This window comes from Canis lupus, chromosome X (genome assembly GCF_048164855.1).
Source record: "Canis lupus baileyi chromosome X, mCanLup2.hap1, whole genome shotgun sequence".
Classification (NCBI taxonomy): domain Eukaryota; kingdom Metazoa; phylum Chordata; class Mammalia; order Carnivora; family Canidae; genus Canis; species Canis lupus.
Genome location: NC_132876.1, coordinates 125,074,520 through 125,211,205, shown reverse-complemented (window position 1 = coordinate 125,211,205; position 136,686 = coordinate 125,074,520). Strand labels below are relative to the sequence as shown.

At 64.8% G+C, this 136,686-nt stretch overlaps 4 protein-coding genes and 1 long non-coding RNA gene across 22 annotated transcripts in view; 3 read left to right on the top strand and 2 right to left on the bottom strand.

Annotated features, from left to right (window-relative positions):
* The first annotated feature begins 8,593 nt into the window (after positions 1-8,593).
* LOC140628275 (PI-PLC X domain-containing protein 1-like) lies at positions 8,594-23,889 on the top strand. 6 transcript variants are annotated; one of them, XM_072817497.1, is made up of 8 exons: positions 8,597-8,687; positions 9,388-9,890; positions 11,388-11,531; positions 14,348-14,484; positions 16,406-16,534; positions 17,152-17,307; positions 18,906-19,089; positions 21,647-23,889. In XM_072817497.1, exons 2-8 carry the CDS (start codon positions 9,812-9,814, stop codon positions 21,883-21,885), a joined length of 1,068 nt encoding a protein of 355 aa, XP_072673598.1. In that variant the 5' UTR covers positions 8,597-8,687; positions 9,388-9,811; the 3' UTR covers positions 21,886-23,889. The 6 variants fall into 6 exon arrangements, with proteins under 6 accessions (XP_072673595.1, XP_072673598.1, XP_072673593.1 ...); XM_072817492.1 differs by lacking the exon at positions 21,647-23,889 and adding an exon at positions 19,172-20,319; XM_072817494.1 differs by lacking the exons at positions 9,388-9,890; positions 21,647-23,889 and adding an exon at positions 19,172-20,317 and having other exon boundaries at positions 8,594-8,687.
* Positions 12,477-37,889, bottom strand: LOC140628274 (putative GTP-binding protein 6). 12 transcript variants are annotated; one of them, XR_012026578.1, is made up of 17 exons: positions 37,523-37,889; positions 32,537-32,674; positions 31,897-31,967; positions 31,603-31,733; positions 31,234-31,304; positions 30,434-30,592; positions 28,741-28,949; positions 27,657-27,805; positions 27,140-27,292; positions 26,754-26,873; positions 26,383-26,580; positions 25,120-25,226; positions 24,309-24,456; positions 18,917-19,198; positions 16,275-16,453; positions 14,620-15,950; positions 13,951-14,337 (listed from the first exon to the last, which is right to left on the bottom strand). XR_012026578.1 is itself a non-coding variant. In XM_072817491.1 (12 exons), the coding sequence occupies exons 1-12, from the start codon at positions 37,887-37,889 to the stop codon at positions 25,217-25,219; spliced, it is 1,773 nt and encodes a 590-aa protein (XP_072673592.1). In that variant the 3' UTR covers positions 24,589-25,216. The 12 variants fall into 12 exon arrangements, 2 of the variants coding, with proteins under 2 accessions (XP_072673592.1, XP_072673591.1); XR_012026579.1 differs by lacking the exons at positions 13,951-14,337; positions 14,620-15,950 and adding an exon at positions 12,477-13,081; XR_012026576.1 differs by having other exon boundaries at positions 13,951-15,950.
* Positions 37,890-54,545: 16,656 nt separating this feature from the next.
* LOC140628575 (cohesin subunit SA-2-like) lies at positions 54,546-85,701 on the top strand. The gene is made up of 28 exons (XM_072817837.1): positions 54,546-54,572; positions 54,791-55,072; positions 57,916-58,120; positions 59,915-60,066; positions 61,049-61,122; positions 61,230-61,353; positions 63,826-63,924; positions 65,192-65,271; positions 68,622-68,729; positions 70,002-70,113; positions 70,736-70,850; positions 72,683-72,786; positions 73,731-73,823; positions 73,940-74,029; positions 75,376-75,582; positions 76,553-76,629; positions 76,927-77,014; positions 77,113-77,193; positions 77,701-77,793; positions 78,819-78,981; positions 79,510-79,658; positions 80,679-80,780; positions 81,924-82,075; positions 82,572-82,706; positions 82,972-83,150; positions 83,218-83,326; positions 83,721-83,811; positions 84,632-85,701. The coding sequence occupies exons 1-28, from the start codon at positions 54,546-54,548 to the stop codon at positions 84,644-84,646; spliced, it is 3,306 nt and encodes a 1,101-aa protein (XP_072673938.1). The 3' UTR covers positions 84,647-85,701.
* LOC140628599 (serine/threonine-protein phosphatase 2A regulatory subunit B'' subunit beta) lies at positions 85,606-121,700 on the bottom strand. Its single transcript, XM_072817907.1, has 13 exons — positions 120,805-121,700; positions 103,830-104,015; positions 95,847-95,950; positions 95,518-95,620; positions 94,597-94,671; positions 93,775-93,861; positions 92,589-92,745; positions 91,220-91,268; positions 90,714-90,803; positions 90,430-90,605; positions 88,715-88,833; positions 88,541-88,647; positions 85,606-86,306 (listed from the first exon to the last, which is right to left on the bottom strand). The coding sequence occupies exons 1-13, from the start codon at positions 121,108-121,110 to the stop codon at positions 86,156-86,158; spliced, it is 1,710 nt and encodes a 569-aa protein (XP_072674008.1). The 5' UTR covers positions 121,111-121,700; the 3' UTR covers positions 85,606-86,155.
* Positions 121,701-130,414: 8,714 nt separating this feature from the next.
* LOC140627301 (uncharacterized) overlaps positions 130,415-136,686 on the top strand; it is a 7,034-nt gene continuing 762 nt past the window's right edge. The window contains exons 1-4 of one of the 2 annotated variants that reach the window (XR_012026132.1): positions 130,415-131,955; positions 133,363-133,513; positions 136,065-136,440; positions 136,578-136,686. The exon at positions 136,578-136,686 is cut by the window's right edge and continues 762 nt beyond it. This is a non-coding gene — a long non-coding RNA (uncharacterized lncRNA). Of the gene's footprint in view, positions 131,956-133,362; positions 133,514-136,064 lie in introns of both variants that reach the window. The other variant, XR_012026131.1, reaches the window with a different exon arrangement.

Here is a 136,686-nt window from a genome sequence, read left to right as displayed (position 1 = left end):
GCGGCAGCTTCGGAGCATTGTTTTGCTCCATGTTGTTTGTGCACGAGCCCCGTGTTCGTGGCAGTTCCGTGGCATCTGGGTGGTGGCTGGGCTGGTTTCAGGAAGGGGCCCCCGCTCGCCTCGCCGGGGGTGGCGAGCTTGCTGTCAGCACACGGGCGCGCATTCTTCTCGCGTTGCCTGCGACTGTCTGAGGAGGGAGCGGCCTGGGTGGTGGGCCGGGATCCAGGGACGGACACGCAGGCAATATCCCATCACCTAAGCAGGAGGATCTTTGGTTTTTTAAAGGTTTTATTTATCTGACAGAGAGAGAGCATGAGCAGCGGCAAAGGGAGAGGGAGAAGCAGGCTCCCCCTGAGCAGGGAGCTGGACGCGGGACTCGATCCCAGGACCCCGAGGTCATGACCTGAGCTGAAGATAGACACTTCACCGGCTAAGCCACCAGGCGCCCCTAAACATGCAGATCTGAAGATCCTATGAGTGAGAGGCCTTATGAAGATAAAATACCCCGCGGGCAAAAGCGGAGTAAGATGGACCTCCCCCAACTTTCCTGAGGCTTTGAGCACGTGAGCCAGTCGGGGCACCCGGCTGGCTCCGGAGACTGAGCGTGAGACTCTTGATCTCGGAGTTGTGAGTCCGAGCCCCACGTTTGCTGTACATACTACTCAAAAATAACGTCTTTAAAAAAAAGAGCAAGAATTTTTAAGTCAAACACTATCTGGCAAAATCAACAATTGCGCAATTGCTAAGCAGCGCTGAAGCCTGTTGGCTGCTCCCCAGACCCCGAGAACGGGAAGCCAGTTTCCTGAGTGGGCCACACATCCTTTTGAACGTTTGCCACCATTTGCTTTGCACTGGACTGAAGGAGAAGCGGATCACAGTGTCCGCTGAGGGGACACAAGCCTCCGTGCAGTCCTTGGCACGTCGTGAAGAAGCAGGTGAAAGACGTGATATCGTAACAAGCCGTCGATGCCCATCTAAGGAGTCTCGCTGCTAATATCTCAAGGTGGAAATGGGGAATATATGTAATGAAGCTTTTTCAACTTTAATTTTATGTATCCATTTAGGTGATCTCTACTCCCACCATGGGGTTTGACCTCAGGGACGCAGGGTCAGGAGTCGCACTTCTGCTGACTGAGCCGCTGTAGTGATGCTGCCGTGATCAATACCGCGTTTTTAGGCATCAAGATCTGTCACAGAATAGTTTCACTGCAGGAAAAAGAAAATGTCTGACAAGCTGAGTGATGAGGAATGAGAACATAACTTGAGGTAGAAGCAGAGGAGAAGAGAGGGACGCCTGTCTGGAAGGGCAGACGTCGGGGGCCGTGAGAGCGGCGGTGCTGCGGGCGGAGGGGCCAGGCGCGCCCAGGGCACTTGGGGCGGTGCCTCTGCTCTCCAGGCCCCGTAGCTGCGGACTCGCGTCCTTGTCGGGGGTCCAGGCCCCCAGGTGGCAGCAGCAGGAGGAGCCCGAAGGACTCGCAGGGTTCATGACGTGCAACGTGAGCTCATCACTCATCACTAATGTGCCGCCCAGGGCCCGACGTTCATCATCGGGGGCCGGAGGGGAGCTCACGGGAGCCCTGCATTTTCTGCTCAGGGTTTCCGTAGACCTGAAACTGCTGCAAGAAACAAAGTGTGTTCGTTGTAGCCCCAGAAGGTAAAGCAGAGGGGTTAGGGGAGAGAAGGAAGGAATAACAGCAAAGACCGGAGGCCCCGCGCCGCGCGGCTTACGAGGCGGGGTTCCCGGCACAGGACTGCAGTCGGAGGGACCACACTGCGGAGGCCTCACAACAGGTGACTGTCGCCAAGGTAACGTTCATGGGACAAGGAAGCCCCTCAGGATCCCATACGCCCTGAAACTTTTTGCAAGTTACAGACAGTAAGAGTTAAAAGGCACAGCTTTGAGGTGCTGAAGTGGGTTGAATCGTGATCCCCTAGACATGTCACATCCTAACCCCTAATCAGGATCGTATTCGGGAAGGGTCTGTGCAGATGTGATTCAGTGAAGGATGTGGGACGAGCTCATCCTGCAGGAGAGGGTCCCCGAGGCCGGCGACCGTGTCCTTAGGAGACACACGAACCAGAGGCAGAGACGGAAAGTGTAGGTGGCACTGAAGGCGCCGACGGGCGATGTGTCTACCCACAAGGGGCGCGGGGATGACCCGGGCCAGAGCTGGGAGGCAGCCTGGACGGACGGTCCCCTAGAGCTTCCGGAAGAATCCAAGCTGCTGACAGCCTCACTTTGTGCTTCCGGCCTCCCCAGCGTGACCGTGAATGTTAAGGGCCCCCATGTGTGCTGATGTGTCGGAGCAGCCGTGGGGAGGCGACAGGAACACCCAGGGGGCCAGAGCCACCCCAGGGGGAAGGCCCGCCCCAACTGTGCTGGCCGGGGCGGGACAGCAGGGCTGGGTGCACACAGCTTTCCATGGTGGGGGTTCGCAGGTGCTGACCAGACCCAAATTGTCACACAATGTGCGCTCGTGGGCACAGCACGCTTAGCGACCCAGGTCCCTGATGTCCAACTGGCCACTGTGGTCCCTCGGGACCAGGTGATGCGCTTTGCTGTGATTTCACGGAGATCGGCCTGGATGGTGTTGGGTACAGCATGTCTGGTGCAGGTGGAGATGGGAAGGTCGTCGAGCCCACGCAGAGCGGCGAGCAAGGCTGCAGTCCATGACCACCAGTCTGCAGGCGGCTCCCGCGTGGCGGGCCATGGGCGCGGGGTCCTGGCTGCGGTGCGCGGGAGTGGCTCCCCGACCCAGCCAGCTGTGAGGAGGGGCGCACAGCAGGGCCACCTGGGGCTCAGGTGCACGGCGGCCCCAGCCGGAGGCCTGGTGGCAGGACAGAGGCTGAGCCTGTGGTCGGTGGCCCTGATGCCCACAGGCCGAGCGCTCGGGCGGCAGAGCCAGCGGTGGCCAGAGCGAGGGAGGGAGTCCTCGGCCCGAGTCTCAGAGGAGCCACGGGACAGCGCGTCACCACCGGGAACCGGGATGCCAACACCAACGCGCGCTAACAGTGGTGGAACGGCAGAAATGTGCGCACTGTCGCCGGGATCTGGGGGTGCTGCCCGGTCGCGGCTCTGGGTCTCACTCCGGGTCGCTCTGCGGGGGCTTCGGAGACGGAGGGCTTCCCTTCCATCCTCTTGTGTCCGGTCACTGAGGCCTGTGCGTTAAAGAAAAGAAAGATCAAAAGGAAAGCAGAACGCAATTCCCGTGAACACCGACACGCAGAGGGCTGCACAGACAGGAAGGGACGCTCATGGATGTCGTCACGGTCACGGGCGACGGACCCTCTCAACTAAGGGACAGCTTGGGTTTTGAGGGAAGATGTTGCGGGGACGAGAGCATGAAATCATACGGCTGCTTTAGGTCTGTCTTCAGTGTCTGCAGTGCTGCCAGCCCATCTCCAGAGACGACGGTCACTCCTCGTCCTGGTGCAGGACAGGGTGCCGGAGCTTAGGCCACTTTTAGGTGGAAAAGAGGGTGGACACCTCCTCCGTACGTGTCCGTCCTCAGGTGCCAGAGGCTCGAGCCAATCTGTAGGCCAAAGTGGCTGTTCTGGGGTGGCAACTCTGGGTCCCCTTGGAGGGACCTGAGGCCCAGATGCGGCCGATCCGGGGACGGCTCGGCTCCAGGCGTGTCCCGCAGTGTCTGCGGGCTGCTGGGTTGTGGCAACTTCTCAGGACGCTGTCCCTGGGTGGGTGTGTGTCTGTGGCCCCGTTTCCTCTCCTTATGTGAAAATTGGTCCAACCCAAGACCTCGCTTGACGTGATGGCCTCTGCGCGGACCCCGTGAGGTCACAGAGTGAGGTCCTGGGGCTCCAACCCCAGCATCGTCTCACCCACAGTGCAGCTGATTTCTGGAGCACCGAGGCACGGATTCCTTGGATCACTGCACTCCTCCAGGTGCGCAGGATGGGGTGACCCTCTGCACCCTCGGGGTCTCCTCATCTCTTCTCCCAAGCCCATTCCCTCTGTGTTCCCTCGCCCTGCTGCGGTGCCTGGGCTCTTTGCTGGGATCCCACGTGGTGTCGCAGAGACGCCCACCCTGCACACTGGGGTCAGGTCCGGAGCTGAAGACCCCAGCCCAGGAGCATGTGTCCGGAGGGGGGCGTTGGGGGACTGTTCTGCTTCTGCAGCTGTGAGAGCACATGTGAGCGTGAGCTTCGGTGAGTGTGTGAGCGTGTGAGCGTGATGGAGAGAGAGAGACAGAGACACAGATGGAGAGAGACAGAGAAGGAGACACAGAGAGTCACAGAGAGGGGAGACCCATGGGCGGTGGTCCTCATAGTGTGGACACACAGACGACACACGGACGACACACGGATGAGCCTGCATGAGGTCGGCTCCACCCCGAGCAGGGTCGCAGGAGCTGGACAAGGAGCACATGGTGTGGTCCCTGGGAAACGTGCACACGTCGTCTCCCCACGCTCCCGACTGAGGAACTCGTGCATGAATGTGGTCCCTGGACATTTCACACGATGCTGCTTCGGAGCCTAGGAAACTGGTCTCGGGTTCTTTCCCCAGAACCGGGAGCCCACGCGGGTGAGGGAGCCCCAGCGGCCCGGCCCCAGTGGGGCTGCTTGGGAGTCCCTGTGAGATGCCTACAGGCGGCCCCGTAGGGACGGCAGCCCCGGGGGACTCAGGGTCACGGCAGCCTCCCCGCTCTCGGGCCCATGGGACTCAGCATGCCTCTGCCTGTCGGGGTCTGCGGCTGCACCAAGAGGCAGACAGACGGGGACCTTGGGCAAGAACACAGCCGCGGGGTGACTGACGTCCATGAGCCCCCCGGCAGAGGCAGGACGGTGACCCCTGAAGAAGTGACCAGAGCAGGAGAGGTAGCACCGCTAGAGAGGTAACACAGAGAAAGGTTGGGAGGGGCTGTGGTTGTGGAGAAGCCACAGGGACCACGTGTGGGGACAGGGACAGACCCCGGGCAGGGGACACGGGGAACTGACCTCAGGGAGCAGGAGGGGACACGGGGACTGACCTCAGGGAGCGGGAGGGGACATGGAGGAGAGACCTCAGGGAGCAGAGGGGACACGGGGCAGCAACTCCGGAGAGCAGTGGGGGGACAGGGGACAGGGAGGACAGGGGTGATGTCACGGGGTGGGATTCACTGGGTGGAGGTCACTGTACTGGCGGCCAGGCTCACAGGGTAGGGGTGAGGGGACAGCATCTGACCGGAGAGTCCGGAGCGGTGGCCACAGGGGGAAGGAGATCCCTGCATCCGGGTAGACCCTCGGCGATTCCCAGGATCCCCAGGACCCCGCCTGTAGGTCCCCCGCGCAGAAATTCAAGGATAAGTCGGTACCTGAAGAATTGGTACAGAAACAATACTTGATGGAAAACCTGTAAAAGGTGTTTAGAACCTTGGTTTTTGTGTTTGTTTGTGTCCCTGCTGGAAACCATGAGAATCAGGAAAACGACCCCAGGAGAGAAAATCCTGCTGACCTGGTGCCGGACACGAGTCGTGTTATCCCGGGAGGAGTTTCAACCCTGAGACCTCTTCACCCCCAGGTACATCCTGTTCCCAGCACAGGTCCCAGAGAAATGGGGTGGGGGTCACAGGGTGGGGTGATGTCACGGGGTGGGGGTCACAGGGTGGGGTGATGTCATGGGGTGGGGGTCACAGGGTGGGGTGATGTCATGGGGTGGGGGTTACAGGGTGGGATGATGTCACGGGATGAGGGTCGCTGGGTGGGGGTCACATCCCTGGGGCCAGGCTCACAGGGTAGGGGTGATGTCACGGGGTGGAGGTCACAGAGTCAGGTGATGTCACAGGGTGGGTGTCACAGTGCTGGAGGCCAGGATCACAGGGTATGGGTGATGTCATGAGGTGGGGGTCACAGGGTGGGGTGATGTCACGGGATGAGGGTCGCTGGGTGGGGGTCACATCCCTGGGGCCAGGCTCACAGGGTAGGGGTGATGTCACGGGGTGGGGGTCACAGAGTCAGGTGATGTCACAGGGTGGGCGTCACAGTGCTGGAGGCCAGGATCACAGGGTATGGGTGATGTCATGAGGTGGGGGTCACAGGGTGGGGTGATGTCACGAGATGAGGGTCACTGGGTGGGGGTCACAGTGCTGGGGGCCAGGCTCACAGGGTAGGGGTGATATGATGGGGTGGGGATCACAGGATCAGGTTATGTCACACGGTGGGGGTCACACGGTGGGTGATGTCACAGGGTGGAGGTCACTGGGTGGGGGTCACTGTACTGGGGGCCAGGTTTACAGGGTAGGGGTGATGCCACAGGGTGGGGTGATGTCACGGGGTGGGGGTCACATTCCTGGGGCCAGGCTCACAGGGTAGGGGTGATGTCACGGGGTGGGGTTCACTGGGTGGAGGTCACTGTACTGGGGGCCAGGCTCACAGGGTAGGGGTGATGTCACAGAATGCGATCATGGGGTAGGAATGATGTCCAGGGTGGGGCCATGGGGTGGGGGATGATGTCACAGGGTGAAGGTGATGTCACAGAGTGGAGGTCACAGGGCTGGGGTGATGTCATGCGTTGGGGTCACACCACAGACTCAGCTGCCTTGATGTTAATACTTTGCCCCCAATGTGACAGCACAGTGCTGAGATTGAGGGTGTCCTTGGGAAGAGGTGGCCATCGTCCTCCACAAAGGAAGGCTCTTTGAGCGACAGTGCTGGCCCCCCACAAGCAACCTGTGCGGGGAAGACGACCCCACTGCCTATAGGGTGCGCCGCAGGTCCTGTCCTCACACTCATTGTGGGTTGTGCTTTGGGGACTGACAAAGCTCTGGGACTAAAGGAATGAGGTGCCCAACATCCAGGAGGAAACTGGAGGTGCCCATAGCCCAGAGGGGGAGGGGCCGGGGTGCAGGGTCAGCCTCAGTGGGTGGGGGAGGGGACCCGGGTGCAGGGTCAGCCTCAGTGGGTGGGGGAGGGGACCCAGGTGCAGGGTCAGCCTCAGTGGGTGGGGGAGGGGCCGGGGTGCAGGTCAGCCTCAGTGGGGGAGGGGAGGGACCCCGGTGCAGGGTCATCTCAGTCGGGGGAGGACCCCGGGTGCAGCATCAGGTTTGACGTGGGTCTCTGGGCTCACTGAGGTGTGGGCACGGCCGCCCCTGTGGGTTCCCTAGCCTGTCCAGCTCCCAGAGCCCAGCATCCCTTGGGTCCTGGCCCTTGTTTTGTCTGCAAAGCCAGGAGGCTGGGCGTCCTTGTCTGGGGCGTCCTCCCCGTGTCCCCACATCCGCCCCGGGACAGCCTGACCACTTGGGTCTTTCAGGGCCATGTCCTGCTTGGGCTCAGCAGCTTCTGGGGATGGCCGAGGTGCAGTCCCCGTCCTGCCGCCTGGGACAAGGCTGGGACTCAGGAAGTTCCCCCAGATGGGGGGAGGGTCTGTTCTGCAGGGGCGGGGAGCCCAGAGCTGCTGACTGTCAAACCCCAGAACTCACCGCCCCAGCTCACAGGCTCCGTGTGGGGCCCTGGGCTGCCAAGAGGCCAGGGGGCCAGGGAGAGGGCTTCAGGCAGGGAGCTGAGTCTCCATGGAGAGAGGAAGGGACAGGGAGGAGGGGGGAAGGGGGAGGGAGGAGGAGGAAGGGGGAGGGGAGGGAGGAGAAGCCACTGGGCTATGATGGCCTCTGAGCTGTGTCCCCGTGAGACCCCACGGTGCCTGCAGCCATCAAGGACTCCAGGGTGAGGGTGCCAGGACCAGGACAGAGCGAGGCCACGGTCCAAGGTCCCACCCCGCCCTGGGCTGGCCCTCTGAGCCACCCCACACCTGTGTCCTGTGTCCCCGCTAGGTTTCTGTCTCTGGCAGGCATGCACACACCTGCATGAGGCACATTTGCTGAGTGTGCCATGAACGGGGCTGGGGGGGCGGGCAGCCGGGGCAGGGTTGGGGGGAGGACCACGGTCCCACCTGCTGGGCTCCCAGTCACCTGGGGTCAGCATCAGGGCAGGGGGCGGGCTCCAGGTGTGCCCTGGGGAATCCGCCTCCTCCACGGAGGCCACATGCCCTGGTCAGGCCCGGGACAAGGGCCACTCAGGCTAGAGGGCTGGACACTTCAGTGGAGGACATGGTCACTTTGTCGACCAGGGGCTCAGAGGTCACAGGCACTGGGCGCGGAGGCTGTGAGGCCAGTGGAGCTCTGATGAAAGTCCTGTTTGCTGTGGCCCCGGGGTCCAGAGTGACAGCAGCAGACCACAGCCAGGGCTCGTCCTCCCGCCCCCGCCCCGTCCCACGGCTGCTGGCCCCGTGCTCACGCTCAGGACGTCCTCCTGTCCTCACGTCCTCTCCACTGACCCCACGGTCACACTCAGGACACCGTGAGGACACCCTCCTGTTCCCTAACCACTGACCCGGTGGTTGCACTCAGGGTGCCCTCCTCTCCCTGTCCTCTGACCCCTGACCCCACGGTCATACTCAGGACATCCTCCAGCCCCGTTAGACGGTGGTCCCCGCAGCCTGGGGCTGTGAGGACCTTGGCCGTGGGCCAGCGCCGGCCCCGGGGGGGGGCTCCTGCTCTGGGCCTGGGGGTTGCAGGCTGCTGCCCGGTCCAGGTCCAGGGGCAGAGAGAAGCATCTAGGAGGCAGCTCCTCCTCCCCTCGGGGTGGTGCTCCCGGCGACCAATGGCCTGGCAGAGTTCGTTTTAGGAAGTGCTTGAGCGGCAGTGGCCAGAGGAGGGAATCTCTGCCGGAAACTCTGTTGGGAGAGACTGCGGCGGGTGGTGAGTGCCGGGCTGGCCGGTGGGGGGCCGTGGGGACAGCAGGCTGAGGGGGACCCAGCCTGGGGTGTGGGCACTGGGGTCACTCCTCCTCTGACCCGCGGGAGGTGCAGCGGGAAGGGCCACCAGAGTGTCCCCTGCAGACTCGCAGGGAGGGTGGCAGGGTGCTGGGGTCAGAGCTGAGCCGGACGCCCAGGCTGTGGCTACAGGGTCCTGATGGTGGCAGGTGCCCTGGGCACCGACCCTGCTGCCTGGCAGGTGAAAGGATGTTGGCGCCCCGGGTGCCACCGCCGGTCTGGTCCTCAGGTGCTGGGGCACCGCGTCTGGCCGGTCTGGGAGCGCTGGGGAGCCCGGTGAGGACGGAATGCTGGCGGCTGGCAAGTCGCTTAGTTCACCTACAAGCTATTTCCTGAGCTATTTCCTGAGCTATTTCCTGAGCCAGTCACCGCCCGCAGATGTGCCACGTGGGGATGGGCAGTGTCCCTGCAGGCTCACAGGTGGGAGGCTCGGCTGTGTCACCTGCCTGGGCTGTGGGCGCCTGCAAGCCGGCATGCACTCCAGTTTTGTGCAATCCCTGTCCACACACACACTCCAGGGCTCCCTCCCCCAGGGGACCGACAGAGGGCGCGGGGGCACCTGGACCTCTCCCAAGGGACCATGGAGGGGCCTCCGCTGGTGGACATTTGCCGTCCCCTTTACGCAGGCACTGGTGTCCCGCCATGGACTGTGCTGTCGCTCCCGTCTGGCCGTCCGCGGAGGATTGGGCCTGGGCTGGCCTCGGCTGCGGCTGCGAGGGGAGTGAAGGCCCCGCCCCCGTTCTCCTATCAAGGACATGGGCGGTAGCCTCCTGGGGCCGAGCACACAGGGGAGGTCCGTGCACACCAGCAGTGCTGAGGGCTCGCTTACACAATTCCCGGTCCGCCTGCATTCCAGACACGGCGTGTGGCCCCGGGTGCACCTGGAGGAATGGTTCCTGTGGGGTTGGGGGCGCAGCCCAGCCCTGCCCCCTGGACACCTGCTGCATGAACGTCAGTGCCCCCAGGAGCTGTGGGGTTCCACATGCTCTCCTGCAGGGACACCGCTGAGCCTGAGAGCGAGCTGAGCCCTGGGACACACCACGAGGGAAGATGGGTGCAGGGGTGCTCAGAGAGCCTCTCAGGGACCCCCTTACGGATCGGGAGAGGACGGGTGCTCGTCGCTGCCGAGGTGGGAGAACCAGCGCTACCGGCTCTCGCTCTCGGTGCCCTGGCCGCGGTGTAGACGGGGAGATTGTGCGCTCCCAGGCTTGGGGACGCGACCTGCAAATGAAAACGAGGAAAACCAGGAGGCTGTGGCTGGTTCCATGGGTGGAACGTGCAGCGCGTGATTTCGGGCTTGCGAGTTTGGGCTCCACGTTGCGCATCAGGCTTATTTTGAAAACTAACAAAGAAATAAACAAAATGACCAAAGACGCACAGGAGAAAAGGTCAGCTCCGTGTGCGAGGCCTCGCAGGGGAGGAGGATTCACGGAGGCCACCCCCGGTTTGCCCGCCTTCTCAGCGAGCCGGGCACCCCTGTGGGGACCCTGGGTGACACCGCGGAGGAAGGGGGCCGGGGTGTCAGGACAGTGACTTGTGAGAAGGTAGACGTTGAGGGGAAAGTCCGGGAGGGAAGCGTCACTTCTCTGCTGCGAATGTTCCTCATTTCTGGGCTGGAGCCAGAACTGGGGACGGAGCAGGGAATTGCCACCTGGTTTCAGGCAGAGGGGACAGCTCGGAGCTCCCGGGTGGCTGTGGTTTCTCAGTCGCCTTCAGCTCAGAATAATCCTGATAGCAAAGTGGCCTATTTCAGGGAGGCAAATTCTGAGCCCCTGCGCTGTGCACACAGAGCACCAAGAGCTGCCCAGGGGCAAGGGGCACATGCACACCAGAGGGGACTCGGCCCTCCCACGCATGGGTGGGGTGACGGCATGGTGGCCAAATGCTGCGTGGTCGCCATGGGCCTGGTTCTTACATCTCGTGTTTCTGCTCGGAACCCTTCCTACGCCCCAGGGCTGCAGCCAGGGATCTGGTGGGGGGTGGGGGGACACGGCTCAGCCCAGGACAGGCTCCTGCAGGGTGACCGGGATGTGTCACCTTGGGGCTGGGGACATGGCTCAGCCCCTGATGGTGTCCCTTGGGTACAGGTGGCAGGTGAGGACGCTGGGCTGTGGTGGGCAGGCATGTGGCTTTAGCAGTAGGGGACCCCCAGGTCTCGCCCCCTGGCCAGGGAACACTGTGCACACGTCTTGGGGCTCCCTTTCCTCTGTAGGTGATGTCACACACCCACGCGTGTGCTAATCCTGAGGGTCTGCTGCCCTGCAGGGGTCGGGCATGCTCCTGGCAGGGGCTCAGGAGGCAGTGGCCGGGGCCACAGGTTAAGGACCAGAGGGCTCCCTGCCATCCCCAGCCCGGCATCTCCCGTGCTTCTGGGGGACTGTGTGGGCTTCAGCGGGGCTCTGTCTGGGACTCCACGCACCACATTCCCTGCACCCTATCAGAGGGAGACAGAGTGTGGGGTGCTGACCTGGGCCCTCGAGGCGTCCCCCCCCTCAGGATGGAGGACCTGCCCCCACAGACCCGGGAAGGGAGTCGGGGGGATTAGCATGACGGGAGCAGGGGCCGCCCTGGAGGCAGCTGTGGGTCCCCTTGGTTTATGTCTGCAAACCTTCCCTTCCGTCCTCAGGTCACGCAGGGTGGCCCCCGATGGGCGGACAGCTGAGCGCTTCCGGCAGCTTCCAGAGCCTGCCATGCACCACAAATGCAGACTGGATGTCGGCGCTGTGCCCCCTGCTCTGGGATGTGCCCCTGCACCACCTGTCCATCCCAGGTGAGGGCCTCTGTGTCCCCTGCTGGGACGCTGCCGGCAGGGGACGGTCTGGGTGTGCTGGAAAGCATGCAAAGTGCACACTGGATACACATAATATAGTCGGACAGGTGTGCATGCACACATGCATGCACACGGTACAGGCACGTACACAGATCCATGTACACGGTATAGGCATGTACACATAGATGAACACACACATAATACAGGCACATAACACATGCACACCCACAACACAGGTGCGTACACAGATCCATGTACACGGTACATGGCACATACACACACATGGACACACACAATGCAGGCACCGATCCACACACACATGCACGCACATAGTACAGGCACACATAAACATGCACACACGTGTACACACGCACACTCGAGCACACGTGCACACACACACCATGTGAGTGTCTTCTCTTCTCCATCTCCTTTGTTATGATGCATGCCTGTCAGGCACCTGCACACCCCCGGGGCGCGTGGCTCCGTGGGAACCTGACAGCATAGGGATTCGGGATCACGCGCCCTGCCAGCCTGTCCCTCGTGTAGGGAACCCTCTGGCTTCTTGTGGCTGCATCCCTCATGCCCCGTCAGCCGCGAGCTCAGCGTCCTCTGCAGTTGGGGCTGGAGGGTCCAGAGGTCGACCCACAAGGAGGTCACACTGAGCTCTGGGGACTTTCTGGTCCAAGGACCTGGTGGCCCTGATTCAGGCCCTTGTGCCTCCGGTGGCCCCGGGACCAGTGGCCACAGGCCCACACTGATGAGCATGTGGGCATTGCAGCCTTCAGTTTTTGCAGAAAAGAAGTGTGTAGTGGATCCCGCCACGTGTGTCCACGTCTGTGGACGTGCAGTATCTGGAATTCCTCCTGGAAAAATAGGCAGATTTCTCACCTGGATACATGTTTACAGTTTTTGAGATTTATTCACATTTTCACATACAGCTGTGTCTTTCTTTGGGAATTTTATCACTTTTATTAAAAATTTATTTACTTATTTTAGAGGGCGGGGGGCAGAGGCAGAGGGAGACAGAGAATCCCAAGCAGACTCCCCGCTGAGCACAGATCTGAGCTGAGCTCGTCCTGGACCAGGTGGCCCTATGTCCAATGACAGGGGTTCTCATAGGAGACAGAGGAGGAGACGCAGACGCAGAGGAGGAGCCCCGTGAGGACGGAGGCAGAGACGGGAGGGACGTGGCCTCTAGCCCGGGGACACCTGGGGCCCCAGACGCCTGAAGAGGCAGGAGGGACCCTCCCCGGAGCCCCTGGATCTCAGGGGTCCTGCCCCCCCGCCCCCCCGGAGCTCAGATGTCGGGTCTCCCGAGCTGGGGGAGGTTGGATTTCACATTCTGTCTGCCGTGTGGCATTTGGACATGTGTGTCCCGGGGACACCTTTAGGACGTTAGTCCACTGACCACAGGGACACCCACAGCATCTGATACTGTGTCATTTCTATCTTTTAAGTTTCCACATCAAGGAAAAGTCCATTTTTTCCCCCTCACTGGGGAGGCCAGCAGCGTGTTCTCCCTCCGGGTCGCATTCAGAGCTGCCCAGGTCCTGGGAAAACAAACAGAAATATGTGTTTATTTGACAGACAGTGAGAGAGAGAGGGAGAGAGAGAGAGGGAAGGGAGGGGCAGACGGAGAGAGAACCTCAAGCAGACTTGCCCTGGGCAGGGAGCCCCACACGGGGCTCGAGCTCACGACCCCGACATCGTGACTGGAGCCGAAATCAAGAGGCGGATGCTCAAGCCACTGAGCCACGCAGGCGCCCCAAGGGAAGGTCAGCTTTTCTTTGGGAAATCGGGTCTGTCGGTCTGTCCTGCACAGGTCTCAGGTTAGGGCCACCCTCAGAGACACTGACCACGTGGCCCAGAGGGCTGTATGCCTTCCTTGGCCACCCCGATCTGCAAGCACCGTGGGGCGCGTTGGGCGGGGAACAGGCCCCAGGCCCCCGGTGTGCACCGTTCCCGCGTGGCCCGCTGACCAGGGCGCCTGCTGACAGTCCCTCAGGTCCGTACCACGCACCCCGGTGTGAACGCAGTATTGAGATCCGAGTCTGCGGTCCACGACGCCGCGTCTGAGCAATCGTGGCAGGCTTAGTTTTGCACGCATAGCACGCATAGCACGCGTACTTTAGCACCTCATAGAAAAAAATCCCCCTTTGTTCTTTTTGTTTTTCAAGTTTCTGGAAAACCCTCAGGTTTTTTTTTTTTTTTTTAAATTTTTTTTTTTTTTACTTTTTTTTTTATTTATTTATGATAGTCACAGAGAGAGAGAGAGAGAGGCAGAGACACAGGCAGAGGGAGAAGCAGGCTCCATGCACTGGGAGCCTGATGTGGGATTCGATCCCGGGTCTCCAGGATCACGCCCTGGGCCAAAGGCAGGCGCCAAACCGCTGCGCCACCCAGGGATCCCAACCCTCAGGTTTTTTAGTGTGCACGAATGTGAGGGTGCTTCTTCCCGGTCAGAGGAGCACATCCAGGGCATGTGGGGCGACGACACGGTTTGCACAGGGCCGACCTGGCAGTGACCTCCAGTTTTCCCCTCCCGGGGATGGGGATGCCTGGTGTCTGGTGGCTTCTGCCATGCGTGTCTGTGTCTCCTCTTCTGCCGCTTATAGGGACACGAGGCCCCAGAGTTCGGGTTCCCCTGGTCCTGGATGAGGCTCCACATACCCAGGCCCCGTCCACAGGATCCGGGTGGGCGTGTGTGCAGGGCCACGGCCCACGCCCGGCGCTGGGCGTGCTGTGCACGTGCAGGTCGCACCACATGGCTCAGGAAGAGGCTCCCTGGTGAGACGTCCCCTCGGGTCTGCTTGCAGGGAGCCACGACACCATGACCTACTGCCTGAACAAGAACTCGCCCATTTCCCAGACCCAGTCCCGGCTCCTGCAGCTTCTGGACAAGGTGCTGCCGTGTGTCACCCGCCCCCTGGTGCTTAAGTGGTCCACCACCCAGGTAGGCTCAGTGGCGGGCCTGACCGCCGTCCTCCGGCTGGGCAGGCGCCCTCACCCCTGTGTGTGTGCGGGGGCTCTGAGCCCGGCCCCGGGCCCACCCAGCACACACAGCACCCCAGGGCCCTGCCTGTGAGACCTGGCAGTCTGTGTGTGGAGGCAGCCGGGGCTCGAGGCCCGTCCTCCCTGCAGAGGCCAGCGCTGTGTCCTCCCTCCGGGTCACCTTTCAGAGCCGCCAGGTCACAAAAAAACACACCCCCGAGCTGTGCACGTGTGCAGACAAAGCAAGAGAAAGGACCCGCAGCGATGGGTTTGTTCAGTAAATGCACGGAGGAGGGCGCAGCCAACCAGTCCTCACCCTCATGCCCAGGAGGGAAGAGCCCCTCCTTACCGACTGGGGTTTGCTCCCTCCTCCTGCTGGTCCCTTTTCTCTGGGGGGCCAGCAGGTGTGTAAGGAGGGTCACAGTGACTCTGGCGGGGGGGATAACTGCTGTGCAGAGGAAGGTCAGGGTGACCCAGGGGGTCCTCATGGGGGAGAGCAGAGGAAGGTCAGGGTGCCTTGTGGGGTCCTCTGGAGGGGGAGCAGAGGAAGGTTAGGGTGACCTGGTATGTCCTCATGGGGGGATGTGCAGAGGAAAGTCAGGGTGACTTGGGGGTCCTCATGGGGGGGCATGCACAGGAAGGTCTGGGTGCTCAGGGGGGGTTCTCATGGGGATATGCAGAGGAAGGTCAGGGTGACATGGGCCGTCCACGTGGGGGGCACCCAGCTGCAGTGGGGCTGCATCCTGCAAGGCTTTAGGCAGCCTGTATGGTGGGGGTGCTGGCCTGGGCCCAGGTGCTGGCTCCCCCGCGGGGCCCCCCTGGGGAGCAGCCCGGCCCTCAGGGTTAGGCCCCTCAGGGTCGGGATCTCTGTGCTCAGGTCTCCCACATGGTGCTGGAGACTCCGTGGTGGCGGCCCCAGCTCCGGCTCTGTCCTTCCCAATTGCTCTTCCTGGAACTCCAGTCCTGGAATGTGGAAAGACCGCATTCCTGCCTCCTGCAGTCACCCCGAGCCCCATGGGAGGGATGAGCCCGTTCAGTGCAGCGACCTGCAGTGCTGGGTCACACGGTCCTGGGGGCCCGCAGTGCTGGGGACCCTTAGCACCAGGCCCACTGTGACGTGGGCCACGAGAGGTCCACGTTGTGTACGCGGGTGTGTGGCGATGCTGGTGACAGGGCTGGTGGCTCAGCACGAACTGTGCGTGTGCAGGTACTGGGCTGTGGCCCTGGGATGCATGCAGGCCTCTCTGCCGCGCCCCCCCCCCAACTGTCAACGAAGGACCAGTAGGAGGGGTGTGCATTCCCCGCGCGGCTACCCAGGGTGTAGGCATGACTCCCCTGTAAATTCCTGCTTTTTCCATTATGGTGTTGCCTGCAAGGGTCCAGCCGTCCCGTTTACGCTCTGCGGACCCCTTCCTGCCAGTCCTAGTGCTGGTGGTGGGGTGGGGACAATGCTCAGGGTATGTGACCCTCCTGGAACATCCTGCCCTCCCCTCTCCCCGCCACAGGGTCCCAGCGAGGATCCCTGGAGCCAGGCGCCCATACAGGGTCCTTCCTGGTGGCTGCCCTGGAAGAAGGGGAGACAGGGCCCAGCAGGGAGGTCTGGAGGCCGGTATAGGGCCGAGGGGCCGTTTACCGCAGGATGGGACCTCGCAGCCTCCATCTGGGGCTGGATGTGCCCAGTGTTGCCAGGAAGCACGTTCCCAAATGCGCGGCCCAAGCGGCGTCCCGGACCCTGCAGGCGTCAGTACCTACCGACTCCACATCAAACGCAGGCCCACACGTGGGCATCTCCACACCAACTCCGAGCCCCGGCACGGGGGCAGTGAGCCAGCCGAGGTGGGGGCCACACGGCCCCCAGCAGAAACGAGGACCTTTGTGCACAGGTGCTGAACGTCACGGAGCAGCTGGACGCGGGGGTGCGGTACCTGGACCTGCGGATCGCGCACATGCTCGTTGGCTCTGAGAAGAACCTACACTTTGTGCACATGGTGTACACGACCGTGCTGGTGGAGGTGCGCGTGCGAGGGCGGATGGCTGCGGGGCCTCCCCGTCCACACCCGTGTCCACTCCAGACGGGAGAAGGCCGGCCTCCAGAACTCTTGGCCAGGGTGCATGTGCGAGCCGGCACCCACACCCCCGGGCCTCCCAGATTCTGCAGACGTGGGGCGCCCTGTTTTCCCGCCTGGTTCAAGGCGCTCCAGTCCCCTCCAGGCGCTGTGCGGGGCGCTCTGAAGTCAATATTCGGCGTCCCCGTCACGCTCATGCCTGCCCTGGGCACCCCGTGCCCCCCAGCGAGGCCTCAGGGCGTTTGGGGCCGGGAGACCATCCCGGGACCTCACTCTGCACGCCCCTTATGGGATGTTGATGCGGCCTCGCTCTTGCACACGCGGTACCCTCTAGCGTGAGCCTGCACACACTGGGTCACACGCATGCACAAGCGCAGCAGGCGGATGCTCCTGCCCTGGAGCATGTGGCTTCGGCGCAGCTGCGTCTGAGGGGTGTCTGTTGGTGCAGGACCTGGGCCGTCTGTCCAGGAGCTCTGTTTGGAGAAGCCCCTTGGAGCGGCGGGCGCGTCCCTAACCCCTGGTCTCTCTGGGGACGGTCTGAATGAGCCCCCTCCCCTGTGCAGGACACGCTCACAGAGATCTCAGAGTGGCTGGAGAGCCACCCCCGGGAGGTCGTCATCCTGGCGTGCAGGAACTTCGAGGGCATGACGGAGGACCTGCATGAGTACCTGGTGGCCTGCATCAAGAACATCTTTGGGGACATGCTGTGTCCCCGAGGGGTAAGAAGCCCCATGGTGGGGCTGGAGGGGCAGGATCATGACAGGAGACTTCCCTGCTCACTTGGTCCCGCTGAGCGCGATGCTGAGGCAGGGTGGGGTGGGGGAGGTGCTCGTGTGTCTGCAGAATCCCCGAAGGATGGGGACCCTGCCCTCCGGGCAAGGGGCAGCCCGGTAGTGGCACGTGCGCTGGTGGGACAGTGCAGGCTGCTTCTCCGGCACCTTGGTGACCTGTAACGCCTGCTTCCAGGTCGCCTTGGTGACTCGCTGCCCCGAGCACGCTGCGTGTGCCAGCAGCCCCTGCCACATGCGATGCGGCAGCTGGCAGCTGCCGAGAGGGCCGGTGCCCTTGCGGCCTCTCCCGCGTCCTCGCGTGGTTCTGTGCGTGTCTGTCCCCCCATGTCCTCTTCCTGTAAGGACCCCAGGCTACGGGGTCAGGGCCCACCCTCCCGACCTCCCCTCCCGACCTCATCGGAACCTTCGGTATCCCCTTAAAGACCCCACCTCCAGAGAGTCATGTCCTGGGGGTCGGCTGAGGACTTCAACATGTGACTATAGAGGGGACGCAGGTCAACTCACAACACAACCTGCTTTATCATCTAGAAAATCTTTTCCATTTGTCGGGAGGAGAAAGGCCTCCCTTAATGCTCAGGAACCCCAAACACTGTGGGACTAGTGCCCGAGCCCCTAATCCTGCAGAGCCAGTGTCTCGGACAGGTGGCCCTGGCCTCGCTCACCCCGACAGTACTGCCCAGCTTGCAGCAGTAAAGCACCCCAACAATGACGCATCACCCCCTCAGCGCCCCGCCCCCCGCCTCGGGGTCCCTCACGCGCCCCGCCCCCCCGCCGCGGGGTCCCTCATGCACCCCGCCCCCCTCCTCGGGGTCCCTCACGCACCCCGCACCTCCGCCCCGGGGTCCCTCCGACCCGGGGTCCCTCACGCGCCCCGCCGCCCTCCTCGGGGTCCCTCACGCGCCCCGCCTCCCTCCTCGGGGTCCCTCACGCGCCCCGCCCCCCGACCCGAGGTCCCTCAAGCGCCCCGCCCCGGGGTCCCTCACGTGCCCCGCCCCCCTCCTCGGGGTCCCTCCCACACCCCGCCCCGGGGTCCCTCACGCACCCCGCCCCCCTCCTCGGGGTCCCTCACGCGCCCCGCCCCTCACCCTCGGGGTCCCTCACGCGCCCCGCCTCCCTCCTCAGGGTCCCTCCCACGCCCCGCCCCGGGGTCCCTCACGCACCCCGCCCCCCTCCTCGGGGTCCCTCACGCGCCCCGCCCCCCGCCCCAGGGTCCCTCACGCGCCCCGCCCCCTGCCCCGAGGTCCCTCACGCGCCCCGCCCCTCCGCCTCGGGGTCCCTCACGCGCCCCGCCCCTCCGCCTCGGGGTCCCTCACGCGCCCCACCCCCCGACCCGAGGTCCCTCACGCGCCCCGCCCCTCCGCCTCGGGGTCCCTCACGCGCCCCGCCCCTCCGCCTCGGGGTCCTTCACGCGCCCCGCCCCTCCGCCTCGGGGTCCCTCACGCGCCCCGCCCCCCTCCTCGGGGTCCCTCACGCGCCCCGCCCCCCGCCCCGAGGTCCCTCACGCGCCCCGCCCCCCGTCCCTCCAGGAGGTGCCTACCCTGAGGCAGCTGTGGGCGCGCGGCCAGCAGGTCATCGTGTCCTACGAGGAGGCGAGCGTCGTGAGCCGCCACGCGGAGCTGTGGCCCGGGATCCCGTACTGGTGGGGCGACCAGGTGAAGGCTCAGGAGCTCATCCGCTACCTCGAGCGCATGAAGAGCTGCGGCCGCCCAGGTGAGCCATGCGCGGCCACACGGCAGACGCTACCCTGTCCCGTCACCCGCGCTGCCACTCACAGGGTTGCTTCCGCGTTTAGGAGAGGAGTGTAGGCCTCGGGAATCTCCTGTGCGTGTACACGTAGGTATGAAGTCACGTATGGGTGTGTACACGTGTGTATGTGTGCATGCAGGCTCACGCACACGTGAGCATAGACACAGACACGCACATATCCACATGACCCCTATGCTTGTGAACATACGTGTACGCACACGTGGCATGGATTCCGGCGTGCATGTAGTGTCCACACCCCGCCCAGGCTGTACTCTGCACGTGTGGTTGTGCAGCCTGCACAGAGGCATGAGCGCCCCGCGTGGTGTGCAGAGTGCCGTGCTCACACTCAGATGCTGTTTCTTGCAGCGAGTGAGCGCCTGTGCGGGGGGCGCTTGCTAAGGGTCCATGCCCGGGCTCGGTCGTGCTGCCGCTGCGCAGCGGGGACGTGGGGGTATCGCCTCGCGATGAGGAGTGAATCACACCCAGTGCCCGTAGCTGCACGTTTCCCTGGCCTCCTCCGCCTGTCCGTCGGTCTCTGACGGCGTCCCTGTCCGTCTGTCTCTGTCAAGTCTGTCATCCGACTGAGCTTTGGGCCTCCTTCGTACAATGGCTGCAAGGCGCCCACCTGGCGGTGACAGGCCTCTCTGCCGGGACCCCTCCTGGCTGCCAGCTTTGCACGCCCGGCGCCCGCTCGCGCACCCTCGGTCCCCCTGCCATCGGGCGGCTGCCCAAGGCCGAGCCCCGCGTCCAGCTCAGAGAGGCCGTGTGGGAGTCCGTGCTCCCGAGGACTCCCTGTGGGAACACCCGGGGGTCCCCGTGCCGTGAGTGTTTGTGCTGCTTCTGTAAAGAAACCAGCCGTTTCCTGGCACACGTGCTACGGTATCCCCGCTTTGCAGCTGTGCTGGGCGTCTAGGGTTTGTGGCGCCCCGGCTCCAAGATGGGGGACTTCCCGCGTGTGCGGTCTGCGGGTAGTACTTCACGCGCGTGGCGCAGCGTGCGTGGCTCTGCCGGTGCCCACGGGGCTCCGGGTCTGCGCTCTGCCTCATGTGATGCGCCAGTCGCGGGGATGCGGCTCCGTCCTGTGTCCCACCAGGCACGGCGGGCGGTTCCCTGAGCAGCCGCCTTCCAGGATGATTTTTTTTTTTAAGATTTTTTTCTATTTATTCACGAGAGCCGGAGAGAGGCAGAGACCAGGCAGAGGGAGAAGCAGGCTCCCCGCTGGGGGCCCGACGCGGGACTCGATCTCGGGACCCGGGGTCACGCCCTGGGCCGAAGGCAGGTGCCCCAGCGCTGAGCCCCCCGCGTCCCGATGACAATGTTTGAAAGTGACAGGGCGGGCGGCGCCAGCTGAGCGGCCACCGCAGACACCGTGGCGGAGGCGGTGCGCGCGGCGAGCTTTGCCCGTGCTTCCGGCGCCACTCGGGGCGCTTCTCCATGGAAGGCTGCCGGGTTTTCACCCCGCCGCTGTCCTGGCCTCCGGCTTCTTTGCTTGTTTGGGGTCCGTTGTGGGGCGCAGCTTTGATGGATGCTGGGGAGCAGGCGCACGTGGTTGAAACCTGAGGGTTGCGACTGGGGCACCGTCCTGCCCCGAACGCGGCTGAGCCTGGGCCCTCGCTGTGCGGCGCCCGTGTTGTCACGTGCTCCGGGTGGACACGAGCCAGGGTTCAGGGTGGAAGTGTCAGCTGGGTGGGTCCCACCGAAGCCAGGCCGTTGGCAAGGCCGGCAGCCTGTGCAGGCTCTGGGGAGCACCACGTCCTGTGGTCCCTCCTGATTCGGCCGTCCCACAGGACGTCCCCTCCGTGTGTTTCAATCCGCCCGTGCCTCCTTTCCTTACGGTGGGACCCCGCCCGCCACGTGGGGGTCAGGACAGGGACGACTCGGGCGTCACTCCGCCCACCCTGTGGGGTCAAGACGGGGATGACTCTGGGGACGCGACTCCGCCCACCACGCGGGGTCAGGACGGGGATGACTCTGGGGCGTGACTCCGCCCACCACGTGGGGGTCAGGACGGGGATGACCCTGGGGTGTGACTCCGCCCACCACACGGGGTCAGGACGGGGATGACCCTGGGGTGTGACTCCGCCCACCACGTGGGGGTCAGGACGGGGATGACCCTGGGGTGTGACTCCGCCCACCACACGGGGTCAGGACGGGGATGACCCTGGGGTGTGACTCCGCCCACCACGTGGGGGTCAGGACGGGGATGACCCTGGGGTGTGACTCCGCCCACCACACGGGGTCAGGACGGGATGACCCTGGGGTGTGACTCCGCCCACCACGTGGGGGTCAGGACAGGGATGACTCGGGCGTGACTCCGCCCACCACGCGGGGTCGGACCGGGGACGTGACTCCGGGCGGCGTGTTGGCTGGCGGGAGAGGCGGCCTGACGCGGACGCGCGTGTTTCCTGCGCTGCTGGGAGTCGCGCGGCAGGGAGCCGGAGCCCGCGGGGCCGGGTGGGCGGAGCGGCGGCCGCGGGCAGCTGGGATGGCCCCGCAGCGCGCCCGTGTCCTCCCGTTTCAGGCGGGCTGTTCGTGGCGGGCATCAACCTGACGGAGAACCTGGCGTATGTGCTCGGCCACCCGTCCGAGTCCCTGCGGAAGATGACGCTGCCCAGCCTGCCGTGCCTGCGCGCGTGGGTGCGGGAGCAGTGCCCCGGGCCGGGTGCGCGCTGCACCAACGTCATCGCGGGAGACTTCATCGGGGCGGACTCGTTCGTGGGCGACGTCGTCGGGCTCAACGCGAAGCTGCTGCACCGCTGACGGGTCCGTCCCCCGCCCGGCCTGGGGCGCGCGCCTCACGGCCCCTGGGCGTTCCCGGCTGCGGCAGCTGGAGCGCGCCTGCTGAGGGGACCGTGCGGTGGCCGCGGTTGTCGCCTCAGCCGGGCCTCGGGAGAGCGGCAGCCGGCGGCGCCCCGTGGTCGCGGGACTGTCGGGCGGGGTCCCACGGAGGAGACCGTGGAGCGGGGAGAGCAGCGCCCGCTCTGGGGCCGCGGGGCCTGTCCTGCCGGCCGCCCTGGGCTCCCTGGGGCCTCGCTCGGGCTCCCCTAAGGAAGCGGCGCCATCAGGGCCTGTCCTGCCGGCCGCCCTGGGCTCCCCTGAGGAAGAGGCGCCGTCCGGGCCTGTCCTGCCGGCCGCCCTGGGCTCCCTGGGGCCTCGCTCGGGCTCCCCTGAGGTAGCGGGGCCGTCGCGGGCCGCCTGAGGGAGCGCAGCCCCCGCCGCCCGGTCCGGAGGCCCCCCCCCGCCCGCTGGCCCGTGTGCGCGGGGACACCCGTGAGGGGCGGCCGCGTGCCCGCAGCGGGGTGACACGCGCCCCGGAGCCGCCCTGCCGCAGCCCTGGTGCGAGCGCCTCCCGCCGGCGGCCGGGCCCTTCCCGCCCCGCCCGTGAGCCGCGGGGACCGCCGCGACCTCGCTCCTCAGCCGCCGCCGTCTGCGGGGCGTTTGTCGGCCCCCGCCCCCCAGCTCTGGCGTCGGTCGGTCTGTCTGTCCGCCGTTTCTCGCAGGCCCGAGGACGCCGTCTCCCTGCTCTCTGCGTCCCCACGCCCGCGTTTGGCCCCGCACGCTCGCTGACAGGCAGGCCGATGCCCACGCGGACACAGGCCCCCGGGAGCGCGCACGCGTCTCCACGCAGCCGGGCGCCCCCTGAGCCAGCGCCCGCGGCCCCGACGCCGCGACTCGCGCTCCGCACGCGGGCGCCGACGCTGTGTGAGGCCGCAGGGCGCGAGTCCCGGAACCGTCCGGTTCCCGAGTGCGAAGGAGCGCGAGGTGCAGGCTGCAGCGCACTGGGTGTGCACTGGGTGTGCACCTGCGTCCACGCCGGAAACACCGCGCGCGCCTTAAGCAAAACCTGCTTCCGCGCGACCCAACGCTCAGCGCCGCGTGGGTGCCTGGAGCCCCCGCGGGGACCGCGGCAAAGACGCCCCCAGGACAAATGTCGGCGGGAATCGCCGAAGTGTGATGCGGACGCTCCAGCTGAAGGCACGGGGCTGGCAAGGCGGTGCCGGCGGCCGCTCGCGACTGGGCGGCCACAAACACGCGGGGTCGGGTCGCGGGGACGCTCCGTGCGGGCGGGTGCCTGGGACCCCAGCCTCCACCCTTAGGGTCGCCGGCCGCACAACCCCGACCCGTGTGCTCTGTTCCAACGCGCCTTTTCCAGGGAAACTCGGGGGCCTCATGCGATTTTCTGCTTCTTGCCCCCAAACAGGTTTTTCCCTGTGGCCCCGGAGGGTGGGTGCGTCCCCTTCTCTGGGGAAACGCGGATAATTACGTTTCTCTTCCGGCTGAGACACTTTGGAAATGCGCCCCGGGAGGGTGTGTACAAGCCCCCCGTTGGCCCAGCACTTTCTCCGGGTCATGCACTTTGTTCAAAAATCACTGTCGGGGGGGATCCCTGGGTGGCGCAGCGGTTTGGCGCCTGCCTTTGGCCCAGGGCGCGATCCAGGAGTCCCGGGATCGAGTCCCACGTCGGGCTCCCGGCATGGAGCCTGCTTCTCCCTCTGCCTGTGTCTCTGCCTCTCTCTCTATGTCTATCATAAATAAATAAATAAATAAATCTTAAAAAAAAAAAAAATCACTGTTGGAAAAAAAAATTTAAAAAAAAATCACTGTCGGCCACTTTATTCTATTAATTAAAAGACTGGATGCGGGGACCCCTGGGTGGCTCTGGTGCTTGCCTTGGGCCCAGGGCGTGACCCCAGGGTCCTGGGATCAAGCCCCACATTGGGCTCCCTGCCTGGAGACTGCTTCTCTCTCTGTCTCTCTGTCTCTCTGTCTCTTATGAATAAACAAAATATTAAAAAAAAAAGACTGGATGAAACATTTTAAAGTTGTTATTTATGTGAGTGACAGGGTGACAGCACGAGTGGGTGGCGGGCGGAGGGGGGGGGGGCGGGGCAGACTCCAAGGAGCAGGGGCGGGGGCGGGCCTGGATCCCCGAGCCCCGGGTCATGACCTGAGCTGAAGGTGGATGCTGCGCCGTGTGGCTGAAACTTCCAAGTTCTGTGGTATTGGAAGCCTGTCAGCGCAGACATGAAGGAAGGACCGCACACCTAATTTTTTTTGTGTGTGTGAAGCTTTTACTTTTAAGTAATCTCCACAGCAAGGCGAGGCTCGAACCTCACCAAGAAATCAGGCGTCGCACACTCCACGGAGCCCGCTAGCCGCCCCCCGCCCCCCGGGGTACTTACTCATAGAGGAGCTTGTATTTGAGGGTCGCCCGCAGAGGATCTGGGCGGCAGGCGACGTGGAGGCTGCACGAGGCTGCACGTGGAGGCTGCACGACGTGGAGGCTGCAGCCCGTGGGGGAGGAGGTGGCGCGGTTCAGCTCGTCGTTGACTGAGTGAAGGACCATCAGGGCTCGGTGTCTCTGTATCTCTCAGGCCCCTGAGGTCCCCTCCCGCTCCCCCCAGGTCCCCTAAAGCTCTTGGCCCCCGCCTGAGCCCCCGAAGGCCCCCGCCTGAGCCCAGGCCCCTGAGACGAGCCCCCGCTTGGCTGGGCACGTGCAGTGGGTGTCCCGCAGGCCTCAGGGGGGGACGCCCGGCACAGTGGCAGGTGCGGAAGGAAAGGGAGACCCCCGAGGCCTGCCCCCCGCACCCCGCCCCGGCGTGCCCCGCACGGGGGCGGCCAGAGCGCACACAGGGGCCTGGCGGAAGGAGGGCGGCCCTGGCACAGTGCCCACAGAGCGCCCGGCTGAGGGTGCACACCTGCAGCGCCGGGGGGATGGGGCAGGGCCTCGAGGGGGGGCGGCCCACAAAGGACGCTCCGTGACCCCACCGTGTCCCGAGACCCCTGGGGCTGAGCTGGGGGACCAGGAAGGCTGGCAGGGCTCCCGGCCTGGTGCGCCGCCCCACGGCTCCAGCCCCTCCGGGGCCCCCGCCCCCGCCCAAGAGAGGGGCTGAGACCCAGGCAGAGGGAGAAGCAGGCCCCATGGGGGGAGCCCGACGGGGGACTCGATCCCGGGACCTGGGGTCACACCCTGGGCCCAAGGCAAGTACTTACCTGCTGAGCCGCGGGGATCCCCCAGATTTATTCTCTTCAGGGTTCTGGAAGGCAGGAGGCTGATGGGTCCCTGGACCAAAGCCAGGGCCTGCGTGTCTCAGGAGCTGCTGGCGGGAACGTGCTCCATTTTCCACCCTCCCTGCTTCCTGCCTCCCTCCACCCTGGACACCAGCCGAGCCCACCTAGGGTTCTGACGCAACCTCTGCTCTGACCTCACACCTCAGGAGTCTGAGCCCCCGCCTCCCCGTCACTGGGACCCGTGTGGTGGCCTTGGGCCCGCGGATCACCAAGGCCATCGCCACGTCAGGGTCCTTAACCCCGTCCCCTCTGCAAAGTCCTCTCTGCCATGTAAGCAGCATCTTCCTTGACAGGAGCTGGGGGTCGGGACGGGGACGTCCTTGGGGACACTATTCTGTCCGCTGCGTCGGGGCCAGGACATGTGCGTGTGGGGACGGTATTATTCAAGCACACCTGCCCAATCTGACCTCCCACAGGATGGCAGAGTTCTGGAAGGCCAGCGGCAGGAGCACTTGGGGAAGGACCCAGAGGTGGCGCGAGGCCCGTAGGGCCATGTGTGTGGACAAGTCTCACGCGACCTGAGAACGCTCTGTCTTTAGAAAAGACACACCCTCGTGCACGCCCTGAAGCAGCGTTGAGATTTATTCCTGAATGCCGAATTCCAGAATCACTCAAAAAACCACACTGGAAGGATGAGCACAAATTGAAGGGGGAAAATGACGTGGGACGTTATCCATGGCTGCAAGGGACCCCTCACGTCGGCATTTCCTCTAGAAAACGGGCAACCGCGTGGGTCTAGTGGGCTCCCTGAGGTGCCAACGAATGTTTCAGAAAGCAGGACTGGGGGGTGCCTGAATGAGGACAGGGGCGCCCGGGGGGCTCCCTTCATGAAGCGTGTGCCTTCACCTCGGGTCAGGATCCCGGGGTCCTGGTATCAAGTCCCACATCGTTGGGCGCCCTGCTCAGCGGGGGGCTGCTTCCCCCTCAGCCCCTCCGTTTGTCCCTCTGTCGCTCCCTCTGTCACTCCCACGCCCTCCGTCTCTCAAATAGTCTTTACAAACAAAGCAAAATTAAAGCAGAAGGGCTGGCATGGCCAGTTCTGCACCCCTGGGTATGTCCTGGGACCTTGGGTGACGACAGCCCAGGTCTGTGGGCCCGGGCCGCGTCTGTCCCTCCCATGGGCCACTCTGAGTGGCCTGCCCGCAAGCAGGTTGCTGCTGGTTTCATGCCGACTCAGTGACAAACCGTGTTTCCTCCGCCACCGGAGCAGGGAGGCCCGTGGGTCGCCGCGAGACGGTCAGGAGTCGCAGACACTGTGGGGCACAGCGAGGGCTGGCGGCTGCGAGTGTGAAACAGCCGATGGAAGCTCCAACACCGGGAGGACGTGGCGGCCCGCGGGCGGGAGAACCAGAAATGCCGGTGCAGACACAGCGGAGCCTGTTCCTTGTAGCCAAAGCCAGGGGAGGGGAAGTCAGCTGTCATGATGCAGGATCCACGATGCAGGACCCCCGGGGACCAGAGCCGCGGAGCCCCCTGCGACCTGACCTTCGACTTCCAGCCGCGGCCGCCAGCCTCCCACCCGGCAGCCCAGAGGCCCAGAGGCGGTGTCCGCTCACTCGGGGAAGAGCTTTCGGAATCTGCCGTAGGCTGAGCTGCTGATGACCACCGTGACGTCGGCCACCCCAGCCTCGGGGATCACGTCTACGTCCTGCACCGTGGCCTCCTGGTGCAGCCAGCTGACGAAGCGGGGAAGGGGCGCTCAGTAGGGACCCCACGGGCTGTGTTCCTGAGCCCGCAAGTGACCACGTCCTCACTGGCGGGTCCCGCCCACAGCCCGGGGGCGCCCACATAGGAGTCACTAACCCACGTGCGCGGCAGGCAACCCCAAAACCCCACAGCCGCCAGGGCTCCTCTGCTCACGGGGCTTTGCGGCTCCACTGCCTTCCCCGCACCCGCACCCACTGCACGGCCACTGTCCCGCCTGCTGGGCGGCCCCACGCACCTCAGCTGCGCGCCCGCCAGCTGGACCCGGAGGGTGAGGACCTGTCTCCCCGTGGCCCTCAGAACGGCGTCCTCCAGCCGCGCTTTCAGCTCCGGGAGCCCCTGCCCCAGGAGGGCGGACACGGCGACGGCCTGTGGGCCCGCCGGGCGGTACCTGCGGGAGTAGCCCCCCAGCAGTGCCTGCTCAGCCTCGGGAAGACGGAGTGAGGAGCGCCCAGGGTCCCCCGCCCCCGGGGCCCCAAGTGTGACTGCCCCAGTGGGTGCCAGGAGAGTGCATAGAGCAGATCACCAGGACGCGGCAGCGAGGGGCTCACAACGCGCCCCCCGGGGTGTGCAGCTCTGAGGCCCTTCCCGGCCCGTGGGTGGCAGAGGGCACCCTGACCCCCCCGTTCCCGAAAGCAGGAGGATGCCTCCAGTGCCCGAGGAGAGCAGCCCACTGTCACCAGCTGGGGCGGGGCCACGGGCAGTGGGCAGGGGCTCCAGGGTCGTGGGCAGCGGGTGCGCCAGGCTGCACTCACCCGGGCACCAGGTCCACCTTGTTATGAACTTCCAGCACGGAGTCCAGGAGGGCGGCAGGCAGGCGCAGGCCACGCAGCGTGGACAGGACGCTGGCTTTCTGCAGCTCTGTCTCCGGGTGGCTCATGTCTCTCACGTGGACGATCAGGTCCTGGGGGGCAGGGGAGCCACATGGTGGACACAGGGATGGCACCCCACGCGGGAGGACCTGCCTCGGACGGGGGCTCTGATGGCCACTGCAGGCCCGGGTGGGAGTGGGCTGCTTCCCATGGGGTCCTGGCCCTGTGAGGTGGGTGGCACCCGGGGCCGGAGCTCCCCGAGACCAGAGCTGGTGGGCGGCCCACCCGCGGCCCTTGCACGGGCCCTGCCCTGGCCAGGCTGCTCCCCTGCGCCCGGCCTGGGCCCTGGCATCCCTCACAGCTCCCGCACCACAGGGGCCTGCTAGATCCCTGCCTGCTCCGGTCCAGCCCCACCTCCCCCCGCGGGGGCCTCATTCTTCAGGGGCCTTTCAACCTTCCGTGAAACTTTCAGATTCTGAGTTATTTCAGATGTTAAAGAATGCTTTGTGCCGGGTTTTAAACGTCTCACTGGTGGGAATTTTGTGGGACGCCCTCCAGTTGGAGTCTGTCTGGTTTTCCCTGGTGTTGACGCTAGGTCTGGGGCTCAGTGGAAGCCCAAAGAAAATGGGCCCTTGAATGACATCGCTGCAAACCTGTGCGCACAGGCTGACCGAAGGGTGGAGGCGTAGTCACCCACTCCCTGCACAGCGGCTCCACCTCCTTCTGGAATTAGTCTTGGAAGAGGTCACTAGGAAGGGCTCATGCTCAGGGTGGGTTAGGCACTAGCTTCGTGAGGAGGTGGTATGTAAGGGGATCGGTCCCCGGGGTGCAGTGTGGTGAGGGAATCCAGTCCCCAGGGTCGTGTCATGTGAGGGGATCGAGCCCCCACGTTGTATCAGGTGTGAGGAGACTAGTTAGTCCCTGCGTCCTGTTGGAATCAGGGAATCCAGTCTCCATGTTGTGTCATGTGCGAGGGGACCAGCCCCAGATCACGCAGGTCTTTTAGGTAAGAGCATCGCACACTCACCGAACGAGCCACGTCTTCCAGGGTGGCGGAGAAGGACTCGATGAGGCTGTGGGGCAGCTGGGAGAGAAAGCCGATGGTGTCCATGTAGATGACAGCCACGCGGGAGGGCAGCCACCCAGCATGGGCTGTGATGTCCAGCGTCGCAAACAGCTGATCCCGGGGCTGCACCGCATCATCGCCTGTCAGGGCCTTGATCAGCGTGGTTTTTCCTAGAAGGTGGGCCCCAGGGGACATGCTGCCTGAAAGGCCCCCTCCCGTGTGTCCTACTATCTACTGTCGCACTGTGGGCGGCGCCACGTCCAATCCACGTGCCTCTGCAGAGGGGGTGCCCGTGGTCCGTAAGGTCTCTGAGCTCCTAGGTCTCAGCAGGACCCTTGGGATGCCCTGTATGGTCGAAAGGAGGATGGTGCTGCCCGTTGTGCTCGCGGGTCGAGAGGGCCAGGCTCTGGGGTACGAGTGCCTACACACAGCAGAGTGATGGTGTAGACAGGGTGCTGATGTGTGTGAACCTGGGGGGGGGGGTTGGGCACCTGTGCCAACAAAGGCAACAGTGTAGACAGGTGCTCATATTTGCATGTGAGTGATAGGTGACTGGTGCCCACATAGATGCGGCCGGTGCTTTGTGCCTAAGATGTAGTGAGTATCTGCATAGGGGAAGGTGATGGTGGAGTGGGGCGGGTACAGGGTGAGGGGGTGGGTGTCTGTGTGGATGGGGATGATGGTGGAGTGGGGCGGGTACAGGGCGAGGGGGTGGATGTCCGTGTAGACAGGGTGATGGTGGAGTGGGGGTGGGTACACGGTGAGGGAGTGGGTGTCCGTGTAGACAGGGTGATGGTGGAGGAAGCGGGGCCCCTACCCTGTGTGACCTCTGTCAGCCACTGCCGAAGGCCCCAGTCACTGCCTGACACACCCCGACACCCCTGCCCCATGCACCCCAGACTCACCCCCGACACCTCCCTGACACCTGCCCCGCCCCCCACACAGCCACGCAGAGTACTCTGCATCCCCAGCACACGTGAACCTACACCTTTGCAAACAGGATCTTGTAAATCCTACGAGTACCCACAGCTTCCCGTTTCAGGTGGGGCAGTTCTAGGGACCTTCCCCCCCCCAGGTCAGGGAGCTGCTGACCTCACGTGGGGTTTGGAGCACAGGTGGGCACACTGCCGCTTCCAGCAGCGAAGCACGGGATGGCAGCTGTACCACGACGTGAAGGGGCAAGCCTGCCGTGCTTTCCCTTTACGGGAGCATGACCGTGAGCTCAGGGCTTAAGGACGGAGGAAACCCCGCTCGGCGTCCCGCACACAATCACAGTGACCCGCACAGGAACCTGAACCCCGAACGCACCACGGGGTCTTACTGGACACGACCTGAACTGCTTTATAGTTCGTCCGGACAGGTCTACCAGACACGAGCTCCAAAACACCACGTTTCCTCTCATCTCTGAGTCTACAGAGCAGCGGCGAGAGGCGGCAGTCCAGTGCACCATCCAGCACCCGAGCACCACGCGAGTGACATGCAGGGTGCGGGCCGTGGGCGCTGGAACACCCTGGGACACAGCCACGCCAGCCGCCTCTGCTCGGCACGTGCTGACCCGAGTCCCCGGTCTCGCGGCCTTAGCCAGCGGGATCTCCCGCGACACGGCAGCCCGACAGCGGGGTGCCCGGCGTCTCACTCCTGGAGCCGTGCTCACCACAGTTGGTGTACCCCACCACGGAGATGACGGGGAACTCCTGCCGCCGGCGCTGCCTCCCCAGAAGACGCCTCTTGTTCCTCAGCCTCTCCAGGGCCTTCCGGATCTTCATTTCCTGGTCCTTCAGGAGGCGCTGCTGCACCTGCACGAAGGATTCCCCTAGAAACACGGAGGTGGCGAGGCCGTGAGCACAGGTGGCAGGAGGCACGGAGAGCACCATGCGCCACTGGGCTCCCTGTGCGGGAGGCACTCGGGCATCACCTCGCTGGGCCCCCGACCTGCTCTGCACACAGCCGCAGCCCCAGCGCTTTCCCTCCTGCACCGTGGCTCTGCCCAGCGAGGGCTGCCGCACCTGCAGCCTCGTGCCCTGAAGTCAGCGGGGCTCCCCTGGGTCTGGGAGCGAGGGGGAGCCTGGGAAGGAGCGCCCCTGTGATACCCACGGCCGCCGGAGCAGGCCCTGGGAGAGACACGGACATCCTCACCCCAGGACCTGCGAACGCGACCTCATTTCACAGTAGGGTCTGGGCGCCCCTAGCTGGTCAAGGCTCTGAGATGAGCTCGTCCTGCACGAGGTGGCCCTACGTCAACGACAGGGGTCCTCGTAGGAGACAGAGGAGGAGCCGCTGCCGCTGAAAAGCACCCAGATGTCGCAGCTGGTTCGGATGTGACCACTCACGAGGCCCACATGCAGCCCCTGCCCCCCGGTGGTCTTCCAGCGACATTGTCCCCTTCCTAGGGGAGGACGGCTGCCGTGACAGCCTCCGTCCCGAGTGCCCAGTGCTACGGGACTCACACGTTACCTGAGCCCATGATGTAGCGCGAGCCCCATCCTCGTCTGTCCGGGAGGGCCATGCTGGTTTTCAGGCGGGACCTGCCGTGGCAAGGGGGCATCTCAGCACGCGGCCGCACACACGCGTGCCCACCTAGGAGAGCACAGCAGGCGCCAACACCCGGAAGTGAGGGTGGTGACGAGAAGGCAGGGTGGCCTTCCCTCCCGCCAGGGCCTTCGGCACCTTGAGGGGCCACAGTGGGCCACCGAGCTCTGGCAGGGGCACAGCGTGGGAGCCACGTGGTCTACAGGCCGGGGCCAGGCCGTGTTCTGCGTCCACCGCATCCCAGGTGACCGTCCAAGACACGAGTGCGAGGAGCGGGGGTGCGGCGGCCCCTACCTGAGCAGGGGTAGCTCCGCCAGCGCCACCTGCAGCCGTGCCTCCTTGGTCCGCGCGTTGCAGCGGAAGATGTGAAGCACCACCGTGAACCGGTCGCACACCTGCACACCCCAGGCAGCCTCCAGTTCCTTCTGGAAAGGGAGACGGGGGTGAAAGCATAGGCCAGGGCAACCCGGCGACGGGGGCGGGCGGCACGCCGTGTGGGATCCCGTGTGCCCGGCGGTCCCGTTCCCGCAGGACGCTGGCCCGGCTCTGTCCGCCCACACCGGGGGAGACCACGGGACTCCGCAGTACCTTGGTAGGCGCGGCCAGCCGCTCCACGTTCAGGAAGACCGCCGTGATCTCTGGAGTCCCCCTGATTTTCTCTGAGGAGAACAGCAGGTGCCTCAGACGCCCCTGCTCCACGCACTCTGTCGTGGAACCGACCCGGGGCTCTGCTGGCCGTGTTCAGGGGACACCCATACCCCCGAGCGCGTGCTGGGGAATCAGGTGTGCAGGACAGGGGTCGAGGGGAGGACTGGGGCTGCCTTCAGGGCTGTGGGTCTGCGCACGCACGGAGGTGGCGCAGCCTCAGGGGCCTGAACGGGCCTGAGGGCTGGGGTGACACGGACGGGTGGCACGTCTGCGGGGCGGCCCGCTGCTCCTGCCATGTGCTGGAGGGCGGCTGGGGCTGCAGACCCTCGGGGTCCCTCGCAGCACCGTGTCTGCAGGGAGGGAGGGCTGGGGCCGCGGGGCGGTTCCCACCCGAGTCATAACTGTCCCGACGGCACCAACGGGCATGGAGTGGGTTCTGAGAGGGACACGTGGCTTTCCCATGTCGGACGCGAGTCCTCGAGGGGCTGCCCACATGGAGCGCCCACTGCTGCTGCTTCTGTGCAGACGGAGGGAGCTACGGAGGGGATGGACAGGGACAGGGACGGGGACAGGGACCCACCCGTCAGATGCTCCAAGGTCCCTTTGCCAAAGATGAGCTTCCCGTCTGACGATTTGCTGGGCACCACCATGCTCTCCACCACCGACCAGCCGTCCAGCGTGTGCACGAGGGCTTCCGCCTCCGCCACCTGCCACTCGGCTGTGGGGACACACAGGGCCGGGGTGAGGGGGGCGTCCCTGTGGGGTCGGCCCGGGCCCCGTCCAGCCCTGCCCAGCGCGCCCTGGCCCGTGTCCCTCGGCTGGGAGGGCTCCTGCAGTGTGCAGAGGGCCCCAGAAGGCCCCCAGGGAGGCCTGTTCCCACACACGGCTGTGCTGTTCCACGCAGACCAGCAGGAGGGACGACAGGCAGGAACAGGAAGGACGGCCCCTCCTTACGTGGGACCTGGGGCTTGCACGTAACGGGACGTCTGCTCAGTGAGGCCCCAGGGACTGTTGTGACCCAGCAGACGGCATGTCCTGCATGGCAGCCCCTGAGGGCCCAGGACCCGCTGCTTCCCCCGCAGTGAGCCCCCGAGGGAAGGAGTGGGCGTCCCCGGGGCCTGGTGCCAATGTGGCACAGGAAGAGGCACCGCTCAGGGCACATGGGATGACACTTGGGTCCTCGAGGCCGGCCCCGCAGGAGGGGGTCCGCGGCAGGTTCTAGGAGCATCGCCGGTGGTGGGCGGTCATCCCCCGAGCTCAGGGACAGGGAGGAAACAGGCCGGGTGGGGATGTGCATGAGAGGGCGGCAGGGGTTGGAGGCCAGGGGCGGCCCCAGGCTCTGCTCCGGGGGGACGGGGTCCCCATCCTCTGGGCTGAGAGGAGGCACAGTGTCCTCAGCTTTGACTGCTGATGGACAGAGCTGGTCCTTCTCACCCCCACCCCGTGGCCGCTCAGGTCAGGTGTGCAGGGCCACCCGGACGTCCCTCCTTCACCGTCACGCGTGGCCCACTGACACACCACACCCGTGCTGTCTGCCCTGACCTCCGCGGGGGCCCAGGTTCCCCAGCTCCATCGTGGATCACGGTACAGCTTCCCATAACCTCCTGCTGGGGTCAAGTGCCTTCGGGCTACTGCCACGGGCCGCCGCCTGGGGGCTGCTCAGAATGCCATGTGGCACCCCTCAACTCCAGGCCTCAGGCCCCCGTGGGGAAGCCAACGCTGAAACGCTGCTGCAGTCCACAGCTCAGAGGCACGGGCGCACTGGGGACTGGGGCTACCGAGTGCTTCCCCGCCTGCACGTCACCAGCACAGCACCGCAGGCCCACGGACGGCAGCTCCTCGGCCCGCGCCTCATGCCTGCCCACCAGGCAGGAATCACAGGGCTCGCCACGAGGAAAACGCGCAACGTGAAGACAAAGAGCAGCATCAGAACCAGAGTCTGACAGCGGCAGGGCTGGTGGATTCATCAGTTGGGGAACCTGAAGCGACTGTGACTGACGTGCTAAGGGCCGTGACAGAAGACGGGACGCCTGGGTGGCTCAGCAGTTGGGAGCATGATCCTGAGGTCCCGGGATCGAGTCCCACATCGGGCTCCCTGCATGCAGCCTGCTTCTCCCTCTGCCTCTGCCTCTCTCTCTCTCTCATGAAAAAATAAATAAAATCTTAAAAAAAAAAAAGCACACAAGAACACACGGCAGCGTAAGCAGACAGACGCACAGGCCAGGAGAGAACGGAAGGCAGATGCCGGCTAGCGGTCAGAAACACGCTAACAGAAGTGAAGACTGCCTCTGATGGGCTTCAGTGAGGGCCACTAAGGCTGAGCCCAGAATCTCTAAGCCTGCGGATGCGAGGACGAGTGACAATGACAGACGTCTGCACCTGGAAGGAAGAGTCGGGCCACAGACCAGAGCGAGACGTTTGTAAAAAACATGTGAGAAACGACCAGTCTCCACAACGTATGAACAACTCCGGAGGCTCGGCGGTAAGAGAGAAGAACTTGATTAAAAATGGGGCTGGAGGGATCCCTGGGTGGCGCAGCGGTTTGGCGCCTGCCTTTGGCCCAGGGCGCGATCCTGGAGACCCGGGACCGAATCCCACATCGGGCTCCCGGTGCATGGAGCCTGCTTCTCCCTCTGCCTGTGTCTCTGCCTCTCTCTCTCTCTCTGTGAGACTATCATAAAAAAAAAAAAAAAAAAAAAATTGGGGCTGGAGACCTGTCACAGATGTCACCACAGGACCTGCGGACACGCCAAGCTGGGAAGAAGACACGCTCAGCGGGGGAGCAAATGCAAACTGGAATGAGAGCCCAGCACGCGGCCGTGAGCCGGGCCCTAACGCAGCACGTGCAGACCTGTGGGGCCGTGCAGCCACGACGTCTCCGTGGCTGCTCACGGGAACGCAGAGCGGTGCCACCGCTGGGAAAGCACCTTGGAGGCTTCTTACAACACTTAACACAGGTGTGGGGCGCCTGGTGGCTCAGCAGGTGAGGCGTCTGCCTTCAGCTCAGGTCACGACCCTGGTGTCCAGCCCCGCGTCGGGCTCCCTGCTCAGTGGGACTCTGCTCCTCCCTCTTTCTCGCTTGTGCTCTGTCTCTTGCTCTCTCTCTCTCTCTCTCTGAGGTAAATAAAACCATAAACCACATCAACAACAACCCAAACCTAAATATGCTCGTAGGGTCCAGCGGTCACGTTCCCTGGGGTTCATCCAAGTGAACCGAAAGCATGTGTCCCCACACAACCTGCAGAAAGATGTTTACAGCCGCTTGGAAGGACCCATGTGTCCCCAGCAGGTGGATGGATAAAGGAACCAGGGCCCACGCAGATGACAGTGTCATCAGCACTAAACAAGTCAGCTGTCAAGCCACAAAATCACGCAGGAACCTCGGATGCACGAGTTGGTCTGCAAAGGCTGCGCGGTGCACGAGTCTAACTACGACATCCTGGAAAAAGCAAGATGAAGCACATGGTAGAGAGCTGTCGTTGCCGGGGTGGGGGTGGGGTGGAGTGCAGACTGGTGTGGCCATGGAACTACCCTATGTGACCCCGTATGGTGGGCGAGCGGCATGGCACCCTGTCCAGACCCACAGAACGTCCAACACCCAGAGCGAAAGGTGACCAAGCCGCGGCCTCTGGGCACGGCTGCATGTTCATGTAGGTTCCTGCACTGGAACACGCCTCCCAGTGTGGTGGGGATGCCGATGACACAGGATGCTGAGCAGTGGGACACGACCTATGTGGGAACCCTCTGCGAATCTGCAGCTGCATGAAAACAAAGCCTTTGAGCAAAAAAAAAAAAAAAAAAAAGAACAAAAGAAAAAAGGAACAAAACACTTCCACAGCTCGTGCAGAAGAAGCAAGTTCACAGAGACGCAAAGCACATTCAGGGCTGTGAGGGGTGGGCAGGCATGCTGCGGAGAGTGGCCGCTATTAGCGGGACGGGGTCTCCTTCCCAGGTGACGAATGTAACCTGCGCAGCGGTGGAGGCCGCCCAGCACTGTGGACGTACTAAATGCTACTGAACCTGCCCATGAAATGGTGAATTCTATGTTACCGAGAATTACACAGAGTTCGGGGAAGGTCTCTATGGAGCAGGAAGGCGTGGAGGAGATGGGAGGAGGAGGGGAGGAGGGAGAGGCGGGGGATTGAAGGAGGGGAGGGGGAAGGGATGTGAAGGGAAAGGAGAGGGAGGGGAGGAGCAGGAAGGGGGAGGAGGGGGGAGGAGGATGGGGAGGGGAGGAGAGGCAGAGGGGGAGGGAGGAGAGGGGAGGGGAGGAGAGGTGGAGGGAGAGGATGAGGGACAGGAGGGGGAGGGCATGTGGGGGGGGAGGGGCAGGATAAACTGCACCGCCACCCTGTGGGGTCCCTGTTCTGCCCAAAGCCAGTGTGGTTGTGCCCTGGCCTCACGCGAGGCTCACACCCGTGCCTGTGTCACCGCCAGGGACTGGGCTCTCCGCGGCCTCCCTCTCCGCAGCCAGCAGCAGCCAGCCCCGGGGCGAGGTCCCTGGAGGGCCGTCTATGCTGTCCGGAGGACCTCATCCTCCGGCATCCTCCCGCTGTGGGGCTGGGTCATCCCAGGGCATCCAGGACCACCCTGCGGGGTCCCCACCCCCTGTCGCCCGGCCCAGGGGGCGGCTCCCTGCCTGTGCCAGCGGCGCCCCGAGCCTGCGTCAGGGGAGTCACGGGAGGGCGGAGGGTGCCCCTGCCCCAGGGACGGGGCCTGGCAAGGGCAAGGGCGGGCCGCCGCCGGTCTGTAGCTGTACCGTGTGAGCACGGTAACACCGGTGGCGCGACCCTTAGGGTTCAGGGACATGATGAGAGTATATGCCCGCTCACACTCACACTCGCGCTCACAGGCTCGCAGACCCGCTGACACACACACCCCCTGGCCGTGCACAGGCTCTACAGTTGTGTCGGATTCCTCCTGTGCAGATGGGGAGCAGGAAGGTCACGGCACTTATATGCCCCAGGGAGGGGGGGTCCCGGGGCAGGGGGTCGGCAGCTTCCAGCCGACCCAGGGCAGCTTTGGGGGGATGGCGGGGACGCTTTCAGGGTGATCCTTGGAGCCCCGCCTCTTGCTTCCGGCCCCGCCCCCTCAGCCCCGCCCCCTGCTCCCGGCCCCGCCTCCTCAGCCCTCGGAGCCCCGCCTCCTGCTCCCGGCCCCGCCCCCTCGGCCCTCGGAGCCCCGCCTCCTGCTCCCGGCCCCGCCCCCAGAGGGCCACCGCCCACTCCAGCCGTCGGAGCTCCGCCCCCTGCTCCCGGCCCCGCCCCCTCAGCCCTCGGGAGCCCCGCCTCCTGCTCCCGGCCCCGCCCCCTCGGCCCTCGGAGCCCCGCCCCCTGCTCCCGGCCCCGCCCCCAGAGGGGCACCGCCCACTCCAGCCGTCGGAGCTCCGCCCCCTGCTCCCGGCCCCGCCCCCTCAGCCCTCGGAGCCCCGCCTCCTGCTCCCGGCCCCGCCCCCTCAGCCCTCGGAGCCCCGCCTCCTGCTCCCGGCCCCGCCCCCGGAGTCCCCGCCCCCGGAATCCTGGCGTCCCCGTCGCCCTCCCCCCGCCCCTGCGCCGCAGCGGGTCACCTCGAGTCAGCTTCGGCTTCTCGGGTCCCCGCTTGACCTCAGGGTGGATCAGGCACACGCGCTGGGTCCCCAGAGGCAGCAAAGGCTCCGTCCTCAGGAGCGCTTCCTCCTCCTCTTCTTGCTCCGCGTCACCTGGGTCCTCCTCCTCCTCCTCCTGCTCTCCCGCTCGGCTTCTCGGGCCATCATCGTCCCGGCGGCCCCGGCCTTCACCGCCTCGCCTCTTGACGCCCCCGGGGCCGAAGGCGGCGAGCGCGCGCTCCGGGCAGGCGGGCGGCGGCGGCAGCGGCTTGGCTCTCGGAAGCCGGCGGCCGCGAGCCAGTCGGCAGAGCCCCGGCCCCGGGCGGACGGCGGCCCGCAAGGCCCACATCCCGCGGTCGCTCGCGCGGCGGGGGCGGGGCTCCGGGGGCGTGCTCCCCCGCACTCCCCATTGGGCGCCGGGCGTCACGTGCCCGCCGCCTCCTGATTGGTGCGCGGTCGCGGGCGGGCGGGGCTTGGGATGCCGCCGGCAGGCGGAGCTCGGCTCGCGGGGCCGACTCTCGGCTGACGCCCGCGCCAGGTAGTGCGGCCCGCCCGGGGCTCCCCGCACGCGTCCCCCTCGCCCCCTTCCCGCCCGGGGGTCGCCGAGCCCTCCGCGGGGGGCGAGTGCTGCCCTGGGTGGAGGGGGTCCCACCTGCCGCCGTGGACATCCGTCCAAGTGCTGCCCTGGCTGGGGGGGGGGTCCCCCATCCTGCCCTAGGGTGCGTACCTCCTGCACTGCAGGTCCCCTGGGGGGTCCTCATATCCTGCCCCAGGGGTCACATCTTGCCGTGGACATCCGTCCAAGTGATGCCCTGGGTAGAGGGGAGGTCCCCCATCCTGCTCTACGGTGCGTACCTCCTGCACTGCAGGTCCCCTGGGGGTCCTCATATCCTCCCCCAGGGATCCCACCTCCTGCCTTGGGCATCCAAGTGCTGCCCTGGGTGGAGGGGGGGTCACCCCATCCTACCCTAGGGTGCGTACATCCTGCACTGCAGCTCCCCTGGGGAGTCTTAATATCCTGCCCCAGTGGTCACATCCTGCCTGGGACATCCATCCAAGTGATGCCCTGGCTGGCGGGGGGTCCCCCATCCTGCCCTAGGGTGCGTACCTCCTGCACTGCAGGTCCCCTGGGGAGTCCTCATATCCTCACCCAGGGATCCCACATCCTGCCTTGGGCATCCGAGTGCTGCCCTTGGTGGAGGGGGGGGGTCCCCCATCCTGCTCTAGGGTGCACTGCAGGTCCCATGGGGAAGGGATTCTCATATCCTCCCCCAGGGGTCCCACATCCCATCCTGCCTTAGACATCCATCAAACTGCTGCCCTGGGGGGGGTCCCCCATCCTGCCCTAGGGTGCATACATCCTCCATTGCAGGTCCCCTGGGGAGTCCTCATATCCTCCCCCAGGGGTCCCACATCCTGCCTTGGACATCCATCCAAGTGCTGCCCTGCATGGAGCGGGGGGTCCCACATCCTGCCTTGCAGGTCTGAAAGGCCCCAGGGATCTGGCACCTTGCCTTAAGAGGTGCAAGTGCTGCCCTGGGGGTCCCAGACACTTCCCTGGCTTCACATCTGAACCATTCCCCGGGGGTCCTGAAGTCTGAGATAGGATCTGGAGCCTGGCTGAGGAGTGGGGACTGCTTAGAGATTCCGAATTTAGCCTGGGGGGTCATGAAGTCAATGTTGGTAATCCAGGTGAGGCACTGGGGGTTCAGGCCTCAGAGGTTCAGGCCCTGGGCTTTGAACCAGCCATCGGGGTCCGCAACTCTGCCTTGGAGATTCTGACCTGGCCGCAGGGGTTCCATAGCCAGGACTGTGACCCAGGGGCCCTAGACCCCGCTTTGGGGAGATGAGCAGAGCCTCGGGAGGCCTGAACCCTGCCGTGGGAATCTTGTCCCATCCCTGGGGGTCTGGAACCCTGCCTTGGGGGCCCCACACCCTGCCTCGGGGATCCGAGCCAGTCCCTAGGAGTCTCATTTTTCCTAGCACGTCTGAGTCCATCACTGCTATGGGGGTATGACTCCTGTACTCTGCCTTGGGCGTGGGATGGTGACTTGGGGCATCCCCAGTGCGGCTTGGGGTTCGACTCCGGCCTGGGCGGGGTTCAGAAGTCTGTGCTGGTACTGGCCTGCATGTGACCCTAGGGGTCCCAGGTCCCGTTTGGGGACCAACACGTGGCAGGTAAGTGGTGTGCAGCATGATTGCAGAGTCTGCTGGATCCAGGCAGAGAGAGCAGGGCTGTTCCAAAGGAGCGCGCCTCCCGTTCGGGCCCTTCTTTATAGTCTCCAGGGAAGATCCAAACGCGCGCGGTGTTGAAAGGGTCACGTGGGTGCCCGCTGTCACGAGGAGGTTCTTGTTTTCACAGAGGAGCAGTTTTAATGGAAACGTTCCCTTTTAAGTGTGTGCAGGATGCCGCGGCCTTTCTGCTGTTTAGAGAGAGGATGTGAAAGCTCCGCACTGTGACACGTAGCACGGGGCAGACACCCGGGGACCACGGGGGCCGTAGCCTGGGCGGCACCTCCGTTCCTACGTACGGGCAGTAAGGGCACCCCGGACATGGTGTCACCGGGCAGGCCTGTGGTCCGCGTGGCCCCAAGTCACGCGAGCAAGCTGAGCAGGACTGAGCTGAGACATCGGTCCCTCGGCACACGGAAAACGGGCAAACTCAGCCCCGACGGGCCGTCCTTCCCGGTGCCGTCCCCATCCCCGTGTGGATGGAACAGAGACGGGATTAAAACTTGCAGCCGGGGCAGGTCCCCCAGCCCTCTGCTGTGTCGCACGGCTCCAGGCCTGCAGGGATGAGGGAGTCCGGGGAAATGCCACCGGGTCGTGGGTCCCCCAGGAGCTGGCTCTGGGAAGCGGGAGGCCCGTGGGCAGGGCAGGCCAGCGGAGAGCGCTCGGGAGCCTGCTGTGGTCCTGCAACGCCACCTGGCGTGAGGTCCGGGCAGGTCCCCGCGCGCAAGCCCTGCCTCCTCGGGAGAGGGGAGCGTGTGGCTGGGGGAGAAGCGCCAGCGAGCGTGTGCGGGCCGGGCCGGGCCGGGCGCTGGCTCCCCGCGGCTCGCGCCCTCTCGGGGGCCTCGGGCCGCATCCCGGCCACATCCCGGCTGCATCCCTCCCGCGCCCCGAGCCGGCCTGCCCTGCGGCCTGTAGCAGTGGCCGTGGGAGGGCCGCGCGAGGATTAACGCTTCATAATGAGGTAACGCATTTTTTAGGGCTTTGCTGTGGACCTTGTGTCTCATGGCCGCTCCCGAGGGCAGACGGTTCCCCCGAGTGAGCCCCGGATCCTGGCAGCCTCGCGTACGCAGAGCGCTCTGGGGACCTCACTGGCCACGCAGCCCTCGCACGAGGGTCCCCTGTTTGTGCTCCACGGGCAGCGATGGGGATGAGGCTGCGGGGGGCGTGGGGAAGAGGGGAAGACGGGGCCCCGGGGCAGATGCGCTGTGCACGCGGGCGGGGAGGCAGCTCCGAGCGCTGGGCTGCATCTGAAAGTGTTCCATTTTCTCGATTGTCCGCTATCCGCGCTTGGGAGACGCAGCGCGGACGGGAGGCTGAGGTATATCCTGGGCTCAGACGCCCCAGACCCCGCAGGGTGACTTAGCAGCAGGCAGAGGCGGGGGTGTGATTCACCCCTCCCTCCTCCCTTCGCAGTACGGGGACCCCTGGAGCTCACGCCTTCCTAAGCCGGCCGCTCCCGATTCCTTGGCATTGTCTGCCGTTGTTGCTTCATTCCCTCTGCCGACAACCATTTGCAGAACGCGAGTGGCAGACGAGCTACTTGGCACCCCCGTGTTTGCAGTCGCGCTGTGTGCCTCCGACAGACTCGCGGGGGGGCGGGGGGGGCGGCCTGTGGCGCCAGGGGCTCCAGGCCGCCGTCTGACTTCTCTTGTGTTTTGGTGGAAGGTCTGGCCGAGAGAGGGTGAACGCGGTGGCGGTCTGTGGTGGCGGCGGCCGGGACGCTGTGTTGGTAAGTGCTCCTGCGCCGTGAGCGCGGCCGCGTTTACACGGACAGCGTGCACACGGGAGCACGGAAGGCAGTACCCGTCCCTTGTCATCCGACCGTACAGCGGTCACTGCCAAGATTTTGGTGAACATTCGTCCAGGATTTTTATTTTATTTTATTTTATTTTATTTTATTTTATTTTATTTTATTTTATTTAGGTAATGTCTACACCCGATGTGGGGCTCGAACTCACAACCGTGAGATGAAGGGTGGCGTGCTGTCCCCGTGGAGCAGCCAGGCGCCCCCTTCTGCTCTCTTTGTACCACACACCTGAGCGCACGTATGCACCTGCGTGTCTGCTCGTCTGCGCCCGCAGATAGATGCCCGAAACCTTAATTGAGAAACGCGTTCACATCATATCTATTGTCTTACAAAGTTTTAAGGCTCCGTTGGCGGAGCGGGCTGGCTCTTGATCTCAGGGTCGTGAGTTCGAGCCCCGTGCTACACGTGGAGCTTACTACAAAAAAAAGGGCAGAAACGTACGAGAAAAACAACACAGTAAGGCTGAATGTATCCTGAGTGCGGCTGGCGTGAGCACTGGCTGCGGAGTCGGCGATCCCATCTGTGGCTGTTCCGAGTGGGGCTGATAACCCCCAGCGGACACTGGGTCGTTACCAGCACCTGAGGCTGTGACTGCACCGCAGTAAGATCGCTGTTCTCTCTCTCTCTCTCTTTTTTTTTTTTAAGATTTTATTTATTTATTCCTGAGAGATGCAGAGAGAGAGGCAGACACCCAGGCAGAGGGACAAGCAGGCTCTCTGCGGGACTCGATCCCGGGACCCCAGGGTCACGCCCTGAGCCGAAAGCAGACGCTCAACCCCTGAGCCACCCCGGTGCCCCAAGATTGCTATTTTCTGATCGCTCCTGATTTCAGAATGAAAATAAACAGCAGCCCGGCTATGATTTTGGTGTCGCACGGGCGCTGCCATGTGGAGGGTGACAAGCAGTGGTCTCCAAACGAGTGAGAACCTGCTGCGTCCATGTGCGGCACACGGGCGGGCGTGTGGGTTAGGCTGCGGCCCTGTTGGGCGCGGAATCCCAGGCCGTGAGGGGTGCTGAGGGTCGGGGTGAATGGGGCGGGAGCTGTGTCCCCAGGAGGAGTCGCTGGTGACGCTCCTGCCCGACTCATAGGCACGGAGCCTGCTTCGTGGGCTGTTCTCGGCTCCCCGTCCCTTGATCCTGCTGCCCCCTCCACGCGGACGTGACGTGTCCTCTCGTGTACCTGCCACGGAGACTCAAGCTCATTGCATGTTTTTCCCTAAATGCTTGATGTGGAATCAATGCGTGCTGAAAGCGTGCGGTGTGACTAGGTCCACACCGTGAGACCATCACCACCATCGGGACGGTGGCACTCCGCCATCCCCCCAGTCTCGTAGGGCTCGGTCTTGCCGCCTTCGTCACGGGCGTGCCCGCTGACCGTGCCCCCTGAGCGCGGCCTGGGCTTTGTCTACACGGGCTCATGCACTACACGGTTCTTTTCCGTTTCTCTTTGGGTTTGGTGGGGCTTCTGTCCTCAGCACGACGACGTAGTTCCGCATGTGGCTGCACGGTGACACCTCGGGAGGTCACCGCCCTCGTGGCGACCAGGCTGCCAGCCCGTGGGCCCCCGGCACGCTGCCTGTGTCCTGGGGTGGGCCGAGCCTGTAGGTCGGCTTGTGACCGCGGAGCTGCCAGGAGGCCGTGCCCAGGGCTTCACACTGACACAGGCCTGTGCGTCTCGGGTAAACGCAGGGGCGCAGCGTTGGTGCACGAGCTCTGCACGGCCGAGAGTCGCCGCACTGCCTTGCAGCGTGCTCGGGCGCACACGCCGGCAGCTAGGACCGTCCCCGCCAGCACCCTCAGCTTGCGGGATCTTCGCGGCCCCCACAGCGGCCGAGCGGATTCCCTGTGCACCCAACACGAGCGCCTCCCCATGTGCGTCGTCCCGTCGGAGTGTGCTTTCTGCTGAAGACTCTGCAGGAATCTTTCACGGGTCATTTTTACTGACCTGTTTCATTCCTTGTTGAGTTTTGAGCGTTCTTTAAAATAAAATATCAGGAAACCTCCTTTGTTAGGTTTGTGCTTTGCAAGTATTTTCTCCCAGACGCTGGCTTGTCTCATCCTTCCGTCCGCAGTATCTCTTACAGCGGAAACGTTTTCAGTTTTGATAGAGCATAGTTTATCAGTCATTCCTTTGATGGATTGCGTTTCTGGTGATGGGTCTAAGGACTTTAACGCCAGATAACAAATTTTTTCTTCCATTGTTTTTCTTGTGAAGGCTGTATGGTTTTAAAGCTTTTAGGTCCAGGGCGGCCCAGGTGGCTCAGCGGTTTAGCGCCGCCTGCAGCCCGGGGCGTGATCCTGGAGGCCCGGGATTGAGTCCCATGTCGGCTCCCTGCATGGAGCCTGCTTCTCCCTCTGCCTGTCTCTGCCTCTCTCTCTCTCTGTCGCTAATGCATAAATAAATCTTAAAAAAATGCATAATAAAATAAAGCTTTTAGGTCCATAATCCATTTTGAGATGATTTTTGGGTAAGCCGGAAGATGTGGGGCGGAGGTCACTGTTTTCATACGGGTGTCCAGTTGTGCAGCACGATACTTAAGCAGATTATCCTTTATTCACTGAGTTGCTTTTGCGCTTTTATAAAAAGCCAGTTGACCGTATTTGTGGTTCTCCTTGTGGACTGTGTCCTATTCCACTGATGTACGGGACTGTCTTTTTCCACACAGGGTTGATTAGTATACTTTTACACTAAAGTCTGAAATTAGATAGTGTGAATCCTCCAAGTGAGTGATTTTTGCAAATGGTTTTCACTGTGCTCATTGCTCTTTCTTTCCACTTAAATGTTACACCACCTCACAAAAAAAAAAAAAAAAAAAAAGAAAAGAAAAAGAAAAAGAAAAAACCCAGCTCACAAATATCTAGGGAATTTATGCTGAGGTCTTGATTGGGATTTTGCTGACTCTCTAGATCATGTTGCGTTGTGTTCACTTTTTAATACTCGGAAGTCTTCTGGTCTATGAACATGGGATGCTTTTCCATTTATCTATATCTTCTTTAATTTCTTCCAGCGATGTCTTGTACTTTCCATTATTCAAGTCTTTCACTGTCATGGTTAAGCTAATTCCTAGGTCTTTTATTCTTTTTTTTTTTTTTTTTTAGGATTTTATTTATTTATTCATGAGACACAGAGACAGAGAGAGACAGAGACATAGGCAGAGGGAGAAGCAGGCTCCAAGCAGGGAGCCTGACGGGGAACTCGACCCCGGGACCCCAGGGTCACGCCCTGGGCTGAAGGCAGGCGCTAACCGCTGAGCCACCCAGGAATCCCATAAGTGCTCTATTCTTTTAGATACTGTTGTCTGTGTCCTCTTCTAATTCCTTTTCAGATTGTTCGTTACCGGTGTGTAGAAATGCAGCTGATTTTTGTGTGTTGACCTTGTATCCTGCGACTTGACTGAATTCATGTGTTGGTTTCCACAGTTACGTGTGTGTGTCTAGGATCACGAGGGTTTCTACACGTGACATCATATCATCTGCAAACGTAATTGGACTCATTCCGGTTTGGACGTCTGTCTGTCTGCCTTCCCTCCTTCTTCCTTCCTCTCTCTCTTTCTCTCTCGCCCGGCCTGCTTGCTCTGCCACTACTCCCACTACTGTGTTAAATACAAGTGGCACGGGCAGCCCCGGTGGCCCAGTGGTTTAGCGCCTGCCTTCAGCCCAGGGCATGATCCCCAGGTCCTGGGATCGAGTCCCGCGTTGGGGTCCCGGCATGGAGCCTGCTTCTCCCTCTGCCTGTGTCTCTGCCTCTCTGTGTGTGTGTGTCCCTCATGAATAAATAAATAAAATCTTTAAAAAAAAGCCATCTCATAAATAAATAAATACATAAATAAATAAAGTGGCACAAATGAACATTCTTGCCGTGCTCCTCATCTTAGAGGAAGACCTTGGGCCTCTCCACGTTCCCCATGGTGTTCACTGTGGGCTTTTCATAGACGGCTTTGGTTACACTGAGATTATTTCCGTCTATTCTTAGGAGGTTCTCGGTGTGTGTGTGTGTGTGTGTTTGTGTTTATCCAGAAGGGTACTGCGTTTCGTCAGATACTTTTTCTGAATCAATGCAGTTGATCATGTGACATGTTTCCTTAATTCTTTTGGTGTGGTACCTTAAGTTGATCAGTTCTTGTATTTTGAACCAAGCTTCGACTCCAGGAGTAAGCCCCACGTGGCTGTATCGTCCTTTACCGTGCTGCTGAGTTCTGTTTGTGGGTATTATTTTTGAGGTTTTCCACATCAGTGTTCATGAGGGAGAAATCTTTAAAAAATCTTAAATCAAAATCTTAAAAAAAAACAAAGCAGGTTTGTACAATTCTTCAGTGAAGCCGTCATGTTCATGATCTCTCAGATTTTGGTTAATGATTCAGTCTTGTACTAGTTATAGGTGTGTTCAGATTTCTTTTTTAAAGATTTTATTTATTCATGAGAGACACAGAGAGAGAGAGAGGCATAGACACAGGCAGAGGGAGAAGCAGCCTCCACGCAGGGAGCCCTACGTGGGACTCGATCCCGGGTCTCCAGGATTACGCCCTGGGCCGAAGGCAGGCGCTACTGCTGAGCCACCCAGGCATCCGTCACTTCTAATTCTTTATTAGTTCTTTCCTTCTGCAAGCTCTGGATTCACTTTGTCCTTTTTCTTGATCCTTAGCATGTAAACTTACTTGCCTTGTTTATCTGAGATCTTTCTTGGTTTTCAGTGTCTGCATTTATAGCTATGAATTTCCCATTAGCACTGCTTTCCCAGTGTCCTGGAAGTTTTAGTGATGTTGTGTTTTCATTTCCCTTTGTCTCTAAGTATTTTCTAATTGCCCTTGTGATATCTTCTCTGATCTACTCATTCTTTGGTAGTACGTGTTTTATTTTATTTTATTTTATTTATTTTAAGATTTTACTTATTTACTCATAAGGGACATGGAGGGCGAGGGGGCAGAGACAGAGATAGAAGAAGGAGCAGGCTCCATGCAGGGACCCCGATGTGAGACTCGATCCTGGGTCTGTCTCCAGGATCAGGCCCTCAGCTGAAGGCGGTGCTAAACCACTGAGCCACCCGGGCTGCCCAGTAGTATGTGTTTTAATTTCCATAGATTTGTGAATTTTCCAGGTTTCCTTCTGTTCCTGGTTTCTGACTTCTTTCATTGTGGTCAGAGAACATGCTTCGTATGTTATGTCTTTTGAAATCTATTAAGACTTCATTTGCGGCCTAAGAAGTGGTCTGTTCTGGGGAGTGTCCGGAGTGCTCATGAGTGGAAGGTGTGTGCTGGCTGTTGCCGGGTGGAGGGCTCAGTCTATGTGTCTTAGATCTAGTTGGTTTCTTAAGTCCTTTTCGTCCTCACTTGTCTTCTGTCTGGTCGTTCTGTCCCTATTGAGAGTGGCTTATTGACGTCCCCAGCTGTTGTAGAGCGGCTCAGTCCCCATTCCATTCCATGGACATGGTATAGCTCACTGTTTCTGAAGGTCTTATTTGATTTTTTTTCATCAAAGTCTTGTAGTTTTCCTACACAGACCCTACACGTATTTTGTTAGGCTGATGTCTTAAGTATTTTGTTTTTGAGGAGCTGTCGTAATACGTATTGTTTTCTAAAACTTTTGGTGTCCAATTTTTCATTGCTTGTTTATCAAAATATGATTGATTTCATTATACTGACCTTGTATCCTGTGGCCTTGCTAAATTCACTTTTGAATTTGAGGAGAGAGTTTGTTATGTCCTTTGGGATTTTTCTACATAGCCAATCATGTCAAAATTGCCTCAGAATAATTTTATACCTTCTTTCTGAGTCTGATGCCTTTCATTTCCTTCCCCTCCTCGTTCCACGGGGTAGGACTTCCAGTACCTTGTGGAATAGAAACAGTCAACCTTGCCCCATTTCTGGCCCAGTGTAGATGCAGGTATAGGACAACCATCCAGTCTTCCATGGGCAAGGAGACTTGTGCTTCTAGTGCTTATTCATCCCTCATGCAGTGCTGCTGGCCACATGGAGCAATTTATTTTTATTTATTTATTTATTTTTAAAAATAGAGATCGTTTTTTTTTAAGGTTTTATTTATTTATTCATGACAGACACACACGTAGAGAGAGAGAGAGAGAGGCAGAGACACAGGCAGAGGGAGAAGCAGGCGCCATGCAGGGAGCCCAATGTGGGACTTGATCCCGGGTCTCTAGGATTGAAGGCAGCGCTAAACCGCTGAGCAACCTGGGCTGCCCTGTGTATGATTTTTGCACATATTCTGCAAGTCTGTAATAATTTCAAATAAGAAAGTCTAATGTTTGGCTTTTGGTCCTTGTTATCCCCAGGACATACCACTTGCTTGCCATTCCTCCACCTTCAAACATTTACTCTGCTCCCTCTTCCCTATCCTACGTAACACTACAGAAAATGCCTTTTATAGCTTCAGATTTTAACCCAATTCTCAGACACTGATGAGACAAGTAGGGATCAAAGATATAAATTCCTCACATGAGCATCACACCACATGTGCGTCACCGCAGTGTCTCTGGGGATGCATGTACCTTTGTAATTTTATCTTCCTGAAGGCACCTGAGAGCGTGTTCCTGACGCAAGGACTGTCATGTACACACGTGTCAATGTGCGGTTCCTAGAGGCGGGACCTGGTGTGTGTGGCGGTGAGGTCATCGTGCCAGTGAGCCAGCCTGGCCTAGCCCTGGAGACCTTGCATGTTCTCGGTTATGAAGACTGTGCCATGTGGTGATGTCATGGAGGCCCCCAGGGTGGGGATGCAGGGGTGGGGTGCTGTATGTGCGCCTATCCAGCAGGCCCTCTGTGCCGCAGGATGGCCCTCGGGGACTCACAGTGTCAGGGAGCCCTTGGTGGGTCAGATTGTAGCAGGCGGGGCAGCCTCGGGTCGGGGCAGGTGTGGCCGTGGCTCTCACTGCGTCCGTAGTGGTCCTCACGCGGGAGCTGCAGCCCACTAGGGAGGGTCAGGCTGCTATGGGGCAGGAGTACCCTGAGTGACCCCTGAGTGCTGCTGTCTGCCTATGTGGCCGCAGTTTCTGCCAAGACCCCCCAGTCTCACGGTCTCCATGACTGCCGGGGTCTGCCGTCTTTGCGCATGACCGCAGCTTCTACTGTGACCCTCTTCATCGGCACGTGAACATGACCCCGGATTCCGAGCCACCCTCCCTGTGCCCCCTGAGGCTGTGGTGGGCTCAGACCCTGGGCCCCACCCACCCGCCCATAAGGACAGGGAGAGCTGGCTCACCTGTCCCAGGAGACTGACCTCCCCCGACCTTGGTGGTCATGCGCCTGAGCTCCCCATCTGCATCCTGGGCCCTGATCAGTGGGGTGATGGGTACCCCATGGCGCTGAGGGACAGCCCTGAGCACTGGGTTCAGAATGGTTTGCAGTCCCCTGGACATGGCTGGTTCATGGCTGTGGCTGTAGCACATGGACTTGCTGTGTCAGGCTGGGCCGGGGACGCAGATGGGGACGCGGGCACAGGGGAGGCTGGTGTATGAGCAGTCAGCTGAGGGCCTGGTGACAGTCTGGAACTCTGACCGAGGTGTCTGTCCCGCAGCTGCAGTGGGTGACTTGGGCGGCATCCCTCCTAGCCTGGGGGCCCCTGCTGGGAACCGGCAGCTGTAGCGGCTACTTTGTGCCTGTGCTTCCTGACTCCTGTGGTGAGGGGTCCTGTCGTCAAGCCGGCGTCCGGTCCCCCGCCTTCCCTGACTCTTCACATCCCACGTTCTGCTTGTAGGTGCAGGAAGGACCCTCGGGGGGCCGGGATGCCAGGGGGCGTGGACCCCGACGGCGAGGGCGGCCCTCGTGCAGGAGGCTCAGGAACCAGGCTGGCCAGTTCATCTCCATGGTGACCTTGTTTGAGGTGATGACAGGAGGAGGAGCTCCAGCTGGCACAGAGCACTGCTGGGAGGGGTGCCCGGGTGGGGGTGGCGACGTGCTTCTCCATGGCAGGCCGGGCGCTGGGCGGCTCCCACCCTGGACCCTGGACCCTGGAGGCTTTCGTCCCTACATTGCCTGCCCACCGAACCACAAGCCCAGGGCCCCATGGTGCTCCCAGGGTGCTTCCCCTCCCAGTGCTCAGACACGGCGTCCCCTCCTTGTCCTCAGGCTCAGTGTCCCCTCTCCATCCGCAGACATTCAGACATGGTATCCCCTCCCCTGCCCTCAGACCCGGCGTCCCCTCCCCACCCTCAGGCTCAGTGTCTCCTCCCCATCCTCATACATGGTGTCCCCTCCCAGTCCTCAGGCTCAGTGTCCCTTCCCCCGTCCTCCAACTGGGCGTCCCCTCCCTGCCGGGGGGGTGCTGGGGTGTCTTCGGCCACCGTCACTGCAGGTGCCCGTGGCCCAGCCCATCCTGCGGTCCCCGCCCGGGGTCCCAGGTGAGCAGGGGTGGCCTCTGGCAGGTGCAGACAGGCCACGCGGAGCCAGGACTTGTTTGATGTGATGGCCGGCCGTGAGGACGTGGTGTGGCCGGGCCCCCCAGGGCGTGCCGCGGGGTCGCTGTTGTCTCCTGATTGTGACCGTGGAGCTCCCAGGACCGTGGTCCTCGTCCCCCAGGACCTCAGCAGGGCCTCCTCGGGCTCCCGGGGACACGGGGCTCCGGCGCAGGGTGCAGCCCCGACACGTCCTCGCCTTGGCTTTCAGACGCAGGGAGCGGCCTCCGGGGGCCTGAGTGCCAGCGGGCAGGGCAACCACCGGCGAGGGCGGCCGCCGCGGAAGCCACGCAAGAGGAGAGTGGCCGTCACCACCGAGCTGACCCTCTTTGAGATGGTCGCCCTGGGGAGGAGCTCCGTGCAGGTGCCGCCGCCGCCGTGGGGCGCGGGTGCGGGAGCGGATGCGGGTGCGGGAGCGGATGCGGGCGCGGGGAGCGGGTGCGGGGAGCCGGCGCGGGGTGCAGGAGCAGGGTGTGGGAGTGGATGCGGGAGCGGGTGCGGGCGTGGGCCGCGGGTGTGGGAGCGGGGAGCGGGTGTGGGGTGTGGAGCGGGGTGCACAAGCCGGTGTGGGAGTGGGGTGCGGGTGCGGGCGTGGGTGCGGGCGGGGCGCCTGGTGGGAGTCTGCGGACTCAGTACCCGCTGCAGGCAGCAGCGCCGCAGCCCCGTGTGAGCCTGCCCTCCGGCTGTCACGTATGCCCTTTGCACGTGTTCCCTGTGGCCTGGCACACACACGTGCACACACGCATGCTCAGTGCTGCCCGGCACACACACCTGATCTCACACTCACGTGCACACACATGTGGTCACCACTTCCCATCCTACACACAGCTGATCTCACACACGTGCTCACAGCTGCCCATCACATGCACCTGATCCCACACACATGTGCACACCCACAGGTGCTCAGTGCTGCCCAGCACACACACTTGCTCTCTCCCTCACACAGACACACACGTGCTCACCATTGCTCATCACCCACACCTGATCTCACACACACATGCACACGTGTTCGTCACCGCCTGTTGCACACAGGGGACCTCACACACACATGCTCACAACTACCCATCACGTGATATCTCACACATATGTGTGCTTTCATGCTCCTCATCACACACATGTACATACACACATGCTCACTGATGCCGTCGCATGCACCTCATCACATACACGTGCACACACAAGTGTTCACTGCTGCCCGTCATACACACACCTCATCTTACACACATGAGCACACACATGTGCTCACTGCTGGCTGTCACATGCACCTCATCACCTATACACACACACAAGTGCTCACTCGTGTCTGTCATACACACTTGACCTCACACACAAGTGCCCCCACTGCCTGTCACACACATATCTCATGACAGACATGCACATACACATGCTCACCACTGTGCACCATATGCACGTGATCTCATACACACATAAGTGCCCGCTGCTGCCCATCACATGCAGCTTATCCCACACACAGACACACACACACAAGTGCTTACGGTTGGCCCATGCATGCCCTTCATCACACATGTGTGCCCACACCTGCTCACAGCTGCTCCGTTACACACAGCTCATCACAAATAGACAAGTGCTCACACATCTAATCTCACACACACACACACACACACACACACACATGAGTGCCCACTGCTGCCCATCACATGCAGCTCATCACACACAGACACACACACACAAGTGCTCACGGTCGGCCCGTCACATGCCCTTCATCACACATGTGTGCACCACTGCTCACACTGCTCTATCACACACTGCTCATCACAGACACAGATGCTCACCACTGGCCATCTGATGCATGATCGCACACGTGTCCTCACGGCTGGCCTGTCACATGCACCTCCTCACACTCGCGTGCTCACCAGTGGCTGTTGCCCATGCAGACGGCCGTCGAGGAGTGGGTACAGTCGTATAAGGAGGACAGGGAGCTGGCCCTGCTGGACCTCATCAGCTTCTTCGTCCAGTGCTGTGGCTGCGAAGGTGAGCTGTGCTCCTGGGCACTTGTGGGTGTCCCCAAACATGGGTTCGCTGGGCCTGCCTGTCCTGCCTACGTGCGGATTTAAGAGCCAGGGTGGCCCGGAGGCTCCTTTATGTGGGAGAGCTTGCTGCTTCTGTGAGCAGCGTTGTCATCTCAGAGCAAAGGATGGATTCTTCCCCAAGGGAAGATGTGCCCACGTCCTGACCCCAGGACCTCAGGATGTGACCTCACTGGGAGGTAAGATCTTTGCAGATGGAAGCAGGAAGATAGTCCTTAGGGTGTCCCTGGTCCCATGAGACCTTGTCCTTGTAAGAAGAGGGACGCAGGGGCACCTGGGTGGCACACTGGTTAAGCATCTGACACTTGGTTTCAGCTCAAGTCATGATCTCTGGGTCGTGGGATCGAGGGGTGAAGATTATTCAGCAACAGGCAGTGGGGAAGCGCTGACCTCTGCTGCCACGTGCATGGACTGTGAACACATGGTGCTCGGGGGGATGTGCAGGCACCGGACCGCACAGCTGTGACCCCTTGTGCATGAAATGCCCACAACGGGCACGTCCAGCCACCAACGGACGACGTCTCAGCGGTTCCTGGGCCGGGGAAACGAGAGGGCGCTGCCCACGTGTGGGGGGGGGGCTGCCTGCAGTGGGCCCTGGTGATGGGCGCTCACAGTGAGTGTACGCACCGCCGCTGAGTGCGCCCCTCGCCCGTGCGTGCGTCACACCTCGAGCAGTCGTCCTCACCGGGGACAACCAGGGCATCCTCTGGAAGCTGCTGCGGCCACCGCGGGGCCCACCAGCCTGTCGAGAAGCCCCTGCGGCGGCCGACGGGCACCCTGTGCGTGCCTCACCGAGGCCCCACCGTGCAGACAGTGGGAGCTGCGGGTTCTGCGGCCTCGCCCCCTCTCTCACGGACGAGGCGTCACCACGCGGGAGAAGGCGGCTGGGGCCACGTGTCCCCCTTTCTTCTGCAGGGGTGGTGACGGCCGAGCTGTACCAGAGCAACCAAGGCAAGAGCGTGGTGCACAAGATGACCGAGAAGTTTGACCAGGTGCGGCGGGCTCCGTGCAGCCCGGGAGCCCGGGGCCGCGGGGCGGGAGCTGCCTCCTGAGCGCCGCTGCCCCGCCGCCCCCCGGCACGCGCGCCCACAGGCGGGGTGGGGCACGGGCAGGGAGGCCACCCCATTTCTGGGGTGGGAGCCGTCCTGCCGCTGCTGGCTCATGTCACTGCGCACCACGTCCTCAAGGTCCGTCCACAGCAGGTGCACAACGTCCTTCCTCTTCGAGCCTGCGCCCTGTTCCGCTGTGTGAGGGGACCGCGGTTTGCTCATCGACTCGTCCTTTCAGGGACGGGCGTAATTTCTGCATTCATGGCTCGTATCTTAAAACACTTTCACAGTGCCCTCCGAGAGTCTTGTGAATCAGGTCAAAGAACAGTAACTTTTTTCTTTGATTTCTTATTTGGAACGACTAAACTAAGAAAAGGGGAAGGACGTGTAAGCTTCGAGTGTGTTCAGCAGCTAATACTCTCCTGCCTTCCTCTCACTCCCTATGTGTGTGCATGTGCCTCTGAGTCGTGCTGTGCGTACACACACGTGTGCACATGAGGGGGGGTGTGTGTGCAGGTCCATGCGTATGCATATGCCTCTGTCCAGTGCTGTACATGCACGCACGTGTGCATATGTGCATGTAAGTTTGTGTGCAGGTTCATGTATGTGCATGTGCTTATGAATGGTGCTGTAATGCTCACACGTGTCCATATGTGTGCAGGTCTGTGTGTGCATGTGCCACAGCACTGCTGTGCACACACACGTGCATGTGCACGAGTGTATGTAGGTCTATGCGTGTACATGTGCTTCTGTGCTGTGCATACATGCATGTCTACAGATGTGCACATGAGTATTATGTAGGTCCATGTGTGCATGTGCCTCTGTGCTGTGCATGCACACGTGTGCATATGTGCAGGTGAGCAAACGTGTGTGTGTAGCTCTGTGCACGTGCTGCTGTGCTGTGTGTGCATGCACATGTGCCTGTGTGCACCTGAGCGAGTGTGTGCAGGTCCATCTGTATGCATGTGCCTCTGAATGGTGCTGTGCATGCGTGCATGTGAGCGAGTGTGTGTGCAGGTCCATGCATGTGCCTCTGTGCTGTGCTGCATGTGTGTATATGTGCACGTGAGCGAATGTATGTAGTCCCATGCATTGGTGTGTGTGCCACTGTGTGTGTTTGCCAGAACCCGCTGGGACCCCATGTGATGTTCACCGTCTGTCCCCGGGTGGGCTCCCCTTAAGCCCGCAAGCTCAGGGGTGTGGGGAGCCCAGGCCTTCAGTTGTGGGGGACACCCCTGCTGTTCTTCTGGCCTCCACATCCCAAAACTTAGGTCCTTCCTTTGGGTCACTCGGCGTGGCCCTGACTCAGATTGTGCCTCTTCTTCGGGGAGCCCCCGTCGTGGATCGGGGTCGTGTTCAGTCTCCCCCACCTCAGAAGCAGCAGTGGTGGCTCTGCCAGCCCCCCACCCTGCCTCCGTCGCGGGAGACCCTGTGCCTTCCAAGGAGCAGGACACTCTCCGGGGAAATGCCGTGCGTGCAGGGCCCACAGCAGGCGGGTGACACACGTACTGGCCGTAGGGCGTGCACCAGGGGAGCGCGAGCAGCACACGCCCCCGCCCCCCCGCCGAGTGGCATCTGTGCCGAGTGGCATCTGTGCCGTGCCTTCTCCCCTGCCTGGCCTCCAGGGAGACGCAGTGTGTGTTCTGGGCGTGAGCCCGTGAACCCAAGGGCTGCGCCCCGTGGCCGCTGTACGTTCCCGCCCCTCCCAAGGGTGCTGGCGTGAGGGCGGACGTGGACTCCTGCCTAGAGGAGGGCACGCGCGCTGTCGGCCGCCCGGAGCAGGGCCCCCTCCGCCACGGGCCTCGGCCCCCGGGGGGTCGGAGGTGCTCCGAGCACCCGTGCTGCACGGGCCTGGCCCGCCGGAGCCAGTCGGGGGCCCCGGGGACGCTGCACGTCACCGCCGCTTCTCTGTTCTTGCAGGAGACTGGGCTGTACTACAAGAAGTTTCTGGCTTACCCCTGGATCCTGACCATCATGTGGCCAGAGAAGCTGGTAACACGCTTTGCGGAGTTTCAGAACGGGGCGGTTCCGCGTGGTTTCCTGCCGAGCCCCTCGTCCGCGGAGCCCGCGGAGCTCGTGTCGGGTTCCCCGTGCGGGGCGGGCGCCCTGGTCGTGGACGAGGGGCCATGGCGTGTGCCGGGTAGCGCTAGGCGGGCCCCGCTGCCCGGGTCCTGGCGGCCTGCTGGATTGTGACCTCACCAGGTCCTGACTGGGGCGAGGGGAACTCCCCCCGACCTGACCCGTCCCGTCCACACTGGCTACAGTAGTGCTTCCCAGGCTTGCGCACAGCGCGACGGTACCTGGCGGCGCTCGGTCCACGCCGAGTACACTGAGGGCCCACGGGAGGTGGTGGGGCCGGGCTGTGTCTGTGCGCAACAGGGCAGTTAGAGCTGACTCGTCCTGCAAAAGTGAGTTCATTCAGTGAGTCCTGTCTACACTGGGACACTTAGGCCCGAGCCTGTTCTGTCTACACTGGGAATGTCTACCTGCCATGTGCTGCCTACAATGTGCACGTATACCCGATGTGTCCTGTCTGCACTGTGTCATGGAGCCCTGACAGTGATCTGTCTACACTGGCACACTGACACCTGATCGTGTCCTGTCTGTACTGGCACATTTAGACCTGATGGTGATCTGTCTACACTTCATCATGGAGCCCTGATATGTTCTGTCTACATTGGTCATGGGACCCTGACTATTCCATCCATACTGGTACATTTAGACTTGATCGTGTTCTGTCTACACGGGCACATTTAGACCTGACAGTGTTCTTTCTACACTGTGTCATCGAAGCCTTACTGTTCCTCTACACTGGCACATGTAGACCTCATCGTGTTTACACTGTGTCATGGAGACCTGTGTTCTCTCTACACTGGCACATTTAGAGCTGATTATATTCTGTCTACACTGGGATGTTTAGACCTGACAGTGATCTGTGTACACTGCGTCATGGAGCCCTGACAGTGATCTGTCTACACTAGCACATTTAGACTTATGTCCTGTCTACAGTGGGATGTAGACCTGACGGTGATCTGTCTACATGGTGTCAGGGACACCTGTGTTCCATCTATACCAGTACATTGGACCTGATCTTGTTTTGTCTACACTGTGTAATGGAGTTCTGACTGTATACTGTCTACACTGGCACATTTAGACCTGATCATATTCTGTGTGTACTGCAATGTTTAGACCTGACGGTGATCTATCTACGCTGTGTTGTGGAGCTCTGACAGTGATCTGTCTACACTGGCACATTTGGACCTGACAGTGATCTGTCTACACTGTGTCATGGAGCCCTGACAGTGATCGATCTTCACTGGCACATTTAGACTTGACACTGATCTGTCTACGCTGGCACATTGAGACCTGACAGTGATCTGTCTACACTGTGTTGTGGAGCCCTGACAGTGATCTGTGTACACTGGCACACTTAGACCTTACTGATATGTCTACACTGGCACATTTGGACCTGACAGTGATCTGTCTACACTGTGTCATGGAGCCGTGACAGTGATCTGTCTACACTGGCACACTTAGACCTGACTGATCTGTCTACACTGGCACATTTAGATCTGGTCGTGTTCTGTGTACTCGGTGCGTCAGCCCCCGAAGGGTGTTGTGATGCTCATGGTTGGAATGACCCGCAGTGAGGGTTTGTGTAGTGTGTGCGTGTGCGTGCAGAGTGGTTGAACAGGGAGTTGTTCTAGGGCACCGAGCGGCAACCACAGGTTCCGGGGGGGGGGGAAGGGGGGTGATTCGTGGGGGACGGGGTGGAGGGAGTGCTGTGCGGGGAGCAGCGCAAGGAGTGCACGGGGCAGGGGTGTGGGCAGGGGCATGGAGGCGGCGGGAGGAGGGCTGTCCCCGTGAGCCCCGTGTCACGTGTGCTGCAGGAGGTGGGCGCGGGCTGTCCTGGTGACTTGTGGGCATTGGGGCGGGAAGCAGACGGAAGGCGGGGGGTGCCCGTGCCCGCAGGCCCAGCACTGCTGCCTTTCCCGACCTCGGCCTCCGACCCCCTCCCCAGTGGAGTCCCTGGGAGTCCCCTGGTCCCTTGGGGACAGCAGGACCTGGCTGAGCCCCACGGGCCAGAGCGGTGCCTGTAAGGAGCTTTCACGCTCACACGGCGGTCGGCAGCTGCACGTGCTTGGCCACAGCCAGAGGGCCCAGCTCCTTGGGGCGCGTGCCGGAGTGGGGGCCGCCCGGCACAGCCTGCCGACCTGCCCAGGGGGACGCGGGACCATCGGCCCAGGTGCAGGCTGTGGGGGACATGGGGTGACCCTGGTGGCTGTGGATATGTGACCCCCAGCTGCTGGGTCTCAGGGAGGTGGGGTCACTGGGTGTGTATATCTGATCTTGGCTAGGGGCACGGCGTACGAGAGCTGGGGTCACTGTGGTCACTGTGGACCTGTGATCCCCCAGGTGCAGGACGAGTGAGAGCTGCGGTCACGGGTGAATGTGGACGTGTGACCCCCCCAGGTGCGGGGTCAGGGAGACACGGGGTCACCCTGTGTCAGTATGGACCTATGACGCCCCCAGGTGCAGGGTCAGGGAGATATGGGGTCACCCTGTGTCAGCGTGGACCTGTGACCCCCCAGGTGCAGGGTCAGGGAGATGTGGGGTCACCCTGTGTCAGCGTGGACCTGTGACCCCCCAGGTGCAGGGTCAGTGATTCGCGGGGTCACCCTGTGTCAGCGTGGATGTGGGACCCCCAGGTTCATAGGGTGTGCTCGTGTGACCCGGAGACCCTTGTGCGGGGCAGAGCTCCAGGTCGCGATCTCGGGGCCCAGTCCCCTGTGCCCGTCACACAGCACCTCGCCCCCCTTCTGTCTTCAACACAGCAGAATGACTTTTACCCCATCGTGGGGCCGGGGCCCTTCTGGAAACGGTTTAGAGTGAACTTCTGCGAGTTCACGGAGCTGCTGGTGCACCTGACACACTCGTCGGTGCTGTGTGACGGCCACCTCATGGACACGGTCATCTGCATGCTCAGCGGCCTCACCAACTCGGCCGTGTACAGCCTGCGGCACACCAGCTCCCTGGCAGGTGAGGCGCCGCCGGGCGGGTGCCGGCTCCCGGGGCTGGGAGCGGGGCCACTGGCCACAGGGGCGGGGCCACGGTCCGGGGCGGGGCCACGGTCCGGGGCGGGGCCACTGGCCACAGGGGGCGGGGCCACGGGCTTGGGGGCAGGGCACAGACCGGGGGGCGGACCCACTGGTTCCGGGGTGGGGCCACAGACCGGGGGCGGAGCCATGGGCGGGGCGGGGCGGGGCCACTGACCACAGGGGGCGTGGTCTCGGGCCCCCGCACATCCCGGGGGCGGAGCCATGGGGCGGGTCCACTGCCCCCGGGGGTGGGGTCTCGGGCTTGGGGGCGGCCCCACGGGGCTGGGGCGGGGCCACTGGCCACAGGGGCGGGGTCACGGCTTCGGGGCGGGGCCACAGACCGGGGGCAGAGCCATGGGCGGGGGGCACGGGGCGGGGCCACTGACCACAGGGGGCGGGGCACGGACTGGGGGCGGGGTCTCGGGCTTGGGGGCGGCCCCACGGGGCTGGGGCGGGGCCGTGGGCGGGGCCACTGGCCACGGGGGCGGGGCCGTGGGCGGGGCCCCGGGGACGGGGGCTTGGGCCTGGGCGCCTGTGTCAGGGCTGGTGTCCGCACCCCGCGCTGCCAGCGTGCGGACCTGCAGGCGCAGAGGCTGCTGGGCGGGTGGGCCCGGGAGCTGCGGGGGCGCAGAAGCCACGGAGCGGGGTTTGCTGCGGGAGGACCCGGAGCAGAGTGTCGGGGGCACGAGCGGCTCCTCCCACCGTCCCGCGAGGAGCAAAGGCCGTGACAGCGGTGGGGGGAGCGCGGCGGGCCAGGGCGACGTGTGCGGGAGGGCGCGGTGCGGCGGACCCGGTGCCGGGGCCCTGGGCCTGCGCTGCCGTCCGCCCGAGTCCCGGGAGTGGCCTTCCCCGGCGGGTCCTGTTTGTGTCGCAACCGTCATCAGTTGTCCTACCGTCCGTGGGGTCTAACGTCTCGTGAGCGACCGCTGGTTCCAGACACCGGGTCATTGGTTGCGCGTCGCTACGTTGGCGTAGCTGGTCCCTGGGCAGGCGCTCGCGGCCAGCGCGGAGCACGGGGACTCGGTGCAGGGTCCTGGTTCCCGTCCTGGGAGTGAAGTGAAGGGTGCTTCCGGAAGGTGCGGCAGCCGACAGCCAGCGCCCTGCAGAGTGACCGTCACACACACGCACACGCGCACACACGCGCGGCCGCCACCTGGTAACCGCGCAGGAGCGCAGGGGCCAGGACAAGGCTGCAGCGGGAGGCTGCACGTGGGGCTCGGATCCCGGGTGCCAGACGGGTCGTGCACACAGAGGGCTCTTTCCCGTGTGTGCGTGGGCGTCAGCCCCACTGGGGCCGCGTGTGCGTCGTCCCCACGCCTGGGCCTGCAGGGGACACGGGTAAAGGCGGCGCGAGCCCCCGAGGGTCCCATCCTGGCCTCTGTGGCAGGAGGGTGGGGCACAGCGACGGTCCCTTGGCCGTGCCCTCCGAGGCCGCGTGCGGCCCACTCCGTCCCGCCGGCACCCCAACCTGACCTTGCGGCGGCGGAGGTCACGGGTGTGTGTACGTGCCGGGGTTGCCCATTCGTGTTCTCGGGTCGGCACACACGCTCATCATCGGGGGGACCGTCCACGCGTGGCCCAGCAGGGGCAGGACGCAGCAGCCCCTGCGGCCCCGGCCTCCCACCCCCATGTCACCCTGATCCCCCCGTCGGACGGCCAGAACGGGCCCTGGCGTGGCAGGTGCTGCCCAGCGCTGGGGTCACGGCCCTGGGTCACGGCCGCGCTCTGCTGGCAGCCATGAAGCTGCTGACGGCGCTGGCCAGCGTGAACCAGGGCATCTGCACGGGCAGGCGCACGGCGCAGCGGCTGTACGAGATCGAGAGCATCACCAAGCTCAAGGGCAGGCACAAGTACTACATGGAGCTGCTGGACCAGCGCCGGCACCAGGTGAGGGGGTGGCGCGGGGCGGGGGGGCAGCACGGGAGGGAGGGAGGGGACCCAGGTGTGAGGACATCACTGTGCAGGAAAGCAGGCAGGAGCCAGAGTCCGCCCTGGGCCCCTCCGCCGCCCGGCTGCCCCCTGTGTGGTTTGCACTCCATGCATGGGCGCCGGTGGTGAGGACAGACCCCGTCCCCAGGGCTGTGACCTTCCCCAGGGTTACAGGTTCCCAAACGCCGCCGGCCAGGAGGGGTGCGGCCGCACAGCAGGGCCAGCAGTCCCTGCCCCTCCCCCAGTCCCTGTCCTGCTCCAGCTGCCGACCCTGGGGGGGGGGTCATCCCGGGGACAGGCAGGTGCCCCCCCTCCCTGCGATGCTCACAGACGAGTCTGTTCCTGGGCTCACCTGTGCTTCCACCGGTGCAAACTGTCATCTGCCTCTCTGCCTCCTGCGCCCTCTCCTGTCCCCGCTTCTGCCCCCCTCATCCCCCTGCTGTCTGAGCCCCCCCACACCTGTGGGCACATGGGAGGTCACCTGTATGGCATCCACACCTTGGGGTACAGGAAGCTTCCAGAAAGACAACTGTGCACCTCTGAGGGTCCTGCCCCTCTAAGTTCCTCTGGCGCAGCACAGTCCTCCACCCTGTCCCCCCGCCATGCACCGCCTGCATCCCCCACCCTCACCCTGCACGCCCTCACCCCTGCTCCTCCCCTCCCTGCACCCCTTCTACCCCCTCCCTGCACCCATTCTCCCCTCCTGCTCCTCCTTCCAGCGCCTTCACCCCTGCCCTGTATGCCCACGTGTGTGCATGGTCAGCATGTGCGAGGCGGCCCCAGAGGCCCAGATCCAGGGGCGGGATGGTCCACAGCGAGTGGCACAGGCTGGTCAGCGTAGAGGATGCAGACGCGTGTCGAGGGGTGACCGCCCCCCAGCCGCGGCTTGGTGGCGGCCTGCAGCGCCCCGCCCAGCGCCCCCGTCCTTGTGCCACCACAGTTCCAGAACAAGCCCATGGCCATCGACAACATCATCTGCGCGCTCTTTAAAAGGACGTTTGTGCCGCGCTACCGGTAAGGCTCTTCCCCGCGTGCCCCGCGCCCCAGGCCGTGACCTAGCCTTGCTCAGCCCGGGTTGCCACGCGCCCGGCCGCCGGGTGACGCGCTCGCTCGTTTCCCAGGGACGTGAGCTCGGACATCCGGGTGATCTGCATGGGGGAGCTGGGCTGCTGGATCCGCCTGTACCCAGACATGTTCCTAGACAACAATTACCTGAAGTACATCGGCTGGATGCTGTACGACAAGGTGCGCGCGCCGCCGTGGCCTCGCCCTCTGTCCGGAGCCCAGTGTCGTGGGGAGGCTCTCTGCGCTGCCGTCCTTGGGCCCGACGGCGGGTTTGGGCTGTGGGGTCACCTGTCCTCGGGAGACCTGCGGACGTGGCCCTGCGTCGCGCCTGCCCCCCGCAGAGGATCACGGAGCGGCCATGTCCGCAGGTGACCCCAGCCTGCGTCCCCGTAGCCCGCCCGGTCCCGGTCCACCCGCCTGCAGCCAGCTCAGTCCTCACCCGGCCTGACACCGGGCCACCGCCGTGGCCCTCGACTGCGCAGCTCTGAACCCCGCGCTCACGTCCCCGCACAGCAAAGGCGGGGGTCCCGCGGCCGCCGGGGCGCTTTGCTCCCATCACAGACGCAAACGAGTGCCCTTCGGTGCTTCTGATCAGATGCCTTCTGGGCGGCAGCGACCGTGATGTAGCCCTGGGAGTTGTCTGTGCCCACCCGTGGCTGTGATCCCGTTTCCGGAGCCGTTTTGTCCTGCGCATGACTCCCGAGCTGGGGCTCTTGCCTCCAGGGTGCAAGGGGCAGGCGTGGGTGCACCCCTGGAGCTCCGCTGCTCCACGCATTTTGCAGGCAAGGCCCCACAGGCGGTCCTCCGCTGTGCGCGGAGTTTTACGAGCTTGTGGCTCATCACGGTGTTGAGACGAATGCCACGATTGCCTGTGGCGTGCTGCCCGTGGACGGCGTGGGTGGGAGGGCGGCGGTCGGCCATGCGTGGCCGCGGTCTTGGGTTGTTGCGTGGACGAGTTTGTTTCTGCGGGAAAGGGCAAGGCGGCTGGACTGTGAGCTGTTCTGTGTCCTGGGGCTGAGCTGGGGCAGGCGGCGGTGGCGGACCCCCCGCGGGGCTCCCCAGCCCGTGTTCCCTGTCCTCACTGCTGGGCTGGGCCGTCCCGGGTCCAGGGGCCTCAGACCCGACGGGAGGGAACCCTGATCCCTGGCTCACGGTGCGCCTCCCGCCTGGTCCTCGCGTGGAGCCTGGGGCGAGGGGGCGCTCTGGGGCTCGTCCTTTACAAGGACCCGGCCCCCTCCTTGGGGCTCCAGCCTTAGGACCCGGGCCCCTCCTTGGGGCTCCACACTTAGGACCTGGTTCCCTCCCCAGGGGCTTGACCCTTAGGACCCGGTCCCCTCCCAGGGGGCTCCACCCTTAGAACCCAGTCCCCTCCCTGGGGGCTCGATCCTTAGGACCTGGTCCCCCCCGGGGGCTCCACCCATAGGACCGGTCCCCTCCCGGGGGCTTCACCCGCACATACCATCCCCTGGGGGCGTCGAGAGCTAACCTACGGATTTGGGGCACACATTGGCCTGGAGCAGACTTCTCTGCTTTTCCCCTGTGGGGTGGGAGTGGGAGAGGCGTAGTGCGTGGCCACAAGCACGGTGACTGCACTGGGCCACGGGAGCCAGGTGTGCAGGGAGGAGGCCGTCAGGGCTGCCGCTGGGGCCACGCTGGGCCTGCGGGGCTCGGCCGTGGGCGCTGTCGCGGCAGTGGGGCACGTGGGGGTGTGCGGTACTCCTGGGTCCTGGGGGGCTGCCCCCACTGTGCCCCGCATTGCTTGGGGGGTGGAGAGACCTCCGGGAGGCACTGAGAGGCCCCGCCGGCCCTGGGTGCGGCGAGCGCCCCCGCAGGGTGACCCCTGGGTGCGGAGGACGTGCGCTCCCTGATAGGCCGCCCGCCGCGCCCCTGCGGGCAGCCTCACCCCACGTGGGGCCACGGTGTGGCGCGGGCCTGTGTCCTGCTTCGGGCCCCGCGCTGCCCACGTGCGGTTTTAGCCCCGAGACGACCTCAGGGACCCCCTTAGTTTTGTACAGAGAACGCGTGGGGTGCAGGGGTCGCGGAGCCGTTGGGTGTGCTGGGCCAGGCGGGTGTTTGTTTCTTTCCTTCTTGTTTTTTTTAAGATTTTATTTGTTTATTTGAGGGAGGCCAGCAGGCACACGCCGGGGTGACGGAGGGGCGGAGGGAGCAGCACACGCCCACTGAGCAGGGATCCCTGACCTGACGTGGGGCTCAGTGCAGGACCCCGAGATCGTGACCCGAGGCCTCTGTCCTGGGCGTGGAAACCCCGAGCTCTCCCCGTGTCCTTACGTGCCCGTTCCACTCCGCGTGTCTGTGTCCTCCCGTCTCTTTATAGGGGCCCCGTCCTATGGGATCAGCCCGCCCTACTGACCTCATTTGGCAGCCTCGTCCTGCCATTACAGACCACGCCTCCCAAAACAGCCCCATCGGAGGTCCTGGGGGCGCGGGGGCCAACCTATGAGCTGGGGGTGCACAGTTCAGACCCCAGAAGGCATCTGTGCCCCGCGAGGGGGTTGCGAACCCGCAGGTCCCGCCTCGACTGTTTCAGGCTGCGGGCGGCCTGGCTTGCGCGGTCGCGGACGGAAGCGTCTGCGGGAGAGTGTGGGGGCGCGGCCGCCCTTCTGCGGTGACTCGCACGTTTCTGTCCCCAAGGACGCAAACGTGCGCATGAAGTGCATCCTGGCGCTGAAGGCGCTCTACGAGAAGCGAGAGTCGGCCATGAAGTTGGGGCTTTTCTTCCACAAGTTCAAGGTGCGTGAGGTGTTGCGTCTTGGCTGCCGTCTCCTCCGAGGCATCTCGGTGCCTGTGTGGACGGGACGCGCAGCAGCCGCTGGGGGCCCAGGGTGTGGCACACGTTGGAGCTGGGTGCCCAGGCCGCTGTACTGCGAAGGTGAACCTGGAACTTCTCGGGGTGTCCGAGCCCTCGGCCGAGTTGCCCGGCTGTCACTACACTCCGGAGATGTGCGCCCTGGCCTGGAAACAGGGTGCGTGGTGTGCGCACCCCCAGGGGGCAGGCGGTGTGCTGACCTCTCCATCATGGGCGCGGGAGCCACACGGGGAGGACCCAGGACACGTGGCTGGTTGGGAGTGGGGGTGGGGCCACGGAGGTGCGTCCTGGACGTGCAGCGCTGGTGTGCGTGGCGGAGGCGCCCCGTCCTCGGGGGAGTGTGGGACAGCAACTGGTCCTCGACCCTGTCAGCGTCCCCAGCGGGGTCTGAGCAGGAACCCGGCGAGGGCAGGTGCCCAGCAGCCCCACATGGTCGTGTCCTCATAGAAGCCTTTCCTGACCTGGGGACCCCCGAGGGGAGGTCAGGACACGTGACGTCACGCCTGCGGAAGGGTGGGCGTCAGGGAGAGCCCGGGCACGATCGTGTGCACCGTCTGGGAGCTCAGGGCGCACCTGTGCTGCAGGTGCAGGGAGGCCGCGGGGGCTGCTGTGCTGGACCCATGGGCTCTCAGACCCTCCAGCTTCAAGCACCGGGGTGTGCAGGGCGCTGAGCCCCCTCAGGGCGCGGTCGTGTCTGGGGGCAGAAGGTCCCAGTCCTGGTCCTGCGACCCCCGGGACCTGATGAGTGGCAGCGTCTGGGGACGGGGTCTCCTGTCTGCTGGCTCTAGGGCTGGGGTCTGATGACCGGTGGCCCCGAAGGCGTAGTCCCCGCGTCCCAGCTTCGAGCGCGCGTTCCCTGTCACGGTGCGCCCGCAGCAGGTGACCGCTAGGGACAAAGTCTGGGGACCTAGGGCGTCACCCAGGGGCGGGTGCTGGCGTCTGGGCCGACCCGGGGCGCCCACACGAGGGCACGACCCAGCGCACGGCCTGGGGGCCGCGGGGAGCGCACGTGCCCCCGGCCAAGGTGGCGGGGCGGGGGCGGGGGGGGGGTGCTCTCGGCGCCCAGCTCGCGGCCCGCTGGGGCCAGGCTGCGTGTCGGCCGCGCCGTGGGCGTCCGGGCGGCTCCGGGGGCGGTGGGGCCGCGGCGACACGTCACGCAGACGGTGGTCGCGCGCGGTCTTGCTCCCGCAGAAGCGCATCCTGTCCATGACGCAGGACCAGCAGCCGGAGATCACCTCCGAGTGCATGCAGCTCCTGAGGCTCATCTCCGAGTGAGTGCCCGGCGGGGGCGGCGGAGGGACAGGTGCGTGGGAGGGGCGGGGGGCGGGCCCAGGTGCGTGGGAGGGGCGGGGGGCGGGGCCAGGCGCACAGTTGGGGCGGGCCGGAGGGTGCGCAGGCGGGGGCGGGGCCAGGCGCACAGGTGGGGCGGGCCGGAGGGTGCGCAGGGGGGGCCAGGTGCGTGGGGGCGGGGGCGGGGCCAGGCGCACAGGCGGGGCGGGCCGGAGGATGCGCAAGCGGGGGCGGGGCCGGGGGAGGTCCGGTGGGCGGGCCCAGGTGTACAGGTGGAAGGTGGGGCTTGGGAGGGGCGGGGGCGGCGGGGGCGGGGCCAGATGCGCAGGCGGGGCGGGTGGGCGGGCTCTGGCGGCGGGCGCTCCTGCAAGTTTAAAGAATTGTCACCAGCGTCCTGGTTCGAGATCCGAGGGAAGGGTTCGTTGGGTCACCTGAGGTCACCCCAGGCTTGGGCTGGCACTCGCGGGTGTGGGGTTCTCTCTGGGGTCCCAGTCTCCCCCGTCCGCTGCTGCCCGTGTGTCAGGGGCTCCAAGGAGACAGAGGGGCTGGATTCAGGAGGCAGCAGCGACTGGCCCGGCCCACAGAACCTTCTGGAAGTTCCTGGATCCCTGTGAGGTCTTAAGCCGGGACGATGGGTGCTTGTTCCCCTGTACGTCCGGCACCTGCAGGATGCAGCTGCCTTGTTGAGACTCAGGCGTCCAATGTTGATGTGAGGCGTGTTGCGGACACGGGGACACAGGTCACAGCCTCCTGCTCGGCCCTGTGTGTAGACGCCAGCATGGGTGCCGGGGAGACGTGCTGTGTCCCAGAGGCTGCGTGCTTGCCTGTGCTGCCGGTGTGTCCTGAGCCGAGGATAGCGTGAGGCCACTTGGGCATCGGATCCTCGGTGGCTGTGTGTCCTGCTGCTGCGCACACGGGCACCCTGGAGCTGGGGATGGGCATCCTGTGTGCTGTGCTGTGGTCCCACGGAGGCTGGCGCCACCCACACCTGGCAGCACGCCCCCTGCGCCCCCGGGAGCATGGATGGGTGACGAGGTGTCACGTGGCAGTGCACCACGGTGTGTACAGAGCAGAACGCCCACGGGCGGCGCGGCCTGGGTTGGCCCGGGTCCTGGGAGGAGCACCTGCAGCGCCCTGGAGCCGCCCCGTTCTGAGCACAGCGCGGACGCACTCGGGGCGTGGGCCCTCTCCTGCCCACCAGACGAGCCTGTGGGCAGAGACGGCCGGTCCCCCAGTGGACGCCACGACTCTCCTGGCGTTGGCAGCAGCGGGCAGCGCGCTCGTGCAGGGATCCAGAAGGTGCTGGAGGCCTTGGGTCCGGGCGCAGGGTGGCCGTGAACAGGAAGCCGTGACCTCGGGGCATCTCTGCTGTGCTCAGATCACGTCCCGAGGCCGTTTCGCTCGTCTCGCGGCCGGGCCTGCGTCCTTCAGGTGCCGTGTCCCCCAGGGGCGCCTCAGGCCTGGCTGTGGTGGCCCCTCCAACCCCGGGTGGGGGCCTCTGCCTCCTGCCCCGTGGAGGGTGGGCGGCCCAGGCTGGCTGCATGTCCTGCTCTGTGCTGTTCCCGCGGCTGCTGTGTCAGCGTCCTGCAGGGAGACGGGGCTGTGGGGACATGGAAGGAGGCCCTGGTGGGAATCGGCTCACTGTCGCAGAGGTGGGGACGTCCCAGGACGTGTGTGCGAGCTGGGGAGGGGAGCCCTCCTGAGGGCCTGCACGTCGGCGGGTGGCCCTGGGGCACGTGAAGCAGGCTCTGGGACTGAAGCTGGACACACGCGTGGGGCTTGTCATGGCTCGGGGTCTGCGGCGAGTCCGCAGCTAGAAGCTGCACGCGCCTGCCAGGAAGTGGCAACGGCTGAAGCCTCGCGTCGACCTCGCTGCTCCCCGTTGGTGGGCGCTGCGGGCGGCGGCAGCTTACGTGGGATTCCAGCTGAGGAGCTCCCGGATAGGTTGGCCTGTGCTCCCTGGGGGTGGGCCGCGTCTAATCAGGGGGCCCTGCCTACTACAACGGGGAGGAAGTGTGCGTCTGCCGGGCCTTGTTCCCACACGCACGTCTGTCTTCTGTCGCCCTTGGCGGTCCTGCTCCCGGGCCTTCCAGCTGCATCTCTGATGGCAGCTCACGGGCCTCAGGGGTGGGGTAAGGCTCCAGGTCTTGGGGCCACACCGTGGCCTGAGTCCCCAGGCAGGTGCCAGTGCACTGGGTCGGTCACGGCAGGGGCCTGGGTGCCCCACACTGGGCGGAGCCGCGTGGCTTTGAGGCTTGAGGTTTGGACGGGGCCGACTCGGAACCACGGAGTGTGCTCCCTGCTGAGTGCGGCGCCCGCGGGCGAGTGCAGGTGTACCCCTCACTTGCGTGGGGCCTCCCCGCCTCCTTGGGACCTCCCCCATGCCCTTGGGGTTTTTTGTGCCCTTGGGGTCTCTGCCCTGCCCTTGGGGCCTCCCCGCATCCTTGAGGTCACTCCTCCACCGTTGGGGCCTCTCCTGCATCCCTGGGACCTCTGCCCCCACCCTTGGGATCTCCCCATGTCCTTGGGGCCTCCCTGTGCCCTTATGGTCTCCTCCCTGCTCTTGGGGTCTCCTGCCATGTCCTTGGGGCCTCCCCGTGCCCTTGCGGTCTCCCCCCTGCACCTGGCCCCCCCCCGCCCTTGTGGTCTCCCCCTACCCTTGGGGTCTCCTGCATCCTTGGGGCCTCCCCCCATCCTTGGATTCTTCCTGGATCCCCTGAGGCCCTGTGTCCCCAGAATCCCGAGGTCCCCTGCCCTGTTCCTGCTGCTTCTGGCAGCGCCCAGGGGCTGTCGGCAAACGGCTGCGCTGTGGCGGACCCGGTGCCACACGTGGGCTCAATGTGCGTCTTTGGACAACGTGGCGTCCCCCGTGTGGTGTCGGGGTGTCCCCCACCCTCATCCCCTGATCGCTTCCCCCGAGTGCACCCTGCAGGGTGCCTGCTTGGCACCAGGAGCGCTGCGCGGGCCGGGGGCACACCCCGGAGAGGCCCTGGTGCCCACAGGGGCTGGAGGGGAAAGGGCCCAGGACTGGCGGCCCTGTCGGGGGCGGGCCTCCCAGGATCCCGCGCTCGGGGCCGGCTCTCGTGGCATCTTCCCCTGTGGCCTGGGCTCGCGTCCTGGGACGTGTCTGCGCGGGTGAGCGTCGGCTTCCCGGGGGCCCCGTGTAGGGGAGGCTGCGACTGGGGCCACTGGGCCAACAGGGGATTAGAGAGGAGCGTGGCGCCCCGCGTGCACAGGCGTGTGAGGCAGGGCCCTGGTGGCAGCGCGTCTCGTGTAGATGCGTGGGGAAGCCCCGCGTGCAGGCCCGGGGCTCACGAGCGCGTCCCCCCAGGCACTACGTGGGCGTGTTCTCGGCCATGGAGTACGTGTTCCTGTTCCAGTTTGTGTACGCGGCCTACAGGCCCATGGCCACGGCCGCGGGTGAGCTCATCTGCAGGAGGTGAGTGCAGCGCGTGCCCGCTGCTGTCCCCGGCACCATGACGTCACCGGCACTTCGGAGGCGGGCCCCACAGCCCGTGTCCCACGTCCCGTCAGCTGCAGGCCCGCAGGTGCAGGGTGGAGGGCAGGCCAGGTGCCAGGGCTTTGTATAGGGGACAGAACGGGACGTGCGGGAGCGCCACGGGAGAGGAACGCTGCTCCACAGTCGCATCCGTGACCGCACGCAGGCTCACTGGTTACCTGTTAGAGGCAGGTCTATGCGGGGATTGCTTTGACTTGGTGGGGTGGTCCCCCATCCCCGAGGGCGCCCGCCTTTGGGATCCTCTGAGGTCTACTGTCCTTGGATGCCCTGGGGCCCCCTGTGTCCCTGGGATCCCCTGAGGTCCCGAGGTGCCCTGTCCCTGGATCCCCTCTGGATCCCCTGAGGCCCCCTGTCCCTGGGATCTCCTGAGGTCCTCTGGATCCCCTGAGACCCCCTCTCCTTGGGATCCCCTGAGGTCCCCTGGATTCCCTGAGGCCCCTGGATCTCCTGAGGTCCCCTGGATCTCTTGGATCCCTCGAGGCCCCCTGTGTCCCTGGGATCCCCTGAGGTCTCCTGGATTCCCTGAGGCCCCCGAGGTTTCCTGGATCCCTGAGGTCCCCTGGATCCCCTGGATCCTGAGGCCCCCTGAAGTCCCGAGGTCCCCTGTCCCCTGGATCCCCTGGATCCTGAGGCCCGTCCCCTGGATCCCCTGAGGCCCCCTGTCCCCGGGATCCTGATGTCCCCTGGATCCCCTGAGGCCCCCTGTCTATGGGATCCCCTGAGGTCCTCTGGATCCCCCGAGACCCCCTCTCCTTGGGATCCCCTGAGGCCCCCTGGATTCCCTGAGGCCCCTGGATCTCCTGGATCCCTTGAGGCATCCTGTGTCCCTGGGATCCCCTGAGGTCTCCTGGATTCCCTGAGGCCCCCTGTCTCTGGGATCCCCTAAGTTCCTATCCCTGGGATCCCTGAGGTCCCCTGAGCCTCCCTGTCCCCAAGGTCACCTGAGGTCCCCAGGACCTCAGTCTGGTTGTTCATTCCCTCCCCAGTGCTGGCCTGAGCTGACCGGCAGCTCGGACAGCAGCAGTCAGTTCTAGAACTTTCCTCCACGGGTCCTGGTAGCCCTGCTCCCCGGGTCTCAGTGTGGCGCATGCTAGCGAGGGTGCAGGTCAGCCCGCCTCGCAGGACCCGGGGCCCAGCCGCGTGCTTGGGGCCCCCCAGGCCGACGTTGAGGCCCCTCTCTCGTCTCCCTAGGCTCCTGGCTCCTCCGCCCCACGAAGGTTTCTTTGGCCAAGAGCCCCCTGACGAGTTTGACAGAAACCTCCAGAACATGAAGACGCTCATTGACTTCTACCTGCAGGGTGAGGTGAGGGCGCGGCAGCGTGGGGCCCGGGGACGCGGCGTCCGAGCCACACGAGGGACCGGGACTTGGGTCCCGCCCCGCAGCCCGAGTTCCGTGCCGTGTCCCGCGCCACGCGCCACGTGCCCGGAGGTGGGCTGGGCCGGGCCTTGCTTCCCGTGTGAACAGCCTTGCTGTGGCGCGTGGGACTCAGGCCGCTGGGTCGCTGTCCTGCTGTGTCCTCACGTGTCTGCGCACGGGGGGGTCGGGAGGGGGCCGTTCCTGCCTGTGTCATCACGTGTTCTCCTTGCTGTTCGTCGTCATCGCATGACCTCCCTGCCCTGTGTCATCATCACGTGACCTCCCTGCCCTGTGTTGTCATCGCGTGTCCTTCCCATGTTATTACATGACTTCCGTGCCCCGTGTCGTCATCACATGTCCTCCCTGCCCTGTGTCGCCGCCACATGAGCTTCCTGCCCACGTCGTCGTGTGTTCTTGTCTCCGCGTGGTTGCGTGTCCTCCCTGCCCTTTGCCACTGTCACATGACCCCCGTGCCCCGTGTCATCATCGCGTGTGGTCCCTGCCCCGTGTCTCACTTGTCCCGCTGTCCCGTTCTCACGACCTCACACGTCGGGCACGTCCCTGTCAGTTCCACAGACACGTCCCGTACCTGGTGGACGGCCTGTGGGAGGCAGCGCCCACCCTGGTGCGCAACTGGGAGTGCATGACGGCCCTGCTGCTGGAGCCACGCGGCGGGCGCCAAGGTGAGCGTGGCCAGAGCCTGCTCGGAGTCGTGGGCTGGGCCCGTGATCCTGCTGGCCGCCCTGCCGTCCCCCTAGGCCCACCGTCCCTGCCGTGTCCTGCCATCCTTCCCTGTCCTGCTGTCCTCCCCGGGCCGTGCTATCCTCCCCACGTCCCACTGTCCCCCCATGTCCTGTTGTGTCCCTGTGTCCTGCCGTTCCCCCATGTCCCCGTGTCCTGCCATCCCCATCACCCTCGTGTCCCCATGTGCTCCAGTCCCCCTTGTGTCCCGCCCCCACCTCGTGTTGCATGTCCTTGTCTGCCTGTGTCCCGCCATGCCCCTCCTCCTATGTCGCGTCATCTCTGCGGTCCCCTGCCGTCCTGCCAAGCGTCTGTCCATGGTGTCACTGATACGAGCGGCCGGCACAGGGCGCTAGCGGCCCTGTCCACACTGCTGTGCAGCGTTTGCTCCCTGACTGGTTGGTCCGGGGGAGGGGCACGTGCCGTGCTTCCCTGGGGCGAAGGGTCCTCAGGCCTTGACGGGGACTCCCCGGTCTCTAGTTGGGGTCTGCAGGACAGTGGCCGCGGCTGCTGTCCTGCAAGGGGATCAAAGCCCGGGCCCCGCGGTCAGGATGCAGTGTGGGCAGCTGCCTGGTGAATGAACCCTGGCAGGCTCGCCCCTCTGAGACCACCCCGTCCCCCCGGGCACCGCCCCAAGGAGACCGCCCCTCCTCTGACGCAGGCCCGCAGCCCCACTGGAGGCCCTGCCCTCTGAGACCCACCACCCCCCCAGCCCTGCTGAAGACAAGTGTCCTCTGCTAAAACCTGGAGTCCCTGAGCCATGCCTGAGGCCTCCAGGCCTGTCCCCTTCCTGGTGGGGCCAGCAGCCTCCACCACGCTCCCGGGGGCCACGGAGGGGCCCGTTCCTTCATCACCGGGGCGCCTCCTTTACTCTGACTCAAGTTTCCAGGCCCCGCCGAGGGGTCTCTGAGCTTCTTGACCATGAGCTTGGGCCTTTGCTGCCCCCGGGCTCATAGTGGCACCGATCCCAGGATGTGGGACGCTGGATAGGAGGACCCGGGTGTGAGGTTCTCGCGGTACCTATGACAAATGACCTCAAACCTGGGGGCTTAAAACAAGAATCCGTCCCCTCCCAGCTCTGGAGACCAGAGTCTGAGGTCCGGGGGCTGGACCCCTGAGGTCCGGGGCGGGGCCTCCGGGGAGGGTCCCTCCCGCCTCTTCCAGCGTCTGGGGCCCAGGCCTCCCTGGGCTGGTGGCCCATCCCTCCCGTGTCCTCCATCCTCATGGGGCTCCTCCTTTGCATCTGTGGCTCCTCCTGTCTCCTACGAGGACCCCTGTTGCTGGATGCAGGGCCACCTGGTCCAGGACGAGCTCAGCTCAGAGCCTCACTTAGTCACACCTGGAAAGATCCAGTTTCCCCACAAGCTCCTGTTCTGAGGTTCCGGGTGGCTGTGACCTGGGGTGAAAGTCCCTGGGGAGCAGCCGGTGAACACAGTGTCCCCTCAAGTGCGTGGCTTTAGACCCGAGTCCCAGGGTACGGGATGGTGCCGGGTGGGCCGCCGCCCGCCGCTGGAGGTGGCGTCAGGGGTTGCCGTGAGAACGCGGCCCGGGGCTGTGTGCACACTTTGAGGGAAGGGCTGGCCCTGGTTCTGCACACTGCTGACTGCGTGAGCCGGGTCGGGGCCTGCTGTGCCCAGGAGCCTCCCGCTCCGCACGTGCTCCGAGCCTGGGCCAGGCCCAGCCAGGCCTCTCAGCAGTGCATCAGTCCAGAAGCTTCCGTGACCCGGTGAGGGTCGGCGTGGGCTGACCTGCCCCCGTCTCCGTGTCCCCGCAGCGCTGACGAGCCAGCAGGAAAGAGTGCTTATCGAGATCCTCGTGGCCGCCGTGAGACAGGCTGCCGAGGGCCGCCCTCCCGCTGGCCGCCGCCTGGGCAAGAAAGTCAGTGCCACCCCTGCCCCCTGCCTGGATGCGCTTCCTCCCCTGTGCTGACCGCTGCGCTGTGGCTGCTGTGCCGCTGCTGGGAGCCCCGCGCACGGGGGCGCTGTGGGTGCCCGCGCCTGCCTCAGCCCTGTTGCGCCCTGCCGCGCCCTGCCCGGGGCCGGGGACCGCTTGCTGCCGCTTCAGCCTTGCGCTTGCCACCCTGGCTGCTCACCCGGCCGCTGGCGCTGCGGGCAGGGCTCCCGGCCGCCCAGGTAGGTGCTGCTGGCTGTGCCCGCGGCTCCCGCGCACCCTTCCCGCCGGCTGCCAGGCTGTTTGCCAGCTGGTCCGTGTCTGCTGCCTGCCTCCCTGGGGAGGGCCCTGCGCAGTCCCCCCCCTGCCGTGTTCACACCGGACACGGCAGTGTGTCAGCCAGCCTCTGAATTGCCTCCATGTGAGCCTCTGGTGTCCCGGGGGACATAAAGCCATGGGAATTAAGCGCTCACCGCAGTCCTAGAGACCAGACGTCTGAGCCTGGGCGGGCAGGACCACCGAGATGCAGGCGGGGTCCTTCCGGGGCTGCAGGAAGGGTCCTTCCGGCCTCTTCCAGCTCCAGGAATCCTCGGGCTGTGGCCGCGTCTCTGCCTCCATCCTCACGTGGCTGTCGCATTCTCCCTTGTGCACGTGTCCGGCTCTGTGTCCTCATCTCTCATTCTTATGACACCAGCCCTGCGGCATTAGGGTCACCGCGAGGTGCGAACTTGCGGGAGACAACTCAGTCCTGATGGCTTCCCTGCAAGGGAAACGCTTTCCTGGAAACCCAACACCAGAGGCAATCCGGAGCTCTGTCCTCGGTTTCCGGGCAGCGCCGCCCGCGTGTGACCTGGTCACGTGGGAGCAGGTCCCCGGGCCACTGCGGGACTCGTGTGGGCCGTGGGCTCAGGCCATGCATGCTCTGCCTGCAGGGTGCCAGGGAGGTGGACGGGACCCGCCGCTGGCGCGAGCATGCCAACATGAGCCGACACTTTGTCAAGGTGCTGCCCCAGCTGCTGTCCAAGGTGCCGAGTGGCGAAGGGCCGGAGGCCGGGAGCGGGCGCTGGGGGGCTCCAGGGCAGGTCCGGAGGCTGCAGGAGGGCGCTGGGGAGGCTCCGCGTCACGCCTGCTGTCTGGGCAGTTTGCAGCGGACAAAGAGAAGGTGACCCCCCTCCTGCAGATCCCTCAGTACTGCAACCTGGACGTGTACGACATGGACGGCCTGGGCTCCGTAAGTGCCCGGTTCCGGGCGCCTCCCAGGGGGACGGCCTGGCTGGGGTGGGGGCTGGGGGCTGGGGGGTGGGGGAGCGGGCCTCCTCCTCCTCCTCCGGGCCACGCCCCTTCCCTAGAGCAGCAGGGCCCCTTCTGGGCCACGCCCACTCTCCTCCGGGCCACGCCCCTTCTCTAGAGCCTCAGCACTCCTCTGGGCCACGCCCACCAGCCACGGCCACGCCTCCTTTCCTAGAGCCACACTTGCCCTCCTGGCCACGCCCCGACTCCTCTAGGCCACGCCCCTCCCCCCGCAGCCCTCCTGGGCCACACCCCTTTCCTGGGGCCACGCCCACTTCCCTAGAGCCGCAGCCCTCCTCTGGGCCACACCCTTTCATTGGGGCCACGCCCGCGTTCCTAGAGCCACGCCCACTCGCCGCGGCCACGCCTCCTTTCCTAGAGCCACAGCCGCCCTGGCCACGCCCCACTCCTCCAAGCCACGCCCACTCCTCTAAGCCACGCCCCTTGCCTGGAGCCGCAGCTGCCCTGGCCACGCCCCTACTCCACTAGACCACGCCCCTTCCCCCCTCCTCTGCTCCACACCCTATTCTTGGGGCCACGCCCACCAACCGCGGCCGCGCCCCTTTCCTAGAGCCACAGCTGCCCTCCTGGCCACGCCCCTCCCCCCGCAGCCCTCCTCCGGGACACACCTTTTCTGGGGCCACGCCCACTCCCTAGAGCCACACCCACTCACTGCGGCCACACCTCTTTGAGTCCGTGCCTGTGTCCCCTGGGGCCGAGACCTCTTCCCTAGAGCCCTACCCTTCCCCTGGGTCACGCCCCCTTCCCTGGGGCCACACCCCTCTCCCTCTGGGTCCACATCTTCTCCACTAGGGCCACACCTGCTTCTGTGCATTTAGACAAGGGGGCTGCATCCCCCTCCCTGGGGTGTCAGGTGTGGGGGCTCCTTTCCTCCTCCCTGTCCACCCTGCAGGGGTCAGCCGTCTCCCACCCAGTGGCAGGGTCCTGACTCCTATGTTTGCAGCTCCTATGAGCATCCTCTTGCCCCCATACCCCCTGCCCTGGGCTCCACCTGGCCCTTTTCTTCTAGCCCCCGATCGCTCAACCCTGTGATTTTCCACCCCACCCCTCATCGCCCGACCCTGTGACCCCTGACAGCTCCCCATTTGACTGCTGACCTTTCGTCCTTGACCCCATGACCTTTCATCTCAACCCATGACCCCATGGCTTCCTCCCTAATCTCCTGACCTTTCGCTGGCACGTTCGCCCTCAATCTCCTGAGCCCCTGAGCGGCCCTCTCGACCCCCCTCCAGTCCCCTGACCAGCCCTTGCTCCCCCGCCCCCCAGTACCTGGACGCGGCGCTCCTGGAACTGGACTGCCTGGTGCAGCGACACTCGGACGTGGCGGTGCTGGAGGCCTGTGCCCGCGCCTACGGCACCTACTGTGACGAGGGCGGCTCTGCCCACGGCCAGGCTGCCCCCGCCTGCAGCCGGCTGGTCGACATGCTGGTGGACGTGCTGACCCCGCTGCTGGACGTGTTCATCCAACACGAGGTGCGGGCTGCGGAGGCTTTGGGGGCTCCGTGTGGGCCGTGATGTGGGTGGTGCGGATGTTGGGGCTTGGGGAAATGCGTGGAGGTGGGGACCCCGTGCTGAATGAGGGTACTGAGGCTCCGTGCTCTCTTGTTGAAGTGTTATAAAGTGTGCACCTGTCAGGGGTCAGCTCCGTGACCTCGCCAGTGTGACCCTGGGGACGCAGGGCGGGTTCCCCTTCGAGCCCCGACTGCTGGTGCTGTACCCGATCTGCTGGCAGCGTGTACGCTTGGCGGGGGGTGACAGAGTGTCCTGTTTCTCCCCGTGGGAGCCCTGTAAGCCCCCGGAGCACAGCCTGTCAGAGGCCCTGGCCTGTGTCCACCGGGCACTGGTGTGTAAGGAGCTGCGGCGTGACTGTGCGCTGCTGGGCCATCCTGTGCCTGGCGGTTGTACGAGAGCAGCGCAGCCAGCACGTCACTGGGCCGCGTTCCGGTGGAACTTCCATGCAGACGGCGGAGGGCCACGTAAGCTGTGGGCCGGAGGTGTGGCCCGGACTCGGCCGGTTACCGCATAAGGAGTCCACGTTGCTCTGAGTTCCGCAGCCCGGGGCCTCCCTGATCCTGGGGTGCTAGGGGGCTGCGAGCGCTTCTGCGACTGTTCTCCCAGCTGCAGAGCGAGGAACGCGTCCCGCGTGGCGGGTTCTTCACGGGGCGTGAGGCGGGTGCAGGGAGCTGGCCCATCCCGGATCGTCCCGGCCCCGCTTGCCAGCGGCGTGGACAGAGGTGCCTCTGCGCCTCTGGGGTGGCCTCTGGTCTCCCGTGTCTCCTGGCGAGCTGGACGCGGGATGGGCTGTGACACAGTTTCCCTTTTTGGGAGTGTCCAGCGCTGCCTTCCGAAGTGGGGGACAGACAGCGGGGGGAACGCGGGCTCGGGGAGGCCGCCTGGGCCGTGCGAGGTCCGCCCCACCCCGCGTGCTCTCCCTGCCCCGCAGAAACAAGGCCTGTTCCTGGGACATGGGGAGATGGGGCGCATCTGCTCCACGCTGCGGAGGCTGGCTGCCTTCTACAGGTGAGGGGTGCGCGGCCCGTGCCCTCGGGCTGTTGCCTGACCGCGAGCAGGGGGCGGGGACAGCGCCGCGGGGTGTCCATGGGTGTGCCCGGGGCTGAGCCACGTCCCGGGAGCTGGGGCTGCCTCACCCGCGGGGCCGGACACCGTAGTGGATGGAGCCCCCGCCTGCCGTGTGGGGAGGGTGCCCCCAGTGTCCCCACGGGCGGTCCCTCAGCCCCAGGCCGCTGACCGTCCGCCGTGAGTGGCTCACCCGGGGCCGAGGCGGGTGCTGAGATGCCTCGTGGGCCTCGTACGCAGCACACACGACCTAAGTGGCTGGAACCTGTACGAAAAGATGGACAGCCTGCTGACGTTCCGCAGACACCAGGGCAGCCTGCCCACGGAGGTGAGCGGCGGGGTGGGCAGGCGCAGTGCTGCGGGAGGGGGTCGGGCCAGCCCGGGGTCCCTGCACGGTGCCCCCGGCTGACGGCCCGCGCCCCTCAGGTCGTCCACTGCGCGCTGCAGTGCACCTACTATGCGCTCCTGTGGCAGATCGTGGCGGCCACGGACCGGCTGCCGTCCCAGGTGGGTGCAGGCGCGGATGGGGTGGGGCCTGTGCTCTGCAGCCGTGCACGGGGCGGGGTGGGGGGACGTGGGGGGAGTGGGTGCAGGCACAGGCCCCGTCATCTGTCGTCCCGGGCTGGCGGGGCTCCGGGGCTGTGACGTGAGCGCCCACCTGGGGCCACGGCCCGAGCGCCCTGTGCACCTGTCCCACGAAGCAAGGGTGTCTGTGGGCGGAGACCTCAGTCCCTGGTGCTGGCCAGTCCCTGCGTGGGGCGCCAGACAGGTTCCGGGGTATGTCTGTGCTTCTCTGGGGGTGCGTAGGCCTCAGTCGGTCCTGAGCAGCACAGGGCAGTGGGGCGAGAATAGGGGGTGATGGAGGTGGGGGTGACGGGGAGGGGCAGTGGGGGTGGGGGGGGAGTGGCGGGGCGTGTGGGGTGACGGTGGGGAGGCGGATGGGGAAAGGAGATATAGGACGGGAGGGGCGGGGTGCACGCCATCATGATGGGAGGCCCCGCCCCCGCCCCCCAGGAGGCGCTCCTGGACCTGAGGAAGCGGCTGCTCAAGTTCTGCCTGGCGTGCCGCGTGTACCTGAGCCACCAGAGCAAGGTGCTGAGCGAGAAGGTGGGTGTGGCCGCGGGCGACCGTGGGGGCCGGACATGGGGACAGGCCGCACCAGCTGTCTGGAGCCTGCCGCGAGGCGGTGGCCTGCCGGTGCCCCAGGCGTGGACAGAGGTGCCTCTGCGCCTCTGGTGGCTCTGGCACACGGAGTCTGTGGGGGCACGAGTGGGGGAGCCGGGGTGAAGGCTCGGCGATGCGGGTCCGGGCTCCTGGTGTCCACTCGGGAGACTGTCCCGCTGTGGATAAAGTGTGTCTCACGCGCGGCCATTCACTGGGGGGGGGGGGGGTGTCCCTCGGCAGCCATTGCCCTGTCCTATGACCCTGCGCGCCCCGTGCACCAGGTGTGTCACGGCCTCCCTGTCCGTGGGGCTCGGTGGTGGCCTCAGCCCGCCCTTCCTGCCCGGGTGCTGGGGACGTTTCCGATCGCCATCCGTGTGTGGGGTGTGGGTCTCGGGTGTCCGTCAGCACGTGCTGCGGCCGCATGTTGGGTTTCTGGTGGACGGGGGTTACGTTACAGGGTGTGTGTCCTGCACGTGTGTTGTCCATGTGCGGGGTGTGCAGGCCCAGCTGTGTGTCCCGACTGCGTGTTGTGCATGTGTCCTAACAGCCTGTTGCATGTACAGTGTGCCCTGCCCGTGTGTTGCGTGCGTGTCCCAACCGCGTGTTGCAGGTGTCCTGCCCGCGTGTTGCGTGTGCATGTCCTGACCACATGTTGCATGTGCAGCGTGTGTCCTGCCCACGTGTTGTGTCCCAACTGCACGTTGCATGTGTGCAGCGTGCGCACGTCCCGCCTGCGTGTCCCATCGTTCTGCTGTCACCCTTGAGCGCCGGCATGTGACCCCAAGCGTCCCGCGTGCTTGTCCCATCTGTACCTTCACACTTGGGCCTGTTGTGCCTGCGGGGTGGGATTCAGGTGAGGGCACCGGGTGCTGAATGCCCTGGGAGCTCTGTGTGGGCGGCGCATGAGGTGGGTCCCTGTGGGGGTGGGGTCCTGTCCCTGGGCGCCCCCTCACCCCTCGCCCCCTCAGGCCTTCATCCTGCTGTGTGACCTGCTGCTCATCCTGAGCCACCAGGGCCCCGAGGAGGACACGGGCCTGGGGCTGCTGTTCTTCGTCCCTGATCACGTCCTGCAGTGCAAGCTGCTCACCTTCGTCAGGGAGCACGTGTTCCTGGAAGACGCGGGAGCCGCAGGTCAGCCTCCTGGGGACCTGGGGGAGATGTGCGGGGCCTCGGGGGTGGGGGGGACTTGGAGGGAGCCAGGGCAACCTGGGGCAGGAGGGGGCCTGGGGGGGAGCTGGGAGAGAGCCAGGGGCAGGAGGGCGGGAGAGCGCCGGGGGGCAGGTGGGGGGACCTCTGGGGGGGGGAGGAGAGGTGGGACAGGCAGGGGGCAGGAGGGGAGAGAGCTGGGGGCAGCCCGAGGGCAGGGCAGGAGGGGCCCTGGGGAGCCTGGATGGGGCTTGGGGTGCTGTGCCCCCTGGGTTCTGGAGCTGCATCCCCGGGCGTGTGTCGCTGTGGTTCGTGCTGTGAGGGGGGCGTGGGGCCTGTCCAGGCAGGCGGTCAGGACCCGGACATGCAGGGGCCCACGGCCCTCCTGGTCTGGGTCTGCGCCTGCACCCTGGGGTCAGGGTGTGCGCTGGTGGCCCTGCCCCTTGCTGTCCCGGCTCCCGTCCCCGGACACGACAGGGGCGGCGGAAGGCAGGGCGTGGGCTGTGTCCCCAGGTGGCCGCCGAGTGTACAGGGAGGAGGACGCGGACGAGCTGCACGAGCTGTTCCACAGGAGGAACATGCTGGCCGTGTTCTGCAAGCTCATCGTGTGCAACGTGCTGGAGATGAGCGCGGCCGCCGCCGTGTACCAGTTCTACCTGAAGGTGTGTGCGCGGCTGCCCAGACCTGGGGGCGACGCCGGGCGTGCAAAGTACCCACGGACTCCCCGTTGGGACCCGGGTCCTCCCCCGGAGGAGCCCACGTGCGCATGTGGACGGCGTCCCCCTTGGTGTCTCGGGCCGTGTTCTGTGTCACACCTCTTCCCACAGCTGGGCCCTGGGGTGCGTTTTCACTTGGGGCGTCGTGTCCTGGGTTTTCAAGCTGTGCCGGGTGGTTCACAGAAGCACCGCTGTTGGCACTTTCCTCTCCGAGAGTGAGTGTGAGCGTAGTGAGGGCCGGGCTGAGCTGAGGCACTACCGTCTGCGCCAGATCGGCGGGGGGCAGTGGTTCTGACGACCGCGTGGCGGGGGGCCGGCGACGGAGGAACGCGTGATGCCCAGACGCGAGGGGAGATGCTGGCGGAGGAGTCGGCGGCTAAGTGGGTGGACGACGCCTGGGTGGCTGCGTAGACGGACGGATGGGCAGGGGAGGCTGTGACGGGTGGATGAGTCGGTGGGCACATGGATGGCTGCGTGGACAGACGGACAACCGGGCGGGTGGAGGAGTGGCGGGTACCCGCGTGGGTGCATGCATGGAGGACGGCCGCAGTGGACAGTCACCGCACCTCCCGTCCCAGAAGCCGCTCCGTCGGGACCTCCTTTTGGTGTTGGTGTACGACAGAGACGTGAACCCCTTGTTCGGGGTCATTTGTGGGAAATCCGGTCTCGATCCCTTTTTGACTCTTGAGTTTGGTGTGTGCCACGCTGTTTCTCTTTCCCCGTCTTCACCCTGCGTGGGCCTGAGGCTCACGGCACGCAGGGGCTGCGAGGACCAACGCCCCAGGTCGTGTGGGGTGCGCCCCCTCCCAGGTGGTGCTGAGCGCACCGTGGGGTCCCCGTCCAGGAGGCCCCGGGGAGCCCGGGGTCCGAGCTGCGTGGCCGCCCTGAGTGTGTCCCGTGGAACACGGCGAGGAGAGCGTGGGCGCGCAGGCAGGGCGGTGCTGATGGCTTCCGTGTGGCTCACAGCACTATCATCACTTTGGCGACATCATCAAGGAGACCATGACGAGGACGAGACAGAACGACAGGCTGCGCAACGCGCTGTCCCTCCTCCTGTGCCTGCAGCAGGTGAGTGTCTCCCGGCGCCCCGGCGTGGGCCGCATCGTGGGGACACCCCGCCACGGCACCGCTGCCCCTCGCGGCCCAGCCGTGCGCACACCCCTCCACCCGGACACCGGGCTTGGTGTGCGATCGGTCCTGCTTCGCAGCCGGGGGTGTCTGCCTCTCATCACCAGGGGCGACTTAGACGCGTGGGGAGGGTCTCGAGCGCGGGCCGCGTGGACGTCCGTGGCATTGGGGTCTCAGAAGACCGCGCGTCCGCCCCTTCTCCTGGTTCTGGCTCTGTGCACCCACGTGGGGCCGCTGACGTGCGAGGTTTCTGGAAGGACGTGGGTCCCGTCTCTCCCCCCGGGGCTGAGTCTCCACGCGTGTTTGGCAGGGCCGGGGGGTGTCCGCTGCCCCTGTGGTCCCGGCCCTGGTGCTGCCTGTGGGCGTGGGGGGCAGGCCCCTCCCTGGGCACTTGGCGCACGGGCTCTGCCCGCGGGTTCCGGAACGCGGCTTCTGTTTCCCGATTCCCGAGGGCTGTGCACACCTGCGACACCCACTCACCTCACCGTGCACACCCCTGACACTCAACAGTGATGCGGAGCTTCCCCAGGGCAAGCGTGCAACGTTGGCACCACGTCCCCACCACGGAGGCCCCCGCCAAGTCTCGCTGGTTTCCTGTGGAGCCCGTGGTCGCCGGGGAGGGCGGGGCAGGTGTCACCCGCGGCCTGGGCGTCCGCAGATCCCGCCGTGGGTAGCGGAGTGTGCCGCCGTGCTTGTCCCCCCCCCCCCAGCCCCTGCAGGGTCCCCTGCAGACAGCCTTGGGCCCGCTGCCTCAGCCCTGGGTGGAGGGGCGCGGAGGGGGGCGCAGGAGACGCTTGCTTCTCTGGGTGTTGAACGTCAGTGCCCGGGGCAGGGGGCACAGTCAGGCCGCCAGCCCCCGGCTCCTGTGCGGGCTTCACGCTCTGTGCCCCACTCATGCGACCGCAAGGCCACGCTGTGCCTCCTCGTAGCGCTGACGGGGCGCGGACGCGACGCCCCACGCACACGGCGCCCCCCTGCGCTCCAGGCGCGGCACCCCTGCAGCCGAGCATGTACAGGGCCACTGCCAGGTGCCGGGCCGCGGGGTCGCCCGCACCCCTGCCCCACAGCCCTATGCTCCCGCAGCTGTTCCAGAAGCACGTGGACACGTACGGCCTCGGCTCCGACCCCATCGAGTTCATCTGCGGCCCCTTCTACTCCATCCGCCTGCTGGCCCGCCGCTTCGCGCTCACACTCGGCTTTGACTCTGCCCGCGACGCTGCCCACCTGATCCACAGGTGCATGCCGGGAGGGGCCCTGACCTGCCCGACCCATGCCCCGGCCCGTGCCACCTGCCGCTGTGCTCCCAGGTGTCCCATCCTGCCCCCTTGTGACCCCCGCCTGACCCCGGCCTCATCATGACCCTGCCCGACTCTGACCCCTGCCCAGCCCCTTTCCCAGGCATGACCCCGCCTGACCCTGTCCCCAGTGTGACCCCAACCCGATTCCTGTCCCCATCCGATCCCTGTCCCAGCCCCACCTGACCCCAGTCCCTGGCGTGACCCCACCTGATCACTGTGTGCAGTGACCCCACCGATCCCTGTCCCCGGAGTGACCCCCACCAGCCACCCTGCCCCAATGAGCGCCACCTGGTGCTGTGCCCCGTCTAATACCCGCCCTCCCCCCAAGCCTCACCTGACCCCACCCGTCCCGTGGGAGCCCCACCTGACGCCCCACTGCCTCCCGTCTGTGCCTCCGCCCTCCGCCCCACCTCCCCGCGGGACCCGTCCCCAGGCGCGGGCTGGCGTTCGCCTTCTCCGAGTCCCCGGTACCCGAGGAGGAGGCCCGCCAGCGCTTCCCCAACCTCAGCTTCCTGCTCGTGCTGGCCGAGTTCTCGTGCAAGATCCCGCCCGCGGAGCGCGCGGCTGCGTGAGTGTGCAGGCCCCGGGCTGAGGCCCCGGGAGGGGCGCGGGAATGAGAGGTTCTCGGGTGGGCATGACCCGGGCTGAGGGTCGCCGCTCCCTCTGGCGGGCTGAGCCTGCGCTGCTGGGGTCCGTGCTGCAGGATCGCCCTGTGGCTGCGGGGGGCGCCTCTCCCGCGGGGTTCCGGGGCCCTTAGCCCAGCAGGGGACGGACCACGGGGTGCCTGGGGGCGTCTCCCCTGACGTCCCCACCACGCCCCCTGTTGCCCGCAGACTCGCCCACTTCCAGGACTCCATCCCTGAGGGCGTGCCCGTGTTTGGGGAGGGGGACATGAACCCCATGCTCGCCTACCGCAAGTCCCTGATGCGCACGGACTACATGGCGCAGGGGGAGGAGGAGCCCGCCGCCAACCCGTTCGACGCCATATGCAAGGACAGCAAGCGGCCCCAAGGTGGGGAGAGTGGCCCGGGTGGGGAGGGGTGGCCGCGGGGCCCGGGCTGACGGCTCCCGGCCTGCAGAGCTGCCCGCGGGGACGTGCTCCACCTGGACGCCAGACACGCTGGCCAGCTGCGCCGCGGGGGACCGGGAGCCGAGAAGCTGCTCCTCCAAGGAGCGGAAGCCCAAGAGGTGAGGCCGCTGCGGCCCTGCGTTGGGGTGGAGCGGGGCTGCCAGGCCGAGTGTCCCAGAGCAGGGCCTGGGGACGGCTGCGACGGGACGCTGGCCCGACGGGGGCCCGCCCGGGTGTGCAGCAGGGACGGGGCTGTTGGGGGCGGGAGGCAGGTGTGCACACTGCTCCTCCCGCGTCCCCCTGCTGCACAGCACTGTCCACGCTGCCCGTAGCGCCACCAACACTGGGGACATGACCGTGTTAGAGCTGCCGCTGGGGCCCACGTCCTGGGGACCGTGCCTTGTCCACGTGTCTCCCTGTCCTGCCTTCCCTCGGCCATCCACACACGTTCCGTCCACGGCACAGTCCCTGCCTTGGTCTCCCTGGAAACGGGCCACCCCTGGTCTCTGGCAGGGACATCTTTGATGTGGACTTCCTGTCGTCCGAGGACTCCGAGAACTCCTCCAACGAGGACGTGGATGTGGAGGGCATCTCTGTCCAGGAGGTTGGTGCCGCTGGGCCTCTGGGCGGTGGCCGCGTGGGGCACGGACGTGGGGCTGCCTCTCCTGCCTGCGCCCCCCCATCCCAGGGTGCTCAGAGGGACATCCCACCTGATGGGGTCCTGGGCGACACTGTGGCCTCCGTGCCCAGGGTGGGTGGGAGCAGGTCCCTGCACACGTTCGCAGGGGACTCAGGCTCTGGTCAGAGGGCTCACCAGGTGTCCGCCGCATGGACGATCTGAGGCTCCCGGATGGGGGGATGGGGGCCAGGCCCTGAGCCGACCCAGTGTGCGCTCCAGGCCCACGCAGGGTCCTAGGGGCCGCAGGCTGGCAAGGGGCGGTCCCCGTGCCCTGGCCTGCTGAGCTTCAGACACTGGGCTTGGGATGCCCTCGGTCCTCGGCATGTCTGCTGGCTCCTGCCTGGCTGCCCTCTAGTCACGCCTCCAAGAGCCGCGGGTCTGGGGTGGCTCTGAGACTGGTGCGGGGCGGTTCGTGTGTCGGCCCTGGGTGCCGTTGGACGCTGGGGTGCAGGAGGGGGTCAGTGACCCAACCCAGGGGGCCGCGGGAGGGTTGGGGGGTTCAGTGTGCCAGGCCTGGGGGGCCCTGGGGGTCAGGGTGCAGGGGAGGCCGCGCCCCAAGCCCGCTCTGCATCCCGGCCTTGCTCTGGCGCTCCAGGGCCCTGGCAGGGGGAGGTCCCCGCCCCCTCCCGAGTCCCCGCCCCCCGCCGACTGGGAACAGGCCTGGGCCGGAGCGCTCCGTCCTCCAGCATGGTCCTCCACCTGTCCGTCCCTGTCGGGTCCTGAGGGCTGTCCTCTGCATCCCCAGGGGGCGTCGGACTGAAGAGGATGCAGGCCCCGGTGGGACTCCTCACATCGGGGGTCACGAGTTCCCCGTTGGTCACCGCCTCGTGTCAACCACAGCCACCTGGTCCTGGGGACGGGGAGCCAGCGGCCTCCAGGGGTGGCCGACCGGGGCCCTGCGGTCTTCAGGGGAGGCCGGTGACCTCTGATGTCCGCAGCTGCACACGCGAACCCGTGTGTGGGGAGCGACCCCGTGGCCGCGGCCTGGGGCCCCCCATGGTGCCCGCGCACCCGCCCCCCTGCCCACCAGGTGCCTACTTGCCTGCAACGTCCTCGCTGGCTACTGCTGCACGCGGCTGGAAGGTTCCAGAACCAGCTTGCCCCGCCCTGAGCACGGTGCTGGTCTCCAAGCTGCGGCTCTGCTGCTCCTCACAGCTGGGCCTCCGTTGGGTGCATAGGGGTGTCCGGCGCTGTGGGCCAGCGGCAGGGCCGGGTGGGAGGGGCCGCTCCCCCGGGTCCTGACGAGGTGCGGCCTGGACCCTCGCAGGACGCCCTCCCCTGACAGGTGGGGGGCGGGCACCCTGCCATGTAGACCCCGTGCCGGTGCCATACCTGAGCCCCTGCTGTGGGGAGGACGACGTGCATGTGTGCACAAGGAGGGAGGACGACATGCCCGTGTGCACGGGGAGGGAGAGGTCGGTGTGCGGGGAGGACCCCGCCGGGGGCGGAGGCAAACACGTGTGCCCGTGGTACGCGTCCCTGTGCCCGCTGGGCCTTGGGAGCCACTGTGGGCGAGCGCGGCCCCTGGTGGCGGCGGGACCGCTAGGGGTTGTGGGGAGGGCCTCCCTGCTGGGCACGGCAGGCCACAGGGCCAGGGCTGCAGCGTGGACGGGGTCTCCCGTGCTGACACTGCCGTCCGCCCCAGCAGCGCCCCCGCCTGCTGTGTGACCTGAGTGTGCCGTGTCCGCGTCGAGGGCCGGGTAAGCCGAGCCCGTCACAAAATCCTTAAACTCTTTATTTGAAAATACAAACGTGATCTCGTAAAACATTTTTAAACTGCTATACACACCAAATAAAAGTTAACTTTACACGTTTTGTACATGTACACAAACACGTGAGTACACGCGAGGGGTGCTCCTTGGCAGGTCCCGCGTGGAGGGCGGTGGCTGGGGCAGCGCCCCAGACACTGCTGTGGACGGACACCTCCTGGAATGTTCCGGACCCACCTCGTAAGAACACGGGGCTGCCCCACACCCACAGGTCAGCACGCGGCGGGCGAGCTCCAGGCGCGGAACCGGGCTGCCCTCCACGTGGACGGACGTTGGCCGGGCGGGTGAGTCTGCAGGGGCCGCGTGTGTCCTGCCTGTCGGGGGTCCTTGCACGGACGTGGGGCCCCTGGACGGGCAGGGACAATGCTCGACGGCCACCTGACCAGCTTCCAGGAAGAAAGAACAACCTGTCGTCCGGCACAAATCACGTCCCACGGAAGTCCCGATGGGACACACGCCGCTGTGCGCGCAGCAAGCGCCCGCCCGTCCTGGAGGCGCGGTCACGAGGGCGGCAGGTCATCGTCCTCACACGCATACTCGTACAGGTCCACGGCGCCCAGGGCGGACGGCGCCTCGAAGAAGGGCCTCTGGGCCAGCGGAGACCTCAGGGAGCTCAGCTTCTGCTCCACGGGGCTGAGCTCGGCTTCGTACCTGCAAGAACGCGGTCCTGAGCACCCTGGGGCACGGCCCCCTGTCCCCTGCCTCGTGCGGTGCACTTGCGCCCAGCCCCAGGTGCCCCTGGAAGTCACCCCTGGGAACACGCTGACGTGTCACTGGGGCCGGCTCCTGCCCACAGGGACGGGCAGCACGTCGTGCACACGGAGGGCTGCACGCAGCAGACGGAGCCGGGAGTGTGAGGTTGGGTGTGCACCGAGGGCTGGGGTCCACGCAGGACAGGCGGCTACCCGACGGAGGTCGTGGGGACGTCCTAGCAGGGCAGCGGCGGGTACCACTGCGGCCGTGCACGCAGCAAGGCCTTAGAGCCTGTGCTGTCGCCCCTGCAGCGGCTGCCACGCCCAGCACACCCGTGGCCACTTGGCTGCCGGCCGCCCGCCGCCCACTGCAGACCGCGACTAACTGCCCTGCCGGCAACAAATATCAGGAAGCGCTGGGGGACAGGACACCCAGAGCCACGCACTGGAGGCCACTAAACCTGGCGGAAGCGGCCAAGGCCACAGGACGCGGAGATGCGTCCTGGGGATGCCCGCCGGCTCTGGCACACTCACGCAGCAGGCAGCCAGTGAGGCGCTCCACGCGCAGTTTTAGGATCACACGGGCACAGGGATTTGCCGTGTGGCCGACGCACCGATGCCCATGACCAAGGAAGGCTGGCAACATGCAACCCCAGAGTCGAGATGAGGACAGGGCCAGCACGGGCTCACGGTCACCCCACAGCCACTAGCTGGGGCTGGGGTGCCGAGGCTCCAACGGTCCCAGAGACCCCGCACCCGGCCCGCGGGCCCGTTCGGGGAAATCACCAGCGGCTCCCCCGACGCGCGTGCAGGTGAAACCCCGTGGCCACAGCCCTGTGAGGGAGAAGGCAGGCAGGCTCGCCCTGACGCCTCGGCCGGAGGGCACCGCGGAGATGCACGCACAGCGGCTGCTCTGCCCTCGGGACGTGGGGGCCTGGGGCGCACAGCACGTCCCCACTAACCCGCACCCGGTCCCCGTGATCCCTCCACCGGAGGAGGTGCACCAAAACCACGCCGGCAGGAAGGGCCACGGCCCTGACCCACCCACGAAGCGGCCTGCGGCTCTGAGCGACGCGGCATCCGACACGGGGACACCAGGGCCACAGCTTGAGACGGCAGCACACACGCACGCGGCGTCAATGGGACGAGCCTCTCAGAGGCGACGCTGCCATGAAAGTGGCGCCCACGCGTTAGGGGGAAGCCAAGAACCGCGGCTCCGCGGGGCCCTCGGGAGCGTGAGGCCTCCGGGAGGGCCGGTCCACGAGGTGGCAGGCAAACGTCTGGCCGTGTGGCCGAGTGCCCACCGATGCCCGGCGCTGGCAGGGCCCGTGGGAGGGAGGCTGGCTGCACACCGCGGTGTCAGGGAAGCACGAGCCGGAGGAGCAGCGCCGAGTACCGCCAGGAGCTGGGGGGCAGGATGAGGGGGGCTGGACGTGCCCGGCCTCACTGGGACCCTTGGGGCTGGGGTCAGCCCCCCAAGACAGCCCCGTGCGCACCCCGCCCCTGGGCCCAGCAGACCAGGAGCCCGTGGACTTGAGGCTCCCACCCTACAGGCTCCACTGCTGCCCGCAACCACACGGGAAACTCGCCTGACCCCGGGTGACCCTGACCCGGTGCCGGGGGCCCTCGGGTGCCTGCGGTGGGTGGGTGAGGGCCCCTGACGGGAATGGGGAGCACGCGTGTGACCAGAGCCCGTCGCGTGTGTGTGGCCAGATGGACCCCCAGAGTTCCAGGCGACCCAAGGGTCAAGAGGGCAGGAGGCTGGGCAGGACGCAGGGCGGGGTACGGCACGGCGCACACACCCTGCAGGGCGGCTGTGGGGCCGGGGAGGGGTCACCCGGGCCTCCCGGTGGGTGCTCACAGGTCGCTGTCGGGGCAGAGCCGCGTGGCACTGCCGGGCCTGCGTCCAGAAAAGGGGTGGAGGCCGGCGCCGGGGCGGGCGCGGCTGGGGTGCGGCGGCTGCACTCGGCACCTGGCCCCTGACCCCGGGATGAGCCCTCCCACGGCCGCCCCGGGTTCCCCTCAGGGTTCAGGGCCCACGTGCCCGCCCTGCCCTGTCCCATGGACACACGGCCGGGAGGCGCGTGAGCAGCCCCCGGGCCCTGCCTGTGGCCGAGGCTGTGGGAGTCGGGGGCACCGCCGCCCGCGTACCACCCGGGCCCTCCCGCCACGCCTGCGACCGTGCCCACTCACCCGTCCTCCCACGGCTCGGCCGCCGCCTCCTCGGCCACCAGGATGTCATACTCCTCGGCGGCGTACTTCTCCCAGTCGGACAACTCCGGGCCTTCGCTCTCACTGTCCTGCACGAGACACGTGCGTCACGCGGCGCGGCCGCAGCGGGCACCCCGAGCCCCCGGCCACACTCACCCTCAGCAGGGAGACCTGTTCCTTCTGCTCGTGGTCGAGGTATTTCTCGATGTTGAAGAAGGTGTCGAAGAACACGTTGGCGAGCTTACACCTCTTCAGGTCGCGCAGGGTGATCTTCCCTACGGGGCGAGAACCGCCACATGGTCACGTGGGTGGGGGGACGCGGGCGCCCGTCCTGAGGAGCCTTGACAATCGGCCCACTACTGCGCTTGGTGGGCATCCGGCCCGACAGCACCGCACCACCGGCGGCCGCGGCAGGGCGGACACGTGGGTGGGTCGCGGCACACTAGCGCCCGGCGCGCGGGAACAGACGCTGCGGCCGCAGGGGAGCCCACGCACACACCACGGGGCGCCACGGGGCACGGCCCAGGGCCAGCGCAGGGACCGTCAGCGCCCCAGACCCGGTTCCCTGCAGCAACCGTCCGCGTCCAGGCGTCCCGCGGGGGCAGCCTCCTGTCCCGCTGCCCTGGGAACGCCCTCCTCCGACCCCTGCTGGCTGCGCCCTGGCCGCAGGCTCCTCAGCTGAGGGGTGTCAGGAGGTCCCCGGGTGGGGATGTGCGCCCGGGGCCGCGCCCACAGCAGGAGCTCCTGCTCCATGTCCCTGAGCTGGGGAATTGGAGCACAGGTGGAGGGACATGGCGTCAGGGACACCCCTGACCCTTGAAGGACACGTGTGCTCACCCCACAGGGCAGGATCCTCCCACGGGCGAGGCGGAGGGGGCACGGGGGGGTGGCCGGCTGGGCCGCACTGTGTGGGGTCCACACTCAGCAGTCACCACCACTGGGGGACGAGGGCGCTCACGTCACACAGGACGGCACCTCCTCACCCACCCTGGGTGGCGTCTTGCGGCAAGGTTGGGACCAGGCCTCCCCAAGGCCCGCTCACCCTCATCACCAGCTCACAGTGGGGATGCCATTCCCTCAGGGGCGCCCTTCACACGGCCGTTGCTCACACAGGGAGCGTGAGGCTATCTCCTCTCACTCGAGAGAAACGTGCTGTCGCTCAGGGCATCCATCTCCCAGGAAGAACATCCCGTCACACGGGGTGTCTCCTACACAGGGGGGTACCACAGGGGGACATGGCACATGGGGAGCATCCCCTCACACCTCACAGAGCAGACCTTCCCTCACACAGGCTGAGGCAATATCCCAGGGGGACGTCCCCTCAGAGTGGCTTCTCCCTCACAAAGGGGGGTCACCACACCTCACGGGGGTAATCACCTCACACAATGTGTCCCCTCACACAGGGGGGATATCCCCTCACGGGGGTCACCACAGCTCACGGGGGGGATCACCTCATACAATGTGTCCCCTGACATGGGGGGGGACATCCCTTCAACGGGGACAGCACAGCTCACGCAGTGGAGAGAGGAGTCCCCTCACACATGTCCCCTCACACGGAACTGCATCATAGGTCACGGCGAGGAATCCCCTCATATGTGTCTCCTCACTCGAGGGGCCATCCCCTCACAGGGGGCAGCACAGCTCACGGCAGTGGGGCAATCACCTCACACGATATGTCTCCTCACACGGGGGCGTCCCATCTCGGGGAATCACCTCACACGCTGTGCCCCTCCCTCCGGGAAACCTCGCCCCGCCCGGGCAGGTGTCGCAACTATGCTGAGGAATCACCTAGACAATGTGTCGCCTCACGGGGACACCGCCCACGGGGCCGCCCCCCACGGGTGCCCCACGGCGCCCTCACGGAGCCTCACCGTCGTTCTGCGGCTTCACCAGGTCCAGCATCTGGCACAGGCAGTCCTCGAAGGGCAGGGCCTCGATGGCCATGCTGTCCAGCCGGCGGCACTGCTCCTCGTAGAAGTACTCGAGCTCGAACATGGACAGCGCCCCGTCCCCGTCCAGGTCCATGCAGCGGAACCAGTACTCGATGCTGCAGCGCGGCGGGCCGCGGGGACACGTGCTGGGGCGGCGCCGCAGGACCCCGCGCACACCCGCCCGCCCCCGCCAAGAGTCGCGCCGGCGGCCGCCGAGTCCCTACCTGGTTGGAGTTCTCTTGTCTTCCTCGGAGAGCAGAAACCACACGAAGTCGGCGTAGCTGATCTTTCCCTCCTTTTGCACCTTCCTGCCCCTGCCGTCGACGGGGAGAGCGAGAGCGCGTGTGCGGCAGCCAGGCGGGGTGGCTCCCGGGCCTCTCACGCTCATGGCCTCCCAGGCCCCGCCCACGTGACAGCGGCGTCTGCTGCCCTTTCTGATGACCTCCCGTGACAGAGAGTGTGTCCTCCTAACGATCTCACGAGGCAGGAGTGTGGGCGTCCCCGTGACACCACGTGACGAAGTGGCGTGGGGCTTCCCTATGAGCTTGTGTGACAGCAGCATGTGTCCCCCTTACCAGTGACCTCCCATGACAAACGTCCTCCACGATGACCTCGCGTGACCCCAGCACTCCCTGTCAACGCCTGACGAGCCCCCGGGGGGTGACTGAGCTAGGGCCGGACTGAGGCGCCGCGCCAGGAAGCACCGAGCGGCAAGGACGGCGGGACGTACCTCGTCACGGCCCCGGAGAATATCCTCTCGATCATCTTGGTGGAGACGGCTGCGGACACAGAGTGGGCGGTGAGCGCAGGGGGACGCGGGGCCCCTGAGCCCACGTCAGAGGACGAGAGTGGGCGGCCGCCCGGGGGCCCGACAGTGCACTGTCAAGGGCGGGACACGCCCACTTGCACACCTGCAGACGCTCTGCTGCCCGACACGCACACGTGGTGATGGAATCCAAATGCCTTCAACTCACACCCGCCAGGTGACAAGCACCGCACCAGCAAGCGTGGGCGTGGGTCAGAGAGCGCCACCGACTGGGCAGGTGACACACCCCCGCCTAGTCCCCGTCCCGGTTCCGGTCCCGGTCCCGTCCCCGGCGGTGGGGAGTCTGAGCTCCACGAGGGGTCGCGGCTGGTGACCCCAAGGCCGGTCTCCCGGGCGGGCGGCCGTCTCGTCCCCGCGTCCTCACGTGCGCATCCCTCTGTGCGCGCTGTGTCCTAACGCCCTCGTCTAACACCGGGTCCTGACCTCGGGGCCCCGCTACTGACGTCGTGTGCCCGTCATCACCTCTAAGCCCCACGCTTCCACTTACAGTCCCGTCCTGGAGTCTGGGGAACGTGGCCCCAACAAATGAATTTTGGGGGACACGGTTCGGCCCCACCCAGCGCAGCACCCGCCAGACGGGGAGAGGAAGACAAAGTCCCTCTGCACATCTCCTGGTTCATCCCACCCTGAAGACTGGTCTCCCGCCGCAGGATGGTTGGGTGCTGCAGCAGGCTGGACTGCGTGCCCCAGAACACGTCTACACCCGGACTCCTGGTACCGGGACGCGGGGCCTCAAATGGAGGTAGAGCGCTGCAGGTGGGACGACGTGAGGATCTGAGCTGGGCTCGCCTGGACCACGTGGCCCTGCGTCCAGCAACAGGGGTCCTCGCAAGAGACAGAGGAGGAGCCACAGACGCAGGGGAGGAGCCCCGTGAGGACAGAGACGGGAGGGACGCGGCCACCAGCCCGGGGACGCCTGGGGCCACCGACGCTGGAAGAGGCGGTAGGGCCCCTCCCCAGAGCCTCTGGAGGGAGCGTGTCCCCCCTGGACCTCAGACTCAGGTCCCCAGAGCTCGGGGAGGATGAATCCGACCGCTGGAGGGTCCCAGTTTGTGGTCACTTGCTCCAATGACCTCAGCCGCCTGCACAGCCCCCCTAGGTGACCGTCCATATCCACATGTCCCGCGTGTGTCCCTGGCTCGTGTGTGCCCTGCGCTGTCACGCACATGGCCATCTCACGCAGGTGACCATGCCATGGCAGCAGACACAGCAGGGCCCCGAGGGCCAGCACCTGCATCCCCTCGTCCCCTCGTCCCATGGGCCGCACGCTCACCGTGGTCATTGTGCCGGGCCAGGTCCTGGGAATCGATGAGGAGGTCGTGGTCCGTGTCCAGCTCCCAGAACTTGCAGTAGATGACGTAGAAGTGCTCGTACGAGAAGTACTCCGTCAGCTGGTTGATGTCTGCTTCCTCTTCCAAGAGCGCCACGTTCTGCCAAAACACAGCCAGCAGAACTGCGGCACCTTCCAGAGCAGCGGGGCCTCTCTGTGCGTGCGGCCCCCCGAGGCGTCTCACACTACGACGGTGGGGGCCCCAAACTGGCATAGACAGGCCTGAGCGTCCGGAGCACAGCACCCAGGCCAGGCGCGCGCCAAGCTCAGGGTCATGCCGGAGACTGCCTGGCTGCTGCTGGCACCGTGAAGCAGCCTGTGGTCACTGCTGTCACAGCGGGGCCTCCTTGTGTGGCAGGTCAACACCCCCCTCGCTAATGCCCACGTGTCCACGGGACCTGAGTGAAGAGGACACCCTGCTCCCAGTGCCCATGGGTCATTTCTCCTGCGTGGATGGTGCATGGTGGAGGGTCAATGGGTGGGTAGGTGGGTAGAGGACGCGGAGAATACAAGATGGAGAAGAGACAGGGAACAGCTGGAGAAAGGTAGAAGACGGAGTGGAGGATGGAGGGAGGAGGGTGAAGGATGGAGGGAGGAGGGTGGAGGATGGAGGGAGGAGGGAGGAGGATGGAGAGGAGGGTGGAGGATAGAAGGAGGAGGGTGGAGGATGGAAGGAGGAGAGTGGGGGGTGGAGGGAGGAGGGTGGGGGATGGAGGGAGGAGGATGCAGGATGGAGGGAGGAGGGTGGATGGAGTAAAGGGTGGAGGATGGATGGGGTGAAGGGAGGAGGGTGAAGGATGGAGGGAGGAGAGGAGGATGATGGGAGGAGGGTAGAGGGAGGAGGGTGGAGGATGGATGGGGTAGAGGGTGGAGGATGGAGGGAGGAGGATGGAGAAGAGATGGGTGGGGAGAGGGTGGAGAACGGGTGGTGGGGGGTGGAGGAGGGACAGAGGAGGGTGCAGAGCGGGTGGATGAAGGAGGCTGGAGCACGGGTGGGCGGGTAGACGGTGGAGGAGCAGGACGATCGCGGATGGAAGAGAGAGGAGGGTGCAGGATGGAGCGGGCGACGGAGGGCATGTGCGCCGCAGGGGCAGGGAGGTGCGGGCCCCACGGCCCCGCTGGCCGCTACCTGCAGGAACGTGCTCCTCCGGAGCTCCGCGCACGTGATCCTCCCCGACCAGGACCTGTTGACGGTGTAGAAAATCCTCTGTATGACCTGCGGGAGGAAGGCCGTGAGCAGGGCGCCTGGCCCCGGGGGACGCGGGGCCCCCTCCGCACAGGCCCAGCAGCGTGGTGACAATGACGGTGCCCCGGACCACAGGGAGGCGGCCAGGGGACCCAGGGGGCCGCTTATCCGCCCCCGAGGGGCCTGCACCGCCCAGGGGGACCAGGGCACACACAGATACACCTCAGCAGGCGGGGGGCCGGGGACAGCTCCCGGAGGCGGGAGTCCTCACGGCGGGTGAAGGACCCAGCTGCGCTGACCTCATGCAAGAACGCCCAACTCGATCGCACGCACGCTGGGGCAGGACCCGGGTCCGCAGTCGCACACGCGCTGGGGCAGGACATGGGTCCTGGTCTGCACGCGCACTGGGGCCTAGACCTGGGTCCTTGTTCACACGCGCGCTGGGGCCTGGACCCGGGTCCTCATTCAGACTCTGAGGCAGGACTCGAGTCCTTGTCGGCACATGCACTGGGGCCTGGACCCGGGTCCTTGTCTGCACACGCGCTGGGGCCTGGGCCCGGGTCCTTGTCTACATGCTCACTGGGGCCTGGACCCGGGTCCTCGTTGGCACGAGCACTGGGGTCTGGACTCGGGTTCTTGTCTACATGCTCACTGGGGCCTAGACCCAGGTCCTTGTCTGCACGTGTGCTGGGGCAGGACCCGGGTCCTCGTTGGCACGCGCACTGGGGCCGGGAGCTGGGGCGGAGGCTGTGCACATGGACTCACCGTGGTGATGTAGCGAGAGTGGAACTCTGACGCCTCCTTCAGGAAGGCTAAGCCCGGGTGCGTGTTCACCACATCCTGCACACAAACACAAGATGTTGCGGCGCACACGCAGAGCCCGCCAGGCACTAGCACCATATCCGCCGCCAAGCCCTGCACAGTGTACACGCCGGGGCTGCCGAGTGCAGACGCCCCAACCACGTGGCAGTGGGCAAACCACGACCCCAAGGCTACGAGTCTGTGCCCCTCAGGCTCATGCGGCGGCGGCTCGGGGCGGCTTACCGCAAGCCCCGTCACGATCTCGGACCATTAACTGACTCCACGCGTATGAACACACTGAGGACCCACGCAAACGCCCCTGTGGAGGGTTCAAATACCCTCGTTTACGAGGCACGGTCACGTGACCCAGGAGGTTGCATGGGCTGCACAGATCGGAGAACACCGCCCTGCACCCTCAGCTACCACTCTGCCACCTGCGACCATGGCCTGACCGGGTCTGGGGGAGCACGGGCCGTTCTAGAACATGGAGCCCTGCCCCTACACCGCACCAACACAGTGGGGCTGCGCCCCGAGTCTCCGCAGCCCAAATGCTGCAGTTGCTCACGGTCCCCCACTCACACCCCTGCACCATGGGGGGGCACACTGGGTCCTCCCTCTCACATCCTGCACTGCGGGGAGCACACTAGGCTGTCCCCAGACACCCTGCACCGCAGGGAGCACACCAGGACCTCCCCCACACACCCCTGCACTGCGGGGGGCAATGAGGTCACCCCCCCCAGACCCCTAAAGCGTCTGGCCCCTGAGCCATCTCTTTCGCAGGCAGTTCCCCAAGGGAAGGGAGCCTGAGTCCCAGGCAGCGTGCAGTGTAGACGGAAAGCCGGGCCTAGAGGAGGGGAGGAGCGTGCGGGGGGATGCAGGGCCTACCTGTAGGAAGGGGACAAAGTCCTCTTGCACCAGGTAATTGCAGCCGGGGTTCATGAGCAGGTGCAGGAACTTGGCCGCGTCGTCGTGACAGTTGTGGAGGATCCTGCGGGGGAGGGGTGTGAGGGGGTGCCCAGTGATGACCTCACAGGGCAGCACGGGCCCCTCCCCAACACGGGCCAGGGCGGGCCGTGATCCTGAGGCGGCCCCAGGACAGGACGGCCAGCGCGTGCCCTGGAGGCCGCTGCCCCCTCCTGGTCAGGCCGGGGAGCAGGGGACCTGGGGCCACGCCTGCCCTCCCCACCCCGTCCCCGCGCAGGCCCCGGACTCACTTCCTCCACATGGCGACGAACTTGTGGACGGAGACGGAGCCGGTGCGCTCTCCCCCGGCGCTGCAGAAGAGCGGCCCCTTCCAGTAGAGCGGGCAGCCGCACGCCTGCAGCGGGGACACAAGGGCCGCAGGGTCAGCACCTGCCTCCGAGCACCCCCATGCGCCCTGCAGGATGCCGACAGCCCGCTGCACGAGGTGCCCCAAACGTGCACCCCACCCGCACGGTGCCCCCACGCTCCTCCCCAACACAGCACACACTCGGTTCCCACACACCGGCAGCCAAGAGGCACCCATGGCAGCTGTTATGTTGGGTGCCGGGAATGCAGGACGGGGACGGGGACGGTCTGCAGCACGCGACCAGCAGGCCCCCCAAATCTGCGGGTCCAGCAGTGGGCAACGACTGTGGCCAAGGGGACGCACAGCGTGAGGACGGGCGGGCCATGCGACAGGGACAACAGTGCCCCTGAACGTCTCCACGTGGGCAGCGGTGTGGCGTGTGGCGGGGGCGCCGGCACACAGGCTGGGGACGGCCACTGAAGCTCTGGCCTCGGACCGCAAGGAGGGAGGGAGGAGCCCAGGGAGGCGGAGGCGGAGGCGGAGGCGGAGGCGGAGGCGGAGGCGGAGGCGGCATCCTCCACGCACACGGCGGCGAAACCGGCATTTGAAGGCCGCCACTCAAATGCATGAACGCAGGTAAGCGCCCCTCGGCAGGAGTCGCCAGGCGCAAGCGTCAGAAAGCAGCAGTCGGGATGTCCGCCGTCCCCGCAGGGCCCGCAGGTGTCAGGAAGGCGTGGGCACGCACAGCTTCACGCCCGCGTGGCACAGCCCTGGGGACACGTCTGCAAGGCACTCTACGTGCCATGTGAAGCTTTGCCCGCCAGGTGTGTGGAGCCCCGAGGCCTGGCCATGAGCGCGTGCACACGTTTGGGGAGAAAGTCCCGGGCCCCACGCGGCCCTGCCACGGTCACAGGAAGGGGCAGCTGTTCATGCTCGTGCTGGGCGCGCACGTGGAAGCACCAGGGTCTGTGCAGGGGCGCGGGGCGTCGGGGCCGCCGCGGGTCAGGAGCGCGCGCTGCCATCCCACAGACCCTCGGCGGCGCGCGGCATGGCATTAGACGCTAGCAGCGAGGAAACCCCCCCGCAGGACGCCGACCGCGGGCGGCGCCTTTCTCTGGTTTCTTCTTTGCAGTTTCAGTAACGTGTCCTCCCGCACAGGGCTCGAGCGCGTCACCGCAGGACCACGGGGCGCGCGCTCTCCCCAGCTCCACCTCTGCCGGTCAGAGACTCTAATAAACCGCCTGCGGGGAAAACCCACAGCGCACACGGGAGCGCAGGACCCCTCTGCGCCCAGCTGGGGCCTGCGCAGGGGCAGGCGCGTCCCCACACGGCTGAGCCAGGGCCCTGGCGGGACACACAGGAGCGACAAGGGCCCGAGGGCAGGACTGGGATTCATGGCGGGGGACGGAGGCGCATCATCGCCTGCCGAACCGGGGCCAAGGTGCTGGAAGCAACGAGCACGGACGGAGTAACCGACCGTACGAGCAGAGCACGGGAGTCACAGGGACTAATGTCTTTTGACCTTCCCGGAAAGAAACGGGTCCGACCGCAGACACGTCTGGGCTCCCGTGTGGGTTCTACTGAACACAGATGCAAAAGTAAACCCGATTCCAGACAGAAGGCTCCAGAAAAGGGCCTGGTCAGGAACGGCCCTGGGCCATTCTGTGAGGACACCCTGACCGCCAAGCGGACACGAATTCCGGGGACACAGGAGGCCACTGAGGTCTTTCCTGGAGCGAGATGCTAACCCTCAAGCAGACGTGCTCATGGTCTCCACGTGCACAAGTGACCGAGCACGCGGGTCTACGGTACGGAACACACGAGCTAGGTCAACAGGAGACCAGGACCCCACTCTTAAGATGCACGACTGAGGTGAGAACACACACGGTCATACACGCACAGTCCACGACAGTGTCAACAGATGCACGGCTGACGGGACAGAGCAGCCACCGCAAGTGGGCTCAGGCCATGGAGGCCGGGGGGCCGCGTGCACGGCTGGCGGGGACGTGAATTGCTGCCATGCTGTGGAAACTGCATGCCCGGGTCCTCCGTGCTTACACACGGAACAGTCATGGAGTCCACAGTCAGGGGGCAAGGGCATGTGTAGATACACACACCTGGAAAATAACTGAACGCACGGACTCTAACCAAACCCTGCACGCCCGTGTGCACAGCAGCGTTCTTCACAGCCGTCCAAATCTGACATGCACGCACACCCGTCCGTGGGCGAGCACGTCAACACCACGCGGCCCAGCCACATGGAATGCAGTTACTTGGCCGTGAACGCGAGCAGAGCGCTGACACCTGCTGCCACGTGCAGGGGCTCCGAGGACCCGAGAAATCCCCAACAGACCGTCCATGGCCGCAGAGAGCGGACAGCGTGCCAGGAGCTGGGGGACGGCGGGTCTGCTGAGGCGATGAGAACGTTCTGGAACCAGATCATGCTAATGGGCACACAACAGGCTACGTGTCATGAGCGGGTCTGACCGTACTCTTACGACTGGTAAGATGCCAATGGCAGTTTACGTGAGTTTTACCACAGCAGAGACAGAAGTGTCTACTGCGTGACTCTGTAAACGGAAAATCCCAGAAAAGTCACCTAACCAACAGTACTTCCGGCGGCCAGGGACGAGCAGGTGGCCAGGAAGGGCAGATTCGGGGCGCACAGGGAGTGCGTACCGTCGGACTGCATGCACAGTGTCAGGGACACACACAGGTCACAGCTCCTCAGATCACACACAGGAAGCGTGTGCCTGCGTCCGCTCCGGGGACACCTCAGGGAAGCCGCGGAGGATGGGGACGTGCACGGGCGAAACACACACACACCAGAAAGTGCTCAACGTGACCACCAGGGAAATGAGAAACAAAGCCCCGAGGAGGTGCCCGCACACACGCGGTGGAACAGCTGAAGTCAAAGGGTCGAACCAAGCGCCAGGGAGGTTGGCGGGGAACGGGCGCACTCGAGCACTGCGGCCTGGAGATGTGCCACGGACAGCACTTCTGGAAGGCATTTCCAGGTTCTTATAAAACCCGTCGCCAACAATGCCAAGTCCGAGTATCTGCTGCCTGCGAGATACAGATGTGCACACACACACACGCAACGGTTGCTCTCCTCAGCAAACACCACGGATACAACCAAGCGCTGGCCCACTGGGAAACACATAAGGCACAGCGAGTGTCCACAGCGGGCAGCCTCCGGCAGTCTGTGAGCCGGGGGGGGGGGGGGGGGCGTATCACAATTATTCCGTGTGAAAGACACCAGGAAGCACAGAGAGAGCACGGCACGGTCCCTGCCACATGATATTCCTGAAGCGGCAACATAGCGCCAGCCTGTGTGTGACGGGCAGGGAGCCAGGAGCGGACCAGCTGCAAGGATAGTCTGGCGGCAGGGACGGCACTCCCCGCCCTGACGAGGACGCGTGCGGGGGACACGTTCACGAGACACAGTGCGCTGTACGTGTAACACGGGGAATCTCCCTGTGCGTCATGTCAACTCTACACCAACGACGCTGACCAAGAAGGAACGAGTCACTGCAGAAGCTAGGAAAGAACAACCAGGTAGAAAAACCTGCAAGAAAATGGTAAAGATGAGCGCAGAAATCGCGACCAAAAAAACAAAACGATGATCCCAGAAGCTGACGGGTGCTCATGTGAAAAGTGAGCCGAATCCGTCTCCACCGTGGCCACACGACAAAGGAAGCCGAGACAAACAATACTAAGTCCCTGGAGGCTCACGTGCAGGCCTGGTCAGGACGCTAAAAGCGATACAAGGAAACGAGAAAAAATACCGAAGCAACTAACGTACAAGTCACACAAAGAACCGTTTCAGAGACACGTGAACAGGTGAGAACCGAGTCTACGGGTACATGCTAGCAGAGCAAAGCCGCCTGCACGACGTCAGCAGAGAGGACACGCTCCGTGAAGGGGCCTGTGCCCTCGGGGCAGCGGCTCCGTGGGAGGTGGGAGGTTCTCGGTTCCGGTCTCCTCACAGGCCCCAGGACAAGGAGCGAGCACGGGAACGGCGGCAGGAGGAAAACCGTCCTGGCAGAGGACCATGGGTCACGCACTGGGCGACGAGCAGCACCACGGAGAACCGAGCGCACGTCTCCGTGAACCGGCGTCGCGGACATTCCTCCAATACCGTGTCCGCAAACCACCAGGAACGCCAAGCAGACGTGCCCGAGGACGCCGCTGCCCGCGTCCGTGATCGCCAGCCCGTACACGTCACGCGGCACCGCTGCCGGGGCCCGATGGCCAATGCGTCACGTGTTCATGCACACACTACCCGGGGGACTCATGACACCGAGACGGCGGCACCGACGTGGGAGCGAGCACAGACATGACTGTGGTGTGTGCGGACCCGGCGCCATGTGCCTGTGACTCGGCTCCCACACGGACAGCACGGTGCGTGGGGGAGCCTTGGCCTCCTGCCGCATCAGCCTGCTTCTCCGGGGGCCTCAGGGGGAACGTGAGAACGTGCTGCTTACCCCTGAAACCCGCTCCTTCAGCCAGAGGTTGCAGCATGGCGCGCCCACTGTCGCAGCCTGATGGTCACACGCGTCACTGCGGCTGCAGCCGGAGGTCCGCTGTCCTGCGGGCCGGGTTCTGGGGGAAACAGGACGGGCACGGGCGGGACGCGGGGACGTGAGCGACCGCGGGAACATGTTGCGGCCACAGGACAGGGGGCTGGGTGGCCAGAGGACATGGGCGATAGCCCGTGACCCCCACGGGTGAGGGTGGAACAGGAACTCGGACGCGCCCACAGGAAATGATGCCGGCCTCACATGCAGGGACCTCCCAGACACACGTCACGACACAGAACGTGCAACGGGGACAAGGCGGGCAGCCAGGCAGACCCGCAGCAGGACCACGAGCCAGGCACGGATGGGGAGCTCGCGCTGCACCAGGGGCCAGTCGACACGGGATGAACCCATCAGCGTCGCCTGCGGACGTCTGACGATCCTGTAAGAGGCCCAGCTGCGAAGGGAGACGGGAACCCGTGTGACCCCTGCTCCATGAGCCATGTGACTAATGTGAAACGGAGACGCAGGAGTCCCCAGATGGCAACAGAACGTCTGAGGGACATGGACGCAGGTGACATCCTGAGTGAGCCGATAGCACGAACACCCAGAGGGGACGACGCCCCGCGGCCACGGCGGGTATTCCCTGAAGGAGAGGTTGGTGCTACGCGGAAACACGGGATCAGGTGGATGAAACACCAAACCACGGAGCAGGTGCACACGAGGCAGGTGACACACGCAGTGCACAGCCCAAGTCCCGCTGCAGCTCGCATGCTGTGGGGAGACGTCCCCCCCCGACACACGTGCTGCGCAAAGCGCACAGCTCACGTCCCACTCGTGGGTGGGACACCGCATCCTTTCCGCACGAGAGCAGCGCAGACCCAGGGCCGTGCACACGTCCAGCTGCCCCCACGCTACACAGGAGCTGAGCCAGTGGCACAGGGAGGCACAGAGAGGACAGGAGCCATGCACACGCGCGGTGGGGAGGATGGTGGCCAGAGGGACCCCTGACACATTTCTCCCCTGTGGACACTCACGGACACCCCGAAGCAGCACGACAACAGACATGTGAGGTCACACATGTGCAGGACACGAGATCCACAGAGCATCAACTGCACTTTCACACACTCACCAAAGGCCGTCTGAACAACACGTGCGTGACACAACTGCACTGATAACAGCAGCAGAGAACGAATTTAACTAAAGACGTGCAGGGTTCACGCAGAAACTCTGAAACCTCACTGGGAGGAAGACAAGCTCCAAGACACGGAGAGAAGCCCGCGGACACAGATCGCAGGAGAGACTGTGAACACGGTGGTAGGTATGAAGGGGTGACCCCAGGAGCTCACCTGCTGACCTCTGTGCAGATCCCACGACCCCTCCACGGCCATGCGGCCTGACCCCCAGGCACCCACCCACTGACCTCTGTGCAGATCCCAAGACCCCTCCACGGCTACGCAGCCTGACCCCAGGAAACCCCTGCTGACCTCTGTGCAGAAGCCACGACCCCTCCACAGCCATGTGGCCTGACCCTCAGGAGCTCACCCGCTGACCTCTGCAGATCCCACGACCCCTCCACGGCCACGTGGCCTGACCCCCAGGAGCTCACCCGCTGACCTCTGTGCAGATCCCACGACCCCTGCACGGCCACGCGGCCTGACCCCCAGGAGCTCACCCGCTGACCTCTGTGCAGATCCCACGACCCCTGCACGGCCACGCGGCCTGACCCCCAGGAGCTCACCCGCTGACCTCTGTGCAGATCCCACGACCCCTGCACGGCCACGCGGCCTGACCCCCAGGAGCTCACCCGCTGACCTCTGTGCAGATCCCACGACCCCTCCACGGCCACGCGGCCTGACCCCCAGGAGCTCACCCGCTGACCTCTGTGCAGATCCCACGACCCCTGCACGGCCACGCGGCCTGACCCCCAGGAGCTCACCCGCTGACCTCTGTGCAGATCCCACGACCCCTGCACGGCCACGCGGCCTGACCCCCAGGAGCTCACCCGCTGACCTCTGTGCAGATCCCACGACCCCTCCACAGCCACGCGGCCTGACCCCCAGGAGCTCACCCGCTGACCTCTGTGCAGATCCCACGACCCCTGCACGGCCACGCGGCCTGACCCCCAGGAGCTCACCCGCTGACCTCTGTGCAGATCCCACGACCCCTCCACGGCCACGCAGCCTGACCCTCAGGAGCTCACCCGCTGACCTCTGTGTAGAACCCACAACCCCTCCATTGCCCCGTGGCGTGACCGGGAGTCCCCGGAGCCTAGGCGGCCCTGAGCAACACCTTCAATGCACGAGAGCCACACTCCCCACTGAAACGTGACCACAAAGCACGGCACCACAGCACGGTCGTGGCGCCACAGCACAGTCGTGGCGCCACAACAGAAACACACGTGTCTGCACAGGGGCAGGATCCAGTGATCCACGTGCACCCGTGATTCGCTCTTCCCCCGGGGGTGCCAAGACCTCCCCAGAGGGCGTACCCCGACAGCGCCACATACAACCGCCTCACAACCTGTGACACGCGTTCTCGTCACAGCTGCAGGCCCTGGACCTGCAGAGAGAGGAGGCTCCACCTCCCCGGCCCTAAAAGGATTCCCAGTAAATGACGCTGAGCACAAGCCACAAGGAAATCCTGGGTGCGACGACGTGCGTCAGCGTGAAAACCTTCCCTGCGCCTGGACGGCAGAATCGTGAACACGGGACACAGGCCCAGCCCATGGGAGTGCTGGCCTCTGGAGCACGGGGAGGACCTGTGCAGGAGCACGCGGGGCAGGGGACGCAGGGGCACGCGGGCAGCTCAGCGCCCAGGGGACACATGCCCTCGCGTGGGGGACTGTGCATGCAACTCACAGCCGCTTCCTGCTGCAGCATCAGCACTGCAGGCTCTGCGGATGGGTATGCGCACAACCCAGGGGGGCCCACACGGGAGCCGTCCACCCCGAGACGGGAAGGGCCGGGCCGGGCCTGTGGGAACCCTCGCGTGCTGCCACAGAGCCCACTCAGGGCCACCCGCACAGCCACCGCGGACATGCACATGGACACCTGGGTCCGGGACGCCGCATTCACGGGGCACGCGTGAGTCCACATGGTGCACGCCCGCAGCAGGAGGACAGCCAGAGTGTGCAGAGTCAGCCCTGCACACCTCGACGCGGACACGCCTGCAGCACGGCGTCCAGGACACACGAGGCCACCGCAGGCCGGTCCCTGGCATGAAATCACACCGCATGAAGGCCTGTGCGCAGCCCCAGGGACAGAGGCTGGGGGAGCCCGGGACCGCGACCCAGGCTGCGCGTCCCTCGCCTCGTCGGGCGGGGCTCCCACGCGGTCCCACGCGGGCTTCGAAAGGCAAGCCACTGGGATGGTGAGCAGCCGAGCTGCGCACTCGTGGGCGCCCACCTTGGCCACGCGGCCCATGTCGTCCATCGTGGCTCTCTCGTGCGGGAACTGGGCGAAGGTGTGCTCGATCTTGGAGATGACGGCGTCCACGTGCAGCGTGTCTGTGGGGCGGCCCCGAGGGAAGTAGAAGGCAGGAATGTTCTGGCTGGCGGCGGGCGGCAGGGGCTGCTCCTTCTTGGCCTGCACCTGGGGACGACACAGACACACGCGCGTCAGAACCTGCCCGGGCTGCTCTCCATGCCCACGCGGAGGGGCCGGGCAGCAGGACATGCACCCGGGACATCCAGACACACGACGGCAAGCAGCCCCTGCGGGGGTCGCGCGCCCACGCTGCCAGCCCCCCACCCCAGCTCCTGCCCCAGGCTGGACCCTGCGGGACGGGGACAGGGACGCCTAGGCTGCCCGAGGAGGCGGCGCGGAGGCTCGTGGACAGGGGAGGGCCAGCCCAGGGCTCAGGTGGTCGGTGACGGGCGGCTGCGTGCACCCAGGACAGGGGACCCAGCGTGTGCAGCACAGAGGTCGCCAGACCCGCCCAGCACCCTGACCCGACCCGCGGGAGCCACGCACGCAGCACCCCGCCCGCCCCCTGCTCGCCGCACATAGCGCGGCCCGGGCCGCCCCGTGGTGGCAGCTAAGGTGGCGGCTCCATGTGCCAGCACCGTCCCGGCCCCGCTGATGACATGTACTGGCCGCCGCTCGGCAGAGCGGACGCAGGGGATGTGCGGTCACCTCGTGAAGCGACAGCCGTCCGCGCGCCGGGTTACGTCAGTAAAATCCCGGATTGGTGTGCTCCTGAACGCGTATGCACTTTCCCAGAAACAGGTCGGTGACACGCGCACGCCAACGCACGGGTGTCCGTCCGTCCACCCCCAGGGACAAACGACAGCTGAGGCTGCCATGGGGGACGGCCACCGGAACCCGCCTGGAGCTGGGGAGGCCTGGGACAGCGAGGCGGGGACGCCCCGGGCTGCGCTCAGAGGCCCTGGCTGCCCCCCTGCCCCGCCCCGGGCTCCCAGCAGTGCTTGGGGGTTTGTCCTGCAGACCCAGCAGGGAACACCGCCCCCCGCCCCAGGTGCCCAGGCCCACAGACCCGAGGCTGATGCTCACCCACAGGGAGGGTCTCAGGGAAGGGGGTAGACGCCCAGGGCACACTGGGATCACGGCTACAGGGGACGGCCCGGCAGCCCCGACCCCGAGGAACAGGGATCCCCACTGTTGGCAGGGGCGCCCAGACACGGACATGCACCCGCCTCACCTGCGCGGGCAGGGCCTGGACCCCAAAGGCGGTCACCCTGACACACGGGGCTTCTGCCCAGCTGCATGACGGCCACAGGCACGGTCCCCGTCCCCTTGATCACAGGTTCCCCTGGACCCCGTGCCCCCCTCCAGTCACAGGTCCCCGCGCTTCCCGTCCCCCGCCCCATGGTCATAGATCCCTGCAGTCTCTGTCCCCCCTCGTGGTCACAAGTCCCCACAGTCCCTGCCCTCAGGTCACAGGTCCCCAAGCTCCCCGTGGCCCCCATGGTCACAGATCCCCGTGGTCCCTGTCCCCTCTAGTCACAATCCCCATGGTCCCCATCCCCTTCCCACCCTGCAGTCCCTATCCCCTCCACAGTCACAGGTCTGGTCACGGTCAGCCATCTGTTCACCCCCTCCGCTCTTCTGCAGAGCCTTCCCCCTGGAGCCATGTGCTCCCGCTCATCAGACCTGGCCTCAGTTCACAGTGGGGGTGGCGGAGGCGCCCACACAGGGGACATAGCTGCATAGCGAGGTGCACAGGGATGGTGAGGGAGACGCCCCCAAATGTGGAGGGGGGAGGGACAGAGAAGGAGGAGGGAGGTAGGAGGTGGGAGGGGACCAGGGGGACACAAAGGGAGAGAAGAAGGCAGGAGGGAAAGGAGAGAGGAGAGAGGAGGGAAGTGCCTGGAGAGGATCAGAAGGCAGGAGGAGGGAGGGGAAGGGAGGGGGAGGCAGGGAGAGGAAGGGGGAGGAAGGAGCAGAGAGGTGCTGGGTGCAGGGTGCAGGGGTGTGGATGGGAGGGGCACAAAGCAGGCTGGAGGAAAGGGGAGCCCAGGGACACAGCTTCCCGTCCCTGCGCTGCACACATGCAGCAGGTCACTGGAGTCCTGGTCAGGTCAGGGGAAGCCTCCCCTCCTCCCCTGCACGGGCACCGCCCCTCCCCCTTCCCCCTGGAGGCTGCTGAGGGAGCAGGGTTCCTGCTCAGGGGCGGATGCTGAGGACCAGGAGCCCAGGAGCTGGGCAGGGGCAGGTGTGCAGGGCCTCTGGCACACTCCGCATGGCCTGCCCCAGACACCCCCACTCCCTCAGTCAGCCCCTCCCACACCAGGCTCAGATCCCGCCTCCACGGCCAACACCCCCCCCACTCCTGCAGGAGGGTCACAGGAGGCCAACAGGTGCTGCGAGCAGGTAACGGCCACACCGGCCGCTCCCAGCCAGACGGCAGCAGGGCTCCAAGCCGCTGGGCCCCACACCCACCCCGAACCACAGAGCAGACTGGGGGCCGAGCCAGGGCAGCTGCGAGGGTCAGGAGAGCTCACCTGTGCAGCGTCCAGGCACAGGTGCCCAGACTAACCCTTGACTCGGGGCCCCACGGGTGCCCAACAGGGTCTTGTTCAAAATGCCCTTGGGACCATCTATACCTTGACGAGAAAGCACGGCCTCAGGCTGCCAACGCTCCAGGGGAGATGGGGGGGCCCTGGGGAATCTCCATCCTGGAGGGGAGGCCTGGAGGCCAGTGGAGTCTGGGTCCTGGAGGGGGACCTGGGAGGCTCATGGAGTCTGGGCCCCGCAAGGGGACCTGGGGGGCCTGTGGATTCTGCGCCCCGCAGGGGGACCTGTGGAGTCTGTGCCCTGGAGGGGGACCTGGGGGGCCCATGGACTCTGCGCCCTGGAGGGGGACCTGGGGGGCCCGTGGACTCTGCGCCCTGGAGGGGGCCCTGGGGGGCCCGTGGACTCTGCGCCCTGGAGGGGCCCTGGGGGGCCCGTGGACTCTGCGCCCTGGAGGGGGACCTGGGGGGCCCGTGGATTCTGCGCCCTGCAGGGGGACCTGGGGGACCTGTGGAGTCTGTGCCCTGGAGGGGGACCTGGGGGGCCCATGGACTCTGCGCCCTGGAGGGGGACCTGGGGGGCCCGTGGACTCTGCGCCCTGGAGGGGGCCCTGGGGGGCCCGTGGACTCTGCACCCTGGAGGGGGACCGTGACCCAGGCCGTGCATGGAGCATTGTTGCCACGACCGGGGCTGCACACGGAGCCTCGGCGCCCAGGGCAGAAGCGCCACGGGGCAGCCAGCAAGGAGGGAGGCTGGGCTCCGTGTCCGTGTTCCCAGGCCCCAGGTTCCCAGGGCTCGTGTCCACAGGCCCCATAGCCCGACGCATAGCCCCAGGAGCCGGAGCGCAGCCCGGCGAGGCTGCGGGGACGTCCAGGGTTAATCTCGGGGACATAAATAGACCCGGCGGCAGCACAGCTGCAGGACGCACATTCCTGTGGGCCACGGGTGCCGTTGGGAGCCGGCCACCCCAGCCGCCGCCCAGTGGGAGCAGGGCTCGGCTGAGTCCCTGGGCTCCAGAAGGCCACACGCCGTGACGGCGAACCCGCACCGGCAGGTGCGCGCGGAGCAAAGGAGTGGGGCCCGGCTCCCAGGTGCTGCGCCCACCTTCCTGCCGGCCGCCCCCTCTGTGTGAGCCCGTGGGGCACGCCGCCCGGAACTCCCTGATAAAGACGACACGTCCCCTCGCAGAGCTATTTCTGTCCAGCACACTGAGTCACCACGAGGCCGCCGAGCGGGAGCACGGCCGCGGCGTCCAGCACACACACGGCGGGGCTACCCCTATCCATGGGGGCTGCCCACGGGTTCCCATCGAAGCCACCGCGGCCTCTCGGGGTGGACGGCCGCACCTGGCACACACACAGTGCAGGCTGTGGCTTTGCCGGGGGGATCCTGTCTGAACACCGGCCTCCTGTCACAGGGTGAGGGTGGGGACGTCAGAAGGGACCTCACCCCCTCCCGCGGGACAGACACGCAGGAAAAGCCCAGTGACAGTGATGGGCCTGACAGGCCATGGAGCTGCGCTGGGCAGGGTGCGTGTCAGCTGCAGTGGCCCAGGGCGCACCCCTACCTGGGCCGCGGATGCGCAGCTGCTGTTGGGGTGGGCCGGGGGGCCCCGAGGGACGCGCAGGTGAGCTTCAGGCACTTTGAGGCCGCGGCGGGGGGGTGGGGGGACAAAGGGTCCCCAGGCACACGTTCTCCTCCCCTCCCATGGGCCGTCCCTGTGACAGGGCACACGTGCCAAGGAGCCTCACACAGGACGCCCGGGGTGCAGAAACAGGACCCCCGAGCTCAGGCCGCGGTGCAGAGGAGCTGGAATGGCCTCGGCACGGGCCGTGCTCCTGGGGAGGTTCTGGGTGGCCCAGCAGCACACGTGACTTGGGGCGGGACACGGGCTCCCAGGGGCAGGGACCAGGCCAATGTGGCCCCCTGGGGCCTTCGGGACCTCGCTCCAGCTCGGTGCCGCAGGCACAGCACACAGGGAGGGTCTGCTCTCCACCAGGCCGCGCCCACGGGGTGGAAACTGTGCGCAAGGTCTTCCCCCCACCCCCACCCCGGCCGGGGCACCACGGACAGTCAGCCGCCTCCTACACCTCACCCACAGGCGGTCCTGTCCCCTGCTGGCCCTGGCAGCCTGGGTCCAGGGAGCCGACCCACCCCAGCACCGTGACCCCGCTGAGCCTGCAGCCCTGCTCGGGTCCCCACAGCCAGAGCCCAGAGGCCCCGAAGTCACCGGGGGCGGCCGGCTGGACATAGAGGCATGTCAGCTGGGGATGGCGTCACGGGGCCTCCCCTGGCTCTGTGCAGGGCCCATGGTCCCCGTGGAGGACCCTGCAGGGCCAGGACGGGCAGTGACAAGGGGCAGAAGCGGGGACCAAGGCATCGCCCAGGGTGCACAGGCTGCCGCTCCACCTGGGGGAGCCTGGGGAGCACTGCCGGGGGCAGGGGGCGACGGAGCGGTTGCTGGCGTTCCAGCTCAGCCAGCGCAGGCGACAGGGCAGCCCTGATCCTGATCCGAGGGCCGGGGTGGGGGCGGGGGTGGGGTTCCCTGACCCAGGGCCCACGGGCTGCAGCATCAGGGAATAAGTGCCCCCAGTGGGTGCCGCAGCCTGAGGACCCGGGACGGCAGGTGTGAGGCGAGCTCGCAGCCCAGACACACGTGGACACACTCCTGATGCCAACGCAGCACAGCCGCTGCGCCCGAGGCTGCTCCGCACCAGCTCCTGCAACATCCGGCCCCACCCCATGTGTCTCCTTTCCATCTCTCCTCTCATCTCCACCCTCACCCCTCCCATCTTTTGTCCCCCTCCCATCCTCAACCCTATCTGTCCCCTCATCCCTCTCCCCATCCTCCCCCTCCCATCTCTCCCCTCTCATCCCCCTCTGCATCCTCAGCCCTCCCGTCTCTTTTGTCCCCTCCCATCCTCCTCCCTCCCCATCTCCCCTCTCATCCACCTCCCCCAACCTCATCTCTCCACATCTCTCCCTTCACCCCCCTTCCCATGCTCACCTTTCCCTGTCTCTCCTCTCATCCCCCTTCCCATCCTCCCCCCTCCCATCTCCCCTCTCATCCCCCTCCCCCATCCTCACCCCTCCCCATCTCTCCCAATCTCATTTCCTGCATCCCAGTTAGCCTCTCTCCTGTGGGGCTGTCAGGCCACTTCCCGAAATCCCACCTTTCCCCATCCTCCCTCATCCCTGCCCTTGCCACTCCCCCCCCCCGCCCCCTGCAATCCCCTGTATCACCCGAAATCTATGTCCCTCCATCTCTGTCCCACCCACCGTGCCGGTGGCCCCCGCTGGCACAAGCATATGCTGAGCTCCGTGCCCAGGGCCGTGTGCACATCCACACCCAGATACCCCGGGGTGGAAGGAAGCCAGGAACCCCCCCACCCCGCTGTTCCTCCCTGAACCGTCCCTACCCCCCCACGAGAAACACCATCTGATTGACCACAGGGCCCTCAGAAAAGAGGCTCTGTGCCCCGTACACCCCGTCCCCCCCCCCCGCCCCCCGCAGGACACGGCTGACTGCTGTCTCCCGCAGGGGAACAGCCTCCTGCTAAAGGAATTCACAGAACTTGTCCCCACAGTGATGCTGGAGATGCCGGTCAGCCTAGGACCACCAGGGCTTCAGGAACCCCAGCCCCGAGGGCAAGGGCAAGTCACTGGCAGGACGGTCAGCCCACCTGCGGCCCAGGCCCAGCGCAAGGCGACACCTGGAAGGTCAGCCCACCCAGCACACCGGGAGGAGCAGCCGCGGGTGTGAGGACTGCACAGGGCCGATCCCCTGATCTTCCCTCCGCCTTAAAGATCCCGAGCAGGCGCTGGCATGGCCAATTGCTCCGGGTTTCCTCACATGGAGGGAGCAGAGCACAGCTCCACCCACCTCCCCACACAACCTCGGGGCCCCCAAGGCACAAAGGGCCCAGCAGTTCCTGACCCTAAAACTGCAGTCGCAGCGTCAGCCAAGCAGCCCTTCCCCGCCCCCGATGCCCCCACAGACAACTGATTCCCCCTCCCAGCCCCGCACAGACCTGGGACTCTGGGGGCTCTTTCCTGAGGCCACATGGGCGCCCAGTCCCCACGTGCCGAGGGAACGCTGGGCTTTCACGTAACAAGTGTCAGTCGGCCCAGACAGAAGGCACTTGGGCAGCAGTGCCCCGCCTCCAGACCTGTGCTGCTGTGCCGCATCCTACCTCCACCCTGTCCTGTCTCCCCCTCCGGCCCTGCGCTCCTGTGCCCCCCACCCAGACCACCCATCCTGTGCCCTGTCCTCCCCCAACCCGTCCACTCTCCCGTCCTGTCCCCCCCACCAAGACCACCCACCCTGTGCCCACCCCATCCACCCCCCATCCTTTGCCCCGTCCAGTCCACCCGATCCTGTCCCCACATACGGCCCCCTGTCCTGTCACCCCCGTGCAAACCTGTGGTCCTGTCCCCGACTGACCCCTGGCACCCGAGCACTAGGGGGCAGGCGGAGGGCGACAGGCCACAGACAAACCCGCCATACAGAGTAACTTGGGAACTCACAGGAAGAGCCAGACTTTTCAATTTCGGGGTCCCCTGAGACTAGCTGACGACACACAGACACGTGCGTAGACACGCACGGACACACGGACGCACACAGACACACGTAGACACAAACATACACAGTCACACACACAAAGCCACGTTTTCCTCCTCTGAGCTCACGGGACGACAAAGTTCACAAGCCAGCGGGTTAGTACAAGCCCCTGACGACGGGCTGCGGGAGCCCCGGGGGGGACACGGCAGGGAGCGGGGGACGCTTCCATGGTTCACGCAGGGAAGAGCCCCGGGGATGACTCCCGAGGACCGCCAGCAGCTGGGGGACAGGCAGTGCAGGCGCGCTACAGGGACGGCGGTCCTCAGGGGCGGCTGAGGACGGGCTGAGGACGGGCGGGGCGGCTGGCCCAAGGCACACCGGCTGCCCGGCTCCCGCTCCGGGGGACGCCCGCACGCCCCGACCACCCGGACCGCAGAGGGCAGGCCCGGGCACGCCAGCCCCCATCCCGGGACGCGGCCCCCCGGCCCCGCCGCCGCACCTGCTGGAAGGCTTTGAGTCTCTTCTTGAAGCGGGACGGCAGCACAAAGTCGCAGCCGCGGGCCAGGGAGGCCAGCTCCTGCCGCAGATCGGGGTCCTGGCGCAGCGACAGCTCCCGGAGCCGCATGTCGGCGCGCACGGGCCTCCGCAGGCCGGTCCAGGCGCTGCGCTCTCGCTCGCGGGGCTGTGCGGGCTCGGGGGGCTCAGGGGGGCCGCGGCGCCCGGCGGGACGGTCCGGGCAGCCGGGCTCAGCGCGCTCCATGCGTGGCCGGCCGGGCGCTCTGGGGGCCGGGCCCGGGCGGCGCGCATTCCACAGGCTGACGCGGGCACATGGCTGCAGGGGGGGGCTCCCGCTCCTCCCCACGGCCGCGGGCGGGAGCCACTGGGCAGGAGGGAGCCGTCGGAGCCGGCTCCTGGGGTGCTCTGACCGCCGCGCTCCCCGCGCCCCTGCCCCTGCCTGCGCCCCTGCTCCTGCCTGCGCCCCACAAGGAGCCCTGTGGGACACGCCTGCTGGCCCCAGGGGCGGGGGCGGGGCGGGGGCGCTGTCCCCGCTGGGAGGTGACCCAGCTAGTCAGCAGAGGCGGCGGAGGGGGGCGGGGCGCTCTCCAGAGCAGCTGCTCCCTCCCTGAAATCCTGCCCGGAACAAAGGGGTCTGCGCCACCACCCGCCCTCTGCACTTAGGGCTGAGGAAATACAGCACGGGGTCCTCGAGGCCTGCAGGATCCCACCCGGCCTTCCTACAGAGGCAGAGGCAGACCATGTGCCGTAGGGCAGCTTGTGCGGAATATGGGTTGTGTACCTCGGATGACGCGCAGGTAAGCGGGGAGCAGCAAAGGCCACTGGTACAGCGGAGGAGCTACCAGGGAAGGCGACCCAGGTAAGGGAGGGACGCTCACTGCAGGAAGTGACCAGAGGGCCACGGAGCACAGTATGTGAGGTTCAGGACGCAGCAGGGCGCACCCGGTCCAGGTGACGTAGGACGGCCCCTACTAACACGGGCACAATGCAAGCTGATGTAGGCACACAGCACAGGTGGCCCCACGCCGCGGCCGCACAGGGACTGTCCTGACCGCGCACAGACAGCACAGAGTGGACGGAGCAGGGGGCTGGGAACCTAATGTCCCAGGCTCTCCACCTCCCTCGGCACCAGGAAGGAAAGACGCAAGGAGGAGGCCGACCCCAAAGCCTGCCAGAGGTCCCCCGTGTGACCCGAGTGGTTTCAAGGACAGGATCCCAGGTGTGACACAGACACTAAGGCACACCCAGCAGCAAAGGGGAACAGAACCTCAGCGTCCAGCCATCCCACTGACAGGAACCAACCACCCTGCAGGGCCCAGAACAAGTGCACCTCCAGGGCCCAGAGCCAGCACACCTGCACTCCCCAGAGCTACACACCTGTACTCCCCATAGTGAGCGCACCTGCAGGGCCCAGAGCAAGCACATCTGCACTCCCCACTGACACACCTGTACTCCCCAGAGTGAGCGCACCTGCAGGGCCCAGAGCAAGTGCACCTGCACACGCCAGAGCAAGCGCACCTGCATACTCTAGAGTGAGAACACCTGCAGGGCCCAGAATGGGCACACCTGCAGGCCCCAGAGTGAGTGCACCTGCATACTCTAGAGTGAGCACACCTGCAGGGTCCAGAGTGAGTGCACCTGCACACCCCAGAGTGAGCGCACCTGCCCTCTCCAGAGCAAGTGCACCTGCCCGCTCACAATGAGCGCACCTGCAGGGTCCACAGTGAGCACACCTGTACTCCCTACAGCGAGCACACCTGTAGAGCCCTGAGAAAGGACACGTGTAGAGCCCTGAGCAAGCACACCTGCAGGGCCCAGAGGGAGCCCACCTGCGCGGCCCAGATTAAGGCCTGCCATGTACTAGACAGAAACACTTGAGTACCTAGCCAGTGTTACGTTTGGGGTATGGGCAGCCGAGATGCCCCTCCGTGGACAACACTGTGTCCTCCGGAGAAAGATGGCCCTCTTCTTGTGACGACTCACTCGCTGCAGGCCTCACCCCGCCCCGGACGCCCGTGCCCCAGGACCCCACCCGCAATCTGCTCCCCCTGAGGCTCCTTGGCCGCCAGCGCCTGGGTGGCCACCCAGACGGGAAATGACCCAGGGGGCTGCTGCCCTCTGCAACCCCCCAGAAGATGGCAGCTCTTTACTGGTCCTTGCCCGTCGCCGCCGTCGCATCTCTCCCTTCCTTCCTCTGAGGTCTGTCCAGTGCGCACCGCCTGGCAGGCACAGCAGCCACGTGCACAGGGTTCACGCGGACGGTGCAGTCCAGCACACGGCGTAGGTACTGTTTGAATAAGCGCACTCAGAGACACAGGCGTCCCGAAGACACGCAGGACCCCGGAGCAGCACGAAGCCGCGTTAGCTCCAGCACACGCCGCTTCCTGAACCAGGCCCCCACGGACATGGGCGGGCGTCTCCTTTGCAGACCCTCTAGAGCTGGGCCCCCAGGAAACCGCAGGACTCCAGGGACACCTCATCCGCCTGCACTTGCCATCCCGCCTCCCAGCAGGTGGACTCCCAGCAGGTGGACGTGGCCTCTCTTCCTGCTCCAGGGACAGGGACATCCAGGAAATGCCAGCGGTCACTAAGCACTGGCCCAGAGCACACTGCACCCACCTTCCCTCCATAACAGGCTTCGCTTTCAGGTTTATGGAAATGCAGGGCTCCCATGAGCTCCCCTCCCCGGCCCCGGCCCCGATTATGAACTTCCGGCCCTAGGCTAGGCGGCGCATTAGTGATGAGCGATGAGCGAGTCCTGCGAGTCCTTCGGGCTCCTCCTGGTGCTGCCACCTGGGGGCCTGGACCCCCCACAAGGACACGAGTCTGCAGCTACGGGGCCTAGGGCCGGGAGAGCAGGGACGCCGCCCCGAGTGCCCTAAGCACCCTCCCTGTTCCTGTTCTAAGTCCTGTTCCGGAGCACGTCCCCCACCCCCACCTCCCCACTGTCTCACCCCAGCAAGTCCATCTCTGCCACTTCTTATAGGTCTTCTAGGATTCACAGGTCTGCCACGACCCCGTCTGAGGCGTCCAGACACTCAGACCTGGGCAGGGCGTGCAAACCGCCAGGTTCCCGGAACACGCAGGTGCTGGGCGACCTGGGCGTGCTGTGTGAGACCACAGGGAGGCTGGTCCACTCAGACCCAGAGGCCACTGGCAGGAAGGCTGCCCGAACACCACGCGACCGGGACAAGGGATCCGGGGATGGCGTGCATCAGACGGGGCCGTGGGGTGTCCTGCCAAGCACGGCCATGCCGGCTGGTTTTGCTGCGTTCCTCTTTCCTGCATACCCCCAACAGGACATGTGACCTGTGCAGCTTGAACACACGGGCAGGGCCTCCCTGCCTCCCCCTGCAACGTGACCGCAGCCTGTCCCACAAGGACACGGTGGGCTCTTGCGGGGGCCACACGTCGCTGCCGCCACGGGAGTGTGTGTGTGAGCCGTGCACGGGGCCGCCCCTCCCTGCTGGTGCAACGCTCCTGGCGTGAACACAGGGCGGGCAGCAGACCGCCACGCAGAGCAGACGCCTGCCCCCCGAGGGGCCCCACATGCCGCCCCAGAGCTGTGAGCTCTGCCCGTTAGGTCCTCAGCATGGGGTGGTCTGTTCACGCCGCGGCGATGGGGCCAGAGCACAGGAGGCCCACGGCAAAGCGAGGCACGCCATGCAAGAGCTTGGGCGCCTGCGTGTGGCCTCACCGGGCCGGATAAAACGCCACCTTCAAATGAAGTCCTCTGGCTTCCCTGCTGCGGATTTCTGCAGTGACCGAGGCGTGCGCGAACCAGGCACCACGGCACGGGGCTCTGTGAGACGTTCCACGGACGGGACTGCTGCACCGGAAACGCTGCTACAAGCCCAAAATCTTATTCCAAATATAAAAAAAGAAAGCTTTTCCTCATTTGTCCACCTGTACGTACGTTTTGGGGTAAGATTATTAGCAACTCAAGAGTTCAGAGGTATATTTATGAGAGTGGGGGGGACATAGGGGCACAGAGGGACAAGCATCCCCGGTCCCTGCCGTCCGATTCACATTTAAAATACTTCTTCCTGAAGAGCAACTGCGAACCTTCTGACGGTCCAGGACGTAGGACGGACCTTACGCAGGATGACCACGTATGAAACATAGCCTGAAACACACCCCAAAACCTAAATGTAAAAGCCCAGCTTGCAAATCTCATAGAAGAAAGAGGAGCAAACCTTTTCGACCCTGAGCGTGGCAAAGACTGTTTAGATCATGCCATGTCCTATTTGGGACACAACAAAAACCCGTGGCAAGTCGCACGTCATCGACGCGTGAAGCTTTCCTGCTTCCTGAGACGTGAGCACGAAGGGAAAGGACGTCACCGAGCAGCAGTGGACGCTGCACGTGCAGCAGCTGTAACGGGTCGCGCAGGGAACCGCAGCACGTCCACGCAAAGCAAGCAAGCCCACGAAGGACGCAACGCGGGAGGAGGACAGTTCACCGATGACACACACGGCCTCAGCGCACCCCCGGCCAAAACCCTAGGAGCTGCTTGACAGCCGTCCCGTGAGGCGTGCACGGCGTGACCCCGGGGACGCGGACGCCCGCAGTGTGGAGCGGGATGGAAGCTACCACAGGGAGGGCGGGCAGATCCCGTGCGCCCCCCACGGGACGCCGAAAGGCGCCGCCACCCTGGAGAACAGCGCGCCGGGTTCCCCAGACTTTAAGTGTGTGTTCACCGTCACCCCCAGGAACTGCACTGCAGGCGTCTCCCCAAGAGAAACGAAAACATACGTCGACACTAACACTTAAAAACCAAAGTCCTGGGACACCCGGGGGGCTCATGGGTGGAGCTTCTGCCTTCGGCTCAGGGCGTTGCCCTGGGGTCCCGGGATCGAGTCCCGCAGGGAGCCTGCTTCTCCCTCTGCCTGTGTCTCTGCCTCTCTGTGTCTCTCATGAATAAATAAATAAAGTCTTTAAAAAAAAAAAAAACTAAAATCCTCAGCGGGATTCATCATGACAGCGGAAAGCAGCCCAGGACGCAGTGGGCCGCACAGGCCCAAAGGAAGGCACCACCACGGGGTGCCGATGGAACGCAGCTGTTGGCGATCTGCAGGACGCACGCCTGCAGAAGACGAGCCTCACAACAACACTGGCTGCTTGGGGGACACGGTGGTGTGTCAGAGTGAACGGAGCTTGAGAGCGGGAAAGGGGAAAGCACCGCCTAGGCGACAGCCAGGCCACCTAATGTCTGCGATGGCTGCACCCCGAAGTGGCAGCTGTCCACCTGCCAGGGAGCCGTTCAGGGGCATCGGGGCAGGTGCAGCTGGGGACAGACCCTCCCGTAGGTGACGTCCAGGACAGTACAGCTGCGAGCCGCAGGGCAGGTGAGCCTCTGGGGCATCAGCATCCAGGCCGGCTTCTCTGGAGCTGGGGAGACTGGAGGCCCTGTGAGTCAGCAGGGGCCCCCCGAGAGTCAGAAGTGTCCCCACCTGCCATGGAGCCCCTGCATCCCCCCACCCGCTGTGGGAGCCCCTGAACCCCAGAACGTCCTGAAGGACACTCTGCCCTCCCCAACAGACAGGGTCCCATGCCCCCCTACCATTTGAGGGGGCCCATGCCCTCCCGCCACCTGAGGAGGCCCTCGCACCCCTCCCGAGGGACCGCCATACCCCCCAACGTCGTGAGCAAGTCCTCACACCCCCTACCTCCTTCAGAACACCTGCGTTACAAAGCACGTGCTTCAAGCTTTATACGGAGAACCCTCCCGGCTCCATGTTAGAAGAGAGTCCAACCTAAGACCGGAGGAAATACCCGAAGGGAACCTTATCGGCGACCAGAGCGGGTGCAAAGGAAGCTCTACTGCCCAGGCGGCGGCCCTTGGCGTTTCAGGAACGTCAGATCCCACCGCCAACGCTGTGTCTGCTGACGGTGGTCACAGGCGAAGGTATCCTGGGTATCCTGTCCCCTGATGCGTTAGCGCGCCTCTGGGGGAGTCCCCCAGGGACAGTTGGGGCTTCCCCAGGCCCAGGAGCTACAATGCTCTGAGACGTGGTGAGACGAGGCGTCGATAGGGTTACTTATACTCTAACCTGAGTCCTTATTGCTCACCACACAGCACACGGAGGATGAACGAACATGGTAGGTCACCAGGACGTTCCCCATGGGGGGGAGGAGCAGGCAGGAGGCCCTGGAGGAGTGTGAACTGGCCACTGGTCCAGGTCACCGGGACGTTCCCCACTGTGGGGGGGAGGAGTAGGGGGAGGCCCTGCAGGGAGCGTGAACTGGCTGCTGGACCAGACCTCAGCTCTAACATCTGTTTAAAGCACCACTTTGCGTCCTCTAGGAAGGAAAGCCGGGTCCGTGGTCCCTCAAACTGCACCTCGATGTCTCCCGTGGACGAGGTCCCCGGGGTAGGAAGTCCCGCAGACACTCCCGTGCACAGTTAGCTCTGACTGCCCTGGGAAGAACCTCCCTAGAGGCACGTTTAGGGTCATCGTAGCAGGGACATCCTGGTGGGACTGTGGGAGTCAGACGCATGGAGTCCCCCCCATTCAGACTCCATCTTCTCCACGGGGAGTCAGGCAGGGGGCCGTCCAAGTGTCCCTAGCATTTATGTAACGTGTTTGCAAACCCATCACGCAATCCGTGTGCGGCGACACTCGCGGGGTGCGTGACGTAACAGGGCCATCGGGCGCTCAGTGGGAGCGTTTGGACGACCTGTGCCTCCGCGTCCTCGCAGCTGGGGAATCACACGGAGCAGGGCTGAGAAGCCGCCGCACAGGGCGCACCTTCCGCCTTCCCGTGTTTGGAGCAGGGTGCTTCTGTCCCTGGGACCTGCCCTCAGACCGTGAGCAGCACCCGACCGTCTCGTCCCGTCTGTGCCTGGGAATCCGGTCTCCGTTCACACGGCCGCCGCAGCGCGTGGGCGGGGAGCACGGCACTGGGGCCCTGGCATCTGGTCCCTGTGAGAACACCTCGCTGCCCGAGGTTCCCCTGAAACAGTCCGTAAATTCCAAACATGCTAGGACGCGCTTCAGGTCAACGTCACGTCCCAGACAAGAGCCGACGTTGCCGTGAAAACCCCAAAGAGAAAAACCGCGTTCTGCTCCTCGTCAAAACGGCTGCCCTGCTGGTCGCGGGCACTGCCGAGCAGCCCAGGGACCTCCCATGGCCCCGAGGCGGCGGCAGGTCCCAGCAGCCCCTCCCTGGACCTCCCATGGCCCCGAGGCGGCGGCAGGTCCCAGCAGCCCCTCCCTGCCTCCTCCCGCGTCCTGCACCGGCACCCGCCGGGCCTCAGGGTGTCTCAGGGCTGCGGCAGCACACGGGGTGCGTCTCTGCCTTGCGGGGGGAGAGCGCAGGGGCAGAGGGAGAGGTGCACAGCCTCCAGCAGAGTCTGTGCTGCGCGTGGAGCCCGACGCGGCGCTGGATCTCATGACAGAGACCATGACCCGAGCTGGAAGTGAGACTCGGGTGCTCCGTGGACTGGGCGTGAATCGTGTAGCTCACTAGTGTGCCCCCCCCCCCCCTCCGGCGCACAGCATCCGCGAGCCCTGGCAGCCAGCCGAGGAAGCATGCACAGCACCCTGGGCCCAGAGCGCTCACCCTGCCCGAGCACCCTGCCCAAGCACCTGCCTGAGCACCCTGCCCCAGCACCCTGGGCCCAGAGCCACACCTGCCTGAGCACCCTGCCGAAGCACCTGCCCAAGCACCCTGCCAGAGCACCCTGCCCAAGCACCCTGGGCCCAGAGCCACACCCTGCCCAAGCACCCTGCCCAAGCACCTGCCCAAGGACCCTGCCCAAGCATCATGGGCCCAGAGCCACACCCTGCCGGAGCACCCTGCCCGAGCACCCGGCCGAAGCACCCTGCCCTAGCACCCTGGGCCCAGACTTGGGCCCAGACCTGCACCCTGCCTGAGCACCCTGCCCAAGCACCCTGCCCGAGCACTGTCGGCCCAGAGCTGCATCCTGCCCAAGCACTCTGCCCGAGCACCCTGGGCCCAGACCTGCACCCTGCCCAAGCACCCTGCCCAAGTACCTGCCCGAGCACTGTGGGCCCAGAGCCGCACCCTGCCTGAGCACCCTTCCCAAGCACCCTGGGCCCAGAGCACTGTACCCTGCCCAAGCACCCTGCCTGAGCACTGTGGGCGCAGAGCTGCATCCTGTCCAAGCACTCTGCCCGAGCAACCTGGGCCCAGAGCACTGCACCCTGCCCGAGCACTGTGGGACCAGAGCTGCATCCTGCCCAAACACCCTGCCCGAGCCCACGGGCAGGTGGCCACACGCCTCCCAGTCAGACGGCTGCAGGCGGCCCCGCTCATCAGCCAGCCTTCCCGCGGCCCAACCGCTGCAGCCTCTGAGCGAGGCGGGACACGGGACGTCTTCCCAAGTCCCCTTGTTCCCTCCTGCCCAATGTGCTTCCCACTTGACATGAAAAACCTCTCTGTGCTGTGAACACCTGAACTTAACCCGCAGCGCCACACACCTCCGAGCCTGCTTTACAGAAACACGCCCTTCAGGAGGCATCCAGGGCCCGTCCTCATGCAGGGCTGACCTGCCACCTGCAGGCCCCACGGGGTTCACGCGAGGTCACGGGGTCCCAAGGCTCCAGAATGCACCTGCGAGAGCGGAGGGGCCTCCCCGAGACGGGCTTCGGGGTCAGCCCCGAGAAGGCCTGCTGAGGACGGACGCCCCCGGCCCTGCGAGAGGAAGCCTCCTGCGCGAGCGCTGGCCTCTCACACGCCCCGCGGCCTCTGGGCGACGAGCGCTTCGGGTGCGACCGCAGACCGCGTGTTGGTCCTGCAGGTCAGGGGGACAGCGACCCGAGCCAGGGCAGGCAGGACGGTCTGGGGCCTGCAGCTGGAAGAGCCTCCCTGGGGGGCGACCCGGGGCGTCCACAGCAGGCGGGGTCTGGCGTGGCCTTGAGCCTCCTGCCTGCTCCCCGCAGACACCCCGTGGGCCGCGTCACAACAGGTCCCGGCGCAGCGGTGGGCACGAGCCACGCCTGCTCGTGAACTCCTGCGGCCACCGCGGCAGGGCTCTGAAGGGCCACGGAGCCTGGCGGCAGAAATCCACGCCTCGTCCGCTGCACCCCTGCCTGTAAGCACCCCGGACCTTTTAGGGACAAGACCACACAGGAGGCAGTTACCTCTAGGCTCCACGCCCGAGCCTCTAGAAGAAACTGCAAAAGCAGACCCCTGAAGGCCACGACTCCAGCAACCTCCAGGAACCAGACGGCCGCGTGGGTCGGCTTCAGCGCACAGGGCCGTCGTGTGGGGACCCACCAGAGCACGACGCTGGTGCAGTCACAAGCCCCCCCCCCCCCATGCTACCCTCAGAGGTGCGAGCGGAAGTGCGCACGGACTTACAGCTCTGGTCCCCGTGGATCGACGAGTCCCTCGTGCGTGTGGGCCGCTCCTGGGACTTGAGGCGGCTCCCAGCGGGAGCGCGGTGGATGCGGGGGCCAGGCTGGGCACCCCCAGGCCGTCCAGCACCCCGGGCTTGCAGGCGGGCGCTGCGGGGGCGAGCAGGGCGCCGGGGCTCCTCCCGGGCACCTTGATCCGCTGCAGGCAGTCCCGCAGCAGCGCCTGTGTGCTAGACTCGCTGAGCCAGCGCAGGAACAGCTCGTCCACCTTCATCTTGAGGACCGGCTGCAGGACTTTGCCGGGCGGCATCCCGATGGCCGAGCCGCGCTCCCGGGGAGCCCCTCCTCTGCACCCCGCCGGACGCTGCGGGCAGAGTGTGGCCGGAATGGAGCTCAGCCAGGCCGGGGTTGGCCACCAGCGGGAGTCCCGGGTCCCGGGGACGGGCGGGGTGACAGCCGGCCTAGTGACGGTGCCGGGCCTGCAGCCCCGGGCCCTGGGGGCCGAACCCGGAGTTCGGGGTCCCGGGTAGGCAGGGATTGCCAACCTGCAGTTCGGAGTCGTGGGGTCACGCGTGTAGAACCCGGAATTCCCGGTCCCAGGGACCAGGGATTGTGAACCCGGAGTTCGGGGTCACGGGGTCACGGGCTGGGGGCGCGGAGTCCAGAGTTTGGGGACGCCGTGGTCACAGGCCCAGAGATTGGGGTCCCGGGGTCACGAGCCGGGGCGCGGGGTCTCAGGGGTCACGCGCCTAGAATCCGGAATTCTGGGTCCCGGGGTTGCGAGGTCACGGCCGGGTCGCGGGTCCGGAGTGTCAGGCGGCTAGAACCCGGAGTTCGGGGTCGCAGGGTCACGCGCCTAGAACCCGGAGTTCAGGGTCGCGGGGTCACGCGCCTAGAACCCGGAGTTCGAGGTCGCGGGGTCGCGGGGTCGCGGGGTCACGGGCCCGATACCGAGGCGAGGCGCGGGGCGCGGGTGGGGACAGAGCCCGGTCCCGGCGGGGCCCCGGCGGGGGCGCGGGCGGAGGTCCGGGAGGAGGGCGGCGCCCCCGGGAGCGGGAGGGGCGCCGGGCGGGGTCCCGGCGGCGGCGTCCCGGCGGCGGCGCGTCAGGAGCGCGGACAGGCCGGCGCAGCCCCGGCAGCTTCAAAACGGGCGCGCCGGCCGCGCTCCCCAACAAGGTCGCCCACGTCGCGCGTCACCGCAGCGCGTGACGTCATCACGGCGGCCCGGGCCCCGCGCGCTCCCCGGCGTCGGACGCGGCGACCTTGGCCGGGCGCGGTGGGGGCGTGGCTGCAAGCGGGGGGGGGGGGGGGGCCGGGGGGCGCTAGGGCTGGGCGTGGGGGAGGGGCAGCAGCCTGGGGGTGTGAGCATGCGCAGTGCGTGCCCGCCGCGAGGCGCTTGAGGGAGCGGGGCCGGCGGAGGGCCGGGGGCGGGCATGCGCGGTGCGTGCCTAGCGGGAGCGAGCCGGAGGCCCGGCGGGGGCCGGGGCGCGCATGCGCGGTGCGTGCGCGGCGGGAGCGCGCGGACATGCGCAGTGCGTCTCCGCCGACCACGGGGACGAGCGGAGGTCGGGAGCGCGCGCGAGGCCCGTCCTGCAGTTTTGCGGGAAAAGCGCAGCCTCAGCCCGCAGAGGACCCTGCTTCGCTGAATTTCCTTTATCAAACGGTGTCGGTGCGTCGCGCGCGTGCAACTGTTGAACATTTGCTTTTTAGCAAGAGAACGAGCTCGTGAACAATCGCAATAGTAATAAATGTATCTTGTGGGAGGTGTTATTAGTGACCCCGGTGACCTTTTGCCCCCTGAGTACCTTATTTCCGTTTATGCTTTGAACAGCGCCGTTACATCATTCACAGCGCACACCTGCACTCTCCTCTTGGCCTCTTCTATTGTGTTTTTTTTGTTTTGTTTTGTTTTGCAAACGGCGTTTCTTTTCTCTGTAGTGTGGTTTTGTAAAAACGTTTTCAGGCTCTGGCCCCCTTTCACGGGGTCGTTTCCAGGCTCTGTGAGCCAGGTTGTACGGAGCCGTGTAGGTGCAGCTAGCTCACTAAGTGTCAGGTGTAAGTCTGCACGTACCACGGTTGCAAACACCATGCGTGTTTCACAACTGCCGAGAACACTGCGTGCACGCCCGCCACGAGAGCGCCACAACGTGGGAAGTCTGTGACGTGATTTCTGTTAGCTGGGACGACAGGCTGCTGTGGACGACGGGCTGCTGTGGGAGCTGTTGTCCCCACAGAGCAATCCGTACCCACGCACGGCGCTCCCGATCACGGACACACATCTCGCAGGGAACAAAGGTGCCTTTCACCCCGGGGCCTTGAGGAGCTGCCACTTGCTGTGGTTTGGCGGGGGAAGGGCCTGCACAGGACGGCTTTGTGTGCCTCGGGGCCTCCCAGGCCGGGGGAGGCCCACGCAGTGTCCTGGGCGGCTGCCAAGCGCCTGGACGGCAGCTCCTCCAGGACAGGAACAGAATGCGCCCTCAGTGAGTGCTGGCCGGGGGGGGGGCGCGGGGGGCAGAGAGGTGCCCTAGGGGCCCCAAGCTCCCGCGCCCCAGCCCTGCGCCCGCTTGCGCCAACTCAGGAGCGCAGTCTGCTGCTGACTCGGTTTCCCTAGTGCGTTTCGCTGAGGGACCTGGAGAGGAAGGCACTGAGATGGGTGGAGGACACCGTGGCTGCTGCCTCTGCACACCTGAGCCCGGTCCACTGCGGCCGCAGCCCACCACCAGGCCCCACAGAGCTGGTGCAAGCGTCCTTGGCTTTGGCCCTCCGGGGCCTGGCTGCTTGGAAAGGCCGCCCTCCTGGCGCCCCGTCTCTGAACGACAGCACAACCACGTGCCCGTGTGCAGAGCCCGGGGTGCTCGATGGCAGCCCTGCGCGTGAGGATGAAGTCGCCCTAAACGGCGCACGTGAGGCCGGATCTCATGGGTCCCAGGCTGACCCTAAGCCGCAAACACACTCACATGTGCACCTGCAAACCAGACTGACCCAGTTCATAGCTGCCAAGTACCTGCATCCAAAATGAGTTGCTTTTTTCTCCTTTTTAAAATCTTTGTTTTTATCATTAAAATGAACTCCGGTGGCGCCTGAGTGGCTCATTCAGTTGAGCTGCCAACTCTTGGTTTCTGCCCAGGTCGTGATCTCAAGGTCATGAGGTCAAGGCCTGATTGGTCTGGAGATCAGCGGGAGTCTCCTTGAGGTCCTCTCTCCATCTCTCTGCTCCTCCTGCTCCTTCTCGCTCTAAAATTAACCTCAGAACAAAAAGCGGCCTCCACAATAGCCATAAGCATGCCCATGTCTGATATCAAGCAATTTCCTTCAAAGGAGCGAAGCGGGAGCTTAACGGGGTTGTGTTGGGCCCTGCTGATATGAACTGTGCGTCCCTGCCCCTTCTCTTCCTGCTGTATTTGTTGCACGTTGCTGCTGACCGACTTCCTTTCCAACATTTGGTTTGGTTCGTGGCTCCATGACGCGTTCTTGTATACAATTCTGATGTGGGGCGGACACCTGGGGGGCTCAGCACTTGAGGATCTGCCTCGGCCCAGGGCGTAACCCTGGGGCCCCGGGATCGAGTTCCACATCGGGCTCCCTCCTGGAGCCTGCTTCTCCCTCTGCCTGTGTCTCCGCCTCTCTCTCTCTCTCTGTCTCTCATGAATAAATAAATAAAATCTTAAAAAAAAAAAAAAAAAACAGGGACGTGGGTTGAGGACCTCACAGACCACGGGGCTGTGTGTCTCTGGCGTCCTGCACATGAGCCCCGACCACTGGGCGATGTGTGTATGTCCCGACGCCGCTGGGATGCTGGGAGAGCTTTGACATTTGCTGTCAGCTCGTCTGAACCCATCCGTCAAAGCTGTGTGGTTGAAAAGTGTGGGGTTTTTGCCCAATCAGAAGTGTGTCCATTATGATGCCGCCCTGGGGTGTGGGTGGGGGACCTGTGGGTGAAAACCCCTGAAAGATGGAAGGTGGACAAGGAAGAGCCCAGAGGCCCTGTGACCAAGTTTAGGGAGAAGGGCCAGCCCGGATCGGTCTAGATGTTTCAACTAGAGCACTGGGGATGCTTGTTACGCACGGGCAGCTGATTGATACATAAAACTGGAGCCACTGAGTCAAGCAGGGATGGAAATGGTCACGTGGGGTTGAGGCACTCGAGGTGCCTAGCTATGGCCGGGAGGAGGAAGATCCCTTACAGACATGGCATCTAGGCCAAGTCCGTGGGCTGGAGGCCTTCACAGGGGCGCTTGCACACCCACTTGGAGTCCAACAGGGGGTCCAACATCTGGGCACACAGTGCACGATTCCTCTTCTGCGAAATATCCAGAATGTGACGATCCACATAGGCAGAGAGCAGATCCGTGGTAGCTGGGTGCTGGGGAGTGGGCCACAGGGGGCTGCTCTCAGAGACGCGGCCTCCTTCCGGGGCGATGAGAACATCCTGGCAGCAGGCAGTGGGGAGCATGGCTCGCCTTTGGGCGAGCGCCAAATGCCACTGCGTTGTAGCCTCCTAGGCAGTGACGTTTATATTACGTGCACCTCACCTCAATTTCGCTGGAAGGAAGCACGTAGGTGGGGAATGAATGAGAGGCAGTCGAGAGAGGAACCCGCGTGAGGAGTGGGAAGACGAGGCACGCGATGGAACTGGAGGGAGCGACACAAGAAGCCCACCGTTGCCTCTGGAAAGTGAGACTCTGTTCCCTGCAGTGGCTGTGCGGCTCCGTGGGAGCCCCAAAGGGACGCCCCACGTCCTGGCCTGCAGACCTGGGGAGGGGGCCTTAAATAGGAAGAGGTCATTGCCAATGGGATGATGTGAGGATCTGAGACGAGGTGGCCCTGCGTCCAACCAGGGGTCCTGGGAAGAGACAGAGGAGGAGCCACAGACGCAGGGGAAGAGCCCCGTGAGGATGGAGGTGGAGATGGGAGGAGAGGAACAAGGGCGCCTGGGGCCCCAGACGCTAGAAGAAGCGGGAGGGCCCCTCCCCGGAGCCTCCGGAAAGAGTGTGTCCCCCCAGGACCTCAGACTCAGGTCCCCAGAGCTGGGGGAGCACATGTTCCTGTGGTTTTATGCACCCACGTTACGGGAATTGGTTACAGATGCCACAGAAACTAGCCCCCTGGCCGCTCGTGAAAACGGGAAGCTTCTGGTGAAATAAGGCTGAGAATCTTGTTCTGATGCAGCTGACGGAGGCCGTGAGGAACGCTGTTCCTGCCCTCGGGGGGCGGGGGGCGGGGGCGGCCCAGCCGGCAGGTTCATCCGTGTCCCGGAGAGCTCGGCATCGCGGAGGAGCGCCTGTTCCGTTAGGTTCTGTTCCCAGGCGGTCACGGTGGCCTGTGCGTGGAAGTCTCTTCTTTTCCTCTGGTGGCACAAGTATTTTGTCGCATGGCCCCATGAATGAACATCCATGTTGGGGACACGCATCCCCTGCTCAGAGCTCAGATGCTGGAGGCTCCGATGGCAGCGAGCGCTTGTCCGAGGTCCCGCCAGCCACAGGGGCCCTGCGAGCTCCCTGACGGGCCCCCCTCGGGCCCCAAGTACACCGCCCCGGACCTGCGTCACCTCTTTGATCCATCGAGGCTGCGTCCCGGTTCCTCAGACGACTCCCAACCCCCCGCACGGACGCCGCCTCGGCCCCTGCGCCGCTTGCCAGCGCTTGTTTGCAGAAATAAAAGTAAAGCGGGAACACGCCCCTTCTCCGTGTTCATCTCTGATCCAATTGTCTCCTGCCCCCCGGCTCCCCAAGGTGCTGTTTTGGGGTCGGATGATAAGGAAAAGAATTTTGTATTTGGATAATAAAATTTCCTTACTTGCCTTCAGCAACCTTCAATTCAATTTCCCGTCCCCGAAGACAGCGTGTAGTAGGGAGAGAATCCGATGCGTCGTTCGTAGGGGGAAAGTGCCACCTTGATCTGAATGTGCGGGGCGGACGGCGCTGGGTGGCGGCGCTGGGTGGTGGCGCTGGGTGGTGGTGCTGGGTGGCGGTGCTGGGTGGTGCATGGAAATGGTCCGGGGCGGTAGGAAGCGGGGAAGGCTGCACTCTGGAAGGGATAATGAGGTCCGCTTGGGATTCCAGGGGCTGCGGGTGCACGTCACACTGCCCCCCCCCCCCCATTACCGGCTCGGCCCCGCTGTCCCTGAAGCAGCCAATACATAGATGAAGGGCGTCCGCATGTGAGGGGGCCCGGCGGGAGCGCAGGAAAATATAACAGGCGGGGGCGGGAGTGTAGGATGGGGGCCCACGGGTCACCGGGCCGACACGGGAGCGCGCAGGAGCGGGTCTCCTGGGGGGCCAAGGGGGAGCTTCAGGATGGCAGCAGGGACACGTCCCCTGATGACGACATGGGGACGCAGGGCATTGATCCTGGGGTGGGGGTGAGAGGGAATTAGAAGCACCTGCTATAGTGAGTCGTGCTGCATGTTGGAAACCCAGGCCCGCTGGGAGGGCGACACCTGGGGCCCAGGCCGACAGACAGGGGAGCGTGAGCAGCACTCGGGGCCCGGGCGCGACCTTGTGTCCAGGTCACAGATGCTCGGGGACGCACGGCAGGTGCCACCTTGCTCCCCCGGGACTCGATCCTTTGGCGTGCTGGGTGACAACAGTCACCGTCCTCCCTGTTCCTTGTTAGACGTGACCCCCGATGAGCTTTCTGGCTGCAATCTTCGGCTTAGGTGGCGAACGCTGGGGGCCGCGCCTCTTTCTTCCATGCATGACACGCAGGTGCTGTCTCCGAAGGAGGACGAGAGCACAGACGGGTTCTGTGGCAGGAAGCTGGCCTTTCTGGGACGTGTTTCCAGAAGGAAGAGTCTTTCCCTGTCAAACCTCCATGGACACGTGTGCTCTGAAGAGCCCCACGGACAGCAGGGGTCGGCTCCACCTCCGCATGTGCTGGGCGGCTGAGTGGACCTCGGGGCCCCCAGACGCAGGAGGGACCCTCAGGGCGGACAAGGGCTACAAGCCAGCATGACCTCTGCTTCCTCACCACCCTCATCTGATCACAGACGGGACCTCACAGTGACCTGGGCCTGGTCCTGGGTGACCTCTGTGACCTCACCATCTCCTGAGTGACCTCCATGACCTCATCACCCATATCTGCTCACAGACGTGACCTCACAATGACCTGGACATGGATCCTGTCCTCAGGTGACCCCTGTGACCTCACCACCCTCAGGTGTCACTTCGTCACCTCTGCTCTGCTCAGAGATGTGACCTCTTAGTGACCTGGATGTGGAGGTGCTCTCAGGTGACCTCTGTGACCTCACCACCCCTGCTCTGCTCAGAGATGTGATCTCTCAGTGACCTGGACCGGGTCCTGGGTGACGTCTGTGACCTCACCACCCTGGTCTGTGTCGGATGTGACCTCACAGGACCTGAACCAAGTCCTGGGTGACTTCTATGACCTCACCACCCTGGTCTGTGTCAGATGTGACCTCACAGTGACCTGGACCGGGTCCTGGGTGACCTCTGTGACCTCAGCACTCTCATCTCACAAGATGATCCCACAGTGACCTGGACATGGACCCCATCTCCCGGTGATCCTCGTGACCTCGAGCTGCATGCCCTTTCCCTTCGTGTCCCTGCTTTGCTGGCCCTCGCTCTTTGGGGCACAGGAAGGAACCCAGGGGGCCAAGCCGCCGCCCGCCACACTGTCCTCCTGGGCTCGACTGAACGTGTAGTGCCGCGGGGAGCAGGGCCACAGCGTTTGTTGGGACCCTGGTGCTGCCAGCCGCACTGCCGGGGCCCCAGGGCCCTCCCGCGAGGCCAGCCTCAGCGTGCCGGGTCTGCTCCTCCTCAGCTCCTGAGCGCCTCACCGCGCTGGGGGGGGTCAGGTGCGGCCGATGTGGCAAAGGGCCCTGCACGGAGGAAACCTCCTCCCCTGCCTGCCGCTCAGAACACGTCACCGTACTCAGCTCTTCACGTTTCACGTTTTTACTTCAGATATTTTGTTTTGAGGTAAAACTCACGTAACCTAAACTCAGCTACTTTAAAGCCAGCGATGCAGCGGCATTTTGCACATTCACAGCGCCGTGCAGCCGTCGCCTCTGTCTAGTGCCAAAGCTTTCCCATCCGCCAGACGGGGACCCCGCCCCCACGAGCGGCCACCCCCCGCCCGCTCCCCCAGCCCCCGGCGACCTGTTTCCTGTCTGTGGGTTGCATGTTTCAGATGTTTCATATAAACAGAGTCACATGCCACATGTCCTTGTGGGTCTGCTTCCCTCAGTGACCCCCACGACCTCAGGGTCCATCCCCGGGGCAGTCCGCTCCTTTTCACGGCCAGGTAGTAGTCCCCCGTGTGCGTGGACCATACTTTGTTTGTGTATCTGTCCGCGCACAGGGGCTGCTTCCACTGTGTGTCTGTGCCGAATCGCGCGTGATGAAATGCTTCGTGTTGGACGGGGACAGCTCATCCTGCTGTGTCAGCGTGGGCTACCTGGTGACCAGGGCTCTGATTCACCCACTTGCGGCCTCCGTTTGCTCCTCGGTGACGTCATCAAAGCCCTCGCCTTGCGGGTTCTGCTGAGCATTCGGTGAGCAGACGTGCGCAAAGCCCTTAGGACCATTCTGCAACCTGAGTATAGGATTTTATTTGGGAATAGGGTGTTTGCAGATGGGATGACGTGAAGGCTCTGAGATGAGCTCGTCCTGGCCCTACGTCCAACGACGGGGGTCCTCGGAAGAGACAGAGGAGGAGACGCAAATGCACAAGAGGAGCCACATGAGGACGGAGGCAGAGACGAGAGGGACGTGGCCACCAGCCCGGGGACGCCTGGGGCCCCAGACACTGGAAGAGGCGGGAGGGACCCTCCCCGGAGCCCCTGGATCTCAGTGGTCCTGCCTGGAGCTCCAGAGCTGGGTCAGGATGGGGTCCTATGTAGGTCCCTGTTTGGGGTCATTTGCTGTGACCACCCCAGCAGCCTCACACGGCACCCAAATCCACTGTAGCCGTGGAGCCTACAGACCTGCAGTGAGGCCTCTCTCACCATCACCAGGACCCCTTCCAGACCCTTAGGGATGAGAGACACTCCTCTGTAACCCCTGGGGGGTCGTCTGGTTCAGCCGTTAGGTCAATCCCTTTAAGTCATGGGAGGAATGGTCGTGCATTGGTGAAGATACAGGGAGGGCACCTCACCTGGGCGGGCACTGCCATCTGGGCACAGGCGGCCTGCCTGTATGTTTAATGAGCACCCCGCGTTCCTTGCCGTCACCTGCTCCGTTAGGGCCCCCCAGGAGCAGGTGCGAGCTACGCTCCGGGGCTGCGTGGCCTTCACAGTCCGCAGTCCCACATGGTCCGCCTGCAGCCTCCTGCGGGGGATGAGCCTAGCGGGCGCCTTGGGGGGCGGCGCCTGGGGCGGGAGAACCTGAAGCATCGCCCACCTGGAGGCCGGAGGCCGGGACCAGCAGGACCCTGACACAAGCTGGCCGCTCTCCACCCAAACGGCCTCCGGCCCGGGCAGTGGCAGCCCCCGCGAGCCGATCCCGTTAAGGCACCCACGTCGTCCGTGAGCTCGAAAAGCGTTTTCTCTGTCTCCCAACTTTTCCAGAGTCGGACGCGCACGAGCTAAAAATAAACGTGCGTTAAACGTGTTTTGGAAACGAGTTCGGGCTATAAATAAGTTTATAACCAGACAGAAGGCATCTGGCCGCCCAGCCTCGTGCCGCGGCGGGACCCCGCTCGCAGCTCTCTGGGGGGGAAGCACTGTTTTCTGGACGGTTCTTGAGTTCTGCTCAAACCGCGGAAGCAGGACTCTGGCTGCGGCGTCCTCGTGCCCCTGAGCCCCCGAGCGTGAAGGTGGCAGAGACTCCAAGGACCGTGGGGGCGATGCTGTGTTCCGCTCCCGCGAGGACTCCGCGTTCTGGAGAGCCAGAGTTCCTGGCGTGGATCATTACATATTTTATTTTTTAGGGGTTACAAATACTGCTTGGAGACAACTTGCAAAGCCCAGGCCCAGGATAAAGGGAACCATGTCTCCTCTTCCACGTGCCAGGCCGCCGCTCACAGAAGACGGGAAGCGTAGGGGTTCCTTTGTCCAGATGTGAATAACCACGTCTGAGGACCGGTTGCTGCACACGGGGTGAGGGTAGAAACAGGGAGGAAGGGAATCATGTGCAGGCTCTGACGCCGGGAAGGGCTCCGTTTGACCGGACGTGGGGGCTCCTCTCAGCTGCGTGCTCTGGAAGTGGGCTGGAGACACAAAACAGAAGGAATTAGCCCGAACATGTGGGTAAGGGTCCCAGGCCCAGGGTCCCAGCCAGGGGGCAGGTCCTGAGGCAGGAGTGAGGCATGCGTGCCCAGGGACAACCGTGGCTCTGGGCTGGGGCCTGAGGGCAGCAGGTGCGCCATGCCGGTCCGTTCGGTCTGGTGGGGACGGGACAGGGAGCCCCCGGGAGGAGCTGCCCCCACGGGACACCTTGCCATCGGTACTGTTAAGAGGGAACAAGAAGAAACCTGCCAGTTCCTCAAGGGTTAAACACGGAGGTGGCCTGTGACCCTACAGGGGTCGCGGGGGACGTGACACGGGAGCTGCGTGTGTGCGCGGGTGTGTGAATGTCTCAACGTCCGACCTGCGCAGGAAGGAGTTATGGGCAGGTGAGCAGGTGTCACGGGCGGGATGGGGGCATCCCCAGGACACACGTCCACATGCCAACTTCCAGCACATGGAGCGGAAGGGACGCGGCCAGCAGCCCGGGGACGCCTGGGGCCCCAGATGCCGGAAGAGGCTGCCGGGACCCTCCCCGGAGCCTCCGGAGGGAGCGCGGCCCGCCTGGACCTCAGACTCTGCTCGCCAGACTTTGGGGAGCGAAGGCAGCCCAGAGTGGTGAGCGCCGTGTCCAGCACGAGTCCTCAAGCGGCACCTCGGGGCGTCTTGAGACAGACTGGTCAGACCGGCGACCCTGAGCACCACAGCCCGTCGGGGCTGCTGATCCCCGGGGTTCGAGAGCCGCCCCCCCAGCCGGGCCCAGCCATCTGCGTGTCCTCGCCAGCAGCCCGCGTGGAAAGAATGCCCTTGCGGAGGACAGCTGAGTTAAGTCTTGTTTTGGCAGCACATAACTCGGGTTATTTTAAGGGCTCTTGTTCATGCCCCAGAGGTTATGTACCAGCAGATTGCAGGAAATCACAGCCACGCATGGCATTAGGGCCGCATTACTGTCTGGCTCCAGAATCCGAGGTATGTAATTAACTCCTAATCCCCGGCGTCCAACCCCCGTCGGGAACTTCCATGACAGAAACGCGCTGTCTCACGAGCCGTTCCGGGGTCGCGGGGGCACAGAGCTCCACTGGGTTTGAGCAGACGCCGCCCTGGGCGGACACATCCACGCCGCGCCAGGCCCACTGCACACACGGAGCGAGGTGGAGTCAGGTGTTGGCAACAGGCGACCGGCTCCATCTCCTCGCATGCTGCCCTGGCGGCGCGACGGCCAACCTCCCAGACTTGGTGGCATTTCTGAGGTTCAAGGGCAGCAAGAGCCTCACTAGGAGCCAGACAACGTTCCCACGACCACCGGGGACGAGGCGGGCTCAAGAAGCAACTGGCCTGCACAGGTTGTGAACTCTTTGGTCGAGTTGTCAGTTTTCACGGAGTCAGAACTGGGTTACCTGAGAGGAGCGGGTTGTGAACTTCAGTTTCCTTTCTGACCCACTTTAAACCCAGCCCTGATCCCGCTGTGCGACACAATGCAGGTTCTTTCCCGGAAAATGCACAGAGACAATGGGCCCTCCAGTCTTTGAAAAGGAGAGCCCATGTGGAGTTTGGGTGTCCTTCCAGACTTGGGGATGAGAGAGAGAGAGAGACAGAGACAGAGACAGAGAGAGAAAGAGATGATGGAAGGATGGATGGATTGACAGACATGATGGATGGATGGATGGATGGATGGATGGATGAATGGATGGATGGATGGATGGATGGGAGGATGGACAGATAGATAATAGATATAATGGATGGATAATAAGATAGATAGATAGATAGATAGATAGATAGATAGATAGATAGATAGATAGAAGAATCAATGGATGGATAGGTAGATGCATGGATGGTTGGATGGATGGATGGATGGATTAATCGATGGGTAGATGTGATGGGTGGATGATGGATGGACGGAGAATGGATGGGTGGATAGATGAGTTGATGGATGATATGATGGAAGGAGGGATCGATGGATGCACACATAGATAAATGGGTAATAGATTGAAAGCAGGTGTGTTTCCTTTACTCCGCTTGTTTACAGCGCGCAGGTGCACACACGGAAAGATGGTAAAGAGCGTCTGAGGCTGTACATGTGGGTTTGTGCTGGTGCAGAGATGAGCAGAGTCCCTGATCCGTAGACACAAAAATTAGAGGCATCATGATTATGTATCGAATCTCGCATAACCTCCCATAACACGGGTGCGTAACACGGAATACAATCATATCATGTAATACGTGAGTGTGTGCTACACTGCACCGCATAGCATACACGTATCTGCCTTGTAGAGCGTGTAATTTTAGGAAACACGTGTATCCCTAGCCCATAAAAACACAATGTAGTAGGCCCGATGGTATGTAATCTGGTTTCTCCTTTTGCGTTATTTTTATAAGCCGTGAGTTGTGAAGATGGCTGTCAAGTTTCCTATCTGGATTTCAACCCCACACCTGCACCGTGAGGTGAATTACTCCTGCAGTGGACCCTCCCCAGTGGATCTGTGGACAGGTGGGGTCTGTGGACAGCTGCAGTGGAGTCTGTGGACAGGTGGGCTCTGTGGACAGGTAGGCTCTGTGGACAGGTGGGGTGGGGTCTGCAGACAGGTGTGGTGGGGTCTGTGAACAGGTGGGGTCTGTGGACAGGTGCCCTTCTTCCCACTGGGGTCATGGCTGTGTCTGGCCAGTTGGAGATTTCCCGAGCCTGGCGGGACAGGGGTTCAGGCCCCCAGGACGTCGAGCTCAGCTGAAGGCAGATGCTCCACCCATGGAGCCCCCCAGGTGCCCCTTGAATCTGCAGGTGTTCGGGGCGGGCGCGATGGGGGAGGTTGCTGCAGGAGGGTGCTGACGCGAGCTCCGGGCACCGACCGCGCAGGAGCACCCGCTGCAGACACCAGGCCTCCACGGACCTGACCCCACAGCGCGGGTGCATGGGAGCCCTGGGACTCTGCGCCCACCTGCAGCAGTTACAGGTTTGCCCTGACAGGTGACGCCCCGCGGCCGTCGGAAGCAGCACGCCTTCCACAGATCGTACCTGAAGTGCGTGAGGGCCGCAAGAAGCCTGCGCCTTGCCCGGGGCCCTGTCCCAGCGCACAAGCGGGCCCCGGTGGCCCCCAAGCCCGCAGAGTCTCCCGGACGCCTGTGCATCGAGGGGCGCGGTTATTTCTGGCCACAGCACAAGGGGACCGGAGGGCAAGAGTCTAAAAACACCCCATGCAGAGCGCGCGGCCCACACCTGCTGGGCACGCCTGCGCGCCTGTCGCCTGACAGCGGCTGGCCGGAGCCGCTCTATTTCTGGGGAGCAGGTGCAGGAAGGACGACAGGCCCCGCGCTGCCCATGTGGGCGGCGACACTCAGGCATTCGCCCCCAGGTTAACAGGCTTGCGTCTCGGCCTTGGCGTGCACATAAACCCGCGGTGTCAGGGTCTGCGCCCCATCTGGGTTGCGGGGTGACGGTCGGCACAGGCCGCTGTGGGGCTCAGGGCACCAGGTTAGGGGTCTCCCCTCCTGGCAACAGGTGCTTCTTGGTCTTTCCGCCGGCCCTGGAGGTGGCTGGTCCCACCCTTTTCCGGGCTCGCCAGCTGGCTGGGAGGACGTGCCCCTCTCGGCATTCAGAAAATCTGCTGGGGTCTGGGCCCCCACGAGAGCGCAGGCCCCGCACCTCCCATGCAGCACACTCACGTCCGGACTCCGGCTCTCCTCTCCGGTTGCCAAGGCAGGGCTGCATCCGACAGCCGACGACCCCCCGAGGTCCTCCTGCTTTGGGTCTGGGTCCCCATCCCGGCCCTGCCCGCGGTCCCGTCAGAACACAAGACACACTCAGAGACTTGCCGTGTGGCTGGACCCGAGGAAAGTCAGTGCAGGCAAATGCCAACTTGCAGCTCCCCAGCACGAGCGGGGGCCGCGGACAGCGCGTTTTATGTTCCCTCTTTTACTGCAAAAGTGTGCGTTTTGGTGAACCTGAAATTGAGAGGAAACCTCCGCCTTTCCTCCCTCCTTCCACATGGAATCAGGTCGCCCTGGGAGCTGGGAGCTGGTGTTCCCGTTCTCACAGAGGGACGGGCTGGTTTAAGAGCAGCACACGTGAGCACCATTCTTGTCCTACATTCTGTCTGGGCGTTTTGACGCTCCTGTGGGCCACGTGTTGTGTGCTGGGTCCCGGGGACGCAGAAGTCAGTGAGGTGTACCTTGGAGGAGCTCCCAGTCTGGGGGAAACAGGAGAAAAGGTGGTTGACATGCTTGGTGAGGTGGGCGGGCAGGCCAGGAAGGAGGAGGACGTGGGTGACAGGGTGGGAGCCCACCTCGGATGGAGGACACAGCCCCGGCAAAGGGACGGAAATGGGAACCGAAGTGTGTGTGCAGGTCCCGTTGTGGTTCAGGGCCAAAGTGCACATGTCGCGGTCCCAACCCCCAGGACCTCAGCATGCGAGGTCTTACAGGGGTCATCAAATGCAAATGAGGTTGTTTAGGTGGGCCCTGCCCCAGTGGCCTGGGGTCTGCATAAGGAGGGGACGATTGGATGTGGGCACGGCCACACACGAGCACGGGGGCAGAGATGACGGGGATGCGTCCACACACCACGGGACGCCAGGAACCACTGGCAGCTCCAGCTGGGAGAGGAGCAGCTCTTCCCTCCAAGCCCCCAGGATGTGCCCACGCCGCCCCTCCTGGATCTCAGACATCTGGTCTCCACAGCCAGGGAGGATGGAATCCTGTGGCTTTCAGATCCCCCTCCGTCCCCGGGCACATTGCTTACGGTCGCCCCGGGGACGTGCGTGCGAAGCCCCACATACCTACATTCCCAGGTGTGAGGGCAGCTGTGGGTGCGGCGATACGAGGAGCACACATGCCCCAGGTGGCCAGCGACATCCCAAATGTGCGGATGCTCCGGGGAACTGAGGGTCCTGGAGAATCCCCCCCAGTCTCTATATTTCCCGCTCACATTTCTGCCACGCGGGATGAAGCGTCATTCACATTCTGCAAAGTGGCAAAGCCAGCGATGCTCCATCCCGGCTGTCGGGGGCCGGGAAACGTCCGTGGTTGCCTTGGGAGGTACTTTAGCTGGGTATGGAATCACAGGCTCACAGTTGTGTCTCTTCCAGAACCTGAAAGCTGTTGCTCCACGGCCTTCTCACCCGTGTGGTGTCTGGTGCAAAATCCTGGTGGCTCAACGGTTGAGGATCTGCCTTCAGCTCAGGTCGTGAGCACCACCCCAGCTCCTGTTGCAATGCACCCCCCCCGGGGGAGGGGGACCTCGTTTTGCCCGCTGCTGGGGCCCCAGCCCCTAAGACAGTGCCTGGCACAGAGGAGCTTTCCACTACATATGGGTGGCATCAGAGCCACGGGGCTGGGGCACGGGCCGCTTTCACTGCTGAGATCCTGGGCTCCCGAATCCCTCCTTGCCGTCCAGGCCAGCGGCAGTAATTTGGAGTAGAGGCGACTTGGAAGAAGGGATGTTCATTCACACGTTCACACGAGGTGCTGTCCCAACCATCTCCCCACCCGTGGACGTCACGAAATCCTTTTACATCGTATAGTTTTCAGCATTCTGGAACATTCTTTTTTTTAATTAATTTATTAATTATAAATATTTTATTTGTTCATGAGAGAGAGAGAGAGAGAGAGAGAGAGAGGCAGAGACACAGGCAGAGGGAGAAGCAGGCTCCATGCAGGGAGTCTGACTTGGGACTCGAGCATTCTGGAACATTCTGAAGACGTGGGGCT

What these genes read in the sequence shown, in the direction of transcription:
- LOC140628275 (XM_072817492.1), top strand. Translation starts at nt 9,812, where the DNA reads ATGGGTGCAGGGGTGCTCAGAGAGCCTCTCAGGGACCCCCTTACGGAT. An exon ending in GGGTGCTCGTCGCTGCCGAG is followed by an intron (nt 9,891 to 11,387) that starts GTGGGAGAACCA and finishes TTCCGTCCTCAG; the next exon opens with GTCACGCAGGGTGGCCCCCG. An exon ending in ACATGCTGTGTCCCCGAGGG is followed by an intron (nt 17,308 to 18,905) that starts GTAAGAAGCCCC and finishes CCGTCCCTCCAG; the next exon opens with GAGGTGCCTACCCTGAGGCA.
- LOC140628274 (XM_072817490.1), bottom strand. Translation starts at nt 37,889, where the DNA reads ATGTGGGCCTTGCGGGCCGCCGTCCGCCCGGGGCCGGGGCTCTGCCGA. An exon ending in GGCTGGCCGCGCCTACCAAG is followed by an intron (nt 31,734 to 31,896) that starts GTACTGCGGAGT and finishes CTCCCTTTCCAG; the next exon opens with AAGGAACTGGAGGCTGCCTG. An exon ending in AAGGTGGACCTGGTGCCCGG is followed by an intron (nt 27,293 to 27,656) that starts GTGAGTGCAGCC and finishes CTACTCCCGCAG; the next exon opens with GTACCGCCCGGCGGGCCCAC.
- LOC140628575 (XM_072817837.1), top strand. Translation starts at nt 54,546, where the DNA reads ATGCCGTGCGTGCAGGGCCCACAGCAG. An exon ending in GCACACCAGCTCCCTGGCAG is followed by an intron (nt 58,121 to 59,914) that starts GTGAGGCGCCGC and finishes CTCTGCTGGCAG; the next exon opens with CCATGAAGCTGCTGACGGCG. An exon ending in TGTACCAGTTCTACCTGAAG is followed by an intron (nt 79,659 to 80,678) that starts GTGTGTGCGCGG and finishes TGTGGCTCACAG; the next exon opens with CACTATCATCACTTTGGCGA.
- LOC140628599 (XM_072817907.1), bottom strand. Translation starts at nt 121,110, where the DNA reads ATGCCGCCCGGCAAAGTCCTGCAGCCGGTCCTCAAGATGAAGGTGGAC. An exon ending in GGCCCGGCACAATGACCACG is followed by an intron (nt 91,269 to 92,588) that starts GTGAGCGTGCGG and finishes CTGTGTCCGCAG; the next exon opens with CCGTCTCCACCAAGATGATC. An exon ending in AACAGGTCTCCCTGCTGAGG is followed by an intron (nt 88,648 to 88,714) that starts GTGAGTGTGGCC and finishes TGTCTCGTGCAG; the next exon opens with GACAGTGAGAGCGAAGGCCC.